At 53.1% G+C, this 128,667-nt stretch overlaps 2 protein-coding genes across 2 annotated transcripts; both read right to left on the reverse strand.

Annotated features, from left to right (window-relative positions):
• Positions 1-3,923: 3,923 nt before the first annotated feature.
• ARHGAP23 (Rho GTPase activating protein 23) lies at positions 3,924-75,143 on the reverse strand (the record flags this gene model as incomplete). The annotated part of the gene is made up of 24 exons (XM_082860353.1): positions 3,924-4,952; positions 9,473-9,504; positions 11,580-11,676; positions 12,237-12,278; positions 19,443-19,568; positions 20,578-20,667; positions 20,892-20,965; positions 23,141-23,219; positions 28,119-28,274; positions 29,899-30,020; positions 30,668-30,798; positions 31,063-31,124; positions 32,408-32,725; positions 37,675-37,818; positions 39,259-39,316; positions 39,474-39,585; positions 39,801-39,956; positions 41,599-42,763; positions 45,810-45,864; positions 46,028-46,106; positions 46,307-46,402; positions 47,714-47,741; positions 50,299-50,460; positions 75,081-75,143. The coding sequence occupies 24 exons, from the start codon at positions 75,141-75,143 to the stop codon at positions 3,924-3,926; spliced, it is 4,476 nt and encodes a 1,491-aa protein (XP_082716479.1).
• A 22,428-nt stretch (positions 75,144-97,571) lies between these two features.
• SOCS7 (suppressor of cytokine signaling 7) lies at positions 97,572-125,091 on the reverse strand. The gene is made up of 10 exons (XM_082861819.1): positions 124,041-125,091; positions 116,185-116,249; positions 113,760-113,864; positions 113,181-113,282; positions 112,165-112,295; positions 111,533-111,701; positions 108,938-109,066; positions 102,472-102,607; positions 101,902-102,055; positions 97,572-97,906 (listed from the first exon to the last, which is right to left on the reverse strand). Exons 1-9 carry the CDS (start codon positions 125,006-125,008, stop codon positions 101,932-101,934), a joined length of 1,929 nt encoding a protein of 642 aa, XP_082717945.1. The 5' UTR covers positions 125,009-125,091; the 3' UTR covers positions 97,572-97,906; positions 101,902-101,931.
• Between the last annotated feature and the right edge of the window lie 3,576 nt (positions 125,092-128,667).

Genomic DNA, 128,667 nt, shown 5'->3' on the forward strand with positions numbered 1-128,667 from the left:
CCTAGACCGGGACACGAACCCGGGTCCCCTGCATCGGCAGGCGGACTCTCAACCACTGTGCCACCAGGGAAGCCCTTAATTCCATTTTTAAATTGTTCATTGCTTACAGAAATAAAATGGTAGGAGCAATAAAGTTTTTTTCTTGAGGTACAATTGACATACAACATTATATTAGTTTCAGGTATACAACATGATGATTGAATATTTGCATGTATTGTGAAATGCTCACCACAATGTCTAGTTAACATCTGTCACCATCCCTAGTTACACAAAAATTTTCTTGTGATGCGAACTTTTTTTTTTTAATTTTTACTTATTTATTTATATTTGGCTGTGTTGGTTCTTCGTTGCTGCGCATGGTCTTTCTCTAGTTGGGGTGAGCAGAGGCTACTCTGTTGGGGTGCACAGGCTTCTCATTGCGGTGGCTTCTCTTGTTGTGGAGCACAGGCTCTAGGAGCGTGGGCTTCAGTAGTTGTGGCTTGCAGGCTCAGTAGTTGTGGCGCACGGGCTTAGTTGCTCCACGGCTTGTGGGATCTTTCCAGACCACAGATCGAACCCGTGTGCCCTGCATTGGCAGGCTGATTCTTATCCACTGCGCCACCCGGGAAGTCCTGTGATGCGAACTTTTAATATTTACTCTCAAGGGGATCCCCTGGTGACGCAAGTGGTTGAGAGTCCGCCTGCCGATGCAGGGGATACAGGTTCATGCCCCGGTCCGGGAAGATCCCACATGCCGCGGAGCGGCTGGGCCCGTGAGCCATGGCCGCTGAGCCTGCGTGTCCGGAGCCAAAAAAAAAAAAAAAATTGATCTTTATACATTATAAGCCTGTCAACACAGTCTTGTCATTATCATTTTATGCAATTGCCTTTTAAAGACAAAGAGTTAAAGACAAAAAAAGATTTACAAACAAAAATGTTTATACTGTCTTTTATAATGCCTATGTGTTTCCCTTACTGATGTTATTTCTTTGTGTGGAGTCAAGTTACCATCTAGCGCAGTGGTCCCCAACATTTTTGGCACCAGGGACCGGTCTCATGGAAGACAATTTTTCCACGGACTGGGGCGGGGTTGGGGGTGGGGGCGGGGAATGGTTGAGGGTTCGGGCAGTTAACGCGAGCGATGGTTCGGGTGGTCACGTGGGCGATGCTGAGCAGCAGGTGAGACTTCACTTGCTTGCCTGCCGCTCACCTCCTGCTGTGCGGCCTGGTTCCTAACAGGCCACGGACCTGTACTGGGGACTGGGGACCCCAGATCTAATGTATTTCACTTCAGCTTGCAGGACTCCCTTCAGTATTTCTTATACGGCACGTCTGCTAATGACAAAGTCTGTTTTTCTTTACTGGAGATGTCTTCATTTCTCTTTGTTTTTGAAGAACACAAGGTTTTGATCCATTCTCATCCAAAACCTACTACAGCTTGAAGGTGGCCCAGTTGGCAGTAACCCTGTCTTTATGTCTTTTCTCAGGGCTTAGATTTAGCCTGGCTTCACCACTTAACTAGCTGTGTGACCTTGGACAAGTGTGTCACCTCTCCGTGCCTTAGTTTCCTCATATATAAAATGGAGATAACAGCGTTGTGGCCAGAGCCCCAAAGAGTGTTGGAGGATTAGCTTAGGACATAGAAAGCCCTTGGGGCTGGTGTGGGCCCACAATAACACTGGCTCTAGCTCATTTGCCAAACAAAAACAAGCTATGGGGCAGAGGTGGAGGAAGGAAGGGGATTCAGTGAGCCACTAAGCTCTTCCCAGTTCCAGGGCTCTTCCCTAGGCTCTCTTTGACAACTGTCATCTGTTTTTCCTACCGGTGGCTACTAGGCTCATCACAGGCAGCCTGGAAGCTGGCAGGGGCAACTATAGAGACATGACATGGAAGGAAGCCCATCCCAGGTTGTAAGGCCTACACATGTGAATAAGACAAAGGGCAAAACGCATACTGTCCTCTTGGGATACCGCCTGGATCTGGAGTGCCTATGATGACGGCTGGCCGGGATGGACCCCGTCAGTGGCCTGGGCCTTGCCCAAGCCTCCTCTCTGCTCGGCAGCACCTCTGGGCCATTCTGAAGTTCCAGACAGACCTGAGAAGGAAGGTGCCTGTGCACCTTCCTGGTCTCTACAGGAAAAGACAGAACAGGTGCATGAAAATCTCCTGCAGCAATGAGGGTCAGTGCCCTTCCATCTTGCTTCTGTGCCCAAGGCATTGCTCAGGCCAGTCTCCCTGGACACCTATAAGCCACCAGGAAGCAAAGGTTTGTCTCCATTCTGCCACCACCTGGTCTAGCCCCACTGCCCTCCTTCCGTGGGCCACAGGTACCTCGCTCTTCCCCCATCCTAGCCCCGTTCTTGCCCTCTCCTCCCTCCCAAACAAGTGAGACAGCTGACTCATGCCTCGAGGAAGGCCATTTATTTCCAAGATATAGACTATACTTTTCAGACAGGACTTTTCAGAAGCAGGAAATCTTAGTTGTCGCCTAGAGAGGTGTGTCGAGGACACAGTGAAAGGAGACATGCGGACGTGGAGCAGAGGCTTATCCAACACTGTTACAGCACTTTTTTAAATGAGCAAAACATCTTTAAAAATCCTTATAAATTCTTTATAATATGTTACACATTTAGAGACAATATTTACAATAAAGGATGAGGGAGGGAGGAGCGAGAAATCTACTTTACAGCAAATCTTTGCATAAAACAAGAGGACTGATAGACGTGGCAGTGGGTTCACAACCCCACCTGGGCTTCCCTGGAATGAGTGAGGGCGTGTGTGGGGAGGCCTGTGATCTTAGGTCTATTTACAACTTGTGGGGAGAAGAGGGGGCTGGGTCCCACCCACCCTTCCAAAAGGAGCAGCCCGGCTGAGAGCTCATCAATCAGTGTGTCCGCATGCGCGCGCGCGTGCGTGTTGAGTGGGGGGAGAGAGAGAGAGAGAGAGACACCAGGGATGTTTTCTACGCCCCCTCCTAAAGGGAAGAAGGTTCGGGCCTGTGTGCTTCAGCTATGGAAGGAGCAGGCACAGCTGGAAGAACAAATAGAGGGGCAAGAGGTCTAGCAGGGGTGACCGTGGACCCTCCCCAAACCGTCTGGGGAACAGGCAGATTCCCGTGGTCAAACCACTTGGGGAGTGTGATTTAGAGATTGGAAAAAGGTGGTGGTGGGGGAATAACCCTGGTGAGTCTCAGTCCTGCCTCTTGAGAAGGTTGAGAAGTCCTACCCCCCTTCTCTGGCGCTGACAAGCAGCAGGGGGGCAGGATCCCTGTGTGCACCGAAGGCAGGGAGCCCCGGTGGGAGCTGGGTTTGAAGGGGGCAGGAGTGGCAGAAGTTGCTACTGGGAACACTTTGGGACAGTGACTACACACACTCGCGCACACCACGCCCCTCCCCCCATGGACACCACCACCCTGCACCTCCTCTCCCCAGACATACATACACAACCGCCCTCCCTTAGCTGGCAGCTAGGAGCTAATTGCGGGGAGGTGGGCAGAGGAAAGGAGTGAAGAGCCAGCATCACCCAGTGTCTTTTCTTTAGTGTGAGGCTTGGGGGCTCCCTATCCACACCTCATGGCCGACAAGGGTCCCTAAGTGCGACACAAAGGCCCAGAAGGGCACACTCTGTCACTTATCCAAGGGACAGAGAACCGCCCCAGGAGCCCTGCCCAGAGCCTCAGCAGCCTAGCCCCTCTCCGTCTCCTCAGCCCCGGAGCCCCCCTCCCTCCCACTCACACTCTGCGTCCAGTCCCGTCTTCTCTGCCCGCCCCCTAGCAATTCCAGCGCACAAACCAGAGACACGGCCTCAGCGCCTCCCACTTGCACCCGTATGCTCCCAGGGGCAACAAGGCGGGGCGGAGGTGCAAGCAGAGGCGATTCCTGGGAAACCAAGGGGCTCCGGGTGGGTCAAAGGGGCGCTCGGCGCGGAGGTGGAGGGAGGGGCGGTCACAGACACTGATGGAGGCGGGAGGCGGCCGAGCGGCGCGGGGGCTGGCTCTGCAGGGCCCCCGGCTCCCCGGGCGCGGGCGGCAACGAGGCGGCGGTCGACGGAACCCGCGCCTTGGTGGACTCCAGGCTGCTGAGGCCCGAGTCCTTGTTGTCACTGTGCGCCCGCGGGCCCACGGGCTCCGGGGGGCCCCCTCCGCCCAGCTCCTTCCACTCGTTGAAGTTGAGGTCGGTCAGCGGGCTCTGCACCACCACCGTGTGGCGGCGCCAGCTGCTCCGGCGCCGCCGCGTCTCGGGAGACAGCGGCCGCCTAAGCCGCACCGGCAGCATGTCGTCCGCGGTGCCGCGGAGGCGCAGCCGCAGCGCCTCGAGGCGCGAGGGCCGCGAGCCCAGCGCCGCCGCCGCCAGGGCCGCAGGGGGACGCAGCGACTCCTGGCTGCTGGACGAGGCGGAGCCCGGCAGCCCGACGGCCGCGCCCGCGCCCTCGCCGTCCGCTCGGCTCCGGGCCAGGCGGCGCCGCGCCAGGGTGTCGCCGGGCATCAGGTGGTGCGAGCTGAACGAGGGCTGGCGCTCCGGGAGCCCCTCGGGCCCTGCGCCGCCCTCCGTGTCCGTCTCCACGTGGCTAAGCTCGCTGCGCTCGTCGTCCGCCTCGTCCCCCGCGCCCGCTCGCCGGCCCCCGGCGCCCGAGCACACGCTGCGGTCCATGGTGGACAGAGTGGAGTAGCCCGAGACGATGGAGCGCGTGTCCGCGGCCGGCCGCTCCTCCAGCGCCGCCGGGGGGCTGAGGCGCCCGGGGGCCTCGGGGGCGGCGGCGCCCGGCCGCTGCCCCTCCGGCCGGTCCTGGGCCCCCGGCGCCGGCGTCCCCGCCCCCGCCTCGGGCTTGTGCGCCTCCTGCTCCGAGTCGTCGTCTGTGCTGCTGCCCAGCCCCCGCGCCTCCCGCCGCTTCTTCCTCTTGCGGTTGACCGCCGAGATGAAGGAGATCGCCAGCATCTCCCGGGAGTACGGCTCCTTCTTGGGGGCCCACGAGCCCTGTGCGGGAGACAGGTCAGTGTGCTGGGGGCGCCCGGAGAGCCTCAGCGCCCTCCAACGTCCCACCCCTACACCCCAACACCACAGCACCCAATCTCAACAGGTCCAAGCCCAGCACTCTCACGTCCGCTGTTCCTCCTGGACGGCTGTCCCAACTGGAGTGTCACTATGCACTCTAGAGACTACCCCTCTGCGCCCCCCTCAATCCTGAAGCCTCCTCGGCACCTCCTCCGGTCTTAATCCAGGCTCTCAGCTCTTTCCTGCGAGCTGGGGGCTGGTTTCTCACCTCGCCCCAACTTTCAATCCATTCTCTACATCCAGTGCTGCATAAATCCTTTTAGACACAGCTCTCCTAATAATAGACTCGCAACAGCGAATGACACTCGACAGTTTGAACCCATTTCACATATACTATTCTGGGTTATAATACCAGAGCCTGCAGGGACCTTTCTCGGACCACAGCTCCTCCCTCCCTCCCTCGCCTGCCACTCACTCACCTGGGAAACCTGACTTTCCACCTACTCAGTAGGTACAGGCCTCTCCAGGGCAACCCGCCCAAGCTCATTTCCTTTCCCACCGCACCCCATGCCATTTCCACCGTCCCATCAGCGCCCCACCCTGACAATCCCCAACCCCAGATCAATCCAACCACCAGCTCTGTTGCCAAAAGTGACTTAAAAATCCCGCACAATCCGATGGTTTGGATTGAAGCTGCTCCCAAACTGTGATTTACAGCCCCACGGTGGGCAACTTTCAGCCACTGCTCTCATTGCTGAGCCCCATGGGTGTTTTTTGGTCCTGGCCTTCCATGATCCCCCAGCAGAGCCCAAGCTGCCCATCACTGCCTCCTCCGACCTGGTTTTTAATCCTCCCTTTCTGGCCTCTCCTCTCTTGGGAGGCTCTTCTTCCTCCTCTTACTCTTAAGAAGCCGTGTTCCCAGGGCTCTGTTCTCAGCCTCTGTCCTCTCTCCCTGGGGACATCCTGCTCCCGAGGTCTCCCTTGGCCAACACCAAACTCTGTCTCTTGAGCTCCAGAACTCTTCTTCCAACTGAATCTGTCGCTACCAAGGTGTCTGCCAGCACCTGAAACTCACCTATCTGGAACCACATTACGCTCCCTACCCCTGCCCCAAACTACCTCCATCCATGTCCCCAGCTCAGGGTGATTTCTCTGCCTCCTCCTTCTTCCCTCCTCATCATCCTCTGTTCAGACCTTCACTCTGCATTCTCTGGGCCCTTCTGCCCTCTCCTAATAGAACTCCCTGCCTCCACCCTAGCCTCACTCCAGCCCTTCCTCCTCAGGAGCCCTTAGTCCTTCTAAGGCAAGGCAGAAATCTAATCGCCTCCAGACTCTGCAGGACCCCACCCCCACCAGGATAAAGCACAGACACAGGGCCCTTCACAACCTGCCTAGTGCCCCCGCTGCCCCAACACAGCCTTCACTCTGGCGATGCTGCCCTCCGACCCCTCCCTCGATAGGACTAGCATTGGCAGCCCTTAGTCCCACCCCCCCACACACACCCTATTTATGGGATGAGCTCTTACTCCCTCTACGAGGCCCAGCTCAAACACGGCATTCTCTATACAGCAACCTCCCACCCAGCTCTCCCTTTGGCTGATCTGGGAAATCTCTTCTTCTCTCCTCATAGGCCTTTGAAACTACACATACACCAGCTCTTCTCATGTCAGAATAGCTTTGTTTCCATATCATCTATTATCAAACCCTGAGTTCTCTGAGGGCAAGGTCAGTGGCTTATTTGTGTTTGCATCCATGACTCCTAGTACAGTGCCTGTCACATAACAGGCACTTGAGAAATGTTAAGTGAATGGGGTGAATGGGGTCCCCTGAACATAAAAAGCCCTGTAGAAACGGATGCTGGGACTGGTCCCCAGCTGGGCTGAAATGACCTGCCCTTGCATCCCTTCTCACAGGTCACCTCCTGATTCAGCTGCAGCGTAACAGGCACACCTCGGAGATGCTGCAGGCTCAGTTCCAGACTACAGGAATAAGGCAAATACTGCAGTAAAGCGAGTCACATGAATTTTTTTGTTTCCCGGAGCATATACAAGTTATGCGTACACTGTAGTCTGTTCAGCGTGTGCTAGCATTATGGCTAAAAAAAAGTACAGCCTTTAATTTAAAAATACCTTATTGCTGGGCTTCCCTGGTGGTACAGTGGTTGGGAGTCCGCCTGCCAAGGCAGGGGACACGGGTTCAAGCCCTGGTCCAGGAGGATTCCCCCATGCCACGGAGCGACTAAGCCTGTGTGCCACAACTACTGAGCCTGTGAGCCACAACTACTGAAGCCCACATGCCTAGAGCCCGTGCTCCACAACAAGAGAAGCCACCGCAATGAGAAGCCCACGCACAGCAATGAAGAGTAGCCCCTGCTCGCTGCAACTAGAGAAAAGCCAGCACACGGCATCGAAGATCCAACGCAGCCAAAAATAAAATAAATTTATAAAAAAAATACTTTATTGCTACAGAATACCATTATCTGAGCCTTCAGGGAGTCGTAATTTTTTGCAATAGTAACATCAAAGTTCACTGATCACAGATCACCGTAACGAATATAATTATCATGAAAAGGTTGAAATATTGCAAGAATTATCAAAAACGTGACACAGACATGAAGTGAGCAAATACTGTTGGAAAAATGGTGCCAAGAGACTTGCTCAACATAGGGTGGCCACAAACCTTCAATTTGTTTAAAAAAAAATGCGGTATCTGTGAAGCACGATAAAGGAAAGCGCAAGAAAACGCAGTGTGTTTGTAGTGGATGGAGACATAGAGCTGCCTCCCATGGCCACGGCACTCTCTCACATCAGTTAGTTTTGAGAAAGCCGGAGACTGTCAGTGATTCAGGATTCACAGGCGTGCAGCTCCTGGGCTGTGTCTGCCCACACAGCACGACTCCAGAAGGCACCACCTGCAGCACTGCTATGACCAGCATGAGGCACGTGGTGGCCAGCACCACTTTCTGCCTCTGCTCTCTGAGAGACCTGAGAGGCCGCTGGGATCATCTGATCAAATTACCCTCTCATCCTGGCTAGTTACGGAAGCAGTGAGGTCAGAATGGTCACTTTCAGGGAATGCAGAGGTCAGCAGGTTCACATAAAGGTTGAGGGGGTCAGTCCAGGAGAGGCTACAGGAAACCAGGGGTCTAGCACGAGCAAGGGGTGGAGGTGATCAGGAGCTAGATTCAGGTCACTATAATGAACTTGCTCCCCGCCACAGCAGTCTTGTGATGGAGTGAGCTCCCCATCACCAGAGGTGTGCCGGCAGAGGCTCTATGGAGAGGTTACAGGGGTCCTCTGCATCAGACTAGAGCAGCCTTCTTTCTGTCCAGTGCTTTCATCTGACACATAATGAGCTAATGAGCACCTGCTTGGTGTCAGGCACACTGATCTCACTGGGACTCAGCCAGTGCTTAGAGATCCAGAGAGAAATGAGCCCAGTTTGACCAGCCAACATTTAGTTGACTCCACTACTATGGACAGAACTGTTCCCCCATCAAATTCATATGACGAAGCCCTAACCCCCAATGTGATAGTATTTGGGGTCTTTGGGAGGTAATTAGGTTTAGATGAGGTCATGAGGGTGGGGCCCTTATGGTGGAATTAGTGCCCTTACAAGAAGAGACACCAGAGAGCTTGCTGTTTCTCTCGCATGCATGCTCGGTTTCTGCTTGCCATATGAAGACACAGTGAGAAGGCAGCCGTCTACAAGCCAGGAAGAGCGCTTCCACCAGAAACTGACCATGCTAACATCTTGATCTTGGACTTCTAGCCTCCAGAACTGTGAGAAAATAAATTTCTGTTGTTTTAAGCCACCCAGTCTATAGTATTTTGTTATGGCAGCCTGAGCTGATTAAGACACTCTCCTGGCCTTTGGGCTGCCTGGGGCAGGCATCCTGGCCTTACTGGTTCTGTCTCACAGGGCAGGCTCTGGAGCAGGCAACTCACTGCCTGTGAGACCTGGTTCAAAGAACCGGCTTGGGTTTCATTGTTTTCAATTTCATTGATTTCTGTTCTTATCGTTATTATTTCCTTCCTTCTGTTGGCTTTGGGCTCTGCAAAGACCTTAAAAAATAATTATTATATCAGACATATTTGTTGTTAACCCCACATTTGAGGATAACTCTTATCCCCATAAATAGGATGAGCAAGCTGAGGATCAGAAAGAGGTTAAGTAACTTGCCCAATGTCCCAAAGCTACTAAGTAGTGGAGCCAGGGCTCAGGCCCAGGACTGTCTGTGCTTCTAACTGCTGAGCAACACTGCCTCCAGGCCACCTAACTCCCAAGCCGGATCCTCTACTACAGCAGTCACCTCCCCAAGCACTGCCAAGGTGAGCGACTTCTCAGCTTACCTTGGACACTCGGTATTTCCCACCTTCCTTCCCAGTGACTATCAATCTTCTTCAAGGCTCCAATCACAATTCTCCCAACTCCCTTGACCAAAAAGCAAAGTGGGCTGGCTTGTACAGGGATATAACTTTCAGAATTGCCGTGGCACTTACCTTGGACTTGGCTGAACTACAGGTGGTAGAATCTATTGTTGAGAAAGGAAAGAAAAATGAAAGTTGGATTGAGCAACAGAAGACTGAGTCTTGTAAACACAATTCCCTCTCCTCAAAGGCTTCAGAAACCAGGGAGTTTGGAAACCTGAGCTCTCCCCAGATCCTGGGAGTGTGATGGGCCTCTGATGTCACTTCCTATGGGATAAGGATGGAGCGGAGAAGGATGTCAGTAACCACTTCCTTTTGAGGCAGAAAGTGACATCAGGCTGCCAGCCACTGGACCCTCATTTGCTCAGGGTTAAGAGCAAGGGGGACTTTTCTTTGGCCTAGTTCCTCTCCCCTCCCCTCCTATCCCTGTTACTCTGAAGCACTGGAGAGAAAATGCCAAATATCAGATGCAGTTCACGGAAACCACAACAATGAAACACATCAAATCACAGATGCTCTGGAGAAATGGAGACCACACGGTGCACAGAGAGGTGGATGCCCTAGATCCACCCTCCCCCCAGCCCCACTCCCAGGCATGAGAGGGCAGAGGGACCATGTGAATGATGCAGGACAGGGCAGACAGGAAGTGGGCGGGGCAGGAAGTAGAGAGGGCTGGTGATTACAGCCTGGAGAGGTTCCACCTCCAGACCTGAGGTCAGTCTGCCCTCGTGGGGCACGGCTGCTGTTAATAATCAGTTATGAAGGGATGCGGGTCCCACTCCCCTAATATCACTGGGGTGGAGAAGGAACCAGAAACAAGTCCTGGCAGTGCTGTCTCCAGGACCGGGGAGGGAGCAGGCCGATCCCAGGATCTCCCGGGGTCCCAGGGGGCAGTGGGCAGGTGCGGTTAATCCACACTCTCCGGCAAGCAAGTTAGATGCCTCCTCCCCAGCCCTCCCCTGCACACAGTGAGAAGAGCAGACGGGCCAACCACACGGCGACACACACGGGGCAGGAGAGTGGCAGCAGGTGATTAGAAGAGACCGGGGGGGGGGGTCCTCTCTGCCATCCCCACCCCCATGTCCTCTGACCCCCTCCCCAGCCTGCCTCTTGCAACTAGGGGTGCTGTGGTATGCCTCTGTCAGAGACAGAAGCAGTCAAAATACTAAGGGCGGGTCACCCACAGGTGGTAGGAGTTAGTGGCTCGAGCCAAGAAGGGACTAGCCGTTCCTTTGGCCCTGGAGTCCTCCGCTATGATAAGGCCAGAGGCCTGGAAGCAGGACTTAGGGGCTGAGTAGCCAGGGGCTCTGATTTCGGAAGCAGGAAGAGCCAACCCTTGGAGGCGGCTGAGGCAGGAGCTATAGATATACAGAGGCTTCCAGAGTAGCATCCCTGGTGTTCGGAGATGCTGGGTCCCACTACCAGCAAGCCTCGCCCACCCAGATAACCAGAAGTGGCCGAACTCGGCAGAGAGAAAGCCACAGAGCGTGGGGGACTGCAGGAGGGCAGCCATGCAGTGCCCAGACTTCCTGGCAAGAGGGACCAGACGTGGCTCCAACAAGTGCCTCCTTCCTCCTGAGAAGGGGCTTCTGGATGGGACGTGGGTGGGGGTAAGTTGTTAACAACTGTGGGTAACTGGCATGTCAGGGTGAGGCCCTCATGGCCCCGGACCGTCCTGCCTGCCCCTCGTGCCTGCCCAGCCTTCTTATAATCACCCGCCACTGTTAGTGACCGAGGCCGCGATGCCACACTGTACCCGTTAAATCTCCAACAGGTCCGCTGGAGGAGGGAAGGGGAGGAGGAGAGAAGGGGCAGGATCCAGGGGATAGGGGGAGAGCACAGGGAGAAGAGGGAGGAGGGGTGGAGGGGTGCAAGGAGAAAAGGAAGAAAAATTAAAAAGAGGAACGTGCCCAGGACACAGCCCACGAGAAACGAAAAGCTCAGGAAAGCAATCAGTGAAAACAAAGCCCCTGCCCAGCCCGGCGTGGGCACGGCTGAGTCGCGGAGGAGGCAGCACACGGGCAGGCTGGGCCTCCCCAGAGAGGCAGAAGGCCCCACCACAGCCCAGTCCAGAGGCGCGGGCAGGAGCAGGGAAGCTGGGCCCCTGGCCGGCCATCTGGGACCCTCGGGAATGCAGATCCCACCCCCTCTCCACCCCTTCCCAGGCCCCTGCTCTCACCTGAGCCTGGCTCACCAGGGGGCACTGTCCTGCCAATGTTAGGCAGGAGGTACTCGATGTTTGGCACTGACTGAGGCTCCCTGTCGTCCACAGGGGTCTGCAAACAGAAGGAGGGTCAGCCAGCACAGCCTCAGTTGTCTGACTGCAGACCCGACGGAACGGGGAACCCTGAGGACAGGGCGCAGGTCTCCTCCATCAGACCGGGGCTCACCCGTGCAGGGAACGTCTCCTTCATCAGCCAGGCGCTCGAGTGCAGGTCCTACGTGTCCCCCATTAGACTGTTTCGTGCCTTCCCCCCCCACACCTTGGCTGGACCCTAAAGGCCGGAGCTGTGACTCCCTCATCAGACTGGACCTTCCTAAGCCCTCTATCCTCCTCGTAAGATTGGAGGACAGGGTCTGCCTTTGCTACTGGACTAAGTTTCCTTAGGGCAAGGCCTCTATCTCCCCCTCAGACTGGGGATCATGAAGGTGAGGACTGTTGTCTCCCATCAGATTGGAAGCTCCGGAGGAGAGGGCTTATGTTCCTTCCATCAGACTGGGATGTCCCAAGGGCAGGGACCTTCCCCTGCTTCAGTCTTGCTGCCCACCCCTCCCACCTGGGACGAGGGCCCACCATCGACCAGACCCCACCCCACGGGCCCTCTGCACCACTCACTCTCTCTCCCTTGTCCTCGTTGTCGCTGAAGAACCAGTCTGACTGCAGAGGAGACAAAAGGAAGTGATGGAATCAGCGTGGGAAGGAGCTGAGGGAAGACAGGGAGACACGGGCTCCCAACCTGCTCAGTTCAGAGGACCCACTCAGACACACCTGATGGAAGAGTCTGGACCCCAGTGTGGAAAGGAAATGCAGTCTGGAGTGGGAGAAGGCCTGAGCACAGATGGATGGCTGGCTCAGGGAGAGCTTCTCTTTGCCTGTTTTTCACTAAACACAGTCCCCTGCACGTCACCTGAAGCGAGGGGGCAGCAGCGCCATCTAGTGCCAGCCAGGTCCACTGCGGGGACAAGGCCAGCCGCGGTGGCTGTAGCTGCAAGTACCCGACACCAGCCTAGGCTCCACACTGACAACAGGGGTGGAACCCCCCCACCCCCCCGGAAAAGGCAAGTGCCTAGAGGAAGGTGTTAGGAGGTTCCCTGAGGGGCAGGCAGGCAAGGTTTTCTCCTAAATGCCAAACAGAATAGAAAATAAAGTAATAATCCCACTCAAATATATTTTGTGAAATTTGAGAATCTTGAAGATAAAACTCTAAAAGTTGGGCTTCTCTGGTGGCGCAGTGGTTGAGAGTCCGCCTGCCGATGCAGGGGACACGGGTTCGTACCCCGGTCCGGGAGGATCCCACATGCCGTGGAGCGGCTGGGCCCCGTGAGCCGTGGCCGCTGGGCCTGCGCGCCCGGAGCCTGTGCTCCACAGCGGGAGAGGCCACGGCAGTGAGGCCCGCGTACCGCAAAAAAAAAAAAAACAAAAAAAACCTCTAACTCTAAAAGTTTTCTGAGGAACAAAAACAGATTGCTCACACGTGAACAAGTATCAGCTTTAACTAGAACTTTCAGCAGCAACAGACACAAGAAGACAAGGAAGTAATATTTTTGATGTGTTTCTGAACTACAAGTGCAGTGATTTTGAACCTAGAACTTTATACCTTGCTAAGCTCTCATTTAAATTTGAGTGTGAAATAAAGCTATTCTAAGACGTCAGAAAGTTTGCTACACAAAGACTATCTTAACCGAGTACATGAGCAAGTAAAGAAATGAATCCAGGATGGAACAAGAAGTTCTAAGAAGTAAGGATGGATAATAGCGTAGAAAAGTCAACTGTTATCAAACTAAGCAATGATGCACACACACACGTACAAACACAGACAAAGTATACCCATGACAATCTGGAATTCAAATTCAGAGGGAGAAACCAGTGACAGGTGAAAGTACACTAAGGTACTTGGCTTTTGGATGTGGTGGAAGGAAGATGTGGATACTGATAAGCTCTAGAAATTGATAGTAAAAATTAAACGTAACTACAGGCTTTTGCAATTGTATCGTTCAACGTAAGTATGGGTTTTATAAATTATGTAAGTTTTATATCAGGAAAATAAAATGAACCCATCCAAAGCAAGGTAGAAAAGACCAAAAAAAGGAAATAAAATGAAAATGTAGTAAACAGAAAATGACATTTAAGATGGCAGAAATAAGCCCTGACAGGGACTTCCCTGGGGGCGCAGTGGTTAAGAATCTGCCTGCCTATGCAGGGGACACGGGTTCGAGCCCTGGTCTGGAAAGAACCCACATGCCTCAGAGCAACTAAGCCCGTGCACCACAACTACTGAGCCTGCACTCTAGAGCCCGTGAGCCACAACTACTGAGCCCATGCGCCACAACTACTGAAGCCCGTGTGCCTAGAGCCCATGCTCCGTAACAAGAGAAGCCACCGCAATGAGAAGTCCATGCACCACAACGAAGAGTAGCCCCCGCTCAACGCAACTAGAGAAAACCTGTGTGCGGCAACAAATGCAACGCAGCCAAAAATTAAATAAATAAATAAGTCCTGACAGTACAGAAATTACAAAAAAGTAAATGTGCTAAGCTCACTAACTGAAAGTTAAAACACACAGAATGTTATATATATTTAAGGATATCCTTATACTTAAAATTAGCATCTAGAAGGTGGATTGAAAATACACACATTAACCTATCAGAGTGGTAATTATTGGGGGGTGGGCAGAGTGGGCTTTGGAATGAGGCAGGGAAACAAGGAGACTTGCAAGGTTGATTATGACCTTGGGCCATGAACCTCAATTATTATTCATCATGATCAGGCATATGATTAACTCAAATAAGACAGAAGAGAAACAAGAGACAGAAGAGAAAAGAGAGATAGAGGATGAGGGAGAAATGCAGGATCTGGAGTCAGCTTCGGCTTAAGTCCACGTCGGGTAAATTACCTCTCTATTTACTTATCTTTAAAATGGGCATAATGTATGAGTATCTACTTCTAAAACTGTGGTGAGGATTAAAATAAAATACTGTATGGCTGTTATCTAAAAGACAGGAAATAAATAACAAGTGTTGGCAAGGATGTGGAGAAAAGGGAACCCTCCTACACTGTTGGTGGGAATGTAAATTGGTGCAGCCACTATGGAAAACAGTACGGTGGGTCCTCAAGAAATTAAAAATAGAACTACCATATGACCCAGCGAATCCACTTCTGGGTATTTATCCGAAGGAAACAAAAACACTAACTTGAAAACATACATGCGTCCCCATGTTCGTTGCAGCATTATTCACCACAGCCAAGACATGGATGCAACCTAAGTGTCCATCAATGGATGAATGGATAAAGAAAATGTGCATATACTGTATGTGTGTGTATACACACACACACACACACACATATGCAGTAGAATATTATTCAACAATTTAAAAAAGGAAATCGGGCTTCCCTGGTGGACGCAGTGGTTGAGAGTCCGCCTGCCGATGCAGGGGACGCGGATTCGTGCCCCGGTCCGGGAGGATCCCACATGCCGCGGAGCAGCTGGGCCCGTGAGCCATGGCCGCTGAGCCTGTGCATCCGGAGCCTGTGCTCCGCAACGGTAGGGGCCACAACACTGAGAGGCCCCCATACCGCAAAAAAAAAAAAAGGAAATCTTGCCATTTGCAACAACATGGATGAAACTTGAGGGCATTATGCTAAAGTGAAACGACAGAGAGAGACAAACACTGTATGATCTCACTTATATGTGGCATAAGAAACCCCCAAATTATCCAAGTTCATAGAAGCAGACAACAGACTGGTGGTTGCCAGAGGTGAGGGGGTGGAGGGTGTTTGAGATGAGTGAAGGCAGTCAAAAGGTACAAACTCCCAGTTATAAAATGAGCAAGTCCTGGGGATGTAATGTGCATCATGGTGACTATAGCTAATAACACTACAGTATATTTGAAAGTTTCAAAGAGAGTAGATCTTGAAAGTTCTCATCACAAGAAAAAAGAACTTGTCACTGTGTGTGGTGATGGATGTTAACTAGACTTATTGCGCTGATCATTTCACAATCTATACAAATATGGAATCATTATGTTATACACCTGAAACTAATATAATGTATGTCAATTACATCTCAATTTAAAAAACAAAAAAGAAATACCATATGTAAAACATTTAGTACAACACATTAATGTATAATAAATGTTAGCTCTTTTTTTTTTTTTGCGGTACGCGGGCCTCTCGCTGCTGTGGCCTCTCCCGCTGCGAAGCACAGGCTCCGGACGCGCAGGCCCAGCGGCCATGGCTCACGGGCCTAGCCGCTCCACGGCATGTGGGATCTTCCTGGACCGGGGCACGAACCCGGGTCCCCTGCATCGGCAGGCGGACTCTCAACCACTGCGCCTTCCTGGACCGGGGCACGAACCCGGGTCCCCTGCATCGGCAGGTGGACTCTCAACCACTGCGCCACCAGGGAAGCCCAATGTTAGCTATTATTAATAGAAGGTGCAGTCCCCGGAGACAGGCTGACCAGAGGGAGCCCTAAGAAGCCAGCCTCTAACTCGGGTTTGAGGGAACCTAAAAGTGCTCTGGAAACCTGGAAGTCTACAGGAAGCTTCCGGGTGGCCCATGGTTCTCTGGAAGAATTCATGCTAGCTCATGCCACCCTGCTTTTGCCCATGCTGTTCCCTCTGCCTGGAACATTCGTTCTCCCTTCTCTGCCTGGCTAAATTCTTTGTGTCTTTCAAAAACTCCCTGACTATAGTCCCAGCTCTACGCCCAGGGCTGGGTTGGGTCTTTCCACGGGGCTTCCCTGGACATAGCCCAGAGCATGAAGAAGTGATGTCTTCAGAGCAGGGCCTGAGTTCCATTCATCTCTGTGTTCCCAGCACCTGCGTTTGTATCTGGCATGGAATGATGATGTTGGTGGTGGTAGTGATGATGATAGTTAACTTTTTTTTTGGGGGGGGGGGGGGTGGCACGCCGTGCAGCTTGTGGGATCTTAGTTCCCCAACCAGGGATCGAACCTGGGCCCCTGGCAGTGAGAGTGTGGAGTCCTAACCACTGGACTGCCAAGTAATTCCAAGAGCTAACTCTTCTATAACACTACCTAACCAGGCACCATTTTAAGTGCCTTACAGATAACGACTCATGCAACCTCAATAACATTGTGGGGTAAGTACTATTATTATCTCCACTTTACAGGTGAGGAAATGGAGGCACAAAAGGAATAAGTACTTGTCCAGGGTCCCACAGCATATAAGGAGCAGAGCCAGGGTTCAACCTCAGGCAGGCTGGCTCCGGAGGCAGTGCCCTGAACCTCTACACCGGTGCTTCTCAACTGGGGCGACTCTGCCCCCCGAGGGGGCATTTGGCAATGTCCTGAGACACTTTCAATGGTCACAAGTGGAGGGATGCTCCTGGTATCTGGCCAAGAGATGCTGCTAAACGTGCTATAAGCCACAGGACAGCCCCCCACAAAGAAGAATGATCTGGCCCCAAAGGTCACTAGTGCCAGGCTGAGAAATCCCAGGGTACACATGGTGGGAATCAGCACGTGTGCCGAGTGAATAAACGAACAAATGCCTTGGCACGGTCTTCGTTTAGGCTCCAGCTGACTCAGTAAACGTGAGTATGAGCTGGCTGCTGACTTGCTCATGGGCAGCTGAACAGCCGGGTTTGCTCATCTCCATTCTGCCATTATCTTGCCGTGTGACCCCCGGGCAAGTCACTGCTCCTCTTTAGGCCTCAGTATCCACCCTCTGTACGAGGCAAGGTCAGCTCTGTTGCCTTAAGGCCCCTTCCAGCTCTGCTGTCCAAGCGTTCCACAGAAACCAGGAGTCCTAGGCAGGGAGGCCAGGTGATGGTTGCAGCTGAAACTCCCAGCAGGAGGTCATGTCGCCCACCAACCGTCCACTGAGTGGCCAGGGGTTCAGAGCCAGAGCCAGAGCCAGAGTAGTCTCTGTCACAAGTCCCACCCTGCCTGAGCTCGTGACTACACCGCTCCCTGGCTGCAGAGCCTCTTACGTGGGCGGGCTCAGCGAGCTCAATGTGAATTGAGGGGGTAGCTCATTCCCTCGACAATAGTCCAGGGCCGATCATGTTCTAATGCCAAGGGGGCAGAGACTGGAGGGTTGCACGCTCAGTTAGTTCCCAGGAAGGAATCCCTCAGTGGGAAAGCCCAGACTGGCAATAACCGCAACAGCAATTCATTCATTCAACAAACACTGAGTGTTCGCCATGTGCCAGGCTCTAGGCTTGGTGCTGGGATTACACGTATGAAGGAGACTGATGCGCTCCGTATCCCCCGACCCTGCCCAGAGAAGGAGCTGCCGTTGGCTGGGGACTTCCCCCGGGACCCTAAGGGAGGGTAAGTGGACACACTCTGGGCCTTCCTTCTCCCTGAAGACTGCTGTTCCTGACATCCCAGCTGACCACAGGCCTTGGGCTTCCTGGGGCTTCACTAGGAGCCAGGGCTTCACTCCCAGCTTCACTAGGAGCCTCTCTTCCCCACTGCCCCGCCCCCACCGCAAAGCATACACTCATGGGGACCCCGACGGCTCCCTGTTGGTTTGGGGAGCTGAACTTTTCCAAGAGAGACAGGCTTCCCCAGACCAAGGCCACATCAGGATCCCTGACATTGCTCACCAGCCCTGGCCTCCCTGACAGCTCTGGAGTGGGCCTCCGGGCTGGTGATCCCAATGTTAGAGTGCGAACAGGCCTTGACATACCCTCTTATGGCTCAGGGCCCTGACACGTGGTGAAGGAAGGAAACAAGCAGACAGGCCAGCCAGCATGACCAAAGTCCACCCATGGCCTCACTCAGCTAACTCTGACCAATCTCCCTCACTCCAAAGCCCCCAGGAGTCAGACCTCCCAGTTGGTTGGGGAGTAAAGCTCAGGCTTTGGTCAAACAGTCCTGGCTTAAAATCCCGGGGCTGCTACTTGTTAGCTGTGTGACCTTGAGCAAATCACATTGCCTCTCTGAGTCCCCCAGTTTCCTCATCTGTAAAATGGGAGTAACATGACCTGGTTTCCCTTCCCTAAAGTGTTTATGAGGTAGGGGAGGCTGAGGTTTCCCTTCCCTTGACCAGCTGCCAATCTTATTTCTCCTGGCAGGAGGGTTCTGGTTCCATTCTTTGTGGACTAGACCACAGGCCACACCAAGATCTGGAAATGGAAAAATCTATGATTCATAAAAACATCCCTGAGGGCCCCAGAAGGGGGTGGTGCTGCCCTGGGTTTGGCTCTGGAAAACCAAGGTCTCCTGCGCCCTCTGCTGGCCACTCTGGGTTCTCATCCCGTGGTGGATAACAATAAGAATTCTTAGAAACACCAGGCTCTTGGGGCCTCCAGGCAGCCGTGAGAGGAAGGTGACCAGCCCAAGACACACTGAACATGCAGCCAGGATCCTGCCCCAGCCCATCATCCGCCCTGCGACATCCGCCTCCCCCTATCCCGGGCATCACCATTTTCTCCCTGAAGTCTCAAGTGGGCCTGCAGGGAGAGCTCTGTCCCTACCTCTGCACCTGTCTGCCCGTTTCTGCCAGGACACCTCTCCTGGGGGCCACCTTCTGAAGGCATCCCTTCTTTCACCCCTTCTGCCCTCCAACCCGGCAGCACCTTTCCCTGACCTTTCTCCTCCCTCCTACCCTCACATGCATCTTGGAAGCGCAGGGCCTCCTGATTCTCCTGCTGGGGATGCAATATCCCGGAAAGACGGGGATTCAGGACCCATTCCCGTCTGGCCTTAAAATGCAGCCTACTGCCTCTGAAGGGCACCCACCATCTCAGCAGCATTTCATTCAGCTGCCTCATCCTTCCCCGAGCACATCCACCCGGGCAAGCGGGAGCCAGGTGCCCAGGGGGACTTGGGCCAGGGCAGCTGCTTACGTGCTGGATCAGCGTCTCCACAATCTTGTAGCGGTCAGGCATGTGGGTCACCATATCCGCCATGTTGTCCTCGGACGTCCTCACCAGCGTTGGCCCGAAGACGAGGGCCAGGTTCCGGGGCTCCATCTGGGCAGGGGAGGGAAGCGGATGAGCATCAACACCCCTGTGAGCTCTGACTGCCAGCACCCCAGGCCTCCCTCACTCTGGGCCCTCAGGCCCCCAGCCCGACCCCATCCTGAGCTGACCCTGGCTTAGGGGCCGGATGCCTCCTTGCTGGGCATGGAGGTGCCTGGTAAGCAGAGAACAGGCCAGCTTTCAGCCCCGCTCACGCCAGTCCCGGCGCTCGTGGGCAGTTCCCCGCCTGCACACCCACGCTATGCTTGCTCGCAGTGGGAGAAGCCAGAGTGAGGACCCACTGGAAGTTCCAAGGGTGTTTTAGGACCGGGAGGAACCCTATACCTCCTCTCATTTCCCCCACCCCTCCACCGCAGAATCAGAAGATATAAAGGGTTTGCTTAGGAAAAGGCAACACAAGGGATCTGAGCTAGATCAGAGGATAGATCTCCATCAGACCCAGGGCTCTGAGGCTCTCTGCTTCGGAGGGAAGACCCTCAGAAATTCAGGAGATGGCTCTCCAGGGAGAAGCACGGGCCAGTATGCAGGGAAGGGGTGGGGACAGAACAACCCTTAAGAAGGAGGGCGTGGCCAGAGGGGCTTGAGATGATCTAACCTGGAGGAGCTTAGAATATGCTGAGGAGGGACTTCCCTGGTGGCACAGTGGTTAAGAATCCGCCTGCCAGTGCAGGGAACGTGGGTTCGAGCCCTGGTCTGGGAAGATCCCACACGCCGCGGAGCAACTAAGCCCGTGCGCCACAACTACTGAGCCCATGTGCCACAACTACTGAAGCCTGCGCACCTAGAGCCCGTGCTCTGCTACCGCAAGGAGAAGCCCGCACACCACAACAAAGAGTAGCCCCCCCGCTAGATGCAACTAGAGAAAGCCCGCGCGCAGCAACAAAGACCCAACACAGCCAAAAATAAATAAATAAATAAATTTATTTTAAAAAAAAGAATATGCTGAGGAGACCCTGGCAGGCTTCCCTCCCCCACACTTCACATCAGGGCCTCCACCCACCTTGTTTTTCTCCGAGTGGTCAGCTATGGTCTTCAGATGGCCCACGAGGAATTTGAGTGTTTCATAGTAATGTCCTGGCAGATCCCGGATCTGGGTGGGAGAAAGAAGGGGCGTGGGACCAGGGTGTGATGACCTCCACCTCCCCACCGTACCCCAAAGGGGCTCCGCTGCCATATCTCAGCGGGTCTGGAATCCACCCTCTAACTGCCCCCCCTCGCATAGATGGAGAAACTGAGGCCCTGAGGGGAGAAGGGCTTGCTGAGGTGCTCGCCCTGCGCAGTCTGCCCTTTGCCCAGCAGCACCCCTCTCCTCACCAGCTTCCGCAGAGTCTGCATCCGCTCCCTCGAATCTTCAATGCGATTGGCCTCGATGAAGTCATTGTATTTGTCTAGAACACAGTGAGAACTCTTTAGAGAGGTGGGCCTCCAGGCTGAGGAGGCCCTGCCGGGAGGTCAGTGTTTTGTGCCGAGGCTGTTCCAGTCTGGGGGGGACTCTGTGGCCTTGTGTTCATGTGACCAAACCCACCACGGCTGCCCTCAGGTGCGCAGCTGACCTGGGATAGCCCAGGTGTGTTTGTTTGGGAAGAAATAAGATCTCAGCTGCCTACTGATCCTGGAAAAGGGGTCCCTGCCCCAGCCTCCAGGACAAGGACACCACAAGGTTGGAAGAGAAAAGAGAAGGTTACCTAGAAAGAGGGAGAGGTCTTTCAGCCTCCAAATACCCTTCCCCCTCTGTGTCAATGTTCCCCCAACTCCCTTCAGAAAAAGTCCATGGGAAACTTTAAAAAATGGGATGTGTTAAGTTTATCCTAAAATTCGTCTGGAAGAATGATGAGGGAGGATTTGCCCTGTTAGATACTGAAATATACTAAAAAGACAGCACAGCTAAGGCAGGTGATGAAGGATCAGGACAGATAAAGGCAGCACTTCAAGCCAGTTATCTTGTTGGGAAAATAAATCCATTTCTAGCTCACATAATACACAAATAAATTCAACTGCGTGACAGAGCCAAAAACAGAAGTTATTAAAATATTGGGGAAAAATAAGAAAATACTTTTATAATCATAAGGCATTCTTAAACATGAGATACAGAATCCATTAACGGTTAACAGCTTGACTGTACATAAAATAACTGTTTTCAATTTCCATACTGAAAAGTTAAAAGGCAATGGCAGACCAAGAGCAAATATTTACAAAAACTAATAAAGGGTTAATATCCATAATGTACAAAGAGCTTGTCTCCTACAAATCAATAGGAAAAAAGACCAAGAACCCAGTAGCAAAATGGGCCCATAGTCTGAACGAGCAGCTACAGAGGAAACGGCACAGGCCAATAAACTAGTGAAAAGATAGTTCACCTCTTAGTAACGACAGAAATGAAAACGGTAACGATAGTGAGATGCCGTGTTCTCTCTCCGATCAGCAAACGTTTAAAATATTAATAACATCCAGTGCCGATGGGGATGTAAGGAAGCAAAATCTCTTACGCTGCTACTGGGAGTGTGCACTAGGGCCGCCTCCCCAGAGTCCAACTTGACTTTAGCTTTCAAAATGTTTTCCAGGACTTTAACCCAGCAATTCCATGTCTACGAATCCACCTCCAGGACCCTGGCCCAGGTGTGCAGGAACGTAGGCAAGGAAAGTCACTGTAACACGTTTCGAAATAGCAAAAATGCGAAGACAACCTAAATAGCTAGCAGTAGGGGAGTGATTAGACAAATTACAGTCTATTCAGCCTAGGAAAAACTATGTGGTTGATTTAAAAGAAGAATGAGGTAGAGCTCTTTGTACTGACACGAGTGAATCTCAAAATTATAAGTCTCCTTCTGTTAAGAACTCAAGCAGTGGTGTGCTGGAGCCGCTCGCCCGCATGGGCTTCTGACAACCAGCTGTGTTTGGCTTTCATGTTGGTGACAGCAAATTGGGAGCTTGAAATCAGCCGTGGTGGGAGTATTTATACCATGGAAACTGGAAAATGCTACACATCACGGCTTTTTTCCCTTGAGAGCCAGATGTGAAACGTTTACCAGTGCGCCACTGAACCCGCCCAACTTCAAGCCCTACATATGCGAGTGTGTCTTTGTCACACGTGTAGGAGGGTCTGGAAGGAAACGCAATGCACTGTTAATAAGCAGCTCAGCAAATGGTCAAGAGCTGGGCTCTGGAGCCAGATGCCTGGGGCTGAACCCTGGCTCTGACACTTACAACCTCTGTGACCTTGGGCAAGTCACTTAACCTCTCTGTGCCGTAGTTTCCTCATCTATAGAGGGGAAATAATAGTACCTACCTCATGGAGTTGTAGGGAGTAATGCCTGGCACAAAGTAAATGCTCAGAAAGTGTGAGGATAACCTCTGCGGACAGGGAACGGGAGGATGACAGGGACCCTTGTGTTTACTTGATTCATGTCTGTACTACCTACGTTTTTTACAAGCATGTGTTTCTTTTGTATTAAAACAAAAACCCCCAAAGTAAAACCAACACACCCCATTTAAAAAGTGGTCAGGATGCAACCTAGACAGGTATTCCCTCCTCCTCCCATCTTCCACTTCCACCCCCTACTCACCATCGGTGAAAAGAGGCTCAGGCAGCTTTCGGAAGAAGGACTTGAGCAGGCTGCTGATCACGTTGAGGTCCTGCCAGCGCTGGGGAGGGGCAACGACATCAGGCCACAGGCAGGGCCCCGCCCAGGTGCCCAAGCCTCCACACCCCCAGGTTCTGAGCCAGCCAGGCCCTGCCCAGGTGCCCAAGCCTCCACGCCCCCAGGTTCAGAGCCAGCCAGGCCCCGCCCAGGTGCCCACACCTCCATGCCTGTCCAGCCCTAGAGCCCAGTGCAGCCCGGCTTGGGCCCTCCCTGGGACCCACTCATAGCCAGCTCTCCCCAGACCAGGACTGTCTGGGCTAAGAAGACTCATCACAGTAGAAAAGAGTCCCCAGCTAGGTCCTAGCCCCTCCACCACCTGGCCCCAGCACCACCCTGCTCCAGCCGGCCCAGTGGGCTCGGACATTTGTCCACGCAGAGAAAGAAGCAGGTCCCTTCCCTGGTGCAGGCACTGTGGGGGACAGAGGTGAGCAAAACCCATCCCCGCACGAGCCTGCCCACTGGACCTCCATTAGGTCTGCTGGTGCCAACTCCTGCTTCCCAGCGCCCCCCGCTTAGGGGAGTCATCCCGGACCCCTCTCCTCATCCATGACACAGCTCACGTTCATGCCTGGTGGCTTCTTGTCCCAGGCCCTTTGCACTGGCTGGTTCCCTCCACTAGAACTCGCCTCCCCCTGCCCTTCACATGACTGGCTCCTCCCGAATCTAAACGTCTTCGGAGAGGCCTCCCCCGACCCGACCCTCGCGGCACAGCTGCCATCACCACTGCCTGCCGTCTGTAGCACAGCCCTGACTTTTCTTCCTTCTGTGGCACTTAGCGCAGTTGATCATTACTGTATGCATTCGTTTCCTTGTTCCTGCCTGGCGGATCTGTAAGCCACATGAGGGGCAGGGATCCTGTCTATTTTATTCCCACTGCGCTCCTATCACCTAGCCAGCCCTATTAGCCTGGCACTTAAATGGTCTCAATCATGAATTCTCAACCAGGGCGACTCAGCCCCCAGGGACGTTTAGCAGTGTGTGGAACCGTTTGGTTTTCACAAGCGGGGGGTGCCACTGGCATCTAGTGGACAGAGGCCAGGGATACTTCTAAACTTCCTCCAGTGCACAGGATAACCTCCCACAAAAAAGAATTATTCTGCCCAAAGGGTCAAGGTTGAGAATCTCTGATCTAAATAAATGGTTGTTGAATACAAGAATGAATAAAAGAATGGCTGGCTCAGTGTCTCTCCTGTCCACCAGGGGGCACCATCAGCCTGCACAAAGTCAAGGATCACTCCCTTGAAAGGAACTGCTCAGAATAACTCATGTCCAGAAAGCAACAGAATACCCCCAACAGAGACACACAACTCAACAATATACACACTCATTACCATGGGCCCACAGCTTAATGCCAGACCGTCCAGAGGCTCGATGGGAACGCTTCACTTCCAGCTCCCCGTGACAAATGACACAAACTGATGCCTGAGACAAAATCACACACCCAACACACACGGCACGGCCCCACCCTGGCCCCCTCCCTGGGCGAGGCCCAGCTCATGTGCACACCCAGGGTGGGCTCCTGCCCCCCTCCCTCCGCTGCCTCCTGGCCCTCGTGTGTAGGCTCTTCTCATCTCCCAGCTGCCAAACCCAAGGCCTTGCCCTGTCCTTCTTTTTTTTCTTTCCCCCCATTGGAGAAAAATGTATCAAGGCTAAAGACTGGAAACAACTGAAATGCTTAACTACTAAAGAATATGTAAATTATTTGTGGAATATCTGTATCATGAAATAAAAAGAGCAATAAAAAATATATGAACTCTAGATTTTTCAACAAAAGATGAATTTCACAAATTATGGACGGCGATAATGCCATTTTTGTTGTTGTTCTGTTGTTGTTACTTACTCCACCTTTATTGAGGTATAATTAACAGATGAAAATTGTATATATTTACGATATACAATGTGATTGATTTGATAAATCTATACCCTGTGTAATGATTCACGCAATCAAGCTGATTAAAACACTTATCACCTCACATAGTTAACTTTTATTTTGTGCTGGGAATACTTAAGGTCTAATAGCTTAGCAAATTTCAGGTATACAATATTTAATTATCGTCACCATGCTGTACATTAGATCCCAGAATTGCCCTGTCCCTTGTGACCCCTCCTATGCCTAAACATCTGCCCCCCCATCCCCAGCCTCACCTGAGCTGCCCTCTCCTTCTGTCCCACTCAGAGCCTGGCCCTTGCAGTCCCCATGCCCACCCTCTCCCCAGACGGCAGCTCCCTCCGTCGTCTCACCTCTGTGCCCCAGCGTGACCCCACGCTCACTCCCCAATTCACCCTCGGTCTAGTGCCTGATTATGCATCACCCCCATGTGGGTGACTTACCACCACTCCAAGTCCAATGTGGTCCCTACCTGACACATCCTCCCTCTCCTGCCCTACTCCCCTGGTCTGCCAGGGACCGATACCACCAGCCTGCAGCTCAAATTTTTAGCTCTTTGCTACCTCTCCTTCCTCCCTCTCATGCAGCCAACTCCTAGAGCTGCTCCCATCCTCCTTACCCCCTCCCCCTGGGACCACCAAGACCTCCTGACCCCTCCCACAATATCGGTAATTTCTTCCCTAGATGCCCTGCTCTGGGCCTCCCTCATTCATATCCATTAGGCATAAGCTAAAGCACTATTTCCTCAAACCCTACTCTCATTTATGCCTCCCCAGCTGAGGAACCATCAAAGGCTCCCTACTGTCCATTGGCTCAAGGTCAAAGGCTTTAGTGAAGCCATCAAAAGCCCTCTGTCCCCTGCCCTGGGCCTCACCCTCTCCACTGCCAAGCCCAGGAGGTGGGTCCATTCTCTGTCCTGACACTCAGACCCTTCTCTGGGATTTTGGAAAATGCTGTCACCCGCTGCCTGGACTGCCTTCCTATTCACCTGCCCCTTCCTATTCATCCTTCAAAGATTTCAAACACCTGCTCCAGTCCCCAGCATCCTCTCCTTCCTCATCAAACAATCTGGTCCTTGATGAGAACCAGCTTTTTCTCTTGTCCACTATTTCACACGTACTCATCTTGTCTCCCTAGCTCCTTCCCAAGGACAGGAAGACTATCTTACATTTTCACATACAGCTTCAGAGTACTGTTGACTCATGGGACTTCACTGACCAGATCCATGGTTTTCCAAAACATCTTTTCCAGCAGAGCGCTTTTTGTCGAGTGAAACGATACATGAAAACCCAATATGAAAAAAACCGACATAAAAAAGCAGACAAAGCAAAGCAGGTTACTCTAGATGGGGGGTCCTGGCCTCCCACAGCACCTCTGGGGAACCTTAGGGTTCTGGGAAACACTGCCCCTGCTGCAAACTCTTTTTTTTTGTTGAAATATTTATTTGGATATTTTCCCCAGTTCTACTGAGATATAATTGACATATAACCTGCTGCAAACTCTTTTTTTTTTTTTTTTTTGGCTTAAATAACAGAAATTTCTTTTCTCACAACTCTGGAGTCTGGGAAATCTAAGAACAAGGTGCCGGCCCATTCAGTCTTTGATGAGGGTTCCCTTCCTGGTTTGCAGGCAGCCACCTTCTTGCTGTGTCCTTACAAGATGGAGCAGGTGAGGCAGGGAGCTCTCTGGTGTCTCCTTTCACAAGGACACTAATCCTATTGTACCAGGGCCCTGACTTTATGACTTCATTTAACCTTAATTACCTCCTAATCGGCCCTATCTCCAAATACACTCATCTTGGGAGTTAGGGCTTCAATGTATAAATTTTGGGAGGACACGATTCAGTTCACAGCACAAGAGAAAGAGGAGATGATTGTTAGAGCAGAATTCTGGAGGAATCCAGAATTCTCCAAAAGAGGACTGTGAACACTGTTTAGAGATATTAACATTTCTCTCTATAGCAGAAATGACGAGTTGTAGTGAAAGTACGGAAACATTTTTAGACAGGACAGACATCTCGGAAGTCTGCATTAGACGGCCTAGATCTTCTTTGGAATGCTGCACTCTGCCTCCTTGGTCTGCCGTTATCCACTTTTCAGAGTTATTTGATAGTTACTTTATAAGTTCTGTCCAGGATTATTAGATGTAATCAGTAGGAAAGACTGGACAGAGTGTGTTTGCTCTATCTTAAGTGGATCCAGAGCCCCGGTATGTAATTTTTTATTCCTGCTCTAAACACATCATTTTTTTAAATTGAGGTCTAGTTGATGTACAGTATTATATGTTTCAGGGGTACAGCATAGTGATTCACAATTTTTAAAGGTTATATTCCATTTATAGTTACTATAACCTGCTGCAAACTCTTGTGTGGTTGTCAGATCCCTTCATGAGCTGCTCTTGTCTCATCTGATCAACGACCCACGTTGCTGTCCGCTCCAGCAAACACCATATACTCCCCTTCTAACCAGGTGCCTGCAAACCTTGGCCCGCAGGTCAAATCCAGCCAACGACATGATTTTGTGTGGCCCTTGAGCTAAGAATGGGTTTTGCATCTTTTAAAGATTGTGAAGAAAAAGAAGGAAGAGAAGGAAGAGGATAAGGAAGAGAAGGGTTTGCAACAGACCATGTGGTAACCAAAGCCCTGGAATACTTGCTACCTGGCCCTTTACAGAGAAGGTATGGTGACTGCCGGCAAACCTTAGGGGCCCACGCCTTTCCCCAGGCTGTTCCCTCTGCCTGGAGTGCCCTTTCCTGGCTTTCGCTGGCTTTTCGTGGACTCTATTCATCCTCAAGGCCCAAAAGACTGTCACCTACCAGCCTCTGCCTCCAGGCTCTCAGGCCATGGCTGCAGCTGGGGTGATGCCCTTCCCCACGGCTGGCCTGCAAAGGCAAGTTGCGTCTTGCCTTGGGGCCCTGACCCAGTGCCAGGCACACCATAGGGTACAATGAACACAACAGACACCACCACATTGGCCCCCCTTCCATAGGCCGACGCCCCCCAGTCACACTCACCTCATCCTGCAGGTTGATGTCCCCGGGGCCACGGTTGAGCTGCTCCTGCAGGCTGGACACCACTGCGTTGTTGCCTGGCACCCGGTAAATGCCTGTGGACTCCAGCCCCCGTGCCTCCACAATGCGACAGCATGCAGCCACGATCAGGGGGACACGCTGGGGACACAGCAGGGCAGGGGTGTTAGGAAGAGTAAGAACAGCATTCTCTGGGAGAAAATACTTGCAAATGATACGACCGACTAATAAGGGATTAATAGCCAACATACATAAACAGCTCATACAACTCAACATCAAAAATACAAACGACCTGGGAATTCGCTGGCGGTCCAGTGGTTAGGACTCTGCACTTCCACTGCTGGGGGCCCAGGTTCGATCCCTGGTCAGGGAACTAAGATCCCACAAGCCGCGAGACACGGCCAAAAAAAAATATAATAATACAAAAACCTGATTTAAAAAATGGGCAGAAGAACTGAATAGACATTTTTCCAAAGAGGAAATGCAGACGGCCAAGAGGCACATGAAAAGATGCTCAACATCGCCAGTCATCAGGGAAATGCAAATCAAAACCACAATGAGATATCAGTTCACACCTGTCAGAATGGCTGTCATCAAAAAGGCCACAAATAACAAATGTTGGTGAGGATGTGGAGAAAAGGGAACCCTCGTACACTGTTGGTGGGAATGTAAACTGGTGTAGCCACTGTGGAGAACAGTATGGAGGTTTCTCAAAAAAACTAACAGTAGAGCTACCATATGACCCAGCAATTCCACTCCTCAGTATATATCCAAAAAAACCAAAAACACTAATTCGAAAAGATACATGCACCCCAGTGTTCACAGCAATATTATTTACAATTGCCAAGATATGGAAGAAAACTAAATGTCCATCAAAGATGAATGGATTAAAAAAAAAGATGAATGGATAAAGGAGATGTGATGTATATAGATGTCTATATATAGATATCTCTCTCTATATATATTATACACAATGGAATACTACTCAGTCATAAAAAAGAATGAAATTTTGCCATTTGCAGCAACATGGATGGACCTGGAGGGCACTATGCTACGTGAAATAAGTCAGAGAGAAAAAGATGAATACTGTATGATATCATTTATATGTGGAATCTAAAAAATAAAACAAACTAGTGAATATAACAAAAAAGAAGCAGACTCACAGATACAGAGAACAAACTAGTGGTTACCAGTGGGGAGAGGAAAGAGGGGAGGGGAAGTATAGGGCTAGGGAACTAAGAGGTACAAACTATTAGGTAGAAAATAAGCTACAAGGATATACTGTACAACACAGGGAATATAGCCAATATTTTATAATAACTATAAATGGAGTATAACCTTTAAAAACGGAATCACTACATCGTATACCTGTAACTTATATAATATTGTACAGCAACTACACTTCAACAGAAGAAAAAAAGAACAGCATTCTCCACCAGCATTCTCCGCCAGAGGTAGGGAGGACAAGATGGCGGCAGTGCAAAGCCAGACCCCAGGGGTTCTAGTGGTTACTAAGGCTTTCACTGTCTCCGGTCTGGGAGCAGAAATCGCACCAAAGCCTCGCCATGATCTGAGAAAGAGCACCAGCTGGGCGCCAGGGATTCTGGGCTCTGGCTCAACTCTGCTGCTCCCTCGCAGGGCTGCTTCCCCAGCTGTGTCTGTGAGACGTGGTGGAGAGCTGGCTCCAAAGTCCCTTGCAGCTCTGACTCTCTGTGTCTCGGTCTCCCCACTTCCCTGCTGGCTCTGGAGCACGGCGGGAACCCACCTGGTTCTCTGTGGCTGGCTGGCACTCCTCCAGTCGGACCCCAAATGCCCTGGGGGCTGCCTTCTTGTTCTTCTTGATGATGTTGATGCCCCAGGGGGTTTTGGGGGTGGAGACACTGTCATCTGGGGTTGGGGAAGGCAGAGAGAGGCAGGGTGAGCTGGGGGCCCGGGGAGGGGCAGCCACCGCACTAGGTCACACACACTCACACACCACATTCACACACTGGACGTATGAGGACTCCATCAGAGAAGCAACCGGCATGCTGAGGGCTGATGGCAAATTATAATATCCCAGCAGAGAAGGCCGAAGAGATGAGGGTGTCTACCCTAGAGAAGAGAGGCCTCAGAGTAATATAAGGACTTCTGTATGGCTAAAACAACAAGGTGGGAGCCATAGATTCTGGTACAGCCGAAGGAAGAACTTTCTAATGGCCAAAAGTGTGTGAAGATGGAAAAGGCTGCCTGCAGAGAGGATGAGGCTCCTGCTCCTGAAGGGACGCAAGCGGAGACCGGAGGACCACACAGCTGGGATGTCATGGAGGGAAATCAGGCTCCGGGCCCTTCCAGCCCTGAGACCCTGAGGGCCCCCGGACCCTCACAGGCGTGCACACATGGGCAGACACACGAGGATAACCGTGGCACACACCTACAGGCACACACACCGCCTGACACACACACACACAGGCCCTCTGCTCCCATGCAGACCCACAGGCTGACCCGCCCTCCCCACGCATGGGTGCACACCACCCCCTTAGCAGCCGCCTTCCTACCCTTGCTCCCTGCAGGCTGGTCCTGAGTCCTGAGGCCACGTGCTGTACTCTGTTTGAGGAACTCAGACTTGAGGCCCCCCAGGCCACGAGAGCCTTTGGGGGAGGAATCAGCTTTGGGCCCAGAGCTATGGCTGTGTGGGAAGAGGGGAGAGGTCTTCACTGGGGTGACCCAGCACGCCACCTGCCCTGGCCTCCCACCTCTTCGGACCTCCCCTCCATCCCGTCCGTGCCCTTCTGGGGACTGGAGGCCTCAATGCCCCTGCCACCCTCCCTGCCCCCAGCAGAGGGCAATTCAGGGGCCACCCTCAGGTCTGAAGGTGGGTCAGGAGGACGACCTCTGCCCAAGGTGTCTCCCACCCCATGGCCAGGACTGCTCCATGAGGGCTGGGCCTCACCTCACTTTGCGATAATCATTAAGCTTCTTGCTGATCAGAGCTTGGTTGGCACAGCCGGGGTCCTGGAGGAGGCGGAAGAGAAAGCAGACCCCATCAGTGCCCATGGCCAGCCCACCCAGGGCTTCTCCGTGGTCCCTGCCTCGGCCTCGCCTCCCCTCTCCTCCACCTGCCAGCTGAAGGGTGCAGACCCTGGAGCGAGGAAGACCAGGGCCGGACTCCCGAGCACCCCCTCACCAGCTGTGTGACCTTGGGCAATCCACTTAGCCTCTCTGAGCCTCAGTCTCCTCAGCAGTAACATGGGGAGACAACGTGGCAACCTCAGGGTTAGGGTGAGGAATTATGCACGTGGCACGCATCACAGTCCTGGCAAGGCACAATGAGGTGCCCCACGAGGGGCAGCTACTGCAATAATGAAGGTGACTTGGGACCCTCAGACAGTGCCTGTCGGGGACAGCCCAGCCAGTCCCCCCAGAAATGGGCCCCAAATTTCAGGTGCTTTCCTCCTTGCGGTGAGGAACGACAATGTCCTGGGGAGGCAGAGCCTGGGTCAGTGAGATGGTGTCCTCAGCGTGCACTAGCACCCCTCTACCTGTGGCCAGAGCAGTTGCACATCTGGACCAGGGCCCAAGCCACACCATCCTCCTGGCAGAGACCGGCCGCCAAGCCCAGGACCCCCACATAACTCTGCGCAGGTGTCCCGAGGCACCTGGCGGAGGGGGTGGGCGGAGGCAGAAAGCCCAGCCCAGGCTCCTAGTGTGCAGCTGCAGCTGCCCAGGAGGGGGCGTCACGTAAAAATGCTCCTGGAGTCCCTGCCAAAGCCCTTGGCTCAGCCCCTGCTGCCTGCTGCCAAGGCCGATCCTCTTGGCCTCCTCCCAAGGTCAATGTGTTTGTGCCCCTGCAGACAGGCCAGCCCTGTCAGAGGGGCCAGCCACAGTTTGGCCCAGGGGCACCCCTTTCTGTAATAATTCCACAGGAGACCCCCGCCTCCCAAACCTCCATCAAGAGGCTGAGGTTGGCCGGGAGCTGACCCCTCTGTGGCAGAGCCTGCCCAAGGCGGTCATAACGATGACGATAATAACAGTTACTGTCGTTCCTACAGCTATTATTGTCCCTGCCAGTCATGGAACACTAAAGACGCCAGGTCCTCTGTGAGCCACTGCCCCAAGCATCGTCTCTTCACACCAAACCCTTGGAGGGCACGGTTGCAAGGGGTACTCCTGTCAGCCCATTTTATGCAGGAGGGAACTGAGGCTCAGAGCGGTGAAGGGAGGATCCCGGCAGGCGAGAGGCGCCCGGGGCCTGCCCTGCCCTCCCTGGCCCGGCTGGGGCCGGGCCGGGCCCTCACCTCGCCCTCGGCCCTGCTGTTCTCTCGGATCGCTCTGATCCAGCCCAGCATGTCATCCCGGTCCTCAGCCTGAAAGAGATATTCACAGAAGTCAGCGGTGGTCAGCCGGAACACGTGCCTCCTCTTGGTCTCGCTGTAGGAGATGTCCACCAGGCAGGAGCCGATGCAGACGGGCGCCGCCTCGTCCTCACCTGCGACGGCCGCCGCCGCCCCCGCCGCCGCCGGCCCGGGCTCCCGCCGCTCCTTGCTCAGCGAGAGCGAGCGCGCCCGCAGCGCGGCGTACACCCGCTTCCACTGGCGCAGGCCGCCGCCAGCTTTCTGCAGGGAGACACGGGGAGAGGGGGAGAGAGGGGAGGGGGAAGGGGTGAGAAGCCAGGCCTGCCCTCCTCCCCGACCCCAGAGCCCAAGGGGGCCCTAGGCGCTGCAGACAGTGGACAGCAGTGGGGACCCCACCCCGCTGGCCGCCGGGAGCCCTCTGCTCCACTCCCGCCGGCACCTGGGGCAGCCTCCTGCCCACAGTCCCCCAAGTCTCTCAGCCCCTCACCGGCCTGGACACCCGTACCCATCGTTCTCAGTCCCCGCAGAGGGTCCCCAACCTTCGCTTTACCGCTCCTCTGCCGTTGGCAATGCCCCAGAGAACCAGCAGGGGGCTCCAGAGGGCAATCGGGCCCCCCACCAAACATGACCCACCTTACATAAAATCCTCCTAAGCCATTCCTGGTCCACAGACTGCTTCCCTCCGGGCAAAGCTAGTCAAAAGCTGTCAACCACACTTGCTCTCCCCGCTTCTTTGCCTCTCATTCAAGACTCCACTCAGTATCCCCTTCCTGGGAAGCTGCTCGCCAGGTCACCCAGGCGCCATGTTGCCGAAGCCAGTGGCAGCGTCTGGGCACTTCTCAGCCCTTTGCTTAGCCTCTCGGTGGCATATGACCCAGCGAGCGGTCACTTCTTCCCTCTCCAAACTCTCTCTTGGCACCCAGGACCCTACGGTTCGTGGTTTTCCTCCTAACTCCGCTGGCTCCTTCTCTGGTCCCCTCCACCCAACATCCTCTACACCAGCGGTTCTCAACCAGGGCGAAGAGCCGTCAGGGGACATTTGTCTGAAGACGTTTTCAGTTGTCGCACCCGGGGAAATGCTATGGCATCTAGTGGGTAGAGGCCAAGGATGCTGCTAAACATGTCGGATGCCCAGGACAGCCCCGCAGCAAAGAATCATCTGGTCCAAAATGTCAACACTGCTGAGGCTGACAGTCCCTGCCCTAAAGGAAGGGGAGCTCCAGAACTTTGTCCTCGGCCCTCCTCCTCCTGCATGCCTCCCCCATGATGCCATCCACACCCATGGCTTTAAATCCTGTCTGTCTGCTGATGGTGATGCCCAGATGTACCCCTGGCCCAGCATCTCCCCCGAGCCACACTCCAGTACCTCCAACTGTGTGCTCAGTGTCTCCATTTGCATCCCACGGGCACTGCAGGTGCCGCTTGCTCACCACGGGGGCCCATCAAACCTGTTCTCCACCCCCACCTCCATCTTTTCCAGCTCAGTAAATCCACCCAGTTGCCCAGAAACTTGGGAGCTGCCCTTGACTCCTCCTCATTCTTCACCCCTGACATCCAACCCGTCAGGAAATCACAACTGTTCTGCTTCCAAAATATCACCTGCCTCCATCTTTCCTGCCACCACCTTGCCCACACCAGCAACACCTCTTGCCTGGACCACTGCACAAACCATCCCAGGCTCCGCTCTCCTTCCTGCAACCTCTTCTCCACGCAGCAGCTGCAGTGGCCATTTGAAAATGTAAACGAAGTCCTGTCTCTCCCCTGCTTCGTGCCCTCTCATGGCTTCCCGTCGCCCTTGGAATCGAATCTAAGTTCTTCTGTGATCTGGCCCCTGCCTCTCCTAACCCATCCCTCTTTCTTTCTCACGATGTCGAGACACAGGGGGCTTTTCCAGTGAACAAGCCAAGCCTTTCCTTTCCCGGGGCCTCTGCACGTGCTATTCCTTCTGCCCAGAGCCCCTTCTCTTGCTTCTCCACGTGGCTGCTTCCTTCTCGCCCTTAAGGTCTGAGCTCAAGGTCATCAACATCACCTCCTCAGCGAGGCCGCGCCTCTAAGCATTCTTCCCCTCACGGCAGCTCCCGGCTTCCTCCCAACTTAAAGGCAATCACATCACCCTGTTCATATCCCCTGAGTGCCCACTGTAGTCTCAGGTTACTGGCTGTGGGTGGCTTTCTCCAGTACAGAGAAAGCTCCTGGCGCAGGGAGCTCGTCTGCCCTCTCACCTCCATACTCCTGGGCCTAGAGCCATGCTGGCACAGGGTAAGTGCTCATCAATATTTACCGAATAAATGAATTAATCGGCCTCAGAACACCCTGCAGGCGGGGGTTCCATCTCCCCCATCAGATCAAGGGCTCCTTCCCTCTGGCTCACGGCCCACCTACGACTCCACACCCAGCCCAAGCTTCTATCTTCAGAGCAAACCAGATGAGGAGACTTCATGGCTGGCAGGTGAACATAGCCACATCCAGCCATGAACCCTGCCCATCATCACATACCTGCTGGACCAAGGCAGGGACGTTCAGAGCAGGAGACAGTAGGGCCCTCCAGGAGAAGTTTCGTGTCAGAGTGAGGTGGTGACAAGGGTGCCCCTTTGAGACTGAACCAGCTAGGTGACCTTGGATAAGTCAGGCCCCCTCCCCTAGCATCAGTATGCCCTACTGGTAAAAACGAGGGGTGAGCCAGCTGGTCTCCAAGTTGCATCCAGCTCAAATGCTGGGTCTGTGGCTGCAGGGATGGGTCACACCCACCCACGCCCTCCACCGCCTGACAGTCAGTGGTCTCCAAAAGAGACTGGGAGCTGGGGGCGGGGAGAGGCTGGACTTGCTGAAGCAGACAACATCTGGCTGGCGATCAGGACCCTGGACAGACCGAGAGACCAGATGGGAGTGGAAAGCCCTCTCCTTCAGAACCGACCAGTGAGCAGGAAGGGGCCAGGTCCTCTCCCTGCCCAGGAGACACTGGCGTCTGGGCTGCCAGAGGCCACCCAGAGCTGGGGGCAGGCTATGTGGCAGGCAGAAGTCAGCAGGTGTCACCAGGCCCTCCGAAGGGCTCAAGCCTCGGGCTGGAAGTCTTCGTCCACACCTGGCTCCTCCTCCTTGGCCTCCATCCCCCACTTCCTCCCGAGGCCCGGCCGTCTCTTGCTTTCTCCCTCAGTGTCCCCGCGCCCACGGCTACAGGTGCTTGTGTCCTCTCTGATGGACAAATGCCCTCCCCAGGTGGACCTCCCTCCCAATGCCACACCCTCAGAGCCTCTGTTGCCAGGACACCTCCGCAGAAGTGTGCGCCAGGGCCCTCGGACTCCAGAGGCCCCAAAGGAACCTCTTGGCTTCCTCTCCCCAAACCTACCCCTCCGGGGCCCTGTGGCTCTGGGAAGGGTCCCACCACTCTCTGACCCCACAGCCCAAGCTGGGACCCCAGGAACCTCCTCCATCCTCTCTCACCTCCCAGCCCTCAGCCCGCCCAGGCTTTCCTTACCCCTGAATCTCTCTAAGGTGTCCCCTCCCCTTGGTCCCACTCCCCTCGCTCACCTGGACAGCAGCAATGGCCTTGTCTCCTCCTGTCACAGGTGCAACACTTACCTCCTGGGCTCACACCTCCCACACCCCACCCTTAAATGCCTGCAAAGGCTCGCCCTGAGCGATGCGCCCGCGCCCAGGCGCCCGACACCCCACCCGGCTTCCATCTCTTGCCCTGGCTCCCAGCTGCCCAGCACCCCCTGCCACCCTGTTCCTAGCCGTTCAGGAGGGCATCTCCCCTGTCAGACCACACCCCCACCTCCCTCCTTTGTGTGGACTCCCACACACCCTTCACAGCCTTCCAGACATCCCCTCCCACCCTGCTGAGGTCAGGGTCATACGCTACTATATGCCGCTCCCCTGAACTCCCCCATCACAGCCGTCAAGCATTGGTAACTGGTAAGCAACAAATGCCTTCTCTGCCCAGCAGGAACCCCAGCAGGGCAGGACTGGCCTGGCTCCCTCACCACTGAATCCCCGGAACCTCAACGGAGAACTGGAGCAGGGTAGGCTGTTCATCATTACCTGCGGGCTGGACGAGGGCACAGATGAGTGCCGCTCCTGCCTGGACTACACTTCTCACTTCACCCTCACACTGGCCCTTGGAGTAGAACAACACTGTCCCCATCTTACAGATCAGAAAAGTGAGGCTCAGACGTTAAGGGGGTTGCCCGAAGCCTTATGCTTGATAAGTGGCTGGGCAGGAATTCCAAGGCTGTCTGACTTCAAAGCTTATGTTCTTTTCAGGTACAAGGCCCTTAGAAGGCAGGGTGGAAAATTCAAATAATAGCATTAAGCAGGATAGCTGCTCCCGGGGGCCAGGCACTGGGTGAGCGCTTTTTGCTTAGATCATCTCATTTAATCCTCAGCAAGGGTGTATGAGCTAGTGATTATCATTTGCTCCATTTACATACGAGGAAACTGGTAGGTGAGCCAAACAAGCTCCCCCAGCAGCTCGTGGCACAGTGAGGAGCCAAGCCCAGGCTCACGCTAACCACTCTGCTCCGCTCTGCCTGGGCCACTCGGGTGACAGCAGTCGGGCGGCCTCCTCCTCCCTCTTCTGCTGCCTGGAACCTGGGATTGTACTCCATGGACCCAGGGGCCCCGCCTTCTCCCCTTGGGATCCTGCTTACCTCCCGGCCTCAGGCCCAAGCCCCCTTCATCTCTCACCTGGATCTCTGTGGCGGCCCCAAACTGTTCTTCTTGCCTCCCTCTGGCTCTCTCTTAATTCACTCCCCAGGAAGCCCAGTGGAAGAGGCCCCACGGGCTTTTAGTTGCCCTTAGGATGAAGCCTAGAACCTTGGCTGGCCTTGAAAAGGCTAACCTCTGCTTTCTTTTGGGGCTTCAGCTCCCCTAAAAGAATCACGCTGGCCTTGCTCTCTCATTTTCCATGAGCCCCAGTGGCCATTTTGGGGGTGATCTGCCAACCAAGGATCAACCATGGGATGGTTCTATCAGAATTCCAAGCACAACTGGATCAGATCCACCCCACAGCAAAGACCACCTCTCTGGCTAACTCTTTTTCATGAGTTCTTTAGGACCCCCGGAAGTTCTTCCTAGCATCTAACCTCTACCCCTCATGCTGCAGCCTCAGCTGGCTCTCCTTAGCTCCAGAGGGTGGGTGTAGGAAAAGCTGGGAGTTCTGCTGGAGCCAGCTTCCATCCACCTCCGGCTCATTCCTCCAGCCATCTTACCTTCCCCTTCTTGGTGAGGACCTGCTTATAATACAACCAGCCTTCTCTCCTGATGTCGCTGAAGGTTGCGTCCGAGAGGTCAGAGGTTGAGTGTCGCTTGGAAGGAGCGTCAGCGTCTTCGGAAGTGCCCCAGCTATCCAAGGACTGCAGAGAGACGACAGAGGGCAATTTAGGGTGGCTCCCACAGTGCCAGCATCTCAGAAACCCCATGGACCATTTGCAGCCACAAGGGCCCGGCATATGCCTGTGCTACGCTCTGCTGTGCTGTGTGGCCTCATGGGCCTTGCTTACCCTCTCTGACCCATCTGTGTTGAGGTCATGAGACATATGTGATGGGGAAGCCAGAAAGGAGGAAAGGCTATGACCTGCAGGCCACATGCCTCACCACGCTTAACTTTATAGACTCGAAGGAACTAAGGAAGCAGAGGAAGTGATTGTGTCCACATGGAGTTACATAAACAGAGGAAGTGGGAACATCAACAAAGACCGAGTTAGTGGAGCAGGTAGTCATGTCCACAAGGAGTTAAACAGAGGAAGTGATAGTGTCAGCAGGACTCCAGCAGTAGAGGTGACAGGTCAAGGGATAGTTAAGTAAGCAGAGAACGTGATAAGGAATAAGCCAGGTGACACTTGAAATCAATATGCCTTTTCCAACCCATCCATAATCAAAAAGATTTAAGGTCATTTCAGAACTGATTCTGTGTCGGGACTTCCCTGGTTGTCCAGTGGTTAAGATTCTGCTCTCCCAACGCAGGGGGCCTGAGTTTGATCCCTGGTCAGGGCACTAGATCCCGCATGCTGCAACTGAAGATCCCGCACGAGGCAACGAAGACCCCGCACGAGGCAATGAAGATCCCACGGGCCACAATTAAGACTCGGCACAGCCAGGTCCTGAGGCTGGAAATTTCAGCCTCTCCATCACTCTCAACCCTGTGTGTCCCCCCCCTTTCCAGGGTGTCCCCTGTCCCCTGAAGACACCATGCAAATACTGACCCAGTGCCTCCACTGTGTAGGCACTGTTTTAGGTATGCAGAGGGGTCAAACAGTGAATAAGACAAATGAAATCCCTGCCCTCATGGAGCTTACATTCAAGCTGGGGAGACAGGCAAGAAAGGAGATGGACGCACAAATTGTGTAACGTGAGAAGTGCTAGGAGAAGAGCAGAGTGGTGAGGGGAGGCATGAAATATCAGGCATAAAGGCTGAAATTTCACAGAAGGCCTAAAAAAATCTAAAGAAAGTGAAAAAGTGAGTCATGTGGCATGTGGGCCGTGGAAAGGGCCTTCTAGACGGGAGATGGGGGAGCGGCGGCTGGAAGGACAGTGCAAAGGCCTTGGGAAGGAAGGCTCACGGTGTCTTTAGGTGATGACTGAGCCCACAGAGAGGGTGGGTCACATGGCCGACACGAGGTGAGTGTGGGGACAGCCGAGGCCGGAAGGAGATGGGAGCCGGAGGGGCCCATTTCGGGTTGCAGGAGTCACAGGCTGGGTCCCTCTGCCAAGGTTGGACTCCACAGCTGAGGGGTGGGCCCCTGGGCCCCTCCCCAGACCTCCGACACCCTCACCCACACACACGTGCCACTCACCCCATCGGTGAAGAAGCTTCGGAGCATCCGCAGGCTGGGCACGCGGTTCGGCAGGCGCCTGGGGGTTGAGGACAGAGGATGAGGGCTGTGCGAGGCACAGCCAGGACCTCCCACAAGCCCCAAGGCTCAAAGGCCCTCTGGGGGTAAGCAGGCTGCCCCGGTGTGTAGACGAACGACCCCAGGGCCAAGAGCCCCTCCACAGCCCCCATCCTCACCGCAGAGCCCGGCCCTCGTCCCGGAAGGTGTTGAGCCCGTCGTCGCAGGACTTGGAGCGTTCGGTGGTGATGGCCAGCAGGTAGGAGGAGCGCCGGCCGGCCTTGATGCTGCCTGTGAAGCCGTCCACAGGTGCCCAGGGTCAGCGGGGCAGCAGGCGGGGGCTTCCCCAGATCCCTCCTGTCCGGGCAGGGCCAAGAGGGGACTCTCCCCGTGGGTCCCCAGGAGGAGCAGAAGCCAGTCGGAAGAGGCCAGACATCAGGCAGCGGGCACCCCTGGGGCCAGGCAGCAAGGGAGTGGGTGGGGCTGGGGGTGCGGGCAGCACTCACTGCAGTCCTGGGAGTAATGGCGGCCGAGGGCAAAGGTGAAGGTTGGGGAGGAGGGGCTGGTGCCCAGGACAGGGGCTGAGTTCATGGCGCTGGAGACCACAGCAGAAGCAGGGACGTGCTTGGCTTGGAGGTCAATGCTGGGGCTGGTGGGCTCATCTGCGAGAGCGGAGGGAGCGGTGGGTGAAGCTCTCAGAAGGCTGAACCTGTCTGTCCCCCCGGCCCCAGCCTCCCATCCGGGCCGGGACCACATCCCCAAGGCTCCAGAAGCCCTCCAGGGCCCTGCTGGCAGCATGCCCACTGCCGAGGGAGCTGACCCACCATGGGGGTCCCAGAGCCACCCCCCATCTGCAGACCCTCCCACTGTGGTCACGGAGGCTCAGCCTCTGCCTCCTCCATCACACTGAGGGCACCCAGGAGTGGGGTCGAGCCATCTCTCTTAGTCCTGGCCGGGAGGCAGGCCTCTCTGAGCCCATGGCTGGTGTCTCCCCCATCAGACTGGGAGCTTCTTAAGGATAAGGACCATCTCCCCCACCAGCTGGGGGCTCCCTGAAGGTGGCTGCCACGTCCCCCCCCAAGACTGGAAGGACCCTGAAACTAAAGACTTTACCTCCCGCCCTCAGACTGGGAGCTTACTGAGACAAGAGGCTGCGTCTGCCCTGTTAGACTGAAGGCTGGCTTGGGGGGCCAGTGGCTGCTTCTCCACCACTCCCATGGCTGCCCTAGGGTGAGCTCACCACTCTCAGCCCCAGTTACCATCTCTGGGCTCCTGCACCCCAGTCTTCCTCCCGAGCCCCTAGACCCAGCCCAGTTCATTCTGCTCCCTCCATGAGCGCCTCTTATTCAGCCGAAACCTCTTCCTGCCTCGCTCCCTCTCTTTCCCAATATGGAGGTGAAGCTCCACCCTCCCGTAAGGCCAGAAACCTGGGAATCACTGACCCCTCCACTCTCTTGCCTCTCCCTTACCCAACATCTATTCTAAAGGCAGCAAATTTTCAGTATTCCCTCTGCTCTCAGAATGAAATCCCAACTCCCCAGTGACTGACAAGGCCCCGCCAGACCTGTTCCGATGACCTGGAAGGGCATCCTACCTCTCACTTCAGGGTCTTTGCATATTCTAGTCTCTCTCCCTGAACATTCTTACCCTAACTCCTTCAAGTCTTAGCCGAAATTTCCTTTTTCTCCAAGATTCTCTCCTTGGCCACCATGCCCCGGTCTATCCCTGCTCTGCCCCCTAGAACTCCCTGTACTCCTATCACACACCCATTCAACTGGATCGTTCTTGTCTGATCATCTGTTCCCATGGTTGGATCACACACTCCAGGACAGCACGGAGCCTAGCACAGTGCCTGACACAAATATGTGTTGGATGGATGGAGGGATGGAGGGTGGACAGAAAGAACAAAGAGTGAAAGGAACAAAGGAAGGATGGAAAAGAAAGAATGAAAGGATGGAAGGACAGGTGAAAGGAAGGAACAATGGAAGGAAGGAGGGAGGAAGAGGGAGGGAAGGAGAGAAGGAAGGGAGGGAGAAGGGAGGAGGAAGTAAAGGTGGATGGAAAGAAGGCTGGAAGGGTCAATGAATGGGAGGAAGGATGACGGGATGATGGAAGGGAGACAGAAGGATGGATGGAGGAATGCAAGAATGGACAGTTGGATGGACAGACAGATGGACGGACACAGAAACGGGTTGACCCCATCAGCACCCAACCCAGAGTTTTGCCCATGGTGGCAGGTGGGTAAAGTCCAACAGGGCACAGAAAACCAAGTCTCCCAAGACAGCCACCTGCACCGTCACTCACCGATGAAGGGAATGGAAGCCAGAGAGTCGTCAGTAGTGGCCAAAGGAGCCACCTTTCTGCCCAGGCGTTCCCCTCGCCCACTGGCCTCTGGCTCTGGGGACTCGTCACCAAACCCAAGGTTCATCTGTCTGGAAGGGGGCAGCTGGACCTTGCGGCCCGTTGGAGGCTTCTGCCTCAGGACCACTTCGTCACGGCGATCCTCGGCGGGAGGCTCCAAGGCCCTGGTGCCGGGTTCTGGTCGGACAACTCTTGGTGGTTCAGAGGCCTCCGGTGGGAATGGTGCAGGGGACTGGGCCAAGTTGAAGGTGGGCAGCCCCCCAAAGGGCGAGTCCCGGAAGGAGAGGGCGTGCAGAAGTCCAGTCCGGCGCTGGAATGACGGGCTATAGCTCCGGTATCCGATATACCCAGCGTCATCCAGGCCCTGCAGGCCAGGCGGGGGTGGGGCCTGGGGCCCGGGCAGGTCCCTGGGTGGGCAGGCGGGGGTGCGGGCAGACGGACGCTGGGAAGCCCAGCCACAGCGCTCGAAGCGGGGCGACACCAGTGCCCCTGGCCCAAGTGCCTCTGCTGAGCGGGTGGCCCGGCTCAGGTAGTCGTCTGAGCGAGCGCGGAGCCGGCCCTCCTCGCCCAGCTGGCTCAAGGCACCCTGGGAGGTGGAGCAGGGCCACGGGCGGTGGGCAGTCACATCCTCCAGCCGGTCCTGGGAGGCACTGCGGGCCCGGGGGGGCATGGCGGGGCACCGTCTCTCCCCCGCCCTGCGGGGTACTTGGTTCGACAGCCAGTGTGACAAGGCCTGCTGGCACTCCAGTCTGCTGGGGGGCGCCCGGCTGCCAGGCTCCGGGAAGGCACGAAGCGTCCGGGGCTCCGAGGGGAGGCGGGGGAAGGCACCAGGGCTGGGGCGGGGCTGGCTCATCCCCAAGGAAGGGTTGTCCGGATGGGAGCGGGCAGTAGACGGGATGCGGGGCCCCGGGTCACTCCAGGCAGCAGGACTCCGGGGGTCACTGGGCAGTGCTGAGAGCGGCTCAGGCACCATAGTGGCCCAGGTAGAGACCCGGGCCGGCAGGGCGTAGGTCTTTCGGGGGTAGCAGATTGGGGGTGGCTCTGGGATGCTCCGGGCCTCTCCAGAATACGGCTTGTTCCCCTTCAGGTAGGCGTCCTGGGAGTAGGCCTGGCCGGGGACACAGAAGCAGGTAAGCAGGTCTGAACAGGCCTCACAGGGGAAGGCTACAGCAGCCCCTGGAGGTCAAGGTCTCCAGAGAAGGGGACTGAAGGGAGGGGACCAAGCAGGGGGAGTCCTGAGTGGGTGGGGGTGAGAGGGCATGCTCCAAAGAGAGTCGGGGGGGGGGGGGGACAAAGAAATAAGAGGCCTTTGAGAGTCTTACACACACACACACACACACACACACACACACACTCTCTCTCTCTCTCTCTCTCACACACACACACACACACACTCACTTGAGAAAGAGCCAGGATTTTTCTAAGACTTATGACAAGGACTGCCTTTAGCCACAAACATTCCAACATCTGTTTTCTGGGGTCCTCCCCCGATGCTGGCCTCAGCTGCCTCCCTGCTTTCTTACGTCCAATGGTGCCCACAGACCCTCGGGTGGAGCTGGGAAACCCTACCAGAGACCAGTCAAGGTGGCAGACGACAGGGGAGGAAGCGGCCTAAGGGGTGTGTCCAGGGTGGGGTGGGCTGGGGGTGGGCAGGGGCTGGGAGAGCCCAGCTGTCCCTCCATCCCCTGGATGGGAAGCTGAGGGCCCGGCTCCTGGGCCACTGGGGTGAGGAGGAACTTGCTTCTCTGGGCCAGGCTTGGGGGAGGGGCCAGACTGGCTAAGGGGCCTTGGGCCACCTTCTGGCACCCCAGGCCTGGAATTTGGCGCTGGGAGCTGAGGCTGACGCTGCATTGCTGAGGAGTGACAGGGCCGGGGGCCGGGGGCCGGCGCCCAGGCCCAGCCAAAAAAGGAGGCGGCCCCCAGGGACAGCAGCCTTGTGGCCCTGGCCTAGCCTGGCCCATGATGGGCTGCCCGGGGGCCTATCTCAGGGTGAAGTATCAAAGAGGGAGGGTGAAACCAAACACACATACACACACATCACAAGGAGACACAGGAAAATACACACCCAGAGACACACTCACACACACATAGAGAAACACAATGAGACACACACACAGACAAATAACTACACCTCCAGTCCCAGGCACACACATCATGTGATGAGGACGAGCTAGACCACACCCCTACTCAGTCAGCCCCCTTCGGACCCACACGCCGCGGCCGGCCGGGAACACTCACGTACCTCTCCCTCCTGCCATCCTGCCGGCTCCCCGGACTCCCCACATCACGGCAGTGGCGGCAGCATCCTGGCCCGCCTCCACCCTCCCCCCGCCCCCCGCTAAACCCCACTGACCACTGTGCCGGCCCTGGCCTCCGTCCCCCCAGGCTGCCCTCCCCGCGGCTGCCCTCGGGCCCCCACCGGCTCTCTCGCTGGCGGGAGGAGGAGGGAGGGGAAGATGGGTGTGGAGGGGCCTCGCCGCGTCGGCGGTGGCGTCAGCGGCTGCCGCGGCCCCATTGGCCTCCAGCATTGGCTCCCAACCACAGGAATGCCTGGGCCCCACCCTCCGGCCAGCCAGAGAGAGGGGGGCCAGCAGAGGCCCCCAGATGCTGACATCTGGGTCTGCCTGCCCACCCGAGCCTGGGCAGCAGAGCTCAAGGGGGCTGTCCCACCCTGCCCCCCTCCGGCTGGAGAGAGCAACGCCCCAGGTCCCGCCCTGTCACACCCCATCCCCCCAGCACACCGCCTGAGGGCGTACGGGCAGGGCCCTGGAGACTTGGGGAGAGCCGCCCGCCCCTGCCTCCCCCTCCCCAGGAAGGGCAAGGGGACAATCGAGGTCACAGGCTGGAGGTTCCCAGAGGGGCATGGGGCCAAGCATGGCACTGTGATTACAGTGATTGTGAGAGCACATCCAGGGCAGAAGCCAGCACTGCAGCCCCCAGGACCTCCCAGGCTTGGCCCTAGGCCGTCTCCGGGTGGGGGGGGGGGGGCAGTGACCTCGGAGGGCAAGCAAGTTGGCATCTGGCTGGCACCCAAGAGACCAGGAAACCGGGCACTGGGCAGAGGGCTGCTCTGGACTTGGGGTCAGAGCTGGGGGCGAAACAGAGAGAGACAGCATGTGTGTGTGAGTGTGCGTGTGTGACGCGCACGGAGCGCGTGGCATAAACGGGTACACGTGTGAGGGCAGGGTCCGCCGCGTGCAGCGTCTGTGGTGCCTGCTCTGTGAGCGGTGGGTGAACGCCGAGTGCTAGCTGTGACGGAAAGGGCATTTGCACTCGCATCGTGATTGTGGAAGTCCGGGTTGCTGTGACACCGGTGAGCGCACGTGCCTGTGCTGGGATGGAGCAGGCTGCGCGATGTCTGTGGGCGTACGTGTTGTGACAACAGCAAACATCTGTGATGTCCTAAGTGTTCGTGTTGTGGCGATGAGAAGTCCAGGTGTATGTGGTGGGACACACTGCGGTGTTGTGTTGTGGGGATCTGAGATGCTGAGGAGTGTGTGGTGCGCTGTGACGTTTGTGGTCGTGGGTGTGGGGTAGTGGGTGCCTGTGTGTAGCACCGAGGGGTGGTGTGTATCGTGGTAAGTGCCTGGTATGGTGTGTCTGGCAGGTGGTGTGTGTCATCACATACTGCAGTGTACGGTGTGCTAGTTGAAGGGTGGGCTGTGTGCGGCTGTGTATCTAGTGTTCTCTGCTTATGTATTGGGTGGTCCATGGTATGCAGTGTGAATGGGAGCACACGAAAGTGGGGTACTGTGTGTGTGTCTGTGTGTGTGGACACATCTATAGGAGACACGCTCACTCGAGGCCAGGCAGGGAGTGGTGTGGGGAACAGGTGTCTCACGGGAGCCACAGGAACGTGCCAGTCTGGCAGGGCCCACTGGGCCACGCTCCTTCCGGACACCCTGGCAGGAATCCTGCTGGCCAAGGCCAGCGCCTCCCCCTTCCCCAGCACAGCCCCGATTGAAGCAACCAGCAGCCCCAGCCCGGGGACGGGCCTGGCATCCCCAGTTGGGCAATGCCGGGCTGGTGCTGCCCCCACACTCACTCCTCCACCTCCCAGAGGGCCCGATGCAGGAGGGAGGCCCAAGGAGAAGGGCTGCATCCTGCCCCCAGCACCCAGGGTCCTCCACCTCAGACAGCAGGGCAGGACTCACCAGCTGGAGGATGTCCTCGTCCTTGGGCATGATGGAGAGCTCCAGGGTATCATCGCTACAGAGACAGGGCAGGGGGTCAGGCCAGGCTGAGGCAACAGGGTCTGGGAGAACAGGGATCCTGGTCGCCAGGGCACCACCAGGGCCAAGGGGGTGGGGTGAGTAGGGACTTGTGAGTGGGCTGGGGGCTCTCCTGGGAGAAGGGAGGCAGGGGCGCTCACCTATTCTGGATCAGAGCTATGACCTGGGAGTAGGTCTTCCCGATGACGCTCTCCCCATTCACCTTCACCAGCCGGTCTCCTGGGGACCAGGGACAGGGCCACAGGTGAGCAGGCCAGAGGGTGTCAATGGCCCTACCTGAGAACCCCTGTACCATGTATGGATGACAGTGGGGGACAGAAGCCTCCCCAACACCTGGATCCCGAAATTCCATCCTAACCAGAGGGTAGGGAGAAGAGACCCAGAGCTGTGCGATGAGCCATGTAACTGGGACAGCTCACCTGTTCGAAGCCCCGCCCTATGGGCAGGGCCATCCTCCTTCACATTCTTGACGAAGATGGTGTCCATGGGCTCCAGGCGGTGCCGGGGGGAGGGTCCTGGTGAGCATCAGTCAGGTTAGCTGGGGGTGGCTGCTGAAGGTCACACCCATGCACGCTACACACACAGGGGACACACACTCAGACAGTGATCACACTCACACAGACACAAACACAGACCCACACATCCACAGGGACACGGATGCACAGGCTCAGACAACACACTGCTGGGAAAACGAAAACACACGGAGTCACTCCTTAAATGGCTCCTGCGTCCCAGCACCGTGCTAGAAAGTAGACTACAGAGGATGGACAGACCTGGCCCTTGCCCTTGCCGAGCTCACAGTCTAGAGGGGCAGACAGACAGACATGCGCACGCGCGCGCGCGCGCGCACACACACACACACACGTCACAAGACAAAGGAAGGGTGCCATGAAAGCCCTGAAGATACACAGCAGGGAGGAAAACCCACACACACAGTGTCCACACCCAGACCCAAGGAGAGCCAAGCAAGACCCTGAGGCTCACAGAGACCCAGCACCTGCACCTCCCACCCCACTCCCGCCCCCAGGGTCAGGGCACTCCAAGCAGAGGCCTAAGGATCCCGGGACTGGCACTCGGCCCTTCATGACATCACGTTACACCCCAGCAACACTCCTCTGCTGCTAAGTGCTAAGTGCTAACTGTTAACTGTCTCCACCAGAGAAACGGGCCTGCTCTAGGTCAGCTGGTTCCTCCCCCATCACAGGCCTCTGCAATGGGGATTCGGGAAGACAGTGGCCCCATGGTTGCCCAGCAAAGGCCCCAGTGGCAGAGAAGGAAGTCTGCCTGTTCAAGGGGTTCTGTGTTGAATACCCCGGGAAGCCTGGGTTCCAGTAAGGAGCCGTTTGGGAGAGCAAGGGTGACAGCCAGGGGAGTTAGGCTCACATCCGAAAAGAGAAAGACCTCAGGGACCCCGTTATGCCCCGAGAACCCCAGTGTCTCTGTACCCAAGGATAGCCCTTGATCAGCGGCGTACTACCTCCCGCCCCGAGGGCCCTGCAGGCCCTGCCTCTGCCTCCATCTAGGCTGGGAGTAACTCCAGGGCAGGGGCCAGGGCTTAGAGACCTATCTGCTCCCCAGAACGCCACCCCCAGTGCGCAATGGACAGGCCCAGAGGAAGACAACTGCGAGAAAAGAAAGGGAGGACAGAGAGAGTGAGCAGAGGTTTCGAGCGGACACACAGGGAAGAGGCAAGACAGGGGCATCAGGCAAGGGTGGGGGGCGCAGCAGAATCCAGGCTGACCTGGGGGAGAGGGAGAGACACCAGCGGGAGGACCAGTCCCAGCTCAGCCCCAGCCCCTGGAGCCCAGCCCCCTGCCACTCCTCACCTCCTCCTCGGCCTCCATTCTCTTCCTCCTGCAGGGAACAGAGGTGGGTGTGGGCCCTCGGCAGCACAGGGGGAGGCCCAGCTCCACCTGGGAGGGCCCCTTCAAGCTCCCCCACCCAGCTGCCTCCCCTCTTATCATCTTTCAACTAGCCCAGCAGCCAGAGGGGGTGGGAGGGGTGTCCACGGGGAGGTCAAGTCCCAGGCAGCGTCCCCCGGTAACAGGAGCCCTCTCTCACGCCTGCCGATCCTGCTGCATCAGCATCTCAGCCGTCCGAAAGGCCCCAATCCAATGGGGGACCCACGACCCCTTCCCTTGGGGAGCTCGAAGCCCAATGGGGGAGGGGCCAAACACACACACACACAGACAGGACCCAGGCAGACACAGATAAGCAGGCATGACAAGTGCAAACAGTGGCTATCAGCTCTTAGAGCATGGGGAGGGAAGGCCTGATTAGAGCCCCTCTGGGAGGGGGTTTTAAGGCAAGTTTGAGGCCGGCTGGGAGAAGGCATTCTGGGTGAGGTGAGTGGGGTGTGCTGGTACTCGGTGGCAGAAACAGGACTGGATCAACTGAGCTGAAGCAGAAGGATGTCAACACCAGCAAGTGACAGGAGTCAGACTAAAGATTTCAGCTTTGAAAGGAGAGAAAGAGGGAGCCAGTGAATGTTCTTGAGTGGGAGTGAGCAGATGTGGAAATACTTCTGGCGTCTAGGTGCAGGGCTAAGAAATGGAGTCGAGGAGACCCACAAGGGAGGGTCTGGGGTCATCCTGGTGAGTGAGGGGGCGGGGCAGGGCACTGCATCTGGGGAGGAATCAGGAACAAGGGCAGGACGAAGTGAGAGAGACAGGCCAGGCCAGCAGGGTGTGGCATCTTCGAGTTGGACGGGACCTTTGGGGTCGTCTTGTCTAATCCTCTGTGCAGATCATCCACTTCACAGATGACAGGGTGTGACTTGTCCAAGGCCACTCAGAGACAACAGAGGAGCCAGTGCTGGAACCCAGGACTCTTGGGCATCCCAGCCAGGACAGGAAGGCTGCTGGGCTCTGCTGGAGAGCAGTCCCTCTGGCCCTGCCCTCCCGTGCGGGGAGCGTGCCCGCTGATGTGAGCTGCCAGCACAGTGAGTGGGTCGCAGAGGCAGATGGGTGCCTTGAGATGGGTGAGCTCCCTGTGGGCTCCCAGCCCTGGGCATGTTCTGGAAAGGCATGGAGCCCGTCCCTGGCTTGCCCTGCCCCAGGGTCTTCCAGTCCCCCATGTGAGCGAGGTCTCTCTGAGACAGGTCCACCACCCAGTCTAGACCACTCAGGCTGTGTCTGCAGGGTCACCCTCAGCAGGGCTCCCTGAGAGAAGGTGGAAGGGCCAGGAAGGAGGGACATTCTGGAGAAGGAGGGCTGGAAGGACTGGAGGGAGGTTCCAGGGAATTGGGAGGCTGGTGTCCTTGGGCATAAGGGGTGAGGCAGGGCCCCTCCCACACACCATCAGCCCCCACTTACAGCCAGTGCAAAGAGTTTATGCAGGGGCCCCAGACTCAGGGACAGGTGTGAGAGCTGCACAGCAACGTGTACACATGAAGCGTATACACAGACACGTGTCTAGATACACACGCATGCACGTACATGACTAGCATACCATGCACGCACGTGTGCATACAAAGAGACACGTGCCGGCACACAGACACAGGCAGAGAAACCCAATGCCTTGGTTCTCTGGCAGGTGGGACTAAGCTCCCCAAGGGAGAGTCCCCCAACAGCTGTGCAGGCCGGTCCCAGCCCTGGGGGAGGGGAGAAACAGGTTCGCGGACTCCAGAATAAATCTTTCTCCCCTCCTGCTGGGAGAGAGGTGGGGGAAGGGAGCCGGCCCCTCCTTGGGAGCCCTAGTTCCTGCCTAGGCCCCCCTCATGTCCTCCTGTCACGGACCCCCACCCCCAGCCCACACCGTGGATTAGGCTGAGTAGCCCTGGTTCCTGGGCTCAGAGAACTTGACGTTCATATGAGGGTTGGAAGGGCCCTCAGGGGTCAAATAGATCCATGCCCTCAGGAGATGGCAGGAGAAATGCTGCCCAGAGAGGGTGAGACCACCCAGGATTCACAGTGAGTTAGGAGTTGTGCCAGGACTGGAACCCGGGTCTCCAGCCCGGCCCAGGGCTCTTTCCAGGCCCAAATCTGAGGCCAGCACGGGCCTGGGGCGCTCTGGGAGGGGTCCCGGAGGACAGACCCCCGGAGAGCTCAGGCTAGGTAGAGGCAACTAACCCAGCTCAGAAGTGGCCAGTGGACAAGGGGTCCCCGGAAGCCCATCTCTCTGAGAAGCTGTTCACCTCCCAGAGGCTGAGAGTCGGGGGGGGGCATCCCGGCTCCCCCACCTCTAGCTCCTTGCCCCGAGCCAGCCACAGCCCCTTCTCCTGAGAAGACTGAGCCCAGAGCGGGAGGGGGCTTGTCCACGATCACCCCACACAGATGACCCAGCCAGGGCTGCCCCTGCCTCTCGGGGACCCTCTTGTCCAGGCCACAGAAGCACCGGAGAGGGGACAGCACAGAGGAATCCCCCCTGAAAGCTCCCTCAGGCCAGGCCGGCAGGGGCACAGGACGTGTACCTTCAGGCTACAGTGCACAGCGGACTCAGGCGGGTACACGATGAAGTGGCGCAGGGTGAAGCCAAAGCCGTCCTGGAGGCTTTTGTGCAGCCGCAGTGTCCTCGGGCCCTGCCAGGGGAGGGGGCGCCCGGGAAAGCACCCATCTCTTGGGCCCAGTGGCAGCTGTGGGAGCACAGGGAGCCAGGGTGAGACGCCAGTCTGCACACTGCCTCCTGCAGCCCAGAGCACCTGGGGGGCTGCCAGGTGCACAGACCCTCTTGTGCCCTGACCGACCCCCTGCTCTCCCCTTCCTCCTTCCCTTCCCCCCTCATCAGCCCAACAGCTTCTTCCTTCTTTCTTTCCTCAATCCCCTCACAACACCTTTGTGAGCAGGGAAATAACAGTGCAGCGAGCCACGTGTCCATACAATTCAGCTCGGCCAACGTTCACTGACTCTGGACACACAGCCTTCCTGCCTGGGAAGTGTCTGCCGCTGTCTGAGCTCATTCCCGCCTGCTGCCCAATCTCACACATGCACACACGCACACCTATGCAGACACAGACCCATCCATACACACTCATGCAGACAGGACACATCCCAAACACCCAGACAAGCACACTCATGTGCAAAGGTGCACAGACACACCAATGAGCACATACATGCTCACTCAGGTAGACACACAGACACACGCACACAGCACACACAAGCGCAGAGAGACTGACACACACGTGCATCCTTCAGGAGCAGCAGCAGGAACAGGTGGGGGACGACGAACCACAAGGGAGTGGACTGGACATCAGAGAGTCCACTGAAGGGACTGAGGCTCGGAGCCCAGCCCAGAGGCCTGGCTGGTTCACCGGAACTGAGTGGAGAACCGGGTGTGGGGGGGGCGGGGAGACACTCCGCTGCCCTCTGGCCGCCGCACCGGAATACTTGGGACTCCCCAAGATGACAGGGCAGAGGGTGTCTGAAGACGACAAGGGTTTGGGGGCACACGGGTCTGTTTCTCAGGCAAGAGGGAGAAGAGGAGGATGGTGCCTGAGAGGGGGCTCCCTTCAAGTGCCCTGCTCGGACACAGAGAGGGAAAGTGGGTGACAGGAGGATGTCAGAGAGATGGGTACACAGGGAGGCAGACGGCAGACTGGAGGACATGGGAGCCACGGACAGGCTGCCTAGTGAAAAGCCAGGAGGGCTCCCTCGGGGGCTCTTTAACCCCTGATCTCGGGCAGCCTAACCTACCTGGTGCCCCTAACCCAAACCCCTCAAAGGGCAAGAAGCCCCTCCCCCACCCTCAACAGTCCTCACCCCCTCATTCTTCCTTGGCACCAGGCAGGAGCCTTCAGCTGCGGGAAGACAGGTGCGGCTGGGTGCAGAGGGAAGAAGACCGTCGGTTTCGGGGTGAGGGGCTCCCACTTCACTACGAAGTTCCCCTGGCTTCCCCAGCTCGAATCCGCCACTCAAATGTACCGGTACTGAGAAGTCCCTGCATCCACCCTCCTGCTCACACATCCGGCAGAAAGAGCAGGTCCTGTGCCCAGCCCCAAGCTAGGGATTTCTGCGTGGGGTGGGAGGCTGGGCTGCATGGGGCGGGAGGTTTGGGGAGGGGATATCCTCAAATCTCAGTAGATTAAAGAAAAACGTAACAGAGGCAATAGGCTTACTTGGTACGGTCCCAGAGGACACAGCCAGGTGGAAGATACGAGGAGGCCGGGTGAAGCTCTGGGCCAGGGAGACCACTCTATAATCACATACTTCTGCAAAGCTACCCGGATGAGGCTGTGAGTTCCCTGTCCTCACAAGGGTCCAAGCAAAAGCTGGACAACCCCCACCCAGGAGGCCTCAGGAGGACTTAGCTGGGATTCTGGCATCGGGCAGGAGGCCCAGTGATGGCCCCTCAGCTCCTTCCACTTGTGGCTATAGTCTGGACTCTCCCACTGCGCCCCACACCCCCATGGGGGTCTGAGGAGCCCAGAGGAGAAAATTCTCTGGGAATTCTGCTGAGGTCTGAAATCCCCTGGATTTCCTATCTCTACAGACCTGGCAAGGAACTGATCAGGGAGGGAAGAGGGCCTCAGGGGACCCTCCACTGCTCCCTCCTACCAAAACCCCTGCTCTTCCCCAGCGTGGAGTGCCTCCCCTGCATGCCCTCCACCCGGGCTCTGGGCAGAGGCTGTTCACAGGGCCTATTGTTTGCTGGTGTCCTGGATTAAGGTTTAAGCCACCAGCTGCCCCAGTGACGAGAAGTGGCTGGGACAGGTCCCCGCACGTCCCCCACCACGTCCCCCAGCACACATCCTGACTGGAGCTGCCAGCTGCCTGGGGGTGCCACTCCCGGGGGCGGCTGGGGCGGTTAGAGGAGGGGCCTGTAATCCAGGGCAGTGGGCATGCCTTTCTCTCTCAGGTCCTCTCCTCACCCAGGCACCACGGGTGCCCCCTCCCTAAGCTCTACCTCTGCCTTTCCTCTTTTCCTTCCTTCCACTGCTCCTTCCCCCATCCCTGCCAACGAGGTTCCTGAGAATGTCAGTGTGGTAATCCCCCACCACAGCTACCACACCCCTGCCTGAAGAGGAGACACTGAGGCCCCCATCAGTGGCCAGATTTCGCCGCTCTCCTGTGGGAAGCTCTTCCTTAGTTTTAACCTCAGTCCTTCATTCTGTTATACATGCATGTTTCCTCTCCTCTCCTCCCCTCCAACCTGGGACAATACTGGGTCTTGCTCTTGTCTTGAAGGGGAGGGAGGTGACAGATGCAGAAACAGAGAAGGGAGCAGCAATGGAAGGTGATTAGATTGGGAAGAGGTACAGTTCACACACATCCCCAACTCTGCTGTCTGAGGTAGGCACAGAGACAAGGGGAAGGAGAGTGAGAGGCTCAGAAGACATAGGGAAATCACTGATTAATGCTCCCAGGCCCAGATCTATTTCCAAACACTCCCACTCTCATGTCAGGAAAGAAAGAGACATCTAGAAATACAACTGATGGTGGGAGAAGGGCAGGTGACCCCAGGGCCACAAATTAGACAGACCTGGACACGTGGTGGGTTGGCAACACCAGGAACTAGAACCCAGGAGTCCTGCTCCTCCCCTCCCCCAGAAGCATAAAGAGGTCATTGCAGGGAGTGCAGCTTTCATGCTGGGCATGGCGCCCACTGTGACTCACGCCCTACCAGCCTGGCCGATCCCAAAACGCTGTCCCCACCCCCCTCTCCAGCCCTGTCAGTCCTCACCCTGAGATCACTCATTACCTGCTGGGGCCCATTCTGCCACCTCAGCCTCCTTGGCTCGCTTGAAAACCCTTGTGTGTCTCTGCGCCCAGGTCCCCTACCAGGGAGACGGCAGAGTGATGCCCCTCCTGCTTCGTTAGGGTACCCCTGCATGGTTCTGACTCAGGGTCACTGCCAGCCCAAACTCTGCAGGATTCCATGTCCTGGCATCTCTTCAAACAACCCTGGTCCCTTCCATCCTTCCACCGCCTATAAACAAAGAGGCTTGAGCCCACTGGAGGCCACAGGCAGACTGAGGGTTGTAATCCGGCACCCCTGGAAAAGCTCTCAGCCACGAGCCTGCCGCCCTCACCTACATCTCTCCAGCTTCTCACTCACTCTCCACTCCGGAGGGGATCGGTCCCCAAGCGCAGGGCGCACACAGCTCAAGGAACGCAGGGAGTTGGTGGCCCGGTCCCACCCACCGGGGCGAGGCCTGCCCGGACCCCTGCCCCTGCCTCCGACCCCGCTGGCCCCCGAGGCGCTCACCCTGGCCGGGCGCTGCCCGGGCGCGCGGCGGTCGCTATGGCTGAGGCAGGGCAGCCAGAGGCAGCGCGGCTCCGGGGCGCTGCAGTCCACGCCGACGGCGCGCTCCCAGCGCCAGCCCCCGGCCCCCGCGCGCTCCACGCGCCACACAGCGCTGCCCACGAGCGCCGCGGCCGGCGGGGGCCCCCGGGCCCGGCCGCCGCCCCGGCCCCAGCGCGCCGTGTGCCGGGCTTCCGGAGACTGGCGCGCTGCGCGGGGGCCGGCGGCCGCTCTTCGGCGCCCGGCGGGCGGCGTCCTCGGCCCCCCGGGCGGCGGCGGCGGCGGCGGGCGGGCCCCGGGGGTCCCCGCCCGCCCCCCGGAGCCACGGGCCCGGAGCCCTGGGGCCCCGAGGGGACGGCCGGCCCGCGCGGACGGCGGCAGGACGGCTGCAGCAGCTCCGCGCCTCCCGCGCCTCCTGGCCGAGGGCGCCTGAGCCCGGACACGCCGGCGAGTCTCGCAGGGCAGACGCCTCCCCCTCCGGGGCGGCCCCTGTGCGCGGCCGCCCCATCCCACACACTCACGCCCCCCACACACGAGAGGGCCTGCACAGAGCCCCCCGCAGTCTCACACACACACACACACACACACACACACACACACACACACACACACACACACACACACACACACACACACACACCCCACTCACACAAAAACTTACTGTACCTGCCGGCGCACGCTTATACTCCTTCCAGTCCAAAGCTCAACCAGCTGCCGGTGCCCCAGAGAAATACACATTCCCACGCGTACACATGTCAACACACACCCAACCCACCTTTACAGACCCGCACCACACACACATCTAGACACCCCACACCCTCCCCGACACGCACACAGTCACTCACTCCCCCTCCGTCCACATACCCTACACACACACACACACACACACACTATTCCCCTCATATACACATTGCACGTGGACATCCTTCTGTATGCGCACACACTTTGAACACCCTCCCATGGGTACAATGGCCCACACACCCCACAGAGACACATTTGCAAGCATACCCACTGTGCCCCTGAAAGCACACCAGACCCCCACCTGCCCACCCATACATTCCACACACACACCCCAGAGAGACCCACAAACCCCACGAAGGCACACACCTAGAGGACGTGCACACGCTACCCAGCACACCCACTCCATGCATTGCTGCCGTGCCCCCTCAGGTCTCACACACACACACACACACACACACACACACACACACACACACTGCCCTGCTCAGACAGCAGCGCTCTCTCATAATCACCCCACCTCAGAGTCACGTTATACCCTTCCCACCACCACCTGTGGGAGCGTGTGACGGACCCTTTTCCCCAGGACTCCCTGCCCATCATGCTCTACCCAGAGGGGCCACCACAAGCCGACAATGGGCTCCAAGCTGGCCCCCACCTCACCCCTAGCATGTGAGTCAGACAGGAAGCCCCAGTCCATGGCAGACCCTGCCCTCCGCCCCTTCCTGGCTCTCTCTTCCCAGGCCCCTTCCCGGGTGGGGCCGACAGAGGCCTTGGCTAGTAGGCGTGTCATGGCCACCCCCATTTCTATCCCACTTGACTGTCCACCGTGGGCTCCCCCCGCACAGCCACTCCCCGGGGCCTGGGGCCACTGCCCTGACCTAGTTTTCAGAAAACAACAGAAGCCCAAGAGCACCCAGCTCGTTGGGGCAGCGCTGGGACTCCAAGTCCGGAGCCCCTCATTCCAACTTCGGGTCTTATACCTAAATTCTAGCCAGCATCCAGGTAAGGGAGGCTGGGGGCAGAGGGGAGCAGATCCAGCCCAACCCTGCTCCCAAATCTAGGAGTCGGGGGAGGAAGAGTCATAGGGTTGGGCCCTTGGGGGGGAAGCCAGCAGAAGGGAGAACCAGGCATAAGAGTCAGCTCCCCCTTCCCTCCCTCGTCCCATCACCTGCTGTCCCCAGCAAGGACAGGCCAGGATGGAGGATCCTGTGGGGGGAGGTAGAGGAGAGAGAAAGAGGGGCACAGAGAGGAAGGGAAACCAAGGGGAGAAGGAAGAGAAATAGAGGACCATGGGGGTGGGCAGGAGCGGGGGTGGGGGGTGGAGGAAGGGTGAGGGTGAGGCGTGTGGGGGCCAGGGAGCGGTTTTGTTCTCCTGTTTCCTGTTTGCCGCTTGCTGGGCCCCCTGTGCAGGAGCTGGACCCCCACCCCCACCCTGGCGGAAGCCGGAAGGGAAGAGCGAGGCTGCCACCAGCGCTGAGTCAGGAGGGCTTGGGACAGAGTGGGAAAGGACCGCGGTCAGGGGTAGCAGGACTCCTGGCATCTCCATCAGCACCTCCCCCGCCCCCATCACTAGAAAACCGAGGCTTCTGGGTCAGGATCATTCCTGCCCTTGTCACGCCCTCCAAAGACCAGGGCCTCAGACCAGCTGGAAGCACCACCGAGAACGTCCTCAGCCATGTCAGACTCTGCCGCCCCGAATGGAGGGCAATGACCACAGGGATGTCCTGACTCAGAGTCTGACCCGCTTTCCCAGCAGGCAGCCAGTTAGTCCCCCCAGCTGCCTAGCTTCCTTTCCTCTTGCTGCAAGTCCAGTCCCTGGTTCTGAGGAAATAAGACTCACTCTCCCGTCTCACGCCCCATGGAGCCTCTCATGGCCAACAGGTGCTGCTGTGTATATCTGGATCAAGAATCAACCTCCCTGGGGCTTCCCTGGTGGCACAGTGGTTAAGAATCCGCCTGCCAATGCAGGGGACACAGGTTCGAGCCCTGGTCAGGGAAGATCCCACATGCCACGGAGCAATTAAGCCCGTGAGCCACAACTACTGAAGCCTGTGCACCTAGAGCCCGTGCTCCGCAACAAGAGAAGCCACCGCAATGTGAAGCCCGCGCACCTCAACAAAGAGCAGCCCCTGCTCACCGCAACTAGAGAAAGCCCACGCGCAGCAAAAATAAAATAAATAAATTCATTTAAAAAAAAAAAGAATCGACTCCCGCCCTCCCTCGAAGCTGCTAAGGGTTCTGAGGGCTGGCTCTGAGGGCTGCAGGGGGAGGCGAGGTGGAGAAGCAGCGCGGGGTTTCTGTATTCAGGGCAGCAGACCTGGGAAACGATAAGCCATCTGTGACGCCCATCTCCTGCCCTCTAGTCTGGCAGGGGCAACAAGGCCCCCAGAAGGAGGCAACAGCCTCCTCCAACACAAACCCACACCTTCCCCACCCCACCCACTCCACCCCAGCTTTCTCCACAGGCCTGTCAGGAGCAAGGTACACACCGCAGGGCCTAGAAACTTATACATAGTTTGAATAGATGATCTTCCAGGCCTGGGGAGCCTCTCGGCCCCCTCCCCCATTTCCTTTGGGAAAGGAATGTGGGGTGGGCCCCAGAGTGCAGTGGGGGAGGGGGCCAAGGGCTGGGAAATACCAGGCGTAGCTGAGATTCTATTCCAAGCCTTCCTGCCTGGTGTGAGTCCTCCTCCCCTACACCCTCGCCAGCTTCCTCCCCCCAAATCAGGAATTACCCCGCTGAGCAGTCCCTCCCATCAATCCTCTAGTTTGACCAGCTTGCAAAATCCATTCAACCTTATCTTCCTGAAGGTCCCCTGCGGAGGGCTTGGGGACTACACCCCCAAAGGGAGGGCATCCGGTCTTCCTCTCTCCACGTGAGATTATCATCCTTTACTGTTTGAAAGCACTTTCACTTTATCTCATTTGACCCTTACCCTAAGAGTTGAATATTTGAGATTGTTTTTATACCCGTTTTTCAGATGCAGAAACTGAGACTCAAAGAGGACAAGTGACTGGTTCAAGGCTTGCTTTTACTAAGGTGGGACCATCCCAGGGTTCTAACCCCTAACTCAGATCTCTTTCCATTATCCTCTCATTTATGTATTCAAGAACCACGACTTGAGTGCCTGCTGTGGGCCAGGGGCTGTGCTGGGGGCTGGGACACCTTAGAAAAACAAGATGAGTGTAGACCTTACCCTCAGGGCGCTTACCGTTCTACTAGTGTTGTCCTAGCTCCTGAGGTCTTCAGGGGTCCCCAATTCCAGATCCAGGCCCAAGCCAGCTGCCTTCAGCCCCACCAAGGGAGACCCCCATACACATACCAAAGGAGCCCCTGTGTCAGGGGTTCAGGGCCTCTTCTCTCTGGGAGCGGACAGTTTGTTTGAGAGTGGGGTTAGGGGCCTCCCAGGTAAGCCTTTGAAGCAGAGAGTGGGCTGAGCTGGAGGAGCAGAAGGCTGCAGGCGCCAGCCTGACAGCCAGAAACTGGGGAAGAGGGAAGCATCCTGCAGCCCAAGGGTCAGGTGATAGGAGAAGGAGGGAAACTGATACTGCTGAAGGGCGTGTGGCTCAGGAAGTGAGAGAGAGGGGTCCCAGGGTCAATTCGCCTGCATTTCCTTCCTCTGCTTGCTGTGTGCCTCCTCCCAGAATGCAGGCTTCAAACCACAGGACAAACAATGCCCCCAACCCAAGAGAATCATCCGGCATTTCTAAAGCTCCGACTGCTACCATACACCCATCGCACACCATCAGACTGGGACACCCCACACGCACAACCTCACACACAGATGGAGCAAATCCCCTGCCAGTCCGTTCATCCCAGGCATGTAGGCAATGCGATACCCAAGGCATGCCCGCCCTGCCCATGCCTGGGCCTCTGACCCCTGCCCCAGTCTCTCCTCATTCAAGGGCAGCCGCCCCCTCCTTCCTCCTCCACCCTCCTGCCCCACTCAGATGCCTGCTTCCCAGCACCACTTGTGTGCAGTCCCGACGTGCCCCAACAGGCCAAGCGGATGAGCCGGCCAGGCAGGCCCGGGTCTCCCCAACACCCTCAATGTGCAGATAACCCCGCGTCACCGGGAACCTGGGAACCCCACACTCGGTCTAGCCTGCGGGCAGCGGGTGATTCAGAGGGTCTCTCCAGACCCCGTGCTTTCCCCATCCAGGGCCAGTCTTGCCCTGAGTGAGGGTGTTGCGACACTCCTCTCCCACCCTGAAACTGGGCCCAAGCCAAGGAAGGCTGGGGGAGGGGCGGGTGAGAGAAAAGGGAGGAGGAAGCACTCGTGATGCCAGAAATCAAGGAGGGACCAACACAGTCCCAAGCAGCACAGAATCCCCTAGTTCTTCTGGTGGCAGTACGGCTCAGGGGTTAGCACGTGGGCTCCAGGGTCCTCTGGAATCCAGGACTTCTGGGACTGAGTCCTATCCCTACCCCTTTCTGGCTGTGAGACCTTGGGTGAGTTATTTAACCTCTTTGAGCCTCAGTTCCTCACCAATAAAATGGGAATGACACTAAGTTCCACCTCATAGGTTCTTAGGAGAATTAAGTCAATTAAAGAAAGTCTTGAGCATATAATAGGGGTTCAATAAATGCAACCTTTTGTTTGTTTTCTTTTTTAAAAAATTTTTTATTGAGGTATAATTGACATGTAACGTTATATTAGTTTCAGGTGTACAGCATGGTTGATGTTTATGTATATATTGAAATGATCTCCACAATAAGTCTAGTTAAACATCTGTCACCATACTTAGTTACAGAAATTTTTTCTTGTGATGAGATCTTCTAAGATCTACCCTCTTAGCAACTTTCAAACATGCAATACTCGACTATTAACTATAGCTGCCATGCTGTACATTACAGCCCCAGGACTTATTTATTTTATGACTGGAAGTTTGTACTTTTTGACTCCCTTCACCCATTTCACCCCACATCCCCGCCACTCTGGCAACCACCAGTCTGTTCTCTGTATCTGTGAGCTTGGGGTCTGGGGGGGTTTTGTTTGGGGGGGTTCTTTTTAGATTCACATATCAGTGAGACCATACATAAGGTATTTGTCTTTCTCTGCCTCATTTCACTTAGCATAATGCCCTCAAGGTCAATGCAAGATGTTTTTATTGTCTTTTGAATAGTCACACTCTCGCACACCCAACCACACTCACATTCAGACATGCAGACAACTCAGCCACACGTACACAAAGACAGTGACACACTCAAGGAGGTCTGTACAAACCCAGGCGAACCTACTCATGAGGTCATCACCACCACCTCTCACTACCTACCCCCTACAGGCCCCTATGTGCCCCACCTCCCCCTAATAAGCAGGGAGGAATCATCGGGAGCCCCCCTTCCATAGCAGAACTTCGGCAGGCCCAGAGCCCTGTCAGTAGGCCATCTGGGAGTGAGGAAGGGGCGGGCGACATGAGACCCCAGGATGGAACCTGCTCCCAGCAGACAAGGAGGATGGCAAAGGTGCCAGGCTGGCAGGGCCCCCTCCTAGCAAGAGAACCAGTTCCCTCCTCAGGGACACCAGAGGGAGGAGAAACTAAAGATGAGTAGCTTTCCTCATGGTGGGAAATGAGCACTTGCAGAAAACGGTGAGTCTGGAGCCAGCCACAAAGTAAACAGTGGGGCCATCGCCCAGGCAACTGTGGGCCAGCGTGGGCTAGGGCCTACCACAAGCCCTCTCCAGCCCCTGATTTATGACACTCATCAGCCCCTTGACTGTCTCAAGGCATGCCCTCCACGTATCCATTCTGGTCTCTGGGCCTGTCTGGGGACACCCCAAAAGGAAGAAGTTATGCTTCCTCCATCAGATTGGGCTCCCTGAGAGCAGGATTGTTGTTTTTGTTGTTTTTGCCCCATATTAGTCCAGAGTCTCCCAGAGGTCATGGCCTGTGTCTTTCCCCCTCAGATTGGAGACTGCTCAAGGGCCTGGCCTGAGTCTCCCACATTAGACTGAGAGCTTCCTAAGGACAACAGCTACTAAATTTTCAGAAATGTATTTGTGGGCTTCCCTGGTGGTGCAGTGGTTAAAAATCCTCCTGCCAATGTAGGGGACACGGGTTCGAACCCTGGCCCGGGAGGATCCCACATGCCATGAAGCAGCTGAGCGCATGGGCCACAACTACTGAAGCCCGCACGCCTAGATCCCGTGCTCCGCAACAAGAGAAGCCGCCACAATGAGTAGCCCCTGTCATCGCAACTAGAGAAAGCCCCAACGCAGCAACGAAGACCCAATGCAGCCAAAAATAAATAAATAAGCTTTTTTTAAAAAGTAAAGAAATGTATTTGTACCGCTAGAGTGCTTTGTCCATAGTAGGCTCTCAAAAATTATTTGCTGATGGCGAGAATGTGGAGGAATTGGAACTCTTATGTCTTGCTGGTAGAAATGCAAAATGGTGGAAAACAGTATGGTGGTTACTCAAAAAATTAAACATCGAATTACAATATGATCCAGCAATTCCACATCTGGCCATGTACCCAAAAGAAGAGAAAGCAGGGACTCAGATATCTGTACAATGATGTTCATAGCAGCATTATTCATAAAAGCCAAAAGGTGGAAACAACCCAAACGTCCAATGACAGATGAATTAGATAAACAAAATGTGGAACAAACATACAATGGAATTTTGTCTTAAAACTCCGACACATGCTACGACATGGATGAACCTTGAAGACATTATGCTAAGTGAAATAAGCCAGACACAAAAAGGCAAGTATTTTATGATTCTACTTATATGTGATACCTAGATTCATAGAGACAGTAAATAGAACGGTGGTTGCCAAAGGCTGCGGGAAAGGGGAATGTAAGTTATGGTTTAGTGGGTACAGAGTTTCAGTTTGGGAAGATGAAAAAAGCTCTGGAGGGGCTTCCCTGGTGGCACAGTGGTTAAGAATCCGCCTGCTAACGCAGGGGACACAGGTTCGAGCCCTGGTCCAGGAGGATCCCACATGCCGCGGAGCAACTGGGCCCATGCGCCACGACTGCTGGGCCTGCGCTCTGGAGCCCGTGAGCCACAACTACTGAAGCCTGTGCGCCTGGAGCCCGTGCTCTGCAGCGAGAGAGGCCACCACAGAGAGAGGCCCCCGCACGGCGGCGGCGGCGGCGGCGAAGAGTGGCTCCCGCTTGCCACAGCTGGAGGGAGCCCGCGTGCAGCAACAAGGACCCAATGCAGCCAGAAATAAATAAATTAAAAAAAAAAAAGCTTTGGAGGCATGTGATGGTGAGGGTTGCACAACGATGTGAATGTACTTAATGCCACTGAGCTCTACACTTAGAAATGATAAATTCTGAGTTATGTATATTTTGCCACACGCCAAAAAAAATGGCAAAGTCAGAATTCAAATGAAAAAAATATATATCGTTGAAAGAAGATGGAACAAAGGAATGGGTCTTCCAGTGGGACCCAGGAGCAGGCCCTGCCCACAGAGATTGCCCAGGACAGCTGGGCACCTCCTGCCGGGGGGACCTTTCCCTCCCACCCCGTCCATTGTGCCTTCTCAGAACCCCTGCTGTCATCTTTGAAGCCCTAGTAGACCGAGCACAAGGGGAGCTCTCAGGCTTCCAGGGGAGTCTGAACCTCCCACAGAGTAGGTCCTTGGCATTGACGAGGACCTACCATCTATCGGAGGCTGGACTGATGGACGCACAGTCCCTGGAGAGGCCACGTTCCAAGGTGTCAGAACCTTGGAAGAGTTTTTCTAGCAAAAGCCAGGCTAAGTATGGGGTTCCTGACCTCCTGAGGCCTGACACCCCCCCAGCACACACGTCTTTCCCAAGCCTACATACGCTTACACACCACCCGTAACATATACACACATACCAGGGTGTGCACATAGAGGCAAGACCCCGTTCTCGCGTGCTCTCTCGTGCACACGGTCCAAGAAAACCATGTCTGAACGCTGAAGGATGCAGTCTTGACAGGGACGCAGGCAGGTCCCGTGTGCGGGAGAGCCCCCTGGTGGCCCAGGTCTGGCACAGTTAGCTCCCTCACAGCCCAGAGTGGGCAGGGTGCCGTCATTCCTTCCACCCCACCTCCCCCACTGCACTCTCCAGGCCCCCAACCAGGCCCCAGGGTCACCCTCCCCATCTCGTACAGAGGAGCAGGGTCTTCTGCAGAAGGACAGAGCAACCGTGGGAAGGGTCTCACTTTAGTTGGTCAAGGAGTCCTGGAGAGAGGCCAGAGCCCTTTTTCAGACTAGATCATGTTAGGGACAGTCATTCCTGAAGGCCAGAAAATGCCTGCAATAATTCTTCTCCAAAATCATCATATCCATTCTTTGACTCCACACTGAACAGCTCATTTCAGAGGAGACTGGGGGAGAACTCTGGCCATGGCTCTTCCTATTGTCCCCCACACCTCTCTCTGGAAATGCTTCCTGTTATCTGACCACCTGGGCAGAGGCAACAGATGCACCTACTGGTTTCTTCCAGGGGATCGCTCAGTCCAAGTCAAGCTGAGACGTCATCCCCTCCCAAGGCAGGTCTCAGCAGATCCCAAAAGTCTCCCCAAGGGCACATGGGGCTCCCTGCAGGGAGAGGTTCTCAGCTCCACCCCTGAAACCACCCCCCCCCATCACCCCAGGCCCTGCTCAACCTGCCCAGGTTATCCCTTCACCCTGCCTAAGAGTTGAACCTCTCCCTAATCCAGCCCATGATGCCGCAGAGGCAGCTGGAAGGGTGGAAGGGATGGATGGTGGCTCTGCAGGGACAAACAACCTCCCCCGGCTCCTGCCTATGAGGGAGCTGAGATGACTTCTGTGCTGGGCTCTGTGGTCAGAAGAGGCCAGGCAGCAACACCTTCGGCCCCAGATCCTCCCCCTTACCATGTGCCTGGCTCTGCATTTGGGGACATTGTAACGGCCACAGCAGTAATTAACATTTGTTGAACCCTCACTATATGCCAGGCACACTTCCCATGCACTACCTCATTTAACAGCAGAGCAGCCTCTTGGGATAAGTGTGACACACACCCACACACCACCTTGGCCTCTTGGGTCCCCCACCCAGTCTGGTGCTAACCCACAGGGCGCCTAGGGGTGGGGGATAGAAGGCTGCTGAGAGAGAGACCACTGGCCCAGCATCGAGAAAAGCTGATCTAGAGAAAGGGTCACACTTGCCAATGGTATTGGCCCTAGTCCTTTTCTGGCTGTGTGACCTCAAGGTCACACAGGTTTTCTTATTTCTTCAACTACAAAATGAAGCTAGGGATAGCAGCCTGACAAAGTTGCCAGGAAAGCATTCTGGGAACCAATAAATGGGAGGGGTTATGGCCCCAGCCCTACATCCCACCCATCAGAGTGGACTCTGCTTCCCAAATGTCTCCTGAGTCCACGCACTTCACCATGTCCACTCCACCCCAAGTCTCCATCATTCCTCTGGCCCCTTACAGTCCAGACTAATTGTTTTAATACTATGACCACCAGGCCCTGTGGGACGTGCCTCTGGGTTCCATCCATGCCCACCACAGCCCCTTTCTCTGTGCTCCAGTTACCCTGGCCTCCTTCCATTTCCTCTGCGGACCAGGCAGCCTTCCAGCCTCAGGTCCTTTGCACATGCTGTTTCTGGAATGCTGTTCTCTCTTCCCTGGCTCCCTCCTGGCCTCACCAACCCACACCCTAATTAACTCCTACCCACCCTGCAGTTCTCAGCAAAAAAGTCACTCCCCAGAGACACCTCCTCTGGCCCCCAGACCAGGTCAGGTCCCTTTGCACCCTCTCACAGCACTCTCGAGATGGTGCCTGTATATTTATGAGGTTATTTTGACCAACATCTCCCCCCTGGGGCTGTGAGTTCTGGAAGGCTGGAACCATGTCTGCTTTGCTGGCAGTCAAATCCACAGCTCCTAGCATGGCACCTGGCACAGATTGGGTGCTCGGCACACTGCTTCTGAATGTACAGGAATGAATGAGCTTCTCCTCAGAGAAAGCAGATGGTTGGCAAACCCCCTGCCCCCAGGAAAGGTCTACCGGGGGCAGAGGCTGCTTTGCATCTTTGTCCATCTTTCTGTATTCCCTGCTCCTTCCTCAGTAGGAACCAGATCCAGAAAGTGGGGGGTGCTGGAATAAGGGAGTAAGGGGTGGGGAGAAAAGGGAAGCTGCTTCATCTCTTTTGTAGGGTCCGCTGTCCCTTCACCTCAGCTGGCCAAGCCCTTGTCCACTCAGGGCTGGTCCACCACATCCACAGTTCCCTCTCCCTGGAATATAACATTTGTCTCTCTCCCTCCCCCACCTTCCCTTAACTGATCCCTTATCCTCGAGGTCTCAGCTTGACTGTTTCTGAAAAGCTTCCCGGACTGCAAGCTAAGGAACTTGCCGGGGTGCCACAGCTAGCGGCAGCTCAGATTCAAGCTCAGGTCTGTCTGCTGGCAGAGCCCAGGCTCTCAGCCACCTCATTATACGCCTCATTACTACCAGTTTCTCCCTGGAGGCCCGGCCGAAAGACACTCCCCCTCCCTAGGCCTCAGTTTCCTCCTGTGGGTTCGGCCAACCCTAGATTTCAGGAAAATTGGTGGAGAGCGAAGGTGGGAGAGGAGACAGAGGGAAGAGTGAAGACAGGAGGAAAGAAGAGGGAGGGAGGAGCAAGGAGGGGCGGCAGCCGCGGGCCAGCCAGACGTGAGTAACGCCAAATATGCGAACTACGCCAGCCCCTGAGCTATGAATAGGGCGGCCAGGCTGGCCGCCCAGGTCCGCCCCTCACGCCCCGCAGCCCCCCAGCCCCCCAGCCCAGCCCTCCCACGCCAGCCCTGCAGAGGGTCCTGAAATGGGGCGGAAGCCCAGGAGGCACTCTTGGAGGCGGAGGCTGAGTGGCAGGAGCGAAGAGGTGTGGTCATGCAGATGACATGCAAATAGAAAGCAGCTGGCTTATCTGATTGGTGGGTCTCTGTCCTTCCGGGAAGGTGGTGCTAAGGGGCACTAGACCCGCGCAGGGCCCCTGCTCACAGTGGCTTCCACCCGGGTAGCCGCGGCTCCCAAGCGGTCCTTCGGGTCACCCCTTGGCTGAAGTCGCACTGATATGTGCAGCCTCTGGAGGCCTCTCACCCTGTTCTGTCAAGGTCCTGGTAAGGCTCTGCTGCTGTGATACCATCCCCGCCCACCCCAGCGCCAGGTCAGCCTCTCCTCCTTGGAGCTCACATGTCTGACAGACAGCGGGGCACTTGGGAAATTACAACAGTTCCATCCCTGCCTCTGGACCCCCTTTCTTCATCAGTGACGGAAGTGGGGAGCACTTCCCTGGCCCAGTCCAGCCCCTTGTGTGCCCCCAAACAAGTCAATCTCAGAGCCCGGCTCCTCTTTCTTTCTTTCTGGCACTATTGATAGGTGTCCCGGAGGGCGAGGCGTCAAAGGGTTGTAAGATCAGGTTCCCAGCTGTGTGACCCCCAGTCAAGTCTCTTTCCTCTCAAGTCTCCTCAGTTGTAAATGGGGTCCTTGAGGGGGCTTAGTGTGGAGTGCCTAGCACATAGAAGTTGTTCAACAAATCTTAGTTCAGTAGTCCACAAAGGATTTTTTTTCATTAATTAAAAAAAATGAGATTCTATGAAGAAACAAACATGAGACAAAATTAAAAGGCTGCAGAGCGTAGTGTTTAAACATTCCTAAACAGGATTCAGAGGAATCTGGTTTTGAATCCCAACTTGAATCCCACTTCCTAGCTGTGTATCCTTTTGGACTAGTTACTAACCTCTCTGAGCTTCTTGTTTCTGCGTTTATAAAATAGAGATAATCTGTTCTCCATGAGGTTGTTGTTGTGCAGATTAAAGAGCTAGTGTGTATAAAGTGCTGAGCACAGCAGTGCCTGGCACTGGAATGTTCAATAAATGTTAGCTGCAACCAATACTCCTATTATTATCATGGGGTTTTCACAAGGCCGTGCGAAGTGCTCTGGAAATTTTCAGTTCATCAGTCAACAATATTCATTCAACTTGGCCTGGTCTAGGAGCTGGAGATAGAGCAGTGAACAAGATAAAAGTCCCTACCCTGATGGGGCTTAAAGTCTAGTCCCCAGAGGAGGAAATCCCCATATATTCGAGGAATTGGTGGCTGGTGGGGGGAGGGCTGGCAGATTTACAGAGAAGGATATTTGAACTGAGCCTTGAAGGATAAATAGAAGTTTGTGAAATGGAGAAGGCAGGGAAGGCTAAATCAGACAAGGGGAAGAGATGGCACGGAAGCTTCTGGGGAGGGGAGGAGGGTGATGCATCCCACTCCTATCCTCTCCTCTCCATCTCCAAGTCCACGTTTAGCCCTCAGCAACTCCCAGCTGGTCTGCTGCCTCCACTTCCTGACACCTTTCCATGGCTCCACAGTATCTACGGGACCAAGTCAAGTTCCTTAGTATGGCATGAAGGATCCGCCATGATGACGGACAAGAGGGACAGGATCTGGCCCTCATTGGCCTTGACAATCTCATCTCTCTTTACTCTCAGTCTTGCTTTCATTGACCCCACAAGAGGCCAGGCTGTTTCGCACCTCCTTGCCTTTGCTCACGCTGGGTCCTTCTGCCTGGAATGCCCTGCTCTCCCTTCTCCACCTCCCCACCGATCCCAGCAGGCATCTTTCAAGCCCTGGCAAGCCTCACCTCCTTGGTAAAGTCTTCTTCCCCTCAGAGCTGGAGCGTCTCTAGAGGAGGCAGGGACTCAGCCCCTGTTTACTGCCAGAGCCATGGGGTCCTCCACACCACTCGTGAGCAAACCCAGACTCCAGGGAGGCATAGGGAAAATCCCTGTGCAAGCAGAGTCACGGAGAAGCAGAACATAATTGCGCTGCCTGCATCCACCACCTTTCCCTCATTAGGCCAACCCCTACTTGGATTTCAAGGCTCAGCTGGGGGCAGGGGGAAGGGTCCACTTTCCCAGGGTGGCAGCTGTGCTCCCAGGCTCTTCCTTGTCAGGGAATGTAGCCGTGACACAGGACAGCCTTAGTTAGGATTCAGAAAGACCCAGATTTAAATTTGGATGCCGGGTGACCTTTGGTGGAGTAATTTAGCCTCTCAGGGTCTTGGTTCTTACATCAGTAAATGTACAACCACTTCATGATGGTCCTTGAAAATTGATCAAAAGAAGTTTCGATAAAGAATCCTCAGCTTAACTACTGTTAACTATTGTTTGGAAACGAGATGAGAGAAAGGAGATTAATCATATCACCAACTGGTTTTTAACCGATCCCTATAGCAATTCTCCCCAGTGACACTGTTTCCATCTGTAAACTCCTGTTACCGCTTTTGTGACCTCATTCACACTCAAATGATGTGAAGACAGGGTCTGTCTAACTGGGTCTGTCTCCCCAGTTAGATCAGGCCAATTTTTATGATAATATTTTGGGGGGTGGCAAGGGGTGTTCTGGACCGGCAGATACTGTAGATGCACATCTCAGAACACCTGAAAAAATCTTAGTGGAGCTTTTGGGTGGTGAGAAAAGGAACCCCTTGAGAGCCGGGCTGTGTCATACCCACCCAGGTCCCAAGACCCACAGAGAAAGCCTGGAACCCAGAAGGCACAGAGGAAATGGTCACCAAATGAACAAAGTATGGTTGGCATGAAAATCTAGCCACTGCCTGATTTTCCCAGGCACTGAGCCTCCAGTTTCTGGAGTCATGGGCCTTCTCCTGCCCTAGGCTATAATTAGGGAGAGGACACTCTCACACAAGCCAGGCCTGGGAATGTCCTCAGAGCCCTGGGCCACACCCGGTCTCGGATAATGCTTTCCCTAGCACTGTGGGGACCATAGCACCTGGGAGCCACTGGAGGAGGAAAAGGTCCCAGTTCGAAAGGAAGAGGGCCCTGTTTCTCATCCCACCAGCAGTCCTGGCCTTGTTGTGTGACCCCCATTTCCTGGCTCCCACTCTCCCCTCTTGCAGACATCCCAACCCCTCCTGGGCTCTGGGTCCAACCTCAGCTGCCCCCTTATCCCCTCACCCACACCAGGTGCTGCAAGGCAGAGATGGGGCACGATGCCAAATGAGGGCTCAGCTCTTCGGATGCCAGTGCAAGATACAGGAAAGTACCAGAACTGCCTGCAGCCCCCAGTCACGGCCTGGGTGCTCAGCTCCCTCCTCCCTCTCTTGGGGAGGAACCAGGGGCCGTACCCTCGGAAGAGGAAAGGGAGATTTGGAAGAATCTTCCCAAGTACAGAGAGTGCCGTGGTGCCAGGGGAAGGTGGGGATGCGGGGCATGAACCAGAAAACAGCCTCAGGGTGGGGTAGGGGTCTCACCTGGGCTGCCGAAGGCTTCACAAAAGGAAAAAAGCTGTGGATTTAGGAGCCCAGAGTCAGAGATAAGTCAAGCCAGGGACTGTTGGAAACCAGGCCAGAATGAACTCTGTCCTTCCCTAATTAACCCTCACTTGGGGGCCAAGACCCTGGAGTGGTTGTCCTCCCACATGGCTCCCACATGTCCCCCTGTCCTGACCACATTCCTCCGGCCCACACACCTCCCCCCAGCCCTCCCACCAAAGGGGCCAGTCCTGGGTCTGTTTCCATCCTTGGCTTGTGGGTCTCAGTCATCCCCATGCTCCGCCCCAAGTTCTCTCCTCCCAGGGATTCAGGCTGAGCTTTGAAAGGGTCACTTCAAAGAGGACCTGCCTGCCGAGGGCCCAGCCAGACCCAGGGCTGGCTGCTCGGCCAGATTCCCGGTGGCTGGGGACAAAGGCCCCACTGTTCCCCCGACCCCCAGACGCCCCCAAGTGCACTGGGCATAAGAAGTCTTTCTTTCCACAGTTCTGTTCCTTGCAGGCCCCAGCTCTTTGCCACAGGGAGTAGCCCTGGCCCCTCGTCCAGGAGAGTCTGGGGGGCGGGGGTCAGGGAGCTACCAGTTCCCCACCCCCACCATACACCCAACCCCTTTGGGCAGCCAGGATGTGGAGGCAGCCTTGGGCTGACTTCAGAGCCAGTGGTCCAGGCATCGCCCCTCAGCCACCAAGCCCTTCCTGGCCTGCAGTGGCCTCCCCGCTTCTCCCACCCGTCAGGACCATGCCCATCCTTCCAGGCCTCCTCCAGGCAGCCTCTCAGGACTCCCTCTCCTCAGAGGAGCCTCACAGCCCAAACCACAGCAGCCAGCCTCTCACTCCGCTCCCCAGTTCCCAACAGCGGGAACCAGGTCTCACCTGCTCCTCTAATTTCCTACCACACGGTGCTGATCCCAAAGCAGGGTCCTTAAGGTTTTCTATGTCAACCCCTCACCCAATGCCTGAATTCTCTCTAGTCTAGTCTGTGCTTGCTCACCTCCACTGACAGGGGCCTCATTACCTACAGGGACAGCTCTTCAGATTACTCCGACCATAAAGGGTTCTCTTTATTGAGCCCAAATTGTGTTGTTTTCATTGCCATCCAGTTGCTGCTAATAGTTGAGATTACCAAATGTCAGCCAGTTTGCCTGTATTACCTCATTTAATCCTCTCAACAATTTTGAGGGATTATTTCAGGGATAAGAAAATGGAGGCTAAAAACAACTAAGTAACTTGGCCAAGGTCACATAGTGAATAAGGAGTAAAGCTGAAATTTGAACCCCCTCAGGCCGAAGGCAGGGCCTAGACACCCAGTGTGCCTCCCAATGTACCAGGAGCCGTGCCAGGCCTGGGCCTCTCATCCCCCGAGGTTGCTTGCTGATATGAGAAGGCAGACCACACCCACCACACTTCTTTTTTCCTAGTTAGCTCCCACCAGCCTTTGTCAGCAGATGAAGTGTGGCCTGGGGATAGTGACAGACCCAGCCAGTGGGGAGCAGGGGGAGGCAGAGGGGAGGAGGTCACCCGCCTAGGGGTACACGGGTTTGAGAAGGCTGGAGGAGGTGACCTTGGGACTCAAGTTTAGGACTGGAGGTGAGAGATGGAGAATTGATAACTATGACAGGCCCTGTCCCAAACCTGACACTCCGTCCACCCTCCAACTTGAAAGGCGCAGGATCTTCCACCAAGGTGATGCATTGGGCTGAACATCTCAGGGCCAGAGAGATGAAAAAGGAACAGACATCGTTAATCCAACCTGTCGTCTTTTCCCACCTGCCCATTGCTCAGCGCCATCCCCTTGGAACTCTGCAGGAGAAAGGGAGGGAGTGGGAGCAAGAGAGAAGTCAGAAAGCTGAGGGGCCCACGCGGCTTGCAGGATCCTAATTCCCCGATCAGGGATGGAACCCGTGCCCGCTGCTGTGAGGGCACAGAGTCCTAACCACTGGACCGCCAGGGAATTCCCCTGGGTGAGCTTTCCTTTCCTCTCTAGGTTTGGCTCAGGCACTCCTGGCACAGATAACAAAATGATGCTCCTCTAGGCTACTTTCCCAAGACTCCAACCCAGCTACTTCGAAAGGATTACAGGATTCTGCGATTCCTCCATATATTGTCAGTGAGTCAGTGAGTCGGTCAGTCAACAAACATTCTCAGAGTACTGGCTGCATACCAGGCTCTGTGGATACCAAGATAAACATGACACCTCTGGGGCTGCTTGGAATAAGCACGGCCAACTCCCTAGCTCTGCCACTTACTAGCTGTGTGACCTCAGGAAGCCACATGATTCTTTGTGCCGGTTTCTTCATCTGTCAGATGGATAGGAATAATGTAGCCAGTGGTCAGCACTGTGGAAGTAGTTGCTATGATTATTTTCCCCGTCCGGCAGGGGAGACTGATGTGTAGACCACGCATCACAATGCTGGGGCAGAGCTGGGCACGGGGCACCCACGAGGCCAGGGGAGGGGCTGCTCCCGGCCTGCACTTCACAAACATTTATGGAGGGCCGCTCTGTGCCAGGCACTGTGCTGGCCACTGGGGACACAGAGATGAATGGGACACATTGTCCACTTGTCCCTGCTCCTCCCTGCCCTCCTTTTCCCTTCCTGGGGCCTAATCTCAGAACGCTGCACTGGAGGGGGGCACCCGGGACAGAACTGTGTGGGGAAAGGCATGGCCTGGGAGCCCGGGAGGCAGAACCCCTGGGTTCATGTCCACCACTCCCGGCCTATCTGACCTTGGCCACTCTCTGGCCTCAGATTCCCCACTGTTGGACAAGATGACCCCTCTGGTCCTGACCCACTCTGACAGATGATGAATATACTCCACCCCCATAGAGCTTTAAACTCGCCCCAGAGTCCAGTCCCAAGGCCATCCCAGCCTGTCGTCCCACTGAGGCAGTGAAGAGGAGATGCCTGCCTGGTACCGACAGGCACTGCCCTGCTGACGAGCTGGTGCAATTTCACATGAAAGAGGGAGGCCTGGATCTAAAGGCGGGTTGTTTGAAGGGGATGGAGGGTACTAGGGGAAAGGCAGAGCCAGCTCCCACAGGCCCTATTCATGGCTCTCTCTGGGGAGGGAGAGAGAGCAGGATAATTAAAACCAGGCTTTGTCCAAATCCCTGACCAAGCCAATATCTCACCTTTGAACCCCTGCAGCCAATAGAGCAGGGCTGATGCCCCTTTGGAAGGAAAACACCAATGAACCAAGCCACAGCCCAAGTGCGGTGGGCTAGCATAGGGCGGGGTGGGGGGTTGGTGGAGTAAATGAGCTGATTCCCCACCCACCAACCATGGATGGACACCTGAGGCTCTGCCACCCTGAGACCTCTTGTCACCATCCGTGTCCCAGCTGAAAGCAACCAAGCTCCAATCCAGCAAGAGGTTGACCTTGATCTTGGCCTGTATCCAAGACGGACCCAGATTCAGGGTGAGAGTGACAGCAGACAAGGCAGGTCATGAAAAGCAGGGTAGTGGAGTGAGACCATGAACTTGAGGCAGACTGCTGGGTTCCCACCTTGGCTCTGCCACTAGTTAGGATGTGAGTTTGGCCAAGCTATTGGCTCTCTGTGCCTCAGTGTCCTCAACTGAAAAATGAGGATAATAGCGGCACCCACGTCATGGTGGTTTTGTGAGGATTAAATGAGGTAACTTATATAAATCCTGGCCTAGAGTAATTGCTATCTATGTCTTAGCTATCAGCTCTACTATTAGAGCAATTCTCCATCCTTAAAACACATTTTTTTCAGGCACTAATATATATGCTCATTTGAGTATATTTGCATCTCCCATGAATCTCTCCAGATTTCTACGCTGGAATCCAACATTACAGGAATCTACCTATCCAACCCACTATACTGGAGGAAACTTCCCTGCCTGATGCTCCAGGCTCACCTGGGATGCTGCAGCTTGTAAGCCTCTCCCTAGAAGTTCTCCCAAATGGCTAATTGCAGTCCCTCATTCGGTAACTTATTCCATTCTCCTTTGTAGACTCTCTTTTAATCGGATACATCATGAAGTCCTTCTTAAGTATCCCTGCGATAAAGGATGAAGCAAGAAATGCCTCTGCCCACTACTGCACGGCCCTGTTCAGCACCCTCCCTCATCCCCCACTCCACGCCAAAAATGCTGCACCCCTGGGGGCCAGACTGGCCTCCTGCTCCCCTTGCCCCTGAGCTCAGGGTTGGCCTGATGCGGGGGCACAGAGGTCCCCATCCAGGCTGCCCAAACACAAGGCCTATTCCCAGCGTCCAGTCCCTCTCTGTTTGAGCTGAGATCCTCAAAAGCCTGCCCCATTCCCCATGGTGTCCCAAAGGCACCTTCCTAATAATGTTCCCCTCCCTAGAGCTTCATCTTGTGCTGTGACCCATCAGAAGACCCAGTTTCTAGACCTGACACTGTCGCTGTGTCGTCTCAGACCCTAATACTTACCACCCTGCCTGCTCCCAGGGCTTTTGAGGCCCTCAAATCCAGCACTGAAGGATTTACTGCCCTCATCATTCCCAAGGGGAGGGAGGGGCTTCAGATGCAGGAACTTGGAGCTCCCAGAAACCTACGGTGGACCCAACCACCTTGTGAGCAAGCGGAAGAAGAGGCTGGGGCTGAGGGCCTTTGGGCTGTGTTTGGAAGCGAAATGACTGGTTATGTAATTGAGATTCAAGTCGCAGGCCAGTGAGCACATCTTAGTGAGAGCAGCCGCTCTGGGGAATGGGGCTGTTGCCCTGGCAAGAGGGGGAGAACCCCAGGGGATCAAACACCTTCCCTGCCCTCCCACAGCTGGGCCACAGGGTGGGGCTGGGGGTGGAGATAGTAGGGGGGGTGGAGATGAAGTAGGTGTTGGCGTGTGTGTGTTGGGGGGTGGGGGGTGGGAATCCAAGGAACTCGACGATAATGACATTCACTTCCATCCCCAGTCCACTCTGAAATTCAAGTTTCTAATTACGAAACACTTTGGCTGAAAGGTGGAGGGGGAGTCAGGGGATAGAGATGCAGACCAAGGGAGAACTGTGCCTACATCCAGCTCCTGAGATACACACCAGTCTCAGAGTTTGCAAAGCACCAGACCCCAGCTCCAACACTGAGGGGATGGTTGGGGAGGAATGGCCCTAAATCCTCCAGCCCCGTCAAAAGAGGAAGAGACCTTCTCAGCCCAGGTCTTGATCCCAACCTGGACCCCCAGGAAACTTCTTTTTCAAGCTCAGAAAATGACTGGCCTGACAGTGTTCAACCCTTCGACTTGGAAAGGGATGGAGTGCATGTTGGGGCGCTCCAGTGGGACAGGGCAGTCAGGCTCAGAGGCAGGGTGCTGGCCCCAGTGGGGCCCGGAGGCCCCTGCTGGCCCTCCCCAGCCTCAGCAGCCGGCAGATGAAAGAACCCAAGCAAAGCCGCCCAGCGCTGAGTAATGCCCCTGGCACCCCGTGCCCAGACCCACCCACAGCCAGCCCAAGAGGGCAGAGGCGAGGGCAGCCGCGCCTGCAAGACCAGGGGTCCCCGGCCTGTTTCTCTTCCCCGGGGTGGGGGGCGGTGGACCCGCGCCGGACAGCTCGTCGGGCGGTCCGGCCCAGCAGCGGGGGGAGTGTGGCGCAGGGAGGGGGTGTCCGGCCACAGTGGCCAAGGACATCCCGCTCTGGGAACCCCTCCCCCACTCCCTCTCCCTCCAGCTGTGCCGGGGCCTCGCCAACGGAAAACGAAAACTCGGGCAGAGGAAACGGCGGCAGGCGCCCCGCCTGGAAAACCCGGACAAAAGGCGCGGGCCTCCCGCCCCCGCTGCCCGGCCGCCGGGGGCCTGGCACCGCCGCCCGGGTCGGTGCCCCCGGCCCTGGCAGCCCCGTGCTAGCCCCGGCCCCCTGCCTGCCTTCTTCCTTTCCGCCCCCTGCCCAGGGCAGCTCGCGCTCCGGCCCCCTCCCCGGCCACCAGCCGATGTTCCCTGCAGCCATGCCCGTGGTGCCCGCGCCGTGCGCCCCAGGCTGTGCCCGCCGAGCGGGGGCGCAGCGACCCCGGCCCCAGCTGCCAGCTTCCCGTTAGCGGCTGGATCCGCCCCCTCCCCTGGCTCAGCATCCTCACCTTGGGGGGCCGGGGCTCCGGGCGGGGCGGGATCCCGACCAGGCAGAAGGCGACTCCATTCATCGGGCGGCAGCTGCGGCTCTGCTGCCAGGGCACTGCTGGGGGCGCGGGCAGGGACCAGGGAGGGGCGGGGCCGGAGGGGCGGAGCCGAACGCGGAGGGGTGGAGCGTCTCTTCGCTCCTCCTCCTGCGCTCCTGACGGGGCGCACCCTCTGCCTCTTGTTAGGGTAGCAGACTGGTACAGAGGGCTGAGGCAGGGGTTGCCGCTGGCAGCGGAGCTAGAGGGCAGAACACAGCCAGCGGAAGAGAGATGGGCTTAGAGAGGGTTTGGGCCGGCCTCCAGGGGACCAGCCCATAGACGGTGATCCGGGCCGGCCGAGGAAAGAGGACAACGGCACAGAACACAGAACTAGCACCGAGGAGGGAGGGAGGGAGGAAGGAAGGGAAAGGAAAGCAGAGAGAAACACAGCCAGACAGAGGTAGTCAGAAACAGAGACGGAGAGACCCAGAAAGCATGAGAGAGGCAGGGACACGACAGAGACAGAGTAGAAAGAGGCAGAGAAAATCAAAGACAAAGATGAAGAGACCCAGGTTGGAAGAGAGGGAGAGACAGAAAAAAGGCTTAGGGAGCCTTCCATCCAGAGACTCACGGAAGCTGAGACAAGGGCAGAGATGGCTATACCCAAGGGGGAGGGGGAGGACGACAAGGGTAACAGGGGAACTTTCAGGGGCTTCATGCCCCTCAATCTGGGACACCCCTCCCAGGCAGCGTCTCAGCCCAGGATCCCACGCAGGCTGTAAGAGAGAGGCAGGTGCCCCAGCCCTTCAGACCCCCACCCAGCCAGCCTGTGGCTCAGGCCGCTAGACAGCCCACAGACCCACTCTGCAGTGGGTGACAGTAAGAGCAGAGACTCTCCAGACCTCCCAATCACAAGCTCCCACAGCCTCCCTTCCCAGCTTCACTCTGATCTGGACCCAAAGAACCATCGGGGTCCTGAGTCAACTTCTCATTTCCCTGCCCCCACGCAGGGCCCCTGCAGCCCATCCCCTGATGATCCAGGAAGGGGCAGTGTCTCAGTCCTTAGTTTCTGCTGGAAAGTTCTTTCTGCTCTCTACCTAACATCCTTCCTACCTCCTATGTTTTACAGGCTATGCTTACCTCTTTCCCTTGCCTTGTTGTAGTTTTTAAGGGCTCCTGCATTCCTTCACCCAGATTGTGAAGAAAGGAAGGCAGGGACCATAGATAAATAGGAATATGATTTGGGCAAGGCAGGCAATGAAAGTGGGAAGACCGCCTCCGCCTGCTGAAATGGCCCACCCGCTCCGGGGCAGTGAGCCTCATAAACGCTCTTTGCTTCACCACCGCCACCATCCCGACTCCTGAGAGTGGATCAGCCCCAAGTCCTGGACCCCTCAGGATCAGGGAGTCAGGCCCTGCAGGGGGCAGTATGGCCCAGACACCTACCAGAACATCCTTACTCCGGTAAACCTGAGGAAGGAGATACTGACTTGTTTTTAACTCTTATGTTTTATTTCATTTACTTTAAATTCCCTGGAAATCAATGGAAAGGGACGCTTTTGTAATAATGGAAGGGCAGTTAAGGACTCCTTCCTTCCCCATCTCTCTTCATCAAGGTCATGTGCAGCCAGAATTATGCCCCACTTCTGAGAAGTTCTTCCTGCTATCTAACGGTAATCCATCATACTGCCTGTATTTTCTTGCTTCATCTTAAACCAGGTCCCTCTGTCTGACTCTTTCTGCCCTGCGGCTCCAACAGTCCAAGGCTTGCTGCCACCCCGGCTCAGGGGTCCTTTCCTCTCAAAACAAATGTGTAAGGGGGGAGTGGTGGCACCTGAGATCCAGACTGGACTGAGTGGGGAAGGGGGGGAGGGTGGTGGCCTCTGGGGTGCCCCTGGCTCACTTTTTCCAGAGCCTGATGCCCTTAGACACTGCAGGAGGCGGTGAGAGGAAATGAGCTCACACTGGCCGGCAGGCAATTCCTCCCTCCACAATGCACTGCACTCACCTCCCCCATCCTCTCCCACTTCCCAGAAAGTGCGCTCTTCCCCCACCCTGCTGCCCTTCCCACCTCTTCCTGCACCTTGACCTGCACCCCCATCCTGTCCCGGCCCTCCCCCATCCACCTTCTCCAGCACCTCTTTCATTCCTCCTTTCCGTCCTGGCTCCCCAACCCCTCTGACATCTGGGTCTCATTCCCTGCATCCCACCATCCACACCCCCCAAACCCACTCTATGCCTGGCACACTCCTTCTCTGGGGATTAGGGCAGTGAAGCCCAACATGGGATGGAGGGTGTCCCTCACTGAGGACCCTCTTTATACTCCCCCTCTTTCTAAATTCCTCTCCCAGCCCAATCACCTTCCTTCATTCACAAATGTTTATTGGGAGTCCTGATATACCATGGGTGGGAGAGTGGAGGTTGCCCCTGGGGATAGGAGATAAGGCTTAACTCCTTCCCTTGAGGGGTCCTGAGATCCCAGAAAAGGAGCCATGGGAGGCTGGAGAAGCAGAGGAATTCTTCCAGAAGCAGGTGACCGTGATCTTTTGAGGGCGTCATGGATGGGATGGGGTGAGGTGGGCAATGGGGGGAGAAACACTCCGGGGAGAAAGACTATCATGGACCAAGGCAGGGAGGCAGGAGAGAGCAGACTCTAGCAGTGTGGCTGGAGCCAAGCGGAAGGTCCGTGGGCAGGAAGCATGGAGGGATGAGGAAGGAAATGCGGGTGGGGATGTTACAGTGGAGTGACTGTGCCTGAGGCACTTAGATTCTAGCCTGGCTTAGGGCAGGGATTTAAGCGGAGACGTGCCATGGCCACTGTGGCGAGACGTGGAAGAGAACACGGAGGGCAGCAAGGAGCCAGGGGTGGGCGACCAGGTGGGGGGGCCCTGCACCTGGGCAGGGGGCACCAATCATCAGAGGCCCCCGGATCTTGTTGACCAAATGGGAGTTGCGGGAAGGAAATGGAAGAGTCTAGAACAACTCCAAGGTTTCTCGCTCAGAATATTAGGTAGACGAGTTGTCTGGAGTGTTCTCAGGGAGAAGGGACATGCCAGGCACTGAGCTAAGTAATCCTTTGTATACATTATTCCAAATTAGCCTTACAAAGGAGCTGTGAAACAGATATTATAATCCTCATTTACGGATAAGGACACTGAGACCCAGAGGGCTTCAGTATCTTACCCAAGGCCATGCAGGATTTGAACCCACAGCCTTTGGGTTCCAGAGTCCACACACTGAAACCTGCAGGCTGTGTTGCTGGTTGAGTAGTGATTGGCAGCTCGAACCCTGGGTCCGCCTCCCTGAAGAGAGGCCTGAGCTAGAGAATGGCTTTGGAAGTCATTGGTGGATCAGGAGTGTGGTTCAGATTCTCCAGGGACAGCGCAGAGCGGAGACCAGACGTAGGATGGGACCCAAGGGCACTCACCTTTCGGGGCAGGTGAGGAAGGAAGAGGCGGCAGGGAGGACTGAGGAGAGAGAGCCAGAGGAAGCGGCACTGTGTCAGGCAGGGGACGGGTAGAGTGGAGGCCAGACTGTGCAGTGAGGAAGAGCATCGAGGGTGAAGAAATTAAAAAAAAAAGGGGGGGTGGTGGTGAAAAAGGGAGGGTGGTGAAATGGAATTGGGCCGCTGAGACGTTACCGGGAAGGGCCAGCCGGACAGCACAGGTGAGTCGGGGTGAGGCGTGGCTCCGTTTGGGTGGGGCACACTTGAGCAGCCTTTTTGGTTGTGGAGGAGAAGCCAAGGGAGAGAGCCTGAGGGGGTGATGAGTGGAGTAGAGGAAAACGAGCCCAGAGTCGTGCCAGAGGAAGAACCCGCCTTCCCCAGAGCCAGGTAGGGTCAGCAGGGGAGCATGGGGGAGGGCAGGGAGTCCCCAGCCCAGAGCAGTCCAGGGTCAGGATCAGGCCTGGGCCAGGAGCCAGCAAGGGGTTGTACAGTGTCATCAAGGAGCCCTGAACCAAGAGTCCAAAGACCGGGGCTCAGGTTCCCATGCTGCCCACCTAGTAGCTGAATGTCTTTGAGGAAAAGTATATTCTCTGAACCTCGGTTTCATTCTCTGTAGATGAAAACAATAGGCCTCCTCTGCCAGTCTCCAACTGAGGGCTCACGTTTGATGATGATAAAGGAATGGGTGGAAGGCGGGTTACAGGGCTGGTGACCATAAACCTGGTAATAGCTGCCTGCCCTTCCATTGAAGGGGAAAGAGCGCCCCCTGGTGGAGAAGGGCAGGAGGGCAGGACTAGAGGGAAGGGCTGAGGAGAGACCTGACTTGTTCTTGTTCCTTTGGCTTTCAGCCCCCAGATCCTCTGCTCGTCCCCTCGAAGCAACCCATGCCCACCTAAACTTTCATTTCCAAAGCAGGTGGTAGCCCAGTTCAGTCAAGTCCAAAGACATTTATTGAGTGCTGTCTACATGCAAACTGCTCTCTGTTGGGTCGCAGGGAATGAACCAGGTGATGTGCTTGTCCTCAAGAAGCTCCTATTCCAGGGAGGGCAACAAGCACAGCAAAGGATGGCTGGGATGGTGCCATGATGGTGCCACAAGCAGAGCATCGAGCAAAGCAGAAGGGAGCCTTCCATAATGAGAGGAGAAGGCAGGGGCCTTGGGAGGTAGTGTTTGACCTAGACCTTGAAGGCCCTTAACAGGCAGGTGGCAGAGAAAGGAGGCCTGAAGGCTGAGAGCTAGGGAAGGGTGGGGCCCGGGTCTGGCAGAGCCCCAGGCATCACAGAGAGGGGACCTCAGACCTCATCAAGCTCCTTGAATGGTGTTGGGTGGGGCAACGGTCCACTCGAGATCATGCCAGTCTCTACCCTCATCCCTGCTGCCAGGTCCCTGAGGAATCCTGGATAAGAGGGATCCCACCTGAACACACCTCGAGGAGGGGGGTACAGCCCCCCTGGCCCGAGGGCTGAGAGGCACTGGCAACCTGCCAAACAGCTGGGGCCCCAGCCCAGCAACCTTTGGACAGCTGACTTGGGGTGGAGAGAGAGGCTGCAGCTTTCCTGGGCTGGCGGCAGGGCAAGCAAGCCACACCCAGCGAAACCCTGGTATCAGGACAGGGGGTGGATGAAAGATGCCCCACCCCTGCCTCTTGCAACTGGCAGCCCCTCGGGGGAATCATGTTGGGAAACGTATGTCATGGTTGGGGAAGAGGAAGAGGTTTTGGGCTGGGGTCTCAGCCCCGAGGGCTCTCCACTATGTGACACCGGGCAGTTGAAGAGGTGGTGGTGAGGACTGTGTGTATATGAGCGTGTGTGCAAGACTAAGAGACGACTTATGACGACCGTGACATCACCTAGCAGGGGCTTGAAAACACCAGGATGGAAGGGAAAGGAATTAAAGTGTGTTGAGCACCTACTATGTGCCGAGCTCTTTACAAACATTATTTCTTTGCAAACATTACTCCCCATGACAACACTGTAAGGTAGGTATTATTAGCCTCATTACATAAATGAGGAAATGGGCTCAGAGAGGTTAAGTAATTTTGCTGAGGTCTGACACTAAGCCCTTACTCTTTCTATGAAGCACGACCCCTCTGGGAGGAGCTAGGCCATGTAGTCCCTTCCAGCTCCAGGATGCTAAATTCATGATTCTTTGGGAGGGCTTTTAAATTCTGCCAGCAACTGGCCTGCAGCCCTGCTTCTGCCACAGGCCCTCAGACCCTGCCTCGCTCTACCTGGCCCCTGCAAATCCCTGCACAGAGGAGGGACGGCTCCACTCTCCTCCCTGTCTCCCTGCCCTTCTGGGAGGGTGGGGGTGGGGAGAGGAGGAGAGACGAGGGGAACCTAGAAGCAGAGCACAGAAGGAGGGACGGGAGGAACAGAGGGGAGGGGAGAAAGGAGGAGGGGAGGGGTGGCTCCCACCACCCCCTGGAAGCTCTGGAAATCCCCAGCAGCTGCTCCCCGCTCCTCTGTCTGGCCCTGAGCCAACCCTGGGAGGGAGCGAGGGGAGTTAAATGGAGAGAAAAGAGGGGCAGGGCACTGACCACAGGGGGGCAAGCCCTTCAGTCTTGGCACCCACCCCGCCCAGCAATTCCAGCCCCTGTGAGAGATTCCAGGCGTGCTCCCCTTTAAGGAAACCCTACATGCCAAAATCCACACATACCAAACAGACACATCAGGGCGGTCCTTGCACTATAAAAGGATTCTTTGCTTTACAAGAGGGTTGGGCACAAGGGAAACTTAAAATAGGAGCTTCCCCTGGTGTGGTGAAAGAAGCTCTGATTTCAGAAGCACCCCATACACACCACGCTTCCGGCATATCCAGAAAGCTGGCGACACCCGCGGGGCTGGCAGGGCTGCAGCTGCCTTAAGGCACTGACATCAGCGCGAGCACCTCCAAGGTTGTGCTGATCATCAGAGTCCCCTTGTGGGTTGTGGGGTGTCTCACAGTCCAGGGGACAAGCTGGCTGTTGTGCTTCGCAGCAGAGGTGTCTTAGGACACCTAGAAAGGACTGGAAAGCCACGGCTCAGCACAGCTGGCAGGGATTTCACAGCAGCCCAGAGAGGACAGATGTCCAAGGGCTCCCAGTGTCCCTTTGATGAGGCCACGGCAAGAGCCCCATGTCCTTACTCTCCTCCATGGTCTGTCCTCCCTTCCACGATGCCAGGGCACAGGAGAGCCAGGCTCTGCCTCTGGGAAAGGGGAAGCACCTGACCCCCAGAAGAAGTATGAAAGGCTGATGGAGGAGCAACTCAGGCCGTGCTGCAGGCCCAGTGAGATGCGTTCAGAGTCCGCTAGGCAGAAAGTAATGGTGTCCCCTAGCCCTGCCCCTCCTTTTTTTAAAAAATGGAGGTGAAATTCACATAACATAAATTTAACTATTTTAACGTGAGCAATTCAGTGGCTTTTAGTCCTGTCCCCCCAGCCCCTGCTTTTTTGTGCTCAGAGTGGAGTTGAGTCAGTAATGACAATAGCAGAGAATGACGAATGGAGTCCCCTTCCCCCTGCCAGGCCTGGTGCTCCAGGGAGCTGCCACTGGCCATTTAAATTAACAGCCAAGATGCCCAGCAGGCCTGGAGACTAGACCAGCCCACAGCCCTCCCCAAACATCACGCCCAGCCCAGGGAAGATGCCCAGAGTGCTTCATGACTCCTCAGAGCCCCTCTTCACACCCCAGAACTTAAGATCACCCCATCCCCTGACTCCACACCCTCTACCCCTCCCCACACCCCTGCTCACCACCATCACAGGGAACACAAGAACCCCTCTGCCACAGAGGGGAGGGTGTCTCAGAGCCCAGGGCCCCAGGCCACCACTTTAAGCAGAGCCTGGGAGTGTGGACACTTAAAGGCCCACCCAGGAACAGAAAACCCTTCCACTCCAGACCCCACCCCAAGACCTCTCACCGAGTCGGGATTAGGAAGGCAGCAAGGCAGCCCTCCCTTCAGCCCACATCAGGATTCTGTCCATCTTAGAACAGGGGGCTGCAAGTCAGGATAGAGGGCCCCCCACTTACTTAAGGGGACCAGCCCCTCTTGTCCAGGATTTGCTAAGCTCTGTGGAGGGAGTGAGGTGCTCTGACCTGAGGGGGCCATCACCCTGACCTCCTCTGATGGATACTGGCTGGAGCTGCAGGTCTGTATCTGGGGGGCATGTGAAGAAGCTGCCCAGCCCACCCCATGTTTTCACTGCCATGAAATGGTGGTAGCAGTTGCTGCACCTGCTGTAATTGGGAATGGAGGGGGACGCTGGCTGGGAGAAGCCCCTTGATGTATAGGGGGGAGGGGGACGCTTGTATCTTTAGGTCCCACAGGGTGGGGGCGGCCGGGAGGGTCAGCGGTAGTTTTGCGACCACCTTCTGTCACTCCTTCATTATGCAGAGCCTGCTAGGATCCTGGATGGAGCCGGGACCTTACCGAGTGGGGAGGGCGGCTTCTAAATGCTCTCCTTCTGGAACGGGGATGGGGAGCGAAGCAGCGTGTGAGCCCTCGGTGAGCGCCTCCCTATTTGTCAGTGGTGGGGGAGTACTCGTGTGTGTGTGTGTGTGTGTGTGTGTGTGCGCGCGCGCGCGCGCGCTCACCGGCTCTGTGTCACACCAGCCGTAACCCTTCCCCAGAGCTCCGCCCGGAGCTCCAGAGCCCCAACCCCTCCCAAGGTGGCGGGCCCCCCTCCCTCTCGGCGCACCCACCTTCCTCCAGTCCTCACGCCCCCCGCCCTTCCCTCCCCGACACGCACCCGCGCCCGCTGACCTGCTCCATGCTGCCGCCCGCTATGCAGTCCTCGCCGCGTCAGCCCGGCGGGGCGCAGGGGGCGGTGGCCCCTCCATAGCGCCCAGTCGGTGCAGCACCCGGCCACCGCCGCGCGCAAGGAGCGCCTGCTGTAGGCAGCCCAGACCCCCACCCGGCCCGCCCCGCCCCGCCCCGCTCCGGCCCCGCCCGCAGACCCCGCCCCCGTCCCGCCCCTCCCGCCCCACCCTACCCGCGGGTAGAGGCACAGCGTTCACACACACAGACACACAATGCACACACACTGCTCACACATCCAGGGGCGCATCCCTGCCAACACCCACCGTTCTCCTGTCCTGGGGGCAGTGTTAGTCCAGAGAAGATCCCCTCCAAGGGCAGCCCCTTCATTTCTGAGGTTATCAGAGTCGGAAGCGCCCCACCCTGCATTTTACAGGGCCACAGAGGGGCTTGCCCAAGGTCACACAGCAGCTTGGTGACAGAGTTGACCCCATGGCCCAGACCACTGTGACTGCCTGAGAGCGGGGCAGAGATACCCACAGCACCTGGACCATAGGGAGACCCTGCCCTGGTGAGCAGGGTTCAGAGCCATGTGACCCCATGAGAACAGGAGCTGGTGTGGAGGGCCACTCCCTGTTGCCAGGATTCAGCCTCTCTTCAAATGTGTTCTGAGGCCCTTGGGTGGGTGTGGGGAGCAGGAATGGAGATTCCTGCCGCCCACCGTGTACCATGCCCCAGGCATGTGCCAAGCAGGAGGAGGAACTGAACTGTTTGTCCACTGCCAGAGAAGGGTCATCTGAAGCTCCAGATGCCAGCTGGGGACCTGACTTGTGGGCAGTGGAGCCACCAACTCTGGTGAAAGCCAAGGAGGTGGCAGAAAGACTGCCTCCCCCACTGAGACGCCTCTCCCCCATCCGGGGTGGCTCCTGACGGCCCACTGCCCCTCTATCCTGCCCATGTCAGGGCAGGGCCACACCGAGGGGGCTATCACATGAGCAGGCATGTGAGAGGAGGGCATGTTGCCCAGGGCAGGAGTATGGAGTCCCGGAGTGGACAGGGGTGGGAATTAACCTGCCCTAAGGCGGGCAGTGGGGTTGGGGCATCGGTGCGCAGGCGCTGGCTGCCCAACACCTCTGGGCCAGTGCCCAGGCGGCATGAAGGGGATTTCACACTTCTCACTGAGCCCTGGCCTCTTTGTTAGGCACCAGAGGGTGAGGGAGCAGGGTCTGGAAGCTGAGATGGGGAGGGTTAAGCTCCTCAGTGGGCCCAGACAAAGGGGGCTTTATAGGCTGGGTGTAGGGGGCATGCTAGGGGGAGGAATTCAGGAATGCAGGCTGGGGAGGCCCTAAGCCCCCCGGGCAGCCCCGTTTGGGGCTGAGGTTGGACTCCCCCAGCCCTCCCATGTTTTGGCCCTGCAGAGTATTTGCTGCTTTGCTCCTGGGACTGCAGCCAGGAGTCCCGGCGGCCCTTCATCCCCAGCCGCCCCTCCTCTCAGGGATCTGGGGGGCACTACCCACGCACTTCCAGTCTTCCCCGCCCAGCTGGCTGCAGCCTCTCTTGGCTTCCCTGCCATGCCCTCTCAGCGGCCTCGTAGTCCTGTCTGCTACCAGAGTGAGTGCCCTGCTGGCTGCCAGGGGAAGGGAGGGACAGACTTGGGTAAGGTCACAAGGCTATGGGGTCAATGGGGCCCTTTGTCCCTTCAGACAGAGTCTGTCCTGGGCTAAAGAGATAGGAGACAGAGAAGAGTGCTAGCCAACAAGCACGTGCCCCCAGCCCTGACCTGGCCTCTCCCAGGCCGTGGTGGGGCTGGACCTTGGGCTGTGGAAGGCAGGCCCGATTCTTCCCAGTTGGTTTCCCTCTGGCTCTCTTTCAGGGCTGAAGCAGCCACTGAAAGTGAAAACAAGGAGGAGGAGGTGGCCCGGCAGCAGCCACCCATGCTGGCCTCTGAAACAGCTGTTGCTTGGCCAGGCCTAACGTCTGGGCTTGGGCTTTGCAAGGTTGAGAACTGTCTGTCCCCAAAGATGCTGATCTGGCCCTGAAGAGTAAACTCCTACTAGCCAAAGTCATGGTGGCTAGATTGCTAGACCCTGAAGCTCTTTTATCAAAGCACCCTGAGCACTACAGGAAGCTTCACAAGCAGAGAATCCCAGTGAACGGAAGTGATGGTACTGCCCACCGTCTCTGCCCCAGGCTGCAGGGTCCACATGTGCAACCAGCCCAGGCCTCCCTCTTCCCTGGCAGGCCGGATCTCCGACAAGCTCCTACTCTGATTCCTGTATCTACTGTGCATGGGTCAGAACCTTCGACAACAGCAGTACCTCAGAGGAGCAGCAGTAGGGGTGGGGCAGGGCCCAGCTCAGGTTGTTGGACAGGTGTCTTATTTCATCTCCTTCATAAGATTAAAAAGAGGAAAGTCTTATCTCTTGATGAACGTCTTGGGCAAAAGTCCCCTTTTAGGGGGTAAAGAAAATGTTCAAGTCTGGTCAGCATTGTACTTTCCATCTCGTTGAGAAGTTTCAAGTAACGGTGGAGGGAGGCAGACCGAGATCAAAGGCCGGGGTCTGCCGCTTATGGTCTTGGGCAGGTATTCTCACCTCTCTGAGCTCTAGCTTCCTCACTGGTAAACCAGGAATGATAATAGCACTACTTCACAAGGTTGATGAAAGATTAAATGAGATGCGAGTATAAAATGCTTGGTCCAATGAAGTCCCCATAAATGAGAAATAAAAGTTAAGTGGGCTTCCCTGGTGGCGCAGTGGTTAAGAATCTGCCTGCCACTGGAGGGGACATGGGTTCGAGCCCTAGTCTGGGAAGATCCCACACGCCGCGGAGCAACTAGGCCCGTGAGCCACAACTACTGAGCCTGCGCGTCTGGAGCCTGTGCTCCGCAATGGGAGAGGCCGCGACAGTGAGAGGCCCGTGCACCGTGATGAAGCGTGGCCCCCGCTCTCTGCAACTGGAGAAAGCCCTCGCACAGAAACGAAGACCCAAGACAGCCAAAAATAACTAAATTAATTTTATTTTAAAAAAAGGTCCACGTCAAAAAAATCTCTAAAAAAAAAAAAAGTTAAGTACCTTCTACAAAGAGCTGAATGAATTCATCTTATACTGATTATTATTAGCTTTAGTTCAGCAGGTGAAAATTTCCGGCCTTGTGCCCAATCTGGGAGGCCAGACCCTGGCTACAGCCAGGTGTTCCTTTTGAGGGTGGCACCGGCCTTTAGCTGGGTGGGGGAACAGAAAAGAAGGGCAGTTTCCAGCCCGGTGCTGATCCCGCCCCCACCCCCACCCCCACCCAGCCTCCTTCTCTTTGCCTGTGTAGCCTCCGGGCCTCCCTGGGGAGCCGGAGGAATGGAAAGGGAGCTGAGAGCCACCAGGTAAGGAAGACAGCTCCCCCGGTGCCGGTGCCGTGGGCCTGAGAGGAGAGGAAGGCGGAGGAGTACCCAGGAGGGAGTAAAAGGAATTGAGAGGGAAGCGGGGCGGTGGGCAGCGGGCCTCACTCCTCCACCTGCTGCTCTGCAAACAAAGCCAAGAATGATGCAATCCTGGCCTGGTGCAGCTGAGGCTGCAAAGCCCTGAGAGGGGAAAGTGGGCATTGGGGGTGGGGAGGGCAGGGGCAGCAGGGCAGATGCAAGGGGCCTGTGGATGCCGGACCCTGGAGTCCCAGCCCGACATGTGATTTCTTCCTATGGCTCCTGGCCACCTCCTGAAGCCCCTCACCCTGGGTCAGACCCCTCCCCAAAGAGTCACAGCTGCCTTCGAAGCAGGAGGCAGACATGATGCAACTAGGACATCATTCCACAAGGGGTGGGAGATGATGAGAGACCCAGACATCAAGTTGACTCTGAAGTCCCCGTTGGGCCCTTCACCAGCAGGCCTGGGGCTGCAGGCCTCTGTGTTCCCTTCCTCTCATCCTGGTGACAAAAGGCAAAATCCTCCAGAGAAGGTGGGATGGGAAGGCTCAGGAGAACCTCACCAAGGGCTTGCACAAAGTAGTATATATTTATAGAATTAAATAAAAACCCAAGGTAAAAAAAAAAAAAAACCCAAGGCAGACACTGCTCCAGGTCTGGGCCCCCAGTGCCAGGAGACTCCGGCATCCCCCTGGGGCAAGTGTACCATTAGCAGCCATCAAGCCAGCAGAGGTGGGGGTGGGGCAGGAAGGTGCCCCACCACCACCACCCAGTGCATCTGCCTCAGTTCCCCACTCTGCCTGGGAGCCAAGAGAACAAAGGCTTCCCCCTCCTCCACCTGGAGAAAGGGGGCTCGTCCCACATGCCAGGGCCATGCGGAGGATGTGTCATGGGCCGGGGTCCCCAAGGGGACAGGGCATTAAATGGGGGCAGCAGAAGAGGACTGCAGATACTGTGTTCAGGAATATTTTAGCCCGGCCTCGCCCCACCGCCGCCCAGAGCCGAGGGGACAGCTGGCTGGTGGCCTAGCCCAGAGGAGCCACTAGGTGGCAGGAAAAGCCCAACTCAGCCAGCCCCACCTGCTTCCACCACCGGCCCCAGAGCCCTACCCGCCCGCAACCTCCCCTTCTCCTCCCTCCTCCCTCCAGCCCATCCCTCACTGCGCCTCCCGTGATGGGGCCCCTGAAGTCTTTTCTTTCTTCCTTCCGCCTTTGGGAAGGGAAAAAGCTCTCAGTCCTCCTCAAAATGTGTTAATAATGATGATAATAATTAGTGCCCGTGGCTGTTTATTGAGTGCTGAAGAGGTTCCAGGCATCTTACATGCATTATCTCACCTGCTCACACATGAGGTAAGTTAAAAAAAACTCTCCGTTTTTTCAAGAGGAGACAGCGAAAGCATAAATAGATTGCTCTCAAACCCAGTGTCCTCGCTTCGGAGTGTTATCAAGTGGGTGTAGGCGTGGGGAGGACGGGAAGGACCCATCAGATGCATCTGAGTTTTGTCCACCATCCTTACCACCCCCTCTCCCCTCCCCCACTCCTTGAGGGTCTAGGAGGGTGTCTTAGTCTTGGGGCGAGTGTGAGGTTTGAAAAGGCTACCCAAGTGATTCAGGTTCACAAAAAACCCCACCCTGACTGAGAGCCACTGCACCCTACCCTGCTGCCTCACCTCCAGGCTCCACAAGGCATTCTGGGTTCTCCCCTTGCCAGCCTCGCTTCCCCTGTGAATTTCTATCCCAGTATGGCTGCCCCCTATTCAGGCCCAAAGGTGATTCCAGCCCAGAGGACCTTTCTCCACTGCCAGTTCCTCTTCTGGCCTGGCTGTCTTTGACCTCCTGCATGGTTTTCAGCAAACATTCATGGGGGGTATTTCTCCGTGTGCTGGCACACCACTAGGTTGAGGGAGTGGAAGACAAGCCGAAAACAAACAAGACACAGAACCCACTCGCCAAGTGCAACAAGAGTTTCACATGTCTAAAGCTGGGCCTAGAGTCACTCTACATACGGTGTCCCACTCAAAGCCCCATATCCAGAAGAAAAGGATAACTATCTCTATAGCTGTTTTCTTCACAGTATCAGGGCATTGGAAAAGGTGGCAGCTGTGGGGAAGGGGCACCAGTAGATGACACCCAATGCACACTGAAACCTTTCTTCTTTGTTTTTTGGCCGCGCTGTGGGGCATGCGGAATCTTCATTCCCCGACCAGGGATCAAACCCGGGCCTCCTGCATTGGAAGCATGGAGTCTTAACCACTGGAACGCCAGGGAAGACCCGCAATGAAACTTCTTGAAATCTTCTTTAACTCTGCCAAATCTCTTACCTAAGATAGCTGTTGCCAGACTCTCCCGTCCCATTGCAAACTCCCCCCAAGCTCAGCTGTTACCTTCTCACACTTACTTTTCTCTCCCAGGATAAACCTAGCTAGCCTCTCCTATTCTCCTGCCTATCCCATCACCCCTCATGATTTGCAGAAAAAAGGCCCAGAAACAAAGCCATGTTTCTCAGAAGGGGGAAGGGGGAAAGCCAGGGATGAGATGAGAAGGCCATGTGAAGAAGGGCACCTGAGCTGAGCTCTTGAAATGCAGGGTTTCTGTTAGGTGTGAATTCAGCAGGGGGGCAGTGGGTAGTTCAGTGCAACCTCTGGTCACTGGACAAAGCCTGCTGACTCTACCTCGGTGGCGTCTTCCAACTAAAGGGGCAGCATCTTCTCTGTCATTCTCTGTGACGCCACTGGCACCAGAAGGAAGCGGTCCACGTGCCCCCTCAGGAATATCTTGAGTTACAGCTATGTCACTTAGTTCATGCTCTTATTCCAGCCACGAAAAGTCCAATCCCTTAAGAAGATTCTGAAGAATCCTGACATTCAGTGGCGAAAAAAACCCACCCATACCTCCAACCGAGTTGTCCTGTGCAGAAGGTGAAGATCCAGGTTCGAGTCTGGCTGACTAGGAAAACAAGGCAGCACTCCTGGGTGGGGGCCGACCTCATCTTTCCTCCACCACCACCACCTTGGCACATCCACTCAACTGTGCCAGCCCTGGGGGCAGGGAAAGAGCTGAATAGGACACAGTTTCTGTCCCTCACACACCAGAGGTTACAGTCGAGTAACCGGCAGACACATGAACAGCTATTTTAACAGAGGAAGGAGCATCTATCTGGCTGAGAGTGGCTGGTGAAAATTCCAGAGGTGACCCTGGAGGAAAATCTTGAAGGATGAGCAGTTCTGCAGGTGAAGAAGGTAGGAAGTTAGGGTCCTCCAGGCAGATGGGACAGTATGAGGGAAGGTGGAGTGGCGGGAGAAGGGATGCCATCATCTGGGGACTTCGAGTCAGGCTTTGTGACCAGCGTGCATCCTGTGGGGCAGGGGAAGGAGAAATGGCCTCGAACGTCAAGTTGAGGAGTTAAGGTTTTCTTCTCTAGGTTAAAAGTCATCAATGATTTTAAACTAAGGAAGTGACTTGAGCACATCTTTATTTTGGAAGGACTATTAGAAGGACTGGAGGGGGAAAGAGGAAGCAGGATGGCCAGTTGGGAAGTTGCTGAAATTGTCCAGGTGAACAAGGGGAGTGCCTAAACTAGGGCATGGCAATGGAGGAGGGATGCATGATGGGTCGCAGCTTACATGGGGATCCGTGCACAGGATAAAATTGCAGTCAAAATTCCTCTTGAGAATCTCTTGGGAAGGGGCTCCATTAGACATCAACGATAACCCAGTTAGTGCTTCTTCAGAACTGGGGTCAACTCTCGTGCCTTTGGCTGAGCACCAGAGGAACATGGCTGGTTTTCAGAATCCACACGGCACAAACAGGTGCTAGAATCCTTATGCAAAAGATGCTTGCGGGCTTCCCTGGTGGCGCGGTGGTTGAGAGTCCTCCTGCCGATGCAGGGGACGCGGGTTCGTGCCCCGGTCCGGGAAGACCCCACGTGCCGCGGAGCGGCTGGGCCCGTGAGCCATGGCCGCTGAGCCTGCGCGTCCGGAGACTGCGCTCCGCAACGGGAGAGGCCACAACAGTGAGAGGCCCGCGTACCGCAAAAAAAAAAAAAAAAAAAGATGCTTGCGCTCTAAGAGACTGGAAGGGAACCAAGACAGAAAATTCACTTTTCCCATCTCACCCTCAATCGGGGGACACAGATGAAATGGAGGAGGGAATCTCCTGCACAGTTATGATGTCACGTGCTTATAACTGAATTCAAGTTAGATACATGCATGATAAGACACCACTGAGAGGTGAGATGGAATGAAAAGTGGCAGCTGAAAGTAGACATAGGAGAGGAAGGAGGTAGTTTCAGGTTTTGGGGGTGAAGAGTGTGGGAGGGGACCTTTTTATTTATTTTGGGCTCCCTGTTTCCAAAAGAATGCCTTTACTTCTGTGCGCTTTATCATGCCAGCCAGAGGGGACTAGTACCTCTTTCCTAACAAACCTAACACATCATCACTAATATGAATGATGCTGATTTGAAATGATGAAAACCTATGTCTCTACTTTCAAGAAATGCCTACTACTAACACTCACTCTTGACTGTTGGTGTCGGCAAAGATTCTTTACGATCAACAAGCTGTGTCCAAACAGGGGACATCAGAGCATTTGAATTGCTGATTCCGAGTTAAGCATTTTCCTTTATGTTCTTCACACTTCATGGCTTGGAGCATTTTTTCTTCCAAAAGGGAAGAGAACTTTAATCAGGGGTTCATGCCTTCACCGAATGGCTATCAGAATTGATAAGACACTGTTTCATCCTCACGTGGACCTGTGACTTGGGAATGAGCTGAATAGGGCAAGTGGGGATCCCGAGACTCCCTCCTGGGGCACTTCTAATCAGTCCTAAGAAAATGCAACTGCTGAGAACTAGGGTTTCATCTCACTCAGCATGCTTTCTACTCTGAGGATGCAGAAAAGCTGCCGAAAATTCTCCAAAACGTGCCCAGGTGGTACATTGGCCCTCTAAGTGGGGAACGTGGAGAGGGACTGGGTGGGAAAGTGAAGAGGGAAGATTCGAGCAGCTCCAAGTACACACAATCAGAGAAACATTTCTGGTCCTTTCCTCTCCAAAGAGGACAGCTCAGGAGGGAATGGGCTAGAAAGGCAGGAGGGACACAGGTCAAACTTATGAAAAACCTTGACTGCCAGCCTAGGTATATACTAGGAATGACTACTATGGTAAAACAGGAACTCTCCCAAAACAGAGCAAAAAGGCTCCAGAAAGCTCTCTGGAATTCTGCATTTCCTGGGGAAGGAGAAAGCAGCTCTGAGCAATGGCCACCAGCCTCAGGAATTTTTCAACATCTCTAATTCTGACAAGACCAGTTCTGGATATGCTCTGCTTAGCTGACATCACAGGGATTCTCCAGTTGCCAGGGGTGGGTCATCTGACCCTAAGTGGGTGGTGATGGTGCGAGGAGTCATACGAGATGAGAGAGGGAATGAAAAACAATAACCCAAATAACATGAAAGAATTTCTAAACATTTTTATTTCAAATCTCTTTTCACCCCTTCCGCAAAAAGACATTGGTCAGTACAGCAATCATAAAAAGGAGATACAAACACAAGAGTCAAATGTCTCCCGCACTGACACTTACAAAAAACCGGGAATTATACATGGGGTTTCCAAACAGGACCTGCAGCAGCTACTAATGTCCCTTTACAAGAGTCAAACATGCCTATGAATACAGTATATACAGACACCCCATTCTGGAACTAATCTACAGGGACATCCCAACACCCTCCCATCTATCCCCAGAAAAATACCAAAACACACCCAAAGTGCATTTGTTTTGTTTATATCAAAACATCTTTCCCTTTCCCCAACCCACCCTCAGACCCTCCCACCCCATTTAAGATTGGCCTGCAAGTCTATTTTAACCATTTAGTAATTTTTTATAGTTTATGAAAATAAATTATACAGCAACTATTTTAATAAATTAAGCACAAAAAGGTAGAGGAAAGGAGAAAAACTAAATGGGAAGACAAAAGCCAGGCCACGCTTTGGCTGGGAGGAGGGTGGCGCGGCTGAAGAGGACGAAAGTGGTTGCAGGGGCGATGTGGTCCCCCTTCCGGCGAAGAACTGGCAACCACCCCGAGCCCAGAACGACACCCCTCTTCACTGAGTTTCTTAAAAACCACCAAAAACTGTACAGCAGTGGCTGTGGCACGGGCAGCACCAGTTTGGGCCTTCCAACAAGCAGCCTGCCCACGGCGCGGTGCCTGGATTATGCTTCTTGGAAAAGGTTCTGGGCCTAACAGTGAGGGGCAGGTCCCTGTTCAAGCGAGCACCAGAGATGGAGTAGTCAGACCAGCCTTCCTGCTCCACCTGAGCTGGGTAGGGGGCTTAGGACGAAGCTCGGAGCGGGGCTGTGCGGGTTTTTGATCTCCTGGGTTCTGATCAAGAGTGTCCTAAGTTCACCTTACACTCCATCTCCAGGAGCAACTCGATCGCAGTCCAGCTGCGAGCAGACATTCAGGTCTTCCGCTGCCATGACTGGCTGCCTTTTGCCTGCCCCTCTCGGCATTTTGGAAGAGGGAGTGGGAGGGGGAGGGAGCAATTCCAGGTACCCTCTAAGGACATGAAATGGGCGTGAAGGCATGTCACAGACTCAGCATGCAGGACTGGCTTCCTGGGAGGTGGATGCGAGTGGGAAGGAATGAGGGAAGGGGCAGAGAGGACAGGATGGGAAACAGGAAGAAACTGGGGGCACCTACCAGGAAGGTCAAGAAGCATGAAAAGGACAAAGACAATATGGAATCTGTATGTAAAGAAAGGTCTTTCCCTGGCAGATTAGAGAAATCAATGATTTAAATACAATTCCTTACTCTATTTTTATATCTGCAGCATCTGAGTCCCCAGTGCCTCTGTCTCTATGCTCCAACCCCCATCTCACACCTCCCAAGGCTCCGCTATCTTTTCAAGGCCTCCTGTCGTTTTGTGCTGAGCATGAAGACTCCAATGTCAAAAGAGGATAGATCACGGGGACTGGCAGACTTGATTTTGCTTTCTTGAGCTTTGTGGCCCAATAATCCTATAGCTATCATGGGGGGAGGGGGTCACGATTTTCTTTCTTTCTTTTTTTTTTTTTTCTTTTTTAATAAAAAAGGTTTTACTCCCCAGGAGCAAATAAATCATTTTGAACTACTGATAAACACTGCTGCAGTGAAAAGAAAGATGGCTACATGTATGCAATAGCACAAATTCAGTGTAAGAACAGCTGTGTTGACAATTAGAGATAAAAATCATTTATCCATTTCCCCCTTTCCCATGAACCAAACCAAGAGGATTCCCATAGGGAAAATGTCTAACTCAAAAAGCTCCTCCCTTAGGGACAGGGGGCACGTCATTCTCTTAAAAGTGGACAACATATGGCAGGTCTCCCCCCAGTGGAGATGCTCTCAACACCCCCACTGGTGGCAAAACTTCTGCAAATGAAAACACACACACACACACACACACACAATGACTTTCAGACCTCCTTCCAGCAGCCACAGAGCTATATATGCCATTGCCTAGGCCTCCAACTTCAGGGCTCAAAGCCAAGGGAGAGGCAGGAGGGCAGGGGGGAATCTAACCTAGAGGACAAGTTTCTCCTAACCCCATTTCCTGCCAGGGCCAAGGGCTTCAAGCAGGCTGTGCTCTTCCAGTCTTCCAGGGCCCGGGGTGAGGGCTGAAAAGGCTGGCACCCAGGGCATCCGGCTTTACTCCAGTCTCTCACCCCAGATCTGAGAACACTAACCACCCTGTCACTTGCCAGTGCTTCCTGGATGTGCACTGTAGCGGGGGTTGCCGCTATCTCCACATCTCTCCCAGCCTTAATAAGGGGACTGTGTAATCAGCTCCGGTGACAGGTAGGAAAGGAGGAGGAGAAACCATGGCAGCAAGCTCCCCACCACACCTCCCCCCCCCTCAGGAACCCGGGTGCTGCCGCCCAGGGCTGGCCTTCCAGGGTGTCACACTCACTGCACCTAGGCACAGGCAGGCAACCAGGCCAAGGTCAACGCCAACTGTCCCAAACTCCTAGTTTGTCACCCATTTATCTAGTCCCCGCAGCAGAGCCCCCACCGCCTTGCGCCCTGCAACCACAGCACACGAATTTCAAGTAATAGCAAGTTGTAGCAGTAGCTGTCACTAACTCACAGTGGTTCACACCTGTCCTGAGGAAGGTTACAGTAGACCAGTCATAAACAAGTGAGGGTTACACAGGCAGGGCCTGAGGGTATTGACATCACCCATCCACAGCTTAGAAACCAATGACGGGTCCCCAGAAGTGAGAACCTTTTCCAGTTTGTGACTTGAAAATACAATGACCAAAAAGCAGAGTTCCCTCTGCAGACTGCATTTCAATTAGCACTACACAGAATCGGCAGGGGGGCAGGGGCCGCAGGCAGGACAGGTGACGGGGAGCTGCTGATGAAGGCCAGCTGCCCCTGTCCCTCCCTGTTTACTCTGACCAGGCTGGTGCCCTTCCTCCTCACCTCCTGATGAAGCCTGTTTCCTCCTGCACAACTCTGTCTTATAGCCCACTCTACTAAGGAAGGACCAGGCTACGGCCTGGGCTGTGACTAATGCACAGACAGATCACGGACACAGTAAACACTACCCTTCCCGGGAGCAGAAAGGATGGTGGTGAGGGTGGGTCACGCCTCCTCAGCTGGTTTGGTTTTGTACCTGAGAGTATGGATTCTCCACTGGAAACCCCTGGCACCACAAGGGGTCCAGGGGCTCTGCCTTCCTCACCCAGGCTGTGCTGAGAGCAGTGAGGTCCTTGACCACAGGCAAGAACCTGGCTGACTTCTGGCTTTGGGCTCCACCTCGCCATCATAACCCGTCAGCATTCAGACCTGCCTGATGACTAGGAAGTTTCCGTCTAGACCACAGCACAGAAAAAGGAGTCTTTGATGCCACTGCTCTACCTTGGGACTGTGCACTGTTCCGTACACACCCTGCAGATTTCTGCTTCTGTGCTCCTGTTCTTGTGTTTCTCATCTCACTGCCCTGCCCTCACCTAAAAACCAAAGTCTCACAGCACCAGAGCTTTCCTAGACCATCTGATCTACACTGATCTTACCCACTCTGAATTTCTTTAAAGACAGCCCTTGATTCTCTCTGCCATGCTGAGTCATTCTCCAAATGATTCACGTGTGGCAGCCACCTAAAAGCTGCCTTAGGCCAGAGAATATGTCTTCTGCCTCCTGTGTTTTCCACAGTAGCTAGCCCAGAATCAGGCAAATGAACACTAAAAAGTAGTTTAAAAAAAAAAAAAAAGAGACCCCACGTAGCCGCACAACAGCCACTCGAGGATCTCAGTGGATTCCAGACAGCAGGCTTTACAGCTGGGTGGCACTGTCTGCAAGATGGCAAGTTAATCTGTACCTTCAAGAGGCAAGACCCATAGGTTAAGCCAATTCCCGGGATCACAACCTTAACTGGCTGGTGATACTACCACGGCAGCCAGAGAGAGAAGAGGTACTACACGACAAATCAAAGGTGGGTGGACCGTGTTTACGCTACAAAGCTCATTTTGTGGGCCACCTCTTCACAGCCAGGTAACAATGCAAGTTTCCTCCCTATTCAGCTATAAGGAGGAAGAATGGTCATTCCATGCAGGACGTAAGGCAGAAGGCCAGTGCTCCCAGATGAGGCAGTCCTATAAATTACAAGACACTGGGGCCTCACCCCAAATGATCAGGAAACCACAAGCCTGACAATATTATTTATCTCATGCGATGAGGCAGATATAAGCACAGGGGAACCAAAAGAGGAAGTCTGTTGAAATACTTACTGCAAAAGAGTAATAAAGATCAAACAGCTCAATTTTCACATCTTAATAGCAAACCTCTCCTCAGAGTAACTCTACAGAAAAGCAAACTCACAATGTTATATGATTTGACAATGGCCAAGTTCAGAAAAGCACTGGAGTTTTTCTCCCTCTTCCTCCACTTCCAACTGGAAAACAGGCAACTCTCAAATCAGTATCTGACAGACTTCCCAGTGAAAGGAGGGCAAACAGGATCTAACTCAGGAAAACGTTTGGGTCGCCAGAAAGAACTCAGGAAAATAAAGAAGCCCTTGCTACCTCCTGCTCCAAAAAACCTAAGAACATGAGCTGTAATGCTCTCCTTCCTCCTCATTGATCTCAGATGGGCCATTAAGGCTGAAACACTAGGGAGCTTTCTCTAGGAAGAGCACAATAGCTTCGTTTCTCACCTTCCTCCACATTCCCTCTCACTAGCTGACAGACATGTGGAGGTAAGGAACACTGACTAAGTCATGGGTATGGTTTGCCATTAAGAATCTGGAAGCACGCTCCATTAACTTCAGCAGCCGGGATTGGAGCTCTGAACTGTTCCGGTGATGAGAAAAACTATTGCCTCGACAGCCGGCGGAAGCAATAGGAATGATGCTACCATGACCAGAGTGAAAGGTACAGTTATCTCGAGGGAATGGGTTGAGGGCAGAGGAAGAACAGGGCGAACTTGAGGTCACAGAACTTAGGAATTCAGTAAAACAAAACGAACACAGCTGCTATGAGAGGTGATTCTGAAATCAGGTTCCTAAACCTTAAAAGCAAAGTATGCGAGGAGTCACTGCTTCCCCCGGCAGAGCTATGTGCCAGTTCTGTCCAGTCATCATCTATTCGAGACTAACCACCCTCCTCTCTTCCCTGCTCCTGCTGAAGCTACCCATACGCCTACAGAGAAGCAGATTCTCAGCCCTCAGAAACTCCCGACTTGATTTGCACTTCTGACTCCTTCTTTTCCCTTCCTCAAGGTCAATGGTGGAGACTCGAATTCTGCCTTTGGCGCCACCTGAATGACCCTCACTGGCAACCCCCTCTCCTCCCCTCCTCTCCTTTGGATCTGCTCACCCTTGGCACCACTTCCAATCCAATGCACACAGACCCCAGCTGCCTTTAGGGTGAGTTTTCCATACTGAGAAATGCAAATATCCAGAACAAAACTTCTGAAAAAGGAACAGTGTTGAGACTTCTTCCAGTTTTCCAAGGAGTTCATCCAGTTCCAGTAGCACAGGGCTGGACGTGACAAGGTGGAGCCCCACTCAGAGAGTCTGGTCGTGTGCTTCATCCAAGCCCCAGGGCGGCGAGGGGAACCAAAGTCTTTGCACAGAGGATCCCAACCCTTCCTACTCCTCTTGTTTCCTTCACTGCCGTTTTCATGGTAGCTTCATTTGGTTCTTCGAAACTGGAGCTTGGCAACCAAATGCCTAGGTAAAAAGGGGGAATAATTAGAGTGGCTCAATAGAGTGGAACCAAAATGGAGTGAAAGAACAGCCTCTGGAGGTGGAGAAGCACAGCTCAAAGGGAGGATGGGGCCTGGAGAGCCAAGTGCTTCCACAAACACTGCAGCCGGCTGGGGATGCAGCAGTGGCCTTTGTCACAGGGACCTGAGCAGCCTACAACCTGGCCGCCAAAAAAAGGTCCTAAAATGACTAATAAAGATGTCCTACACACTGCCTCCCTTCTCTCTTTCCCATGCCCCTTCATTTTCCACACACTTTCCCTAAGGCCCATCTGCTCTAGGCACTGAATAAAGTGAGTCCCTGGAGTAACCCCTGGTGAGCCAAGCTAGAAATAGCTGTAGGCCCTGTGGCTTCTGGCTATTGAAGAGGGCTGACATATAATCACAAAGGCCAGTGAAGCTTCTACCTTCTGATTTAAGAAGGGCACTGTTCCAGCTGTTACCCTGTGCCCTAACTCCAAGTACCCTGGCAGAAAATTCTCCAGGTAAGAGCACACACAGACCAAGTGGCCCACTTGGAACTCTGAAATTAAAACCAGCCTGACCAACAAGAAATCATAACAGCTGAATTTCACACCTGAAAGTCCTTTCCCTTGGGAAGTGTTACTTCCCTTTTTCAAAGGGTCCTAGGAGCAAGTACAGCATGACGCTTATTCTTTGCTACAAGCAACAATCCCAGTGTCACAACAAAAAGAGGCCCCGGGAGTTCAGTGCAATCCTTTGCCAATACGTGACTGCCCCCCACACTCGTGGCAAATGGTTAGCCCCAGCCTATACCTGATCATATCAGGGTCTTTGTACTTACAGGATCCCCTGCCTAGAATGCCTGCTTCCAAGATCCTCTCACGGTTAACTCTTTGATATTCAAATCTCAGCTGAAATGTCACGTCCTCACAGGAGCCTTCCCTGATCATTCAAACTTGAGTCGTATGCTACCATTAAACACTAAACTTCACCCAGTTTTATTTTCTTCGTAACATGTACAGTCAACTGAAATTAACCTATTCACTTACTTACATGTGGCTGTCTGTCTCTCCCTACAAGAACTGCAGCTCTGTGAGAACAGGGCCTTTGACTATGTTGCTCAGCACCCTCTTCCCAATTCACACTGGCTACTTTATAGATGTCTGCTGAATGACTAAACAAGTGATGGGGAACTCACTAACTCCTGTGGAAAACCATTCCATATTTGCACCTGTTAAAAAGCTTCTTCTAAAGTCGGACTGAAATCTGTTTAAAACTTGTACTGTGGTCCTTCTCCTGCCCCCTGGAACCACACAGAATAAGCTTAATCACTCTTCCTTAGGAAAATCCATCAAATACTTCTTTTGGTCACCAAGCCCCTCGTACCCTAAAACTTCTCTGGTCCATGATAATCATTTATTCCCCACACGATGAAGTGTGGAGCCCCCCACCATCCTGAACCTTTCTCTGAATGTGCCTGTGCTCGTGGGGGCCCCTCCTAAGGCACAGCACCCACAGAAATGGTGCTCTAACTGAAGGGTCCCAATTACTCCTCAACAGCACAGTTGCGTACGTGGGCCCCCCTAGTTCCCCACCCTAATCAATGCAAAGCCACCAAGCAGAGAAACCCTCCTAGACATTAGAGCACTAAGATGTTTTAGGAGACACTTCCAAGGGCATACAGCTCACCAATACAGTCACACCTCGTTTAACTTGTTTTGCTTCATTGCACTTCACAGATACTGCGTTTTTACAAATTGAAGGTTTGTGGCAATCCCACATCATCAGATGATGGTTAGCATTTTTTAGCAATATTTTAAAATTCAGTTATGTAGATTTTTTTAGACATAATGCTAGTGCACACTTAACAGACTACAGTATAGTATAGATAAAACTTTTATATGCTCTGGGAAACCAAAAAAATCATGTGACTTGCTTTATTGCGATATTTGCTCTCTTGCAGTGGTCTGGAAATGAACCCAAGGTATCTCCAAGGTATGCCTGTAACTGAAGACATGACAAAGAAACTACATCCAGCCCAGGATCCTTTAAGTTAAAACTCCCACAGCCGCCTGGAGATACCATTTCTTGATCTTCTTCATTCCTTCTCTCCTTGCTAAACCTGGCTCACATGCTCTCCCCCGCAGTAGCACAGGATCAGGGACCACCAGAGCCAAGAGGAGACACACAGCTGGGTTCACCTGAGCCACAAAAAAACCCATAGGACAAAAACACCAGTTGTCATTTTCTCCCATTAAGAAGAGAACTGAGAGGGTGGGGAGAATTAAAGCCCACTTTTCACTCTAAGGCTGTCACTCCTGTGGGTTATTCCCCTTAGTTTGTTTTGTATGGGGGATGGGAATGGGAACAGAAGAGGTTAGAAGAGAAGCAGAAGAATTCAGTGCTTAAAAAGGACACTCAGGGGTTTCCCTGGTGGCACAGTGGTTAACAATCTGCCTGCCAATGCAGGGGACACGGGTTCAAGCGCTGGTCTGGGAAGATCCCACACGACGCGGAGCAACTAAGCCCATGCACCACAACTACTGAGCCTGCGCTCTAGAGTCCATGAGCCACAACTACTGAGCCTGCATGCTGCAGCTAATAAAGCCCGCGTGCCTAGAGCCCGTGCTCCGCAACAAGAGAAACCACAACGAGAAGGCCGCGCACCGCAAAGAAGAGCAGCCCCCGCTCGCTGCAACTAGAGAAAGCCCGCACACAGCAACAAAGACCCAACGCAGCCAAAAATAAATAAAATTTTTTTTTAAAAAAAAGGACACTCGGGACTTCCCTGGTGGTCCAGTGGTTAAGAATTTACCTTCCAATGCAGGGGACACGGGTTCAATCCCTGGTCGGGGAACTAAGATCCCACATGCTGTGGGGAAACTAAGCCTGTGCACTACAGCTAGAGAGCCGGCGTGCTGCAATTAGAGAGAAGCCCATGCACCACAACTAGAGAGAAGCCCGAGTGCCGCAACGAAAGATCTCGCTTGTCACAACTAAGACCTAACACAGCCAAATTAATTAATTATTATTATTTTTTTTAAAAAAAGGACACTCCTCAGTAAAAGGGATTGGGGGTGGTCTCCGCATCCCAGCAGTAGATCACTAGAATGTGAGATCCTGCACATAACCCACACTACCAAAATCACCATTCTCTAGCAATTTTGTTCCCTACTCCCCTCTACCTTTCAATGTTCACATTAGTGCAATTTAAGAAGACTTTTTTTTTTTTTTTGGCCGAGCCCTGAGGCATGTGGGATCTTAGTTCCCTGACCAGAGATCGAACCCACGCCCTTGGCACTGAAAGCGTGGAGTCCTAACCACTGGACCGCCAGGGAATTCCCAAGAAGACTAATTAAAATTCATATGTGCAAACCAGTATTCCAAGATATTTTATGGGAAAATAAATGAATACGCAGTGTAGCAATGGGAGAAGAGCCTCTTAGATAAATGAATTCCTTAGTTAATTCATTTATTCTTTTCAACAATTTACTTTTCAGTGGCCTAGATGGAATTCTAAATAGAAGAGCAAGCTGTTTTTTCCTCATCCCCATATTCCAAGCCATGGGACAGAGTGGAACTCTCAGTGAAGTGCATGTCTATTACAATTAAGGGCATTTTGCGTTCCCTTTGATGAAGTTTTCTTCCCCTTTGCTTTCCTGCTTTATATGTCATTTGTGCGGTATCAGGGCGATCAGCCAAAGTAGGAGAGAAGGCTGCACACTTAGCTGCACTCGTGTGTTTTCTTTATACATATTCAGTGATTAACTCGCTTGTTGCTTGGCAAATACTCTTTAAGCCTCTTGTGTCTATCTGCTCTTCTCCCAATTGGGGTATGTGCCTCCCTGGGACTCCATGATCAAATGTGGCGACTCTCTGGACAGATGCCTGGATCAGGGTATACGCATAGGGTGAGAGGAAGAGGGATGAAGCCCAGTGCATGATAACCGCTCAGGCGGAGACTAGGTTGGACAGTGAGGCAGAGTGGAGGCATACCCTTGGTGGTGACCAGCAGGGGGCCCCTCGCTACGTGGAGGGTTCCAACACCTCTTGCTTCTGTTTGGAAATGAGCTGCGCTTCCTTTAGAGACAGGTATACCTCTTCCTGAGGATCATAGTAGTAGAACTTTCGGATATAAGAGATCAGAGGCCTACGAATAACACAAGAGGGATACACACAAATGTTATACATAGCTTATAAAAGAAATACCACCTTTATTCAACCCTCCCTTCTTTTCAATCCCTGTATGGTTGAGACAACACCAAAGACTCTTTGTTGCCCTGACAAAATTCCCACTTTCTCACTTATTATAATTCTGTCTCCCTCCCTCTTACCACCTCCACTCTACCCTTCACAGAGTCTGCAGAAGGGAAGCCAACACACACACACACCTTCCTCCTTCCTGGCTGTAATGTGACATTTCTAAGTTAGGTGCTAAGACATAGGAGAAGTGAAAGGACAACGCCTGTGAGTTGCCAGGCTCTGCCTGTACACTCAGCTTGCAGGTCTCACTAACACTGTAACTAACCCTCCATTCCTGCCCCACCTCTAAAGACCCCATTGTACTTAGGCAGTGGGAGATCCGGGATGTGATCTATCCGGACGAGCTGTCGGATTCGGAATCGGCAAAGGTGCTGGAGGGATTTGACATTGCTGAATCGGGACACTGGATAGAGCAGCTGGACTGGAGTTGGTGGCAGTCCTTCAAGAACGAAAACCAAGAGAAATATTCAGATGACACTATACAGCTAACTATAATTTTCCTTATGAAGAGAATCCAGGGAAGGGAAATGGGGCTTCTTTACAGTTCATCTATGCGTTCTGTGCAAAAGCTCCCCTCCACAAAGGACTGCTGATTTCCATACCACCACTACCATACTTCATACTCAAGGGAATCTATGCTCCCCTGCTGCAGGCCTCCCCAGCCTCACTCTTAACAGCTAAGAGTCTTGCTCTTCAGAACAGCTCAATGAAAAAATGCCGAGCTACAGACTTTGCTCGGAGCCAAGTGGCCAATCCCAGGCCCAAGGCTCTCAGTGAAGGGCAAGAATCAAAGGTATCCCTATTGGGAATGGGAGACACTTGTTTAGCATCTAGAGTACCCTGAAGGTGAGGACTCAGAAAGGCTGTTCAGAGGGGTCCCCACCAAATTCCACCTGAGAGGCTGGTAAGCAGAAGGCAACAGCTAGGATCAAATTTTATAAGCCTGTCACTCCTGCCATTTACTTCAAGCCGGGACAGTCAGGTTTAGCTACCTCTTACTCCCCACCAACCCTCCACCCCCACCAACCACCCTCCTTGCTTCTGAAATTTTAGGTTGGGTACAGGAACAGAAGAAAAGAGGATGATGCTTTTAAAAGAAAAGCAACTACAGTAGCTTGGGCAAGCTGGAATTGGTACTACTCTGCACACAAGTGCCTGCTGACTAATGCCAGCCACGGCTGATGGGAGCCCCACACTCTTATGTTTCATCGCAATATCAGCAGACTCTGTGCTGGGAAATTCCAACCTCCTCAGGGGTCAACACCACAGAATGGAGACACCCAGAATGGCAGGGACACTGAAACAGATTCAGGGGAACAAAGAATACCCTGGTTTCAATAAACAAAGGGGCTATGGAAAGTAAACAAGAAAAGTGCTCTCAGACAGAATCTGAGTTGCAAAACCTTTGAAAGAATTCTTTTCTCAGCCATTGCCATATCAAAAGAAATTCTGTAGACAACTTGTGGGGAAATAAAATATCTAGTATTTTTGGAGTTTAATTTCAACCAGTTTTTAAATTTTGTTTGAACGCATGAGAAGAAAAAAATTAAAGCTTGTAGATTGCCTCCCAAAGCCCTTTCATGGTCGTTAACAACTGACTTTCTAAAAAAAATTGAAATACATGTTATGCTAAACAAGTAAGCTTATCTTAAAATCATTTAACTCATTCAGTCTTCAAAGCCATATTCAGACAGATAGCACTATTATCCCCATTTTACAATGAAGAAACTGAGGCCTACTGAGCTGAGAGAATGTGCTCACAGCTCAGAACCAACAAAGCTGGCCTTCCTTGAACACCTGCTCTGTCTGAGGAAGAGTTTAGCCCAGGGAACCTCAAAGGAGGGTCCTCTGGGGGTCTCCTCAGAGTGCCTGCCCCTGTGACTGTCTGACAGGGGGGCTGTCCAGACAGTCACAGCTCCTTGATTCAGGACCAGTCTCTCTTGACTTCTCACCTCCATCCCTTCAAATCTAAGGCTTATATTTTGAAGCACTGTAGCCCTCCTCCACCCACACACACCATTAAAAAAAAAAAAAATTCACACATGGATTTTTCTCTTTAATATATTTAAACTCAAGTGGTTTTAAAATGATTGGGGTTCAAATTCCTCTTTGAATTTTACCCTTTCTCTCATGTTTTAAAAATAGTCTTTAGTAAATTAAACTATGACAAACAGAAAGCTTCCTGGGGGGTTGGTTGTAATATTGCTAAACTCAACATGATGTTTCAGAGATAAAAGTAATTTATGCACCTAATTATTTATTCCCAAAGAAGGACTATAGGACTTGTGCTTAAAGAGGTCAGGATAATAAGTAGCATACAATTATCTGACTGTTTGCCTACTTGAATTTTAATGACCATATATACTTGCCTATTTAATTGTGTTACTTTTAACCTTAAGTTCACAAATAGCAATTTGAAACCTGTTAATTCTCTGATATTCCCTGGTTTTGCCCGCAAACACAGAAAATGATTGAAGCTCTCACATCCAGAGCTTGTTAACAGATGAGGTCAGAAATGGAAATAAATCCAACATAAGACACCAGTGCAGCGAAAGTGAAAGACAAGGTAGAAGAGTGATCATCAAGAACTTTCCTCTGCTCCTCATGCCAGGGTCCTGGGCACAAATCCAGTTTCCAGCCCCTTGGCTATTCTCTCTTTCCCCAAAAAGGAGCAGGTTAGGAGTGACAAACGTCTTTCAGGTCTGAGCACCCAAACACCCAGGTCTTCCTCCCACAACAAACTGTTCCCTGAAGGCCAGAATTATCCAGCCCCAAACTTGTCAATAGGGCCAAATTGAGAAATTCTAGGATACAAGGAAGACATAGCCCTAAACAAGTAATCATGGCCTAAATGATGGTTACAAAAGAAGAAGCGACCAATTTCCTTAGAGTTATCCAATTCAAAGTGTGATTAAAAAAAAACAAAAAGTGTTTTCTCTTCAGGCACTTCACAGATGATGGAGATTCTCCCAACTAAGAAGGACACATTCACTTTGAGTTCTGGCTCTCACAGCAACAGAAGTTTTGTGCTAATCCGATCACATTCTCTTTCTGAGATTGCTGCTTGGTGTTAGGGGTTTAGTTTAAAACTGTGAAATGGACCAGACTGAGGTGTAATCAGCAACCTCAGATTTACCATGACCATGCTCCAACACTGCCATGAGAAGAGATAAGGGGCAAACCAAGCTCAGGTGCCATCATTTTTACCACCGATTCCTCCCCCAGATGCGAACTATTCCACTTATTAAATTCCTTCTGCTCCTTACTTGCCACCATCCAGAACTTTCCCATTAGTCCCAGCTTTAAAATTCCCATAAGCCCTGGCATCCTTTTACACCAGTCTGGATGTGCTGTGACTGTATCCAGCTCTAGATCTGAGCCAGAAAAACCTGACGTTGCATCCTGACTCTGCAACTCACTGCACATCAGTTTCTTAATCTGTATTTTAAAAAAGAAAAAAAAAAGGGAGACTGTAACATCCCTTCAAGGGATTTTGTAAGGGTTAAATGAAATAATACTAGCCCCTTGTAGGCATTCAGTTATCATCAACCCAAAGTCTAAACAATAGGGCTCCTTTTAGAATGCACCGTGTTATAATCCCTGGTGCAGGCTGACAGAGCTCAACCTACATTCTAATGACTACCACTTCCTCATGGGAATCCTCCCCCCTAATAAAGTCAGCCTCACAGAATGCCTAGACCTCTGTGATAAGCAAAGGAAGGCAGCAAACAATGGTAAAGGAGAACACTGGCCTTGCCTTCTTTGTCTCAATCCTTCAAAGAGAGGTCACTTACAGTCTAGGGGTAAATACTAATTCGCTTTGCCTTGTCAACTTGGTTACCATTTTAAGTGCAAATGGATATCCTACCTGTAGCATTCCTCACAGGTCCTAGAAAGACAGTCTCCACTAATAAACACAATTCTGACTTCTTCATGTCCTCTCCACAAATCCCAGCAAACTCAACCTGCAATTGGCTTACTGCTATTTTTTTCCCGTAACAGAGGGTGGGAAATAAAGCACAAGATTTGGAGTTAGTTCGGCCTCAGTTTGAATCCTGGCTTCAGCACTGAGTAACCTTTAGAGTAAGTGGCTTCACTTTTTTTCTTCTAAGAAAGTCTTTATTCCTCCTTTATTTTTAGAAGATAATTTCGCTTGATACAAAATTCTAGGCGAGTGGTTTTTTGTTTCAAAACGTTAAATATTTCAATCCACTCTTTTATTTCTTGCATGGTTTCTGAAAAGAAGTCTGATTTAATTCTAATCTTTTTTTTCTTAATAGATCTTTATTGGGGTATAATTGCTTCACAATACTGTGTTAGTTTCTGTTGCACACCAAAGTGAATCAGCCATATGCATACATATGTCCCCATATCCCCTCCCTCTTGAGCCTCCCTCCCATCCTCCCATCCCACCCCTCTAGATCATTGTAAAGCACCAAGCTGATCTCCCTGCACTATGCTGCTGCTTCCCACTAGCTACCTAATTTTACATTTGGTAGTGTACATATGTTGATGCCCCAGCTTTCCCTTCCCACCCTGTGTCCTCAAGTCCATTCTCTATGTCTTTATTCCTGCCCTGCAACTAGGTTCATCAGTACCACTTTTTAGATTCCATATATATATATGTTAGCATACGGTATTTGTCTTTCTCTTTCTGACTTACTTCACTCTGTATGACAGACTCTAGGTCCATCCACCTCACTACAAATAGCTCAGTTTCGTTTCTTTTTATGGCTGAGTAATATTCCATTGTATATGTGTGCCACATCTTCTTCATTTTTGGGCCTCACCCTTAAGTTTCCTCACTGACAAAATGAAAATAATCTTTTTTTTTTAAGTAGACCAATCTATTAGCTAACTGTTGCAAGAAATTACAGCTACTGAAATAAAGAACCTGACAAAGTACCTGGCACATGACAGGCACTCAATAAACAGTAGCAATCACTGCAAGCTCTAACCCTTAAAAATGTTAAAAAATCTTACTTAAAATTTCTGCAGACAGGGCACATTTGTGGAATGAAACGTGCTATACCTGAGGAGTCCAAGACTCCATGAAGTCTCTCAATACTCTACAAGTAGATACATGCTCCAGACTTCAGAATCCTCTGAGAGGACTTCCCTGGTTCACCCACAAACAGAGCTGATTACCCACCCTGTCCCTGTCAATCACTGTCATGTCTTGTATTGAATTTAACATGTGCTCTTGCCTTTATCTTCCTACCTGTCCCCTTTTTTAAGCTAAGAGCTCTCTGAGCGTACAGAAGTGGCTTACTTTTGATACTGAGTTTAAAAAATAAATGTTTGTTTGTTAAATAAATACCCCAAAAGCCACAAACTCTAAAGATTGCTAAGCAGAGTCAGTTCCTGTAAGAAAGGATCCTAACATTTTCCTTTTAACCAAGTCAACTGCATGAGACCCAACTGTCTTGACAGCACTGAGGCAAATACTAAATGAAGTGAGAATTAATACGGTTCGCACCCTGTTGTGCCTTACTGAAATCACCAAGATTATAAAACACACTCCTGTAACCTGGTTCAATCCTGTTACTAATGTTCCGCTGGAGGCTTCCCTGTAACGTCTTTTTACAGCAATTTCTTGGCACCCAGTTTGTTTAAGAATCTTAATTTGATTCAATGGCAAAGCATGAAGTTCTCATGTAAGTTCTGTTTGTATCTTACAAATTCCTCAGTTAATGTGCTTGCCATTTTACTTTTTTCCAACACTATAAAAGCAGATTCCTGCAAACCATCCCTTCTCCCCACCCTTCAATAGAGACTATATAGCTACCTCCCTACTTGGGCAGAAAGACTACATAACCACACCAGCAAGGATGGGAACTGCCCAGTGCTCCCAAATGGAGACTAGTCTCTGTATTCAGTACTGGTAGGGATACGGGACACAATAAAAAGTATCTACTATTTGGACTTCCCTGGTGGCGCAATGGTTAAGAATCCACCTGCCAATGCAGGGGACATGGGTTTGAGCCCTGGTCCGGGAAGATCCCACATGCCGTGGAGTAACTAAGCCCGAGCGCCACAACTACTGAGCCTGTGCTCTACAGGCCGCAAGCCACGACTACTGAGCCCGCATGCCACAACTACAGAAGCCCTTGTGCCTAGAGCCCATGCTCCGCAACAAGAGAAGCCACTGCAATGAGCAGCCTGCGCACCACAACGAAGAGTAGCCCCCGCTCGCCGCAACTAGAGAAAAGCCCGCGCGCAGCAAAGAAGACCCAATGCAGCCATAAATAAATAAATAGGTAAATAAAAAGTATCTACTCTTTGACAGAAAGTTTCGTACAAATGGACAGAGCAGACTGCTATTAAATTCAGCCTCCTTGACACTCACCATTTCTAGTGAATACTCTTTTACTTTCCCTGTTCCCCAAGGAGATGACCTAAGAGCTCTCTGTTTCACATGTAAGTGTGAGATGCCTGGATCAGGGACAACGAGATACCTCTGCAAGTTAAATATTCACATGACTCCTGGACATCAGTGGTGGGATCAGTTTTTTCATTCATATGATCAAAGAAGCAAAGATTCCTTCTCAATATGTTAAGGGATCAATTCCTTCTCAATACAAGGGCAGGAGAGGGATCTAGGAAGAGTGGTTGCTACAAGAGCCAGGAAGAAAAGCTTCAGGTAAAAAAGCTTCAAGTGTTTTTGGTTTTGGTTTTTTTTTTAGGGGGGGATGCAGGGGAGGGGGTAGAGATCCTACACTGGATCATACCCAAGTCAGTTAAATAATTAATGTAACTATAGCCTTACCTGGAACCCTGGATCTCAAGAAATAGAGAAACTTCCCATTCTTGGAGTGCATGATGGCTCTCTTAATGAACTCCACCACTGATTGACAGCGATCCTCAAACTTGGGATGACACCACAGGCTGAAGGTTCCTGCCATGGAAAGTTAAGGAGAGGTAAAAATGCAAAACTTACTTCGAAAAGATTTGAGAGGCTGGCTTGAACATTTTAATGATTCTCACTTCTGGGAGGGTAGTTTTTAGTCAAGCTGAGTCAGACAAAGGTCCCTGTTCCTGCTTGTTCCACAACTAATGGAAAGATGTTGCCTTTAATAAGACATAAATTAGGTCTTACAAGGTTTTTGTTAAACAAGAATAAATTCAAGTCAGAAAAAGAGATATAAATAGATTTTGTCGGCTATGAACATGAATCTTTAAACCACAGACCATAAAGAAAAGACTGCTATAGCAAAAGCGAGTTTAAATGACATACCCTCAAAAATATCTAAGTCTTCAAGTATGCATGGAATAGTCCAGGAAAGACAAGAACAGCAGTTTTGTGGGTCTCACTCATTCATATGTGTGTTAGGCACAAAAATCAAATTCTAAGTCTTTTCTTCTGTAACTTCTAAAATCCCATGCTCCAACGTGTTACAAAGATCCCACCCCAAACTTTAGAATCCCGAAGGCAAAAGGGAATCTGAACTCCCATGACTTAAAAAAAACAACAACAAAAAAACTCCAACAACTAAAGCACTAAATCCAAAGGAGTCACAAAAGGGATACTAATCACTCAAGAGAACTATAGATGTGAGTCTCCCTAATTACTCTCACAAGATCACTTAAAAAGACGAAGACAAATGTTCCACTGCAAGCTGGCAACTGAAAGGCCCACAGGCTTCTATTAAAAATTCCATTTATTCAAGGAAGAAAAGTCCCTTTGAACAAAAGGTAACTGGAGAACCATTTGAAAACGCCCTCCCATTCCTGGCATCTCACCTATCAGGAACCTAGAGGTCAAGCATTCATTCTTCATTTCCATGGCCTAGTCACATCATTTTAACAGGTTTATAAAAGCACTTCACTCTGAAATGCTTTGTTTTCTTTGTTTGTTTGATTTTTGTTTTTAGAAACAGCAGGAAAACAGGCAGCAGTCTACCCCACAGTTCTCTAATTCTCAGGTCTTTGGACTGAAGTTCCTTTCTCTTCATGCATCTCGAAAGCAGAGGTGGAGGGGCTTCCCTGGTGGTGCAGTGGCTAAGAATCCGCCTGCCAATGCAGGAGACACGGGTTTGAGCCCTGGTCCGGGAAGATCCCACATGCCACAGAGCAACTAAGCCCGTGCACCATAACTACTGAGCCTGCGCTCTAGAGCCCACGAGCCACAACTACTGAGCTCGTGTGCCACAACTACTGAAGCCTGTGCACCTAGAGACTGTGCTCCGCAACAAGAGAAGCCACCACAATGAGAAGCCCATGCACCACAATGAAGAGTAGCCCCTGCTCACTACAACAAGAGAAAAGCCCTGCGCGCGGCAATGAAGACCCAACGCAGGCAAAAATAAATAAATAAGAAAGCAGAGATGGGGGCAGAGGAAACCATGGACAAAGCTATGCTGACCTAAACAGGTACTTCCTGTCTAACAAGAGAAGCAAACCAAATAAATCCCGCAGAACATGGCTGAGAGCAGGAGAGAGACAGTGGTGCCTGAGCATGAAAGAGCCCCTTACTTGAAATGCAATACCTAATATAGCTCATTTGAAGTTGATCACATGTGGGAAGAGTATGAGGGATAGGGGGGCAAGTCCCTGAAACTCCCCAGAGTTCTCCACACTTTTTAAATTTGTAGCATATTACAAATTTTTGACAAAGGATGTATTAGCCAGCCCTACCACCAATGACCATCACAAGTTTGTGGCCCAAGTCAAATACAGAATGCCCATCCAGACTGCAGTGTTGAACAAGTCAGCTTCTCGACATCACTGGAATATTAAGCACAACCGGACCACAGAGGGGGAAGTACTGCCAGGAAGGAAGACAGACAGTCTAAAGTACGTTGATCCCACAAACTCTCATAGAGTTCTGATGACTATTTCCTATGAGACTACAAAGCTGACCAAAAGAAGACATAATTATCACCATGCTGCCTGGCAAGAAGAGCTGATGTGACTTCCAGGCAAAGAAATTCAGAGCAGAACAGTCACAGGATCAACAAATTCTCCTCTTTGTATATATGATTTAATAGTAAATATCTCTAGATGGTAAGTTTAATTATAAACCAAAGTTTGGAAGAATGTGTCTAATGGTCCTAGGTTATTTCTTCCTTCTACCAAGACAGTTTTACTGGCTTTGCTCTGTTCTTCTTCAGACTCTCCAATTTAGTAGACAAGATGCTGAGAATACTTTTAAACGGCACCCTTAGGCTCCTCCCAACCCCCACCAACATTTCTTCCAGTGATCGAAACCAGTGCCCATATCAATATTCAATTGAGTCTACGAGATTTTCCTCCCCATTCACAGTTCCATTTCTATGAATCCTTCCAATGAAAAAGTCAGATAGCAAAGGTAGGAAAAGGCAAAGGGGGAAGAAGCCTTCCTTCAAATGCCAGCACCTCTCACCTCTGTAGTGCTCCATTCTGGTGTGATGGGTGATACCCTGTGATCGGAAACTGAGGCTCAGGATATAACGAGGATCAGAGCTGTCTCGTACCAGGAAAGAACCATCGGGCTTGCCTTTCAGCTTCATCTCTGCATCTTCCCAATTCATCGGCCCCCAATACCAACCACACTATCAAAGAAGAAGTGGTCAAGTAGTTAACAGAACAGAGAAATGTCAAAGTTTTCAGCACAATTTCTCTTACCACAAGAACCCCGTTTCCAAAACACTGCAATAGGTAAAAGCTGCTAGGAGTGTCCCAAGCTGCAATAGGTAAAAGCAACCATTAGCAATGAACACCAGGTTCATCACACTTTTAGGCCTCCAAAGTAACAGAAAAATAATTTTACAATTCCATTACCAAGGCCCTACAAAGAAGAGAAGAGCGACCTGGGTTAACTATGTAAACATTTCTCCATCACATTCAGATTTTTTTTTTCAGATTCAATTTTACAACATCTCTTATAGAACTAATAATAGCAGCATATTGTTTTGTCACTGTAAATACAGAGGCAAGGAAACTACTCTTCCTCTAAAAATAATAAAAGGGGAGCTGGAACAGAATTAGGAGAACGCAAGAGGAGGCACCACTTACCTTCTCCAGCTCTCGAAGGCTGGCTGCAAAGCTGCTTGAGTCGGGCCGGTAGAGGGGACACTGGAGGGGTGGCGGGGGTTGGCTGTGCAGGGATTCGGCTGCTCGGAGGGGAGCGATCCGGGGAAACGCATCTGCAGGGCAAGAGAGTGGCGGTCACTTGTCGACCCTCATTGTTCCCAACCTCAAGAAGACCGACCCCCAAAACAAAGAGGCTAACTGAAGAGGGGCAAGGCATTAGAAGATAAGCTGGAAAGGGTGGAAGCCAAAGCAGTGGGGAAGAGCTGGATGGGCTGGGACAAAAAGCTGTGTGGGCTCGTGTAAGCTGTGAAGGATGGGTGGGGGCGTTTAACCCCGGGGTAAGGAGCAGCTCACTAACCTGACTAAGGTGACTACTTCAGGGCCTTCACCAGCCTAGAGCGATTCCAACTTCTCCCACCTCGAGGTGAAGTGCCAGTAAAGCAGCCTTGGAAATAGTGACTCGCTTACTTGCCCGGGAAGAGCAATGATTTTGCCAGGCAAGTAGATTTTGCCAGGTGAGTAGAAAATAATTCATTTCATTCATTTTATGCCTTGGGTACTGGAGGCTGGCAAAGCAGGTATGGGCTACTGAATGCTTGGGACTTATTTACAAGGCTGCAGTAAATGCAAAAAGCTTAGAAAAACCACAGAACTTTGAAAACCAGCAACATATTAAACCTCCTCCCTCTACTAAAATTAAGGCAGTTTCCTAAATGATACTCACTCAAAGACTGCAAAACAGTTTCAGCAGCAAAGAGACAAAGATATCCAATAGTCTTTTATCTCTACCAAAAATCAGATTCACCTCCATAAAGAAAACGGGTTAGAAAAACCAGTTCTTGGCCTCATTTCCAAGGAGTTCTGGTCCAGCCAAGGGGATACAATTTAAGCTTTCTCATAAATTCTGTTATTTCCATAAATAAATTTCTCCCATCCTTCAGAAGTATATCACTTGGTACTCCCCACTCTTGCAAGTCCTGCCTCTAGGCTAAGCTAACCTGGGGCATGAGGTGGAGGAGGCGGAGGTAGGGGGAAAGACTGCAGGGAAGACCCCATCGGAGCCACAAGGACAGATGTAGGCAGCGTCCCACTGATATCATCTAGAAGAGAGAACAAAAGCAAGAGGTTCAGAAATATGGGCACAGAATGAGCAAGGTGAAGGCAGAGGAGAGGGAGAAGGATCATCAGGCTGCCCTCTGGGGCAAGATGGCCTGACCTTCACCCTGTCTTTTTGCACACAGGGCAACAATCATCTTAATCTGGTTTCCTTGGCTTGAAAGCAGGAAAGTAAGGATATCCCTAAAGCTGCCCACTAGCAGCAGATTCAGAGCAAGATAAATACCCTTTATAAATAAATAAAGATCGAATCCATATATGGACAGTAGATGTTATAGCATGCAGGTAAGAGACCCATTTAACCACTTCGGGAGAGGACAGGGGTGCTGAGAAAGGGACAAGAAATAATTGGGCCATCAATAGAAACCCAGGAGCTTGTTTGGCTCCTGGCAAGGAACAACAGGTCCATAGAGCTCACCCTCCCACTAGGGCAAGAAGACAGAGAGGGGAGGAAACTATACCTAGGAGGCTGAGGCTTCTTCTTGGAGGAGGAGGGGGAGTTGGAGGGTGTGGAGAGGTCAGGCCCCGCTGAGAGATGTCCACGTCCACAAGTGACACTGTTTCACCTGAGGGATTCATGGAGCAAGCATGTTACAGTAGCACCTTGCCCAAAGCCGAGGCCAGGAAGCAAAGGGAAACAGAGGGTAAGCAAGGGAGGCTAGAGAGGTCCATGGTTCTCAGAAAGCTCAAAATCTAAGCTCCTTGGCTGGAATCCCACCCCCTGCCCCAAAAAACCACCTGAGAAGTCAATTTTAAGTTCCATCATTCCTTAACCCTGTTAAAGATCAAGGATCTTTAAGACAAAAACATGGGATTGACAGTTGAAAAGCCAACTAATCCTGGCTCTGCCACTGAGGATATAACCTTGAATAAGAGGTCTTCTTTATTCAAATAGAACCCACACCACTTATTTTTTACAGATTTGTATACCAGTTTTTGCCTCGGAGAGCAAGGCAAGCAGCTTGTTACAAGCCCAAATGGACATGGAGAGCAAGTGCCATTAAAATGTAAGAGCTGTTAAGCTGAATGCAGATAGAGGCCCCAATGCTAGCTCTACCTTCTTCCTAAAGGGCTTTCCACATCTAGGTTTTCCAGGATATCCACTCATAAGAGAACCAACCATTTCAGATATCCATTAATTCCTAATAGTTGAGGCTGCAAAGGCCGAAAAGTGCATTTACAACCCTAATAATTAACTACTTCCTCAGGCAGCCAAAAGTCAGGCACATGGCTTCCTTACTTCCCAGCATGTCACGCAGTTCTGTTCTCTGCCATATACACTCCTTCTTGCCACCCAACCCCGTCTAACCTCTCTCCACTTGAATCACCAGAGAACGAAGGGTATTTTATCGACAAAAGGTTGACAGCCAAGAATAAGTTTGTTTTGGTAGGCCTGATCCACAACTCAGAATTTGGGATTTCTGTAATTTGGCCCTTAGGGTGTTATTTCCAACACCTTCTTCTTATTTGGGAAGCTGAATTACCCCTCAGCTAGAATTTTAATGTTTCCCAGTTAAGAAAATGAGGTAACAAATATCTCTAAAAGGCCAGAAGCTGGGTTTTCAGAATCTAATATGGTTTTTTTTAACAAAGGTCTTGAACACTAATTAAGATAAGCAGAAAAGCTCTTCCAAAAGTCATCAGTGGAAGTTCTAGGAACTCATCACACAGCTTAATGACTGAGAGCCTAGCTGCCCAGAGCAATGCAATGAGCCCAGGTTTCCTGAAGGGTCAGAGAGGTCTAGATTGTATGTATGCACTTAAAGGATGTAATTCAAGAGAGCTAAGGCTCTTTGAAATAAGAACGTGGAACCTGAAACTACAAATGTGGGTTTCATTACTTTAAAAGGGAAACAACTACTAACTAGAAAGACATTCTGCTACAGGATAAGATCCTTTAATTCGTTGCTTGGGATAAGAACAGAGGGGATATGAACAGAGGACCTCCTTCTCCACCTGTGCCTAGTGCAGGCACCAACTCACCTGTCCTGACAGCTCACAGCAGTCTACCCAGTGATGGGGGTTCCACTAGCTGGCTTAACATTTTCCTGGAAATGTCCAGTCCCAGATCAGAATTCTTGCAATCATCTTTTTTGAGGGACACAGTATCCAAAAGAGTTTGAAATTGGGATTCGGTTTAAAGGCTTCTCAGCCATGCCCAGTGAAGAGCACTCAGTTTCTGAGATTTGAGGCTGTGAGCTCCAGACTTCCTTTTCTACAGCTCACTCAAGCAGGAGCTTCACACCTGACTCACAAAACAAAAGGTCTCCCTCTCAGAAAAAGCCCCCCTTTAAAGGAGAAGGCAAAAGGACATTTGGCCGCTTTCCTACTTTAGCAACTGTGTTCCCTGCTGCAAGAGGAGAGACTTAAATTAGACTCAGTGAAGAACCCTTTAACAGCTGCAAGAACTGCTAGCCCCTAAAATGGGTAAGACAAGAGTTCATGTGATCCCCTTTGCCCAAAGTCTTTAAAAATAGACCAGATCATCATGGATCATGTTTATTAGATCATCCATGAACTCCCTTGGAAGCAGGGACAGGAACTGTATGACTTCTGGGGAGTCCTTTATGCGTTATGAGCCTACAAATTTGTAATTTCTACTTTTAATTTATATGTGATGACCCTGAACTAAAGCCTGCATAACTGCCAGGGCCACATAATTACCAGCATGCAGTCTCTACCTCAAACTATAAAACATCCAAAGTCAAGAATACATTTCACACCATAAAAATAGCCTCACCCCAAACCCAGCAGGCACGAAATGAAGAAAATAACTGCAGACATGCTTGAAGCTCCCTCTGAGATGCATCTGCAAGTGTTTTCTGACTCGTCTCAGAACACTCGTGCTTTCAGATGTCAGAAGAAAAAGAAAGAGATCACCCTTACCTGTGAACAGGGGGCTGAAGGAGACTGGAGAAAAGGCACTTTGAGTTCTTGTCAACCTGGGTTTCCTGAGGGGTGAGAAGCACACAGAGAATGAGGTGCGGAATGAATACACATGCATTTAAATCACTGCAACAACAACAACAATAACAAAAAATCACTGCAACACTCAATTCCAGATGCACCAAAAAACAAAGCAAACCCTAGTCGTTGTCAGCCACACTTTTGTAATAAAGCCTAAAATTTAAAGGGGGAGAATAAAACAATTAAGGCAATTCCTAAATAGATTTGGCTACAGAATTCAGCAGCCTACAAAGCAATAAGAAATCTCTTTGGAGCTTTCCATACCCATCACATTAAAAGACTAAAACACCTTGAGTGGTAATTAGTAAGTCCATTTCTAGAAGAAGCAAGTCGGACACAGAGTTGATTTTCACACGGGAGCCAAGAAAAAGGTTCTTGACCTGAACAGGTGCCACCTCAGAGCACCAGCTTTCCCTCTGGGCCTGCTCCTAGGAGCAGGAAGTCCCAAAATTAATCAGGCAAGATTTTTGGACTTGAGGACAGCACTATAGGATACACATGCAATCTTCAACCAGTAAGAACTCTGATTTTTGCAAAATGCCTCCAAGCCATAGGTCAAAACCAAAGGGGAGCCTCTTCAAGTTAGGAGCTCTGCCTGGCACCCAAAGAAGACGGCCTCTTCCCCTTTGAGAGCTGCCAGTCACAGCTCTCCCCCCAGGACTGCTCCTGATACTGCTCCCAAACCAGCTGGAAAACCCAGATCTCCTGTGAAGACACACCAATTTCAACTGGCTTTTAGGCGAGAAATGAAAGAAATCCAAAAGACTCTGACAAAGACTTTCTGGCTAGAAACGTGCTGAGCTCAAAAAACTCACCTCAGAATGACTGAATTGACTGAAAGGGAAAGAAGTTGAGGGGGTGATGAAAATATGCTATACCTTGATTATGGCAGAGGTTATGATGTTGACATCTGCCAAAATTAATAGAACTGAGCAACTTTAAAAAGGTGAATTTTAGGTGGTATATAAATCATATGTCAACAAATCAGGCTTAAAAAAAAAATTCTACCACCAAATTAAATGCCTGACTCCACACCTTGTAGCTGGCTCACTTTCCAAAATTACTCTCACCCAAAGGTTGAAAACTTCAACTTCACGATAGACAGGGGCAGAAGCAAAGAAAATCCAAAATGAAATCCTATTTTAAAATATTTGACTTTGGAAGATCTTTATTCATTTATGTTTTAACAGAGATGTCTGCGCTTCTCAGAACTCACTTCAAACAGAATTTCAAAACCATACTGTGAAGACCTTACTCAGAAACAGCCAAGATGCCGGAATCCCTCTCCTGACCTATCTCACACGCCCTCTGCGGCCGCCTCCATGATGAGACTTGAGAAGTCTAATGATGGTGCCCACTGTCAACGCCCCGCCCACAGCACACACAGGAGAGGTGGCTACATCAGAACAAGACACAAGCACACACAGTCCCTCTATTTATAAAAGTTGCTCATGGCAGTCTGCAGCTTAGTTTCAACACTCCAGAGGGCTGGAATGGAAAGTTAATTCCACTGGACATTAACTTTAAGACTGAAGAGCTTTCAAGCTGATTTTTATTCAGTAACTTGTGGATACAACATTAAACTCAGCAAGCAGAAACCTAAAGCACTGGCCTTTCGAAGGGTTCACACCTCAGCCATTTGGCAGTTTGCCTCTTTTCAAAGGAAGCTGCGTTACTCTGCCATCTGCCCATACTGGGGACGAGCCTCCTCAGTGCCAAGCACTGAAGAACAGCAGTACCCAAACGCACACATCTTGCGGAGGCCTTCTCACTCCAGCTCATCTTCTCCCCGCCCCTGGCATTTTGAAGAAAATCATAGTTTCTAGGATCTAGAAAAAGAAATACATACGACTCTAAACCCAGGCAGAGCCATTTGAGAGCCCTAGGATGGCTTTTTCTGGCAAATAAGGAAGGTTAAAGAAGTAGAAGGTCTAAGAGGCTGAAAGGCTAATAATAAATATGAGTGCTTCCTTCTCTCTTTGGGGAGATATTGTCTAACTGAAAATCCAAAACCGTTTCTGTCTCAAGGATCCTGAGAGCATTCTAATGGCAGTCATTCATGAAAAGACCAATCTAGACAACTATAAAAAACAAAGTAAGGGAATGATGAACATAAAATTGAGGATGGTGGTTGGTTACATGGGGGAGGGCGAGATGTAATCAGGAAGTAACACACAGGGGTCTTCAAAGGTACTGATAACATTCTATTTTTTAAGCTTAGTGATGGTTACCCAGGTACACATTTCATTATTATTATTGTACATACACTTTATACATCTCTTCTTGTATATATGAAACATTTAAAGTGACAACCATTCTAAGCTGGATGTGCTGTTTTTTGGAGAGCAACATGAATGACACAGCTCCAGATAACATTTTTAACTAACCCTTCTATACTACATTCCCATATTATTCTATTCCTCCCCAGACCACCTTGACAAGCATTAGGGTACAAAGTTAAAGCCACTGTAACTCTGCCAGTGGGCCACTTGCATCTTAGCAGCAGAAAAACCTGACGGGTGGTGTGGGGTAGGACTTGGTGGGCTATGCCTCAGATGGCAGAACAAGACAGGGGCAGCAGAAGACCTTAGGTAAAGGTCTTCTCTGAGGCAAGTAGTCCTTTGTGTCAGCTATGCACTGCTTGTGCTGCAGGTAACAGAGATAGGATGCCTCTGTCCATTTCCACTCTGCAAATTACTAACTGTATAGCAACAGATCTGTGGGATAAAAGGAGTTCATTAGACTAGACAGGCTGACAACACACTGATATAACCACTGGCCACTTTTCAAATTCCTTGAAGCCTAAAATATAAACAATGAAATAGTAATGCTTTCCCTCTCTTGTCCATAAATCCCCTCTATGGTGTCCTAAGACTTACACATGTCCTTTTCTAACTTCTAAAGTAGGATGTCCAAATATCAGGTTTTGCGGCCACAATTTACCTCTGCCCCTGCTAAGGCACACAGTGCCAAGTCAGCCAGCCTCTGCCATTTCCAACACATCGTAAGCCAGTGTCTGCTCTTGAGCTACAGGCACAAAAACCACATGTTCATTTTTAGTTCCAATACACAGACATCTGTGCAACACGGTCAGATCTGAAACTCCACCATAAACCAACTAAAGAACCTATGGAGGGAACTTCCAGAGAAAAGCCCAGAGGTGTAGCCCAAGGTCCAAAACCTTAGGAATGATGTCAGTGGACAAAATGTTAAGAAGTAAAAGACACAAGACTCAAATGGACAGAGATTTCTGAAGCCAGGCTGCTCATTCCAAAAGAGAGCTTGTCAACCACAACCACTTCATGGAAAAATAGTTAAAAAGATCAACAGAATATGGACCCAAAACCGAAACATAAAGTCAGACCCTCCTTGGGACTTCCCTGGTGGCACAGTGGTTAAGAATCTGCCTGCCAATTCAAAGGACACGGGTTCGAGCCCTGGTCCTGGAAGATCCCACATGCTGCCAACTAAGCCCGTGCGCCACAACTGCTGAGCCTGCGTGCTGAGTTCTGAGAAGCCCGCACACCACAACAAAGAGTGCCCACTCTCCACACTAGAGAAAGCCTGCACGCAGCAACGAAGACCCAATGCAGCCAATAAATAAATAGTTTTAAAAATAAAAACACTTGGAGTTTAAAAAAAAAAATCAGACCCTCCTCACCACACCATAAAATCATTTTGCTCTCAGCATGTCATGCTCTTTCTCAAAAAGACCCCTTAGACCTGAAGACCCAGGAAAACAGAGAAAAGGGTTTCTCATGTCTGCCAGGTCTGTCCACGACAGCAGGGCCCCAAATTGATGCCAAGGGAGCCTGCCTCTCTTTCCAGAATTGAATCTTTCTTCCCAGATAGGAAACCACTACAGAACTGCTCTCCATTTTTCCACCTCACAACTATGAAGACTGCCAGTAATATCCTCAACTGGTAAGTAAGAAAAAAACAAACCTTGAGAAATGAACAAGGTACCCATTTCCAACCAAGTATGTATAATGTGATGATTCAAAAAAGTAAGATCAAATGCTATTTCTCACCAAACACAAAGGAAGACAATCAGCTAAACATATGTGAAACAGACAAGGGAACTTCACTGGTTTTCCTGAAATAGCAATCGTATATAACACTGAAGCCCACGGGCATCAAGCCCAGCTCTCTGAATCCCAACATATGTGTGTTACACGGCCTAGCCCAGTTCTTCAGAACAGAAACCTGATTAGCTGGTGGGCCCATTTCTTCCTTCACTTCAAAAGAGTTACCTAAGCTAACTCATACTAGACCTAAGACTCTGTATATCCAGGAAGGTCAACTTAGCAGACTCTAAAGCATCTGAAAGGAACTAAAGTTTGCTTAATGTTAAAATATGTAAACTGTTAAGCCTTATTAATGATTGTAGGGGGACTTCCCTGGAGGTCCAGTGGTTAAGACTCAGCGTTTTGGGCTTCCCTGGTGGCGCAGTGGTTAAGAATCCACCTGCCAATACAGGGGACATGGGCTCAAGCCCTGGTCTGGAAAGATCCCACATGCCGTGGAGCAACTAAGCCTGTGTGCCACAACTACTGAGCCTGTGATCTAGAGCCTGTGAGCCACAACTACTGAACCTGTGCACCACAACTACTGAAGCCCGCATGCCTAGAGCCCATGCTCCGCAACAAGAGAAGCCACCACAATGAGAAGCCCGTGCACCGCAACAAAGAGTAGCCCCCACTTGCCGCAACTAGAGGAAGCCCATGCGCAGCAATGAAGACCCAACGCAGCCAAAAAAAGAAAAAAGACTCCTCCTGCCAATGCAGGGGACACGGGTTCGAGCCCTGGTCTGGGAAGATCCCACATGCCACAGAGCAACTAAGCCCATGTGCCACAACTACTGAGCCTGCGTTCTAGAGCCCGTGAGCCACAACTACTGAGCCTGCGTGCCACAACTACTGAAGCCCATGTGTCTATAGCCTGTGCTCCGCAACAAGAGAAGCCACCGCAATGAGAAGCCAGCACACCACAACGAAGAGCAGCCTCCGCTCGCTGCAACTAAAGAAAGCCCGCACGCAGCAACGAAGAGCCAGCGCAGCCATACATACATACGTACATACATAAATAAATAAAAAGACTCTGCGCTTCCGCCACAGTGGGCGCAGGCTCTATCCCTGGTGAGGGAACTAAGATCCCACATGCCGTGCGGCATGGCCAAAAAAATAAATTAATTAAATAAAATTAAAAAATGATTGTAGGAGGTACTTTCTAGTAATAGCTGTGGGGAAGGTAAATGCTGAGAAGAGCAAAGAGAATCATGCCCAGAGGTTACTGTAAAAGCCCCAAATTATACAGCAAAGACTGCAGAGACTCGTAATTAACTCCAACAATAAGAAGGCAGGCATATACCTTCTGGCAAAAGACTGACATTTCTCAGGGCTTCCAGGTCCTACCAATCAAAACAAGAGCACAAGCTAAAAATCCAAACTTATCCTTCCTCCCAACAGGGCGGACTTACTAAGGAGGTGCAGATCCATAGAAATCACAACTACCCTGGCCAGACTTATCAAGCTTCTCACAGCTGCGAGGCTGCCAGCAAGACTGGCACATAGTAAGCTGTGGAGAAGCTAACAAGAAAATCTAACAGCACCAAATCCTAAGCACTAAAAAAAAAAAATCACCAGTTCAATCTTACTGCTTCTCCTCCAAAAGCACAAAATATTCCATCTCAATTTCTCTTGTCTTCACTCTATTCCTATAAGGACAGGAACAAGACAGGAATCACTCCCATTTTACAGATTAAAAAACGGGGGAAGTATGAAGAAGACAAAATTGGCCCGCATCCCACAGCTGATGCTGGAGTCCTACATGGAATCTAAATGTTCACATTCTCTGTACAACATGCTGCCTCCTAACAGCAGTCAACCAAACATTCATACATGAATACCTAGCTCTTCTCCAATTCATCAGAAAAAGCTCTTGGACCAAAAAATGTAATTCTCCAGTGCCCTGAACTAAGCTTCTTTGCAGAGCTACAGCCCAATTTGCTCTGCAGTAGAAATCTGTATTGTGCTTAGTGTGAGGGTTGGTCACAGAGCAGCCAATGACCATTAAATTCTGCTTCCAAATGCAAAAAACCGTATAATGTTATATGCCTTTTCCTCCTCCTAATCTATTAGACGTAGCAGCTAATTTCACGCCACACCTCCTATTTGGCGTCTCTGGAATCTTAGACCAAGTCCTGGTCAATATGGAACAAAGGCAAGACAAACCACAAGAAAACTAGCAATCTATCCTATGTCATTACCCACAGCTTCAATCCTGCCCTCCCCCCAGCTGATGAAAATTTCATCTACACTGGTTACATGGAGCATCGAATGCAGAGCCTACCACGAAATAGCTGCTTCAGCAGCCACACTTTTCCAGACCTGAGCTCCCAGCGTGAGTTCATTGGGAGGCAAATGTGGAAACATACATCTACCTGAAGGGGCAACACGCATCAACCTACTGATTTCCTCAGGAAGTCTGGGTTTGGTCTGATCCCCAAGATAAGCCCCCCGCCCAGCTGTTCAGAAAAGGCAACAAAGTCAAACTGACCAAGGGAATTCCCTGGCGGTCCAGGGGTTAGGACTCTGTGCTTCCACTGCAGGGGGCACAGGTTCCATCCCTGGTCAGGGAACTGAGATTCCCCCGTGCCACATGGCAAAAACAAAAAGAAACAAACAAAAAAAACCTGACCCCACACTTTCCTCTTGAAGTACAAGTTCCTTTGAAAGGATGAGTGGTTTCCAGTCCAGATCACACCTTAGGACCGACTAGATTCAGTCTTGGCCCTCTGATCATTTCCCAAAGCTCCCCACGTGATTCTGGTGAACAGTAGTTCTCAATGTTTTTCAGCCTTGGGTTGTGGCTGCCAGTGCATCTCATGGATCTATCACATGAGCTGCATCAAAACCAATTCCAATCTTTCTAAGAACCCACTCAACAGTGCAAACCACAATGGCAGTTACCACAAGGGAAGTCTCATTTCATTGACACAAAAGTTGACAGCTTTTCTAAACCGATGTACAAATCTAACACTGGATATCTGAGCGCCGTCCACCCTTCAGAAATGCAGGAAAAAAATGTCTAAGTTTGGAATTTTCATCAATTGGCCTAGAACTCATGTACTAATGTACATGAGTATACCTCGTACTTAGACTCCTCATGTGGGTTTGAGAGCAAGGCTATTTTCTATTCTCACAGTGGTCAGCACACAGGCTTGAGATACCAAGTATATCTAAGAAATCAACCAAGAAAACATTAAAACTTTGAACAGAGATGCCCAACTGACTGGTGGCCTACAACTACACAAGTCTGTCACATCATCTGCACGTGTGAGTGTGAAGGGGGTGCTGGTACACAGAAAGAATAAGCAAGGTGGTCAAACACAACACCAACTTTTTGCCCCAAAGGCTACACCTTTCCATCAAGCCCCCTGCCAGGGGTAATGGTAGACAGACATCTTGGAAAAACTTTAAAAGCTGGGACAGGGTGGGCGTGGGGGGGGATGGTTTGGAATCATCGCCCAACTAGAGAGATGCTAACCAGCTGATAAGTGTCACCGCGCGAGTGAATTCTTAGAGTGAAGGCTGCTCCCACAATCAGCTCTAACCTAATGGGCAATGTCACCACCTTTCACCCCAAGTCTCCGCCTCCTTATGAAGACCATACCTTAAGAATTGTCAGGATCGTGTTAGCAGTAGAATAAAAGGGAAATGAAACAAGAAAAGGAAGTCGGTCAGCCAGCCCCACCGCCCCCCAGCCGGTCTCACCTCCCCGCGTCCAGCTCCCGGCCCGCAAAGCCTCCCACGTCTGTCAGGCTCGCAGCTGAAGCACCCAGCTCTCCGGAAGGCCTCTTGCCGGCCCCATCCCCACCGCCGGAGCCACCGTTGCAGCTCTTCGTGCGGAAGAGGCGACTGAGGCGGACTTTGAGGGAGCTCTTCCGAGAAGGGCCCGCGAGCGGCCGGAGGGGCCCAGGAGGAGGCGGGGGTGGGGGAGGTTGCTGCTGCTCCCCTCTACTCAAGCGCCCTGGAGGGACCAAGTCCTGCACCAGGAAGGGCACCGGGGGTAACTCAGGGCCCGGGGGCTGCAGAAGAAGCCGGCCGCCCCCTCCTCCTCCGCGGCCCGGGCTGCTGAGCTCCTCTTCCGAGCAGCTGTTAGTCTCCAGGCTCTCGGCCTCCGACTCCAAGCCTTCCAGGACCAGCAGCGCGTCGCTCGTTTCCGTGGGGTCCTCCCCGGCCTGCGGGGCGGCAGCAGGCTGCTGGGGCTGCGGAGGGGGCGGCTGCGGGGGGCACGGGCACGGGCAGCAACCCCCGACGACCGTCTTGACCCCGGGCCCCGCAGGCTGCCCGAGCCCCAGAGCCGCCAACTGCGCCTCTAGCCCAGCCGCCGGGCCCCAGGTCCGCTCGAGTGCCAACCCCGGCGGCAGGGCCTTGGGGTCCAGGGCACAGCGGTGCCGAGGACACAGCAGTTCCGAGGGTCCCGGCTCCCGGGCCGCCTCCGCGTCCTCCTCCTCCGGCGGCCGACCCACGTTGCGGAACACCATCAGCTGAGGCGGCCGGGAGCCCCGCGGGCCCGGCCGCGCGAGGAAGGGTGGCGGCGCGGGGCCATGGCCCGGAGGCGGCGGCGGCGGCGGGCCTGGCTCGGGGGCCGCCTCTCCATAGCCGAGCAGGCGGCTCAGGACGCGGTACGAAGCGGCCGCCGCCGCCGCCTCACCATCCCGGAGCTCGGCCCCCTGCATCGGGGAGAGGGAGGGAGGGCGGGCGGCTGGGAGCCGGGCTGGGGTGGGGACTAGGCCGGGCCCCTCCGGAGCCCCGCCCGCCGCGGCCCCCGGAACGACAGTGCTAACGGCCGCTGCGGCCTCTGCCTCATAGAGGGGGCGGGGGGCGCGCGGAGCCCAGCGCGAGCCCACCCTGCGCGGCGCCGCCGAGCACCGCCCCCAATGCGTCACTTCCGGGTGATGGTGGCCGCGCCTTCTTCCCTGGTCGTGCTCGCGCCGGCCTCTCCGAAAAGTGACGTTACGCGGGGCCTGGGCCGCTATTGGCCGTGAGCTGCTTCTCGCCTAGCCCTTAGTCCGGTACCCCGACCCTGGTTTTTCACTTCCCGGGCCCTCTGGCCGAAGCCACCCTTCGGGATAAGGTGGGGTGGCCCTGGAAAGCTTGGTCTAGTCCTGGGAGAGAGCTGCTGGCCTTGGGAGGACAGTACCTTTGGCTCTGGTCCCGCCTATGCCGCTTGCGATGTGTGACAGTGGCCAAGTTGTTTGTTCATTGACTAACTGTATCCCCGCCTTGGCATCCAGTGAATACTTATGGAATGACACATGAATAACATGTTCTAGACCCAGTGCTGTGCTGATAAATGTTGAACAGCCGACTGTCGGGAGAAAAGGGGAATGTATGCACATATATAGGTACATAAGGATGTGTAGCACAGAATTTACAAATAATAGTGTACATTTGCAGATTCCTTATAACTAATTTATTCTAACAGAATGCTTTCACTGATTTTTGCCCAACTGCTGTATGGGTAGCCAACTCGTGGTTTCAGTTGACTGGGGAATGTAATCACAACATGGATGTTGGTTGATGTCCTCTGTGTCAATGTAAGAGGAAAGTGAATAAACAAGACGTCTTACCTGTCAATTATGGGAGCGACTTCTTTGCTGAATAAGAAAACAGTTTTCAAATACTGAAAGAATATTTCCTCAAGTTTTGTGCAATACAGAATGTAATGGCTACAAACATAACACATTCACTTAAAATCTGAATTATTTACATTTTCTCATCACTTTCTTAAATCTAGATTATCGACAAAACAATCAAGTCCCTATTTGTATCGTCTGCCGATTTCTCTGGTGTAAATCCTCCCACAAAGGCTGATTTCAATCTACCATCTTGACTTTACTGAACACAGAGCATACTATTATGCAGTAGTTTCATACTATTATGTAGCAGATACAATAACACAAATAACCTCAAGAGCACAAGTAAATAATAATAGTAAAATTATTAGGAAGTGATGAGTTTTGAGAATGTATTACCTTTGTTTTTAATATATTTAATGTTTGTATAATTTTTAACAGTTGGCTGTGTTTAGCAACTGGCTTGTAGGGAATTCCCTGGCAGTCCAGTAGTTAGGACTCTATGCTCTCACTGCTGAAGGCCGGGGTTCAAGCCAAAAAAAAACCCCAAAAACCAACTGGCTTGCAAAATTTATTCCACGCCCCCTGCAGTGGGAGTGCAAAGTCTTAACCACTGGACCACCAGGGAAGTCCCAAAATTTCTGAAATTTTAACAGTTGGCTTTCACAAGCCTGTATGAGCCAGTTCCACAGTACCACTAGACCTGTTTTCTCATCTGCAAAATAGGGATAAGGATTGCTGCTTTGCTTACTTGCAGGAATGTTGTGAAGGTCAAGTAAGTTCAAGCTTGTGTAAAGGAGGTGTGACTGGAGGCAGGGAGACCAGTTAGGAAACCATTGCAATCTTCCCATGAAGAGATGTTGAGGAATGCAAAGGATAAGGAGGAAGGATCAGCCAGCAGAACTTAGCAACTTTATTACCTGAAGGTGCATTTAGGGGAAGATGATCCAGGGTCTGCTATGAGTCCTACAACGAGAGAGAACTTTTAAAAAAATATTTACTTATTTAGCTGCATCGGGTCTTAGTTGCAGCATGTGGGATCCTTAGCCACAGGCATGTGAACTCCTAGCTGCATCATATGGGATCTAGTTCCCCAACCAAGGATCGAACTCGGGCCCCCTGCATTGGGAGCATGGAGTCTTAGCCACTGGACCACCAGGGAAGTCCCCAGAGAGAACCTTTTAAAATGAATATTCACCAATAGCCTGTGATTATAACCCTTCATGGTTTCCCACTGTTCTTAGGCTAAAGACAAAACTCCTTAAGAAGGCCTGTGGGGTCCTGTGTCATCAGACCCCCGCCTCTCTGGTCTCATCTCCCACCAGGTTCCACCTTGTTTTCTCTGCCCTGCTGTTCCACTAGCCCTGTGTCAGGCTCAAAAACATGGCCATTGCATAAGCGATTCCCTTTTCTTTAAAGGCTCTTTCCCTCCCTTTTTGCTTCATAAACTCCTACTCATCCTTCAAATTAAACTTCTCTCTACCTCAGGGAAATCTCCCTGCCTGGGAACTTCCTCCTCACTGAGCTCCAAGACCACTCCTTTGGTGCACTTAATTGCACAGGTGTGATTTGTTCTCTATCTGCGAGGTTATTTGATTAAAGTCTGTCTTCCCTATTAAGCTGTTAGCTCTGTGAGGGCAGGGGCCTCGTCTGCTTTCTGCCCATCATGGACTCTCCAATGCCAAGGACTGCCTGGCACGGAGTAGGCCCTTGATACATAAGCATGGAACGATGGCTCCATGCTTGTAAGAAGCTCCTGATACAAATTCATCTCTAATTCTGCACAACACAATTAATAACCTCCCTTGCCCATGAAAAAACTGAAGAGTTCCTTACCTAAGGTCATACAGTTCAAAAAGGTGAAGTGGAATTCAAAGCAAGCTCTGACTCCAAAGATTATATTTTCTACCCTCTCTCCAATACCTTTTAGGTGTTACTTAGGTTTCTGGAGAAAAGAAGAGAAATTGCTATAGGACCATAGCACACCGGAGGCCTAAGAAGACCACCCAAGATCCTGGCTGTCTCTGGAAAACTGGCTCCAGAACAGGTTACCCCCGCGAATGCAAGGTCTGTAAGCTCCACAGCGCCCTCTGCTGTCCAGATACTTTCCTGGCCCCAGAGGGAGGCAGACCATGTCTGCCGCCTGGGGTATCTCCACCTGCCCTGAGCACACAGCGGCACAGGGGAACACACACAGGCTCTTCCTAAGGCAGGGCAAGGAATGCTGCCTTTCTCCATTTCCTTAAATGTCCAGACCTGTAGTTCCTGGAAAAAATATTGAAAATTAAGCTCCAAGCAAAGGAAGTGTATCCTTGTATGAGCTGGATTTGTTGGGTAGGTTTTACGTCTACATATACCTGTTTCCTGAGGGCTATATAAGTGGTCCCTGCAGTGGTAGAACCCTAGTTTAAAAGGTTTGCAAAGAACAATTCAGAGAATCTAAACCAGTCTTGAGTTCACTCAATCGTTCAGCAATGGGCTAGGCTTCAGTGATGAATGAGACAGGCATGGTCTCTGCCCCTCTAGAGCTTGCCATCTAGTTTTGAGTCCTAGTCATGCCATTTCCTGGACATATTACCAAGAGCAAATAATTAAACATCTTTGAACCTGTGTTTCATTTGTAAAAATAGGTCAATAATAATCCCCCCTTGATAGAGCTGTTGTAGGGATTAAATGAAAACTTACAAATGCTACAGCACTATTCAAACATAAGTTATTATTATGAAAAGCTTCTTGGGGGAAAAAACAACTGACTATTA

This window comes from Leucopleurus acutus, assembly GCF_964270905.1.
Source record: "Leucopleurus acutus genome assembly, chromosome: 19".
Lineage (NCBI taxonomy): Eukaryota > Metazoa > Chordata > Mammalia > Artiodactyla > Delphinidae > Leucopleurus > Leucopleurus acutus.

Excerpts from the sequence above, each read along its gene's own strand:
- SOCS7 (XM_082861819.1), bottom strand. The coding sequence starts at position 125,008 with ATGCAGGGGGCCGAGCTCCGGGATGGTGAGGCGGCGGCGGCGGCCGCT. Across the intron at positions 112,296-113,180 it reads TCCTCCACCTCATGCCCCAG|ATGCGTTTCCCCGGATCGCT; the intron begins GTTAGCTTAGCC and ends CTTGCCCTGCAG. Across the intron at positions 111,702-112,164 it reads GCCTTCGAGAGCTGGAGAAG|TGTGGTTGGTATTGGGGGCC; the intron begins GTAAGTGGTGCC and ends CTTCTTTGATAG.